This window comes from Argopecten irradians, chromosome 8, assembly GCF_041381155.1.
Source record: "Argopecten irradians isolate NY chromosome 8, Ai_NY, whole genome shotgun sequence".
NCBI classification, from domain to species: domain Eukaryota; kingdom Metazoa; phylum Mollusca; class Bivalvia; order Pectinida; family Pectinidae; genus Argopecten; species Argopecten irradians.
This window is the reverse complement of record NC_091141.1, coordinates 43,632,127-43,769,586: the sequence shown is the minus strand read 5'-3', so window position 1 is coordinate 43,769,586 and position 137,460 is coordinate 43,632,127. Positions and strand designations below refer to the sequence as shown.

General features: G+C 36.9%; 1 protein-coding gene and 1 long non-coding RNA gene across 2 annotated transcripts; both read right to left on the bottom strand.

The window, feature by feature from the left end:
- Positions 1-23,258: 23,258 nt before the first annotated feature.
- Positions 23,259-126,999, bottom strand: LOC138329924 (catenin delta-2-like). Its single transcript, XM_069277208.1, has 12 exons — positions 126,867-126,999; positions 110,298-110,460; positions 102,544-102,615; positions 84,278-84,441; positions 71,151-71,186; positions 66,782-66,974; positions 65,279-65,505; positions 60,436-61,127; positions 52,185-52,385; positions 30,742-30,877; positions 23,411-23,546; positions 23,259-23,264 (listed from the first exon to the last, which is right to left on the bottom strand). The coding sequence occupies exons 2-12, from the start codon at positions 110,421-110,423 to the stop codon at positions 23,259-23,261; spliced, it is 1,989 nt and encodes a 662-aa protein (XP_069133309.1). The 5' UTR covers positions 110,424-110,460; positions 126,867-126,999.
- LOC138330445 (uncharacterized) lies at positions 71,676-75,825 on the bottom strand. Its single transcript, XR_011209569.1, has 2 exons — positions 74,854-75,825; positions 71,676-73,733 (listed from the first exon to the last, which is right to left on the bottom strand). It is a non-coding gene; the product is annotated as an uncharacterized lncRNA (long non-coding RNA).
- Positions 127,000-137,460: the final 10,461 nt, after the last annotated feature.

Here is a 137,460-nt window from a genome sequence, read left to right as displayed (position 1 = left end):
ACACAAAGTCACAGTGACAGGATGTAACACAAAGTCACAGTGACAGGATGTAACACAAAGTCACAGTGACAGGATGTAACACAAAAGTGACAGTAACAGGATGTAACACAAAGTCACAGTGACAGGATGTAACACAAAGTCACAGTGACAGGATGTAACACAAAGTCACAGTGACAGGATGTAACACAAAGTGACAGTGACAGGATGTAACACAAAGTCACAGTGACAGGATGTAACACAAAGTCACAGTGACAGGATGTAACACAAAGTCACAGTGACAGAATGTAACACAAAGTCACAGTGACAGGATGTAACATAAAAGTCACAGTGACAGGATGTAACACAAAGTCACAGTGACAGGATGTAACACAAAGTCACAGTGACAGGATGTAACACAAAGTCACAGTGACAGGATGTAACACAAAGTCACAATGTAACACAAAGTGACAGGATGTAACACAAAGTCACAGTGACAGGATGTAACACAAAGTCACAGTGACAGGATGTAACACAAAGTCACAGTGACAGATGTAACACAAAGTCACAGTGACAGGATGTAACACAAAAGTACAGTAAAGGATGTAACACAAAGTCACAGTGACAGGATGTAACACAAAGTCACAGTGACAGGATGTAACACAAAAGTCACAGTGACAGGATGTAACACAAAGTCACAGTGACAGGATGTAACACAAAGTGTAGTGACAGGATGTAACACAAAGTCACAGTGACAGGATGTACACAAAGTCACAGTGACAGATGTAACACAAAGTCACAGTGACATGTAACACAAAGTGACAGTGATGTAACACAAAGTCACAGGATGTAACACAAAGTCACAGTGACAGAATGTAACACAAAGTCACAGTGACAGGATGTAACACAAAGTCACAGTGACAGAATGTAACACAAAGTCACAGTGACAGGATGTAACACAAAGTGACAGTTACAGGATGTAACACAAAGTCACAGTGACAGGATGTAACACAAAGTGACAGTAACAGGATGTAACACAAAGTCACAGTGACAGAATGTAACACAAAGTCACAGTGACAGGATGTAACACAAAGTCACAGTAACAGGATGTAACACAAAGTCACAGTGACAGGATGTAACACAAAGTCACAGTGACAGGATGTAACACAAAGTCACAGTGACAGGATGTAACACAAAGTCACAGTGACAGGATGTAACACAAAGTAACAGTTACAGGATGCAACACAAAGTCACAGTAACAGGATGTAACACAAAGTCACAGTGACAGGATGCAACACAAAGTCACAGTGACAGGATGTAACACAAAGTCACAGTGACAGGATGTAACACAAAGTCACAGTGACAGGATGTAACACAAAGTCACAGTGACAGGATGTAACACAAAGTCACAGTGACAGGATGTTACACAAAGTCACAGTGACAGGATGTAACACAAAGTCACAGTGACAGGATGTAACATAAAAGTCACAGTGACAGGATGTAACACAAAGTCACAGTGACAGGATAATAACACAAGAGGCCCATGGGCCTTAACGGTCATCTGAGTACCTTGGCAATAATCATATAGGAAATTAATTAGATATAGTGTCATGGTTGCCATCTTCGATTGGGGATCAACCAGAGATGTAACAACACTTTGTTGGGACCATGTCAGGCTCCTTTCATGCAAGTTTCAGCCAAATCGAACCGGTAGAAACTTGAGAAGAAGTTCAAAATGTGTTTTCAAGATGGCAGCTGTGGCGGCCATCTTGGATTTCGGATCAACCCGAAAAATAAGAACACTTTGTCGGGACCATGTCAGGATCATTTCATGCAAGTTTCAGCCAAATCGCACTTGTAGAACTTGAGAAGAAGTTCAAAATGTGTTTTCAAGATGGTGGCTGTGGCGGCCATCTTGGATTTTGGATCGACCCGAAAAATAAGAACACTTTGTCGGGACCATGTCAGGATCATTTCATGCAAGTCTCAGCCAAATCGCACCGTATAACTTGAGAAGAAGTTCAAAATGTGTTTTCAAGATGGCGGCTGTGGCGGCCATCTTGGATTTCGGATCGACCCGAAAATAACAACACTTTGTCGGAACCATGTCAGGATCATTTCATGCAAGTTTCAGCCAAATCGCACAAGTAGAACTTGAGAAGAAGTTCAAAATGTGTTTTCAAGATGGCGGCTGTGGCGGCCATCTTGGATTTCGGATCAACCCGAAAAATAACAACACTTTGTCGGGACTATGTCAGGATCATTTCATGCAAGTTTCAGCCAAATCGCACAAGTAGAACTTGAGAAGAAGTTCAAAATGTGTTTTCAAGATGGCGGCTGTGGCGGCCATCTTGGAATTCGGATCGACCCGAAAAATAACAACACTTTGTCGGAAACCATGTCAGGATCATTTCATGCAAGTTTCAGCCAAATCGCACTAGTAGAACTTGAGAAGAAGTTCAAAATGTGTTTTCAAGATGGCGGCTGTGGCGGCCATCTTGGATTTTGGATCGACCCCGAAAAATAACAACACTTTGTCGGGACTATGTCAGGATCATTTCATGCAAGTTTCAGCCAAATCGCACTAGTAGAACTTGAGAAGAAGTTCAAAATGTGTTTTCAAGATGGCGGCTGTGGCGGCCATCTTGGATTTCGGATCGACCCGCAAAATAACAACACTTTGTCGGGACCATGTCAGGATCATTTTTATGCAAGTTTCAGCCAAATCGCACTTGTAGAACTTGAGAAGAAGTTCAAAATGTGTTTTCAAGATGGCGGCTGTGGCGGCCATCTTGGATTTCGGATCGACCCCAAAAAATAACAACACTTTGTCGGGACCATGTCAGGATCATTTCATGCAAGTCTCAGCCAAATCGCACTGGTAGAACTTGAGAAGAAGTTCAAAATGTGTTTTCAAGATGGCGGCTGTGGCGGCCATCTTGGATTTCGGATCGACCCGAAAAATAACAACACTTTGTCGGGACCATGTCAGGATCATTTCATGTAAGTTTCAGCTCAATCCCACTGGTCAAACTTGAGAAGAAGATTGAAATGTGAAAAGTTTACGGACGGCGGACGGCGCACGGCGGACGGCGGACGGCGCACGGCGACGGACGAAGCATGATGACTATAGGTCATCCTGACCCTTCGGGTCAGATGACCAGATGTAACACAAGTCACAGTGACAGTGTAACACAAAGTCACAGTGACAGATGTAACACAAAGTCACAGTGACAGAATGTAACACAAAGTCACAGTGACAGAATGTCAGTCACAGTGACAGGATGTAACACAAAGTCACAGTGTACAGGATGTAACACAAAGTCACAGTGACAGGATGTAACACAAAGTCACAGTGACAGGATGTAACACAAAGTCACAGTGACAAGGATGTAAAACAAAGTCACAGTGACAGGATGTAACACAAAGTCACAGTGACAGGATGTAACACAAAGTCACAGTGACAGGATGCAACACAAAGTGACAGTGACAGGATGTAACACAAAGTGACAGTGACAGGATGTAACACAAAGTGACAGTGACAGAATGTAACACAAAGTCACAGTGACAGGATGTAACACAAAAGTGACAGAGTGACAGGATGTATCACAAAGTCACAGTGACAGGATGTAACACAAAGTCACAGTGACAGGATGTAACACAAAAGTCACAGTGACAGGATGTAACACAAAGTCACAGTGACAGGATGTAACACAAAGTCACAGTGACAGGATGTAACACAAAGTGACAGTGACAGATGTAACACAAAGTCACAGTGACAGGATGTAACACAAAGTCACAGTGACAGGATGTAACACAAAGTCACAGTGACAGGATGTAACACAAAAGTCACAGTGACAGGATGTAACACAAAGTCACAGTGACAGGATGTAAACATAAAAGTCACAGTGACAGGATGTAACACAAAGTCACAGTAACAGGATGTAACACAAAGTCACAGTGACAGGATGTAACACAAAGTCACAGTGACAGGATGTAACACAAAGTCACAGTGACAGGATGTAACACAAAGTCACAGTGACAGGATGTAACACAAAGTCACAGTGACAGGATGTAACACAAAGTCACAGTGACAGGATGTAACACAAAGTCACAGTGACAGGATGCAACACAAAGTCACAGTGACAGGATGTAACACAAAGTCACAGTAACAGGATGTAACACAAAGTCACAGTGACAGGATGTAACACACAAGTCACAGTGACAGGATGCAACACAAAGTCACAGTGACAGGATGTAACACAAAGTCACAGTGACAGGATGTAACACAAAGTCACAGTGACAGGATGCAACACAAAGTCACAGTGACAGGATGTAACACAAAGTCACAGTGACAGGATGTAACACAAAGTCACAGTGACAGGATGTAACACAAAGTGACAGTAACAGGATGTAACACAAAGTGACAGTGACAGGATGTAACACAAAGTCACAGTGACAGGATGTAACACAAAGTCACAGTGACAGGATGTAACACAAAGTCACAGTGACAGAATGTAACACAAAGTCACAGTGACAGGATGTAACACAAAGTCACAGTGACAGGATGTAACACAAAGTCACAGTGACAGGATGTAACACAAAGTCACAGTGAGTCAGAATGTAACACAAAGTCACAGTGACAGGATGTAACACAAAGTCACAGTGACAGGATGTAACACAAAGTCACAGTGACAGGATGTAACACAAAGTCAGTCACAGTGAACAGAATGTAACACAACAGGATGTAACACAAAGTGACAGTGACAGGATGTAACACAAAGTCACAGTGACAGGATGTAACACAAAGTCACAGTGACAGGATGTAACACAAAGTCACAGTGACAGGATGTAACACAAAGTAAAGTGACAGTCACAGTGACAGGATGTAACACAAAGTCACAGTGAACAGGATGTAACACAAAGTCACAGTGACAGTACAGATGTAACACAAAGTCACAGTGACAGATGTAACACAAAGTCACAGTGACAGGATGTAACACAAAGTCACAGTGACAGGATGTAACACAAAGTCACAGTGACAGGATGTAACACAAAGTCACAGTGACAGGATGTAACACAAAGTCACAGTGACAGGATGTACACACAAGTGACAGTGACAGGATGTAACACAAAGTCACAGTGACAGGATGTAACACAAAGTCACACAGTGACAGGATGTAACACAAAGTCACAGTGACAGGATGTAACACAAAGTCACAGTGACAGGATGTAACACAAAGTCACAGTGACAGGATGTAACACAAAGTCACAGTGACAGGATGCAACACAAAGTCACAGTGACAGGATGTAACACAAAGTGACAGTGAACAGGATGTAACACAAAGTCACAGTGACAGGATGTAACACAAAGTCACAGTGGACAGGATGTAACACAAAGTCACAGTGACAGGATGTAACACAAAGTCACAGTGACAGGATGTAACACAAAGTCACAGTGACAGAATGTAACACAAAGTCACAGTGACAGGATGTAACACAAAGTGACAGTGACAGGATGTAAACACAAAGTCACAGTGACAGGATGTAACACAAAGTCACAGTGACAGGATTAACAAATCACAGTGACAGATAACACAAAGTCACAGTGACAGGATGTAACACAAAGTCACAGTGACAGGATGTAACACAAAGTCACAGTGACAAATGTAACACAAAGTCACAGTGACAGGATGTAACACAAAGTCACAGTGACAGGATGTAACACAAAGTCACAGTGACAGGATGTTAACACAAAGTCACAGTGACAGGATGTAACACAAAGTGACAGTAACAGATGTAACACAAAGTCACAGTGACAGAATGTAACATAAAGTGACAGTAACAGATGTAACACACAAAGTCACAGTGACAGAATGTAACACAAAGTGACAGTTACAGGATGTAACACAAAGTGACAGTGACAGGATGTAACACAAAGTCACAGTGACAGAATGTAACACAAAGTGACAGTGACAGTGAATGTAACACAAAAGTCACAGTGACAGGTAACACAAAGTGTGACACAAAAGTCACAGTGACAGGATGTAACACATAAAGTCACAGTGACAGACAAATGTCACAGTGCCAGGATGTAATTACCACAAATGTAACAGTACACAGTGACAGGATGTACTCCTCTGACAGCGATGTATAACACAAAGTATCACAGTCACACAGGATGTAACACAAAATATGTGTACAGCAGACAGGACTGCAATCCATAACAAAGATCAAAGTGAAGGTTTTTTCCAGAATATGTAACTATTCTGAAGATATTGAGTACTACATAAAGAAAGTGTGGTGTGGTAGTTTGTAACAATCTAAAAGTAACTTAAAAGTCACTAAGTGGGGTCACTCTGCATGACAGTGCATGTAATCACAAAGTCACATGTGCCGAGAAAGTAACGACAACAATGAATGTCGACAGTGACAGGATGTAACACAAAGTCACAGTGACAGGATGTAACTAAAAACCGTGGACAGACATTGGATGACTAATCACCGCAGCACAAATTTAGTACGAACTCCATTAATAGGGACATTGCAGAACCGCACTAAATTTTTTTTAACAAAATTTGTCAAGCTAGTTTAGGGATGAGTCACAAATTAAGTATGAAACTCATCAACAACGGGACATTGCACGAACCTTTAATAATTTTGTAAGCAGTTTAGCGAGGAGTTCGTTGTGATTGTGTCCTACAGGACAGCGGGACAGAGACTGGATCAGTTTCCCCCAATCAAGTTGTTGTATGTTGTGATCTATAGGACCAGCGGACACACTGTTTCATTATAACCACCCCTTAATTTGTGGTGTTGTGTCTACAGACGCGGGGACAGAGACTTGATCTTTATACCACGCTTAATTTGTTGTGTGTTGTTGTCTACAGGAAGCAGCGGACAGTATCTGTTCATTTATATCCCCCCATTAATTTGTTGTATGTTGTGGTCTACACGACAGTGGGACACAACTGATTCATTATACCCCCTTAATGGTGTATGTGTTGTGTCTTCAGATCAGAGGACAGCATTGATCATTATAACCCCCTTAAGTATTTTGTGTCTTACAGTCAGCGGAAAAAATCTGTCTAATTATATCCCTTAATTAGGTTGGATGGTACTGTCTACAGTTAGCACGGACAAAATGATCATTATACCGCCCCTTTATTTTTGTTGTGTTGTGTCTATCATGTCTGCGCGGACACACTGATCTTTATACCACCCTTAGTTTGTTGTATGTTGTTGTCTACAGACAGCGTACTCACTGATCATTATACCCCCCAGTCATTGGTTGTGTTGTGTCTACAGGGAAGCGGGGACACACTGATACATCTATTTACCTCCCCTTATTTTGTGTATGTTGTCTATACAGACAGGCAGGACACTACTGAATCATTATACTCACCCTTCATTTATTGTATGTTATGTCTGGCAGACAGCGGACAGGGACTGATCATATGTTATTACCACCCTTAATTTGTTGTATGTTGTGTCTACAGACAGCGGACACACTGATCATTATACCCCCATTAATTTGTTGTGCTGTTGTGTCTACAGACACAGCGTTGTACACACTGATCATTATACCCCCACTTAATTTGTTGTGTTGTGTCTACAGAACAGCGGACACACTGATCATTATTTACCCCCCTTAATTTGTTGTATGTTGTGTCTACAGACAAGCGGACAATAAGGTTCATTATAAACATTTGTTGTTTGTTATGTCTTACAGTCAGCGGACACACTGTCTTTATTTCCCCCGTATTTGATGTTGTGTCAAACCCCCCTTAGACAGCCGACAGGAACTGTCTATTATATCCCCCCTTAATTTGTTGTGTGTTATGTCTACAGACAGCGGACACACTACTGATCATTATACCACACTTCAATTTGTTGTTATGTTGTGTCTACAGGACAGCGGGAACACACTGGATCATTATTCCCCCCCTTAATTTGTTGTGTTGTTGTGTCTACAGACAGCGGACACACTGATCATTATACCCCCCTTAATTTGTTGTATGTTATGTCTACAAAGACAGCGGACACACTGATCATTATACCCCCCTTAATTTATTGTATGTTATGTCTACAGACAGCGGTCACACTGATACATTATACCCATCCCCTTAATTTGTTGTTGTATGTTTATGTCTACAGACAGCGGACACACCTGGATCATTATACCCCCTTAATTTTGTTATGTTGTGTCTACAGAACACGACGTGAGATACACTGAATAACTACCCCCTTAATTTGTTGTATTCGTGTCTACAGACAAGCGGACAGACTGATCATTATACCCCCCTTAATTTGTTGTGTGTTGTGTATACAGACAGCGGACACAACTGATCATTATACCCCCCTTAATTAATTTGTTGACATGAGGAAAACTCGAATATTTTTACCCCCGTAATTTGTTGTATGTTGTGTCTACAGACAGCGGGACACACTGATCATTATACCCCCCTTAATTTGTTGTAGCTGTTGTGTTATACTACAGGTGTTCAGCGGACACACACTGATCATTATACCCCCCTAAATTTGTTGTATGTTATGTCTACAGACAGCGGACACACCTGATCATTATTACCCCCCTTAATTTGTTGTATGTTTGTGTCTACAGACAGCGGACACACTGATCATTATACCCCCTTAATTTGTTGTATGTTGTGTCTACAGACAGTGATACGTTTACACACCTTAATTTGTTATGTCTATGTGATCATTAATACCCCCCACTTAATTTGTTATGTTGTGTCTACAGACAGCGGACATACTGATCATTATACCCCCACTTAATTTGTTGTATGTTTGTGTCTACAGACAGCGGACACACTGATCATTATACCCCCCTTAATTTGTTGCATACAGTGTACACATGTCATGTACACTACAGTGTTGTGAACAGCGGACGACACTGATCATTAGTACCCCCCTTAATTTGTTGTATGTTTGTGTCTACAGACAGCGGACACACTGATCATTATACCCCTCCTTAATTTGTTGTTATGTTGTGTCTACAGACAGCGGGACACATTCATTATACCCCCCTTAATTTGTTGTGTGTATGTCTACAGACAGCGGGACACTGATCATTATACCCCCCTTAATTTTGTTGTGTTGTGTCTACAGACAGCGGACAACACTGATCATTATACCCCCTTAATTTTGTTGTGATGTTGTGTCTACAGGACAGCGGACACACTGATCATTATACCCCCCTTAATTTGTTGTGTGTTGTGTCTACAGACAGCGGACACTATGATCATTATACCCCCCTCTAATTTGTTGTATTGGTGTGTCTTACAGGGACAGCGGACACACTGATTCATTATAACACCTTAATTTGTTGTATGTTGTGTCTACAGACAGCGTGACACACTGATCATTATAACCCCCCTTAATTTTGTTGTATGTTGTGTCTACAGACAGCGGACACCACTGATCATTTTACCCCCTTAATTTGTGTTGTTGTGTCTAAGACAGCGGAACCACACTGTTCATTATACCCCCTTTAATTTGTTGTGTGTTATGTCTACAGACAGCGGACACACTGATCATTAAATCCCCCCTTAAATTTGTTGTATGTTGTGTCTACAGACAGGCGGACACCAAATGATCATTATACCCCCTTAATTTGTTGTATGTTGTGTCTACAGACAGCGAAATTACACTGATCATTATACCCCCCTTAAATTTGTTGTGATGTTTAATGTCTACAGACAGCGGAACACACTGATCATTATACCCCCCTTAATTTGTTGTATGTTGTGTCTACAGAACAGCGGACAAGCACTGATCATTATACCCCCCTTAATTTGTGTTGTATGTTGTGTCTACAGACAGCGTTATCATACTGATCATTAGACCCCCCTTAATTTGTTGTATGTTGTGTCTACAGACAGCGGACACACTGATCATTATACCCCCCTTAATTTGTTGTATGTTGTGTCTACAGACAGCGGACACACTGATCATTATACCCCCTTAATTTGTTGTATGTTGTGTCTACAGACAGCGGACACACTGATCATTATACCCCCCCTTAATTTGTTGTATGTTGTGTCTACAGACAGCGGACAGACAATGGATCATTATATACCCCCTTAATTTGTTGTATTTGTGTCCTACAAGACGCGAGACAGGGACTTGCTCATTATACCCCCCTTAATTTGTTGTGTGTTTATGTCTACAGACAGCGGACACACTGATCATTATACCCCCCTTAATTTGTTGAGTTCCTGTGTTGTGTCTACAGACAGCGGACACACTGATCATTATACCCCCCTTAATTTGTTGTATGTTGTGTCTACAGACAGCGGACACACTGATCATTATACCCCCCTTAATTTGTTGTGTTGTGTCTACAGACAGCGGACACACTGATCATTATACCCCCCTTAATTTGTTGTGTTGTGTCTACAGACAGCGGACACACTGATACATTATACCAGACAGTGACCCTTCTTTATTTGTTGTTTGTTGTGTCTACAGACAGCGGACACACTGATCATTATACCCCCCTTAATTTGTTGTATGTTGTGTCTACAGACAGCGGACACACTGATCATTATACCCCCCTTAATTTGTTGTATGTTATGTCTACAGACAGCGGACAGACTGATCATTATACCCCCCTTAATTTGTTGTGTTGTGTCTACAGACAGCGGACACACTGATCATTATACCCCCCTTAATTTGTTGTGTTGTGTCTACAGACAGCGGACACACTGATCATTATACCCCCCTTAATTTGTTGTATGTTGTGTCTACAGACAGCGGACACACTGATCATTATACCCCCCTTAATTTGTTGTATGTTGTGTCTACAGACAGCGGACACACTGATCATTATACCCCCCTTAATTTGTTGTATGTTATGTCTACAGACAGCGGACACAACTGATCATTATACCCCCCTTAATTTGTTGTATGTTGTGTCTACAGACAGCGGACACACTGATCATTATACCCCCCTTAATTTGTTGTATGTTGTGTCTACAGACAGCGGACACACTGATCATTATACCCCCCTTAATTTGTTGTATGTTGTGTCTACAGACAGCGGACACACTGATCATTATACCCCCCTTAATTTGTTGTATGTTGTGTCTACAGACAGCGGACACACTGATCATTATACCCCCCTTAATTTGTTGTATGTTGTGTCTACAGACAGCGTACAGACTGATCATTATACCCCCCTTAATTTGTTATGTTGTGTCTACAGACAGCGTACATACTGATCATTATACCCCCCTTAATTTGTTGTATGTTGTGTCTACAGACAGCGGACAGACTGATCATTATACCCCCCTTAATTTGTTGTATGTTGTGTCTACAGACAGCGGACACACTGATCATTATACCCCCCTTAATTTGTTGTATGTTGTGTCTACAGACAGCGTACACACTGATCATTATACCCCCCTTAATTTGTTGTATGTTGTGTCTACAGACAGCGGACACACTGATCATTATATACCCCCCTTAATTTGTTGTATGTTGTGTCTACAGACAGCGTACACACTGATCATTATACCCCCCTTAATTTGTTGTATGTTATGTCTACAGACAGCGGACAGACTGATCATTATACCCCCCACTTAATTTGTTGTATGTTGTGTCTACAGACAGCGGACACACTGATCATTATACCCCCCTTAATTTGTTGTATGTTGTGTCTACAGACAGCGGACACACTGATCATTATACCCCCCTTAATTTGTTGTATGTTGTGTCTACAGACAGCGTACACACTGATCATTATACCCCCCTTAATTTGTTGTATGTGTCTACAGACCAGCGTGTGTCTACAGACAGCGGACACACTGATCATTATACCCCCCTTAATTTGTTTGTATGTTGTGTCTACAGACAGCGACACACTGATCATTATACCCCCCTTAATTTGTTGTATGTTGTGTCTACAGACAGCGGACACACTGATCATTATACCCCCCTTAATTTGTTGTATGTTGTGTCTACAGACAGCGGACACACTGATCATTATACCCCCCTTAATTTGTTGTATGTGTTATGTCTACAGACACGACGACACACTGATTCATTATACCCCCTTAATTTGTTGTATGTTGTGTCTACAGACAGCGGACACACTGATCATTATATCCCCCTTAATTTGTTGTATGTTATGTCTACAGACAGCGGACACACTGATCATTATACCCCCCCTTAATTTTATTGTATGTTGTGTCTACAGACAGCGGACACACTGATCATTATACCCCCCTTAATTTGTTGTATGTTGTGTCTACAGACAGCGGACACACTGATCATTATACCCCCCCTTAATTTGTTGTATGTTGTGTCTACAGACAGCGTACATACTGAATCATTATACCCCCTTAATTTTTTGTATGTTGTGTCTACAGACAGCGGACACACTGATCATTATACCCCCTTAATTTGTTGTATGTTGTGTCTACAGACAGCGGGGGACACAGAACTGATCATTATACCCCCCTTAATTTGTTGTATGTTGTGTTCTACAGACAGACAAGCGGAAAGACTGATCATTATACCCCCCTTAATTTGTTGTGTTGTGTCTACAGACAGCGGACACACTGATCATTATACCCCCCTTAATTTGTTGTGTTGTGTCTACAGACAGCGGACACACTGATCATTATACCCCCCTTAATTTGTTGTATGTTGTGTCTACAGACAGCGGACACACTGATCATTATTACCCCCCTTAATTTGTTGTATGTTGTGTCTACAGACAGCGGACACACTGATCATTATACCCCCCTTAATTTGTTGTGTGTTATGTCTACAGACAGCGGACACACTGATCATTATACCCCCCTTAATTTGTTGTATGTTATGTCTACAGACAGCGGACACACTGATCATTATACCCCCTTAATTTGTTGTGTGTTGTGTCCTACAGACAGCGGACACACTGATCATTATACCCCCCTTAATTTGTTGTATGTTGTGGTCTACAGAAGGGACACACTGTTTTTTATTCCCCCCTTTACTACAGACAGCGGACACACTGATCATTATAATCCCCCTTAATTTGTTGTTGGTGTTGTGTCTACAGACAGAGGACACACTGATCATTATACCCCCCCTTAATTTGTTGTATGTTGTGTCTACAGGACAGCGGACACACTGATCATTATACCCCCCTTAATTTGTTGTATGTTGTGTCTACAGACAGCGGACACACTGATCATTATACCCCCCTTAATTTGTTTGTATGTTATGTCTACAGACAGCGGACACACTGATCATTATACCCCCCTTAATTTGTTGTATGTTGTGTCTTACAGACAGCGGGACACACTGATCATTATACCCCCCTTAATTTGTTGTGTGTTGTGTCTACAGACAGCGGACACACTGATCATTATACCCCCCTTAATTTGTTGTGTTGTGCTCTACAGACAGCGAACACACTGATCATATTATACCCCCCTTTAATTTGTTGTATGTTGTGTCTACATGACAGCGGACACACTGATCATTATACCCCCCTTAATTTGTTATGTTGTGTCTACAGACAGCGGACACACTGATCATTATACCCCCCTTAATTTGTTGTGTTGTGTCTACAGACAGCGGACACACTGATCATTATACCCCCCTTAATTTGTTGTATGTTGTGTCTACAGACAGCGGACACACTGATCATTATACCCCCCTTAATTTGTTGTGTGTTGTGTCTACAGACAGCGGACACACTGATCATTATACCCCCCTTAATTTGTTGTATGTTGTGTCTACAGACAGCGGACACACTGATCATTATACCCCCCTTAATTTGTTGTATGTTATGTCTACAGACAGCGGACACACTGATCATTATACCCCCCTTAATTTGTTGTGTTGTGTCTACAGACAGCGGACACACTGATCATTATATCCCCCTTAATTTGTTGTATGTTACTGTCTACAGACAGCGGACACACTGATCATTATACCCCCTTAATTTGTTGTGTATTTATGTCTACAGACAGCGGACACACTGATCATTATACCCCCTTAATTTGTTGTATGTTATGTCTACAGACAGCGGACACACTGATCATTATATCCCCTTAATTTGTTGTGTGTTATGTCTACAGACAGCGGACACAACTGATCATTATATCCCCCCCCCTTAATTTGTTGTGTTGTGTCTACAGACAGCGGACACACTGATCATTATACCCCCCCTTAATTTGTTGTATGTTGTGTCTACAGACAGCGGACACACTGATCATTATACCCCCCGTTAATTTGTTGTGTTTGTGTCTCAGACAGCGGACACACTGATCATTATTACCCCCTTGCAATTTGTTGTGTTGTGTCTACAGAAGCGGGACTATCAATCTCAAAACTCTCAGTTCCCAGCCATTATTTTTAGAGGGACAAGACACTATAAAAAAAACAAGAGGCCCATGGGCCTTAACGGTCATCTGACTCATTGCACAAAACAACAAAGTCCTTATAAAGTATTTGTTGATTATATAAACATTACGAAGGAACTCCTTAGTTTGAATATGTAAGTTTCTGACAGCGGTACCTAAGATGATCATTATACCCCCCTTAATTTTATGTTGTGTATACAGAAGCGGACATCATGCCCACTATATTTTGGACCCCGCTCAATTTTTTGTATATTGAGTTCCACACTGATCATTAGCTCCCATTTAATTTGTTATGTTGGTCTACAGACAGCGGACCATACTGTATCATTATGACCTCACCTAAAGTTCCACCTTCTGGCATCAACTTGTTAACCCCTGTTATGTCTACAGGACAGCGGACACACTGAATCATTATACCCCACTTAATTTGTTGTATGTTAAGTCTACAGACAGTGGACACACTGATCATTATACCAAAATTAATTTGTTGTCTGTTGTGTCATGTTGTTCGACATCAATTAAAACCTATAGACTTATTTTCATTTGGGATTAAAAAACCTTTGGAAGTGGGCCCTTTTGGGGCCCCACCCCCTCAGCCCTAGGGGTCAAACCAGACTCATTTATATAAGATATGATTGTCCTTCCCCAATGATGTTTCACACCAAATATGGATGAAATTCATCCAAGGATGAAGGAGGAGTAGGATTTTAAAGCTAAAATTAAGAAAATTTGCCCTTTTAAGGCCCTACCCCCCTCAGCCCCTAGGGGTCGGACCAGGCTCATTTATATAATATATGATTGTCCATCCATAATGATGTTTCACACCAAATATGGATGAAATCCATCCAAGGATGAGGAAGGAGTAGGATTTCAAAGCTAAAATTAAGAAAATTTGCCCTCTTGGGGCCCAACCCCTCAGCCCCTAGGAGTCGGACCAAGCTCATTTATATAAAATATGATTGTCCTTCCCCAATGATGTTTCACACCAAATATAGATGAAATCCATCCAAGGATGAGGAAGGAGTAGGATTTTAAAGCAAAAATTAAGAAAATTTGCCCTTTTGGGGCCCCACCCCTCAGCCCCTAGGAGTCGGACCAAGCTCATTTATATAAAATATGATTGTCCTTCCCCAATGATGTTTCACACTAAATATAGATGAAATCCATTCAAGGATGAACGAGGAGTAGGATTTTAAAGCTAAAATTAAGAAAATTTGCCCTTTTGGGGCCCCATCCCTCAGCCCCTAGGGGTCGAACCAGGCTCATTTATATAAAATATGATTGTCGGTCCCAAATGATGTTTCACACCAAATATAGATGAAATCCATCCAAGGATGAACGAGGAGTAGGATTTGAAAGCTTAAATTAAGAAAATTTGCCCTTTTGGGGCCCCGCCCCTCTGCCCCTAGGGGTCGGACTTATCTCATTTATATAAAATATGATTGTCCTTCCCCAAGGATGTTTCACACCAAATATGGATGTAATTCACTCCAGGGTTTAGGAGGAGTAGGCTTTTGTATAAATAGTTTTACGCACGACACACGGCAGATGGCGGACGGCGCACGACGACGGACGAAACACGATGACAATAGGTCATCCTGACCTTCGGTCAGATGACCTAAAAATATGATTGTCCTTCCCCAATGATGTTTCACACCAAATATGGATGAAATTCATCCAAGGATGAAGGAGGAGTAGGATTTAAAAGCTTAAATTAAGAAAATTTGCCCTTTTGGGGCCCCACCCCTCAGCCCCTAGGGGTCGGACCAGGCTCATTTATATAATATATGATTGTCCTTCCCCAATGATATTTCACACCAAATATAGATAAAATCTATCCAAGGATGAAAGAGGAGTAGGATTTAAAAGCTTAAATTAAGAAAATTTGCCCTTTTGGGGCCCCACCCCTCAGCCCCTAGGGGTCGGACCAGACTCATTTATATAAAATATGATTGTCCTTCCCCAATGATGTTTCACACCAAATATGGATGAAATTCATCCAAGGATGAAGGAGGAGTAGGATTTAAAAGCTTAAATTAAGAAAATTTGCCCTTTTGGGGCCCCACCCCTCAGCCCCTAGGAGTCGGACCAGGCTCATTTATACAAAATATGATTGTCCTCTCCCAATAATGTTTCATACCAAATATGGATGTAGTCCGCTCAAGGGTTAAGGAGTAGTAGGCTTTTGTATAAATAATTTTATGCACGACGCACGACGACGGACAAAACACGATGACACTTAAAAAAAAAATCAAAGTGCCAAGGCCACTCATAGGTGCTGTGAATGAAGAACTCAAACAAAGGAATAAAGAAATTGGTTTTTCATTTAAATATAGAATTAAGTAAACTATACATACGTGTGCAGTGTTAAATTTCGGAGTTTAATAAAAAAATATTTACGATGATACCGTATTTATTTTATAATATTTGAAGTTTTTCAAGAACAATAAGTTGAATAACTTATTATTCTGAAATAACTGTAATAAATTTTATTTCTAAATTATTTTTGAAATAACGATTTCAAACGATTTCAACACCAATGAAACCGTTTAGAATCTGAGTATCATTTTTTTTATAATTCTTTATTTATTGCTAAATTATCAATTTCATCAAAGACAAAAAAATAATAAGTAAACATTTTCGTATCTATATATCCACTTAACATTGAAGAATATTTTCAGAAAAATATAACATCAGAAATATTACCATTACCGGATATGTTTTGGTTTCCTTTTTAGAAAACTAACATTGCTTTGACAACTTTTGACTAATAAATTATGGCCAAATACTTCTGTCAAATAAAAGGTACATTATTTCATTACGTATATCACTCGGATTTCTTTTCACAAGAACGCTAGCCGTTAACATCAAGAAAATTTCATGTAATGTATCGGACTTTAGCAAGTCTTCGTAAGCCTAACTTAACGTTAACAGCACAGCTGCAGTAGAAACTGGTTGGCGAAATATTATCGTGCAGAACATTTTAATCGTGAGTTTTGCTTTGCCGACTTTTGACTTATAATAAAACATGGACATATATTTTTGCCAAGTAAAAGGTACATTATTTGGTTACTTATAACATTGAAATTTCTTTGAATTCATAAGAACGCTATCATCAAGAAAACTTCCTGCAATACATCGGACTTTAGCAAGTCTTCATAAGGCTACCGTACATTACACGGCAATATAAGTTCATTTGTCACTTTAAGTTGCTCGTACATAAATAGATCTATATTATCATTATATATTTTATAAGTTTATGTTGATAGATTTGGTACTTTTTCTCTTTCAATATACCGCAGTTGTATATAAACAAAAGACAGAACTCCAAGTGACAGATCAAGGGAGGAGGCACGTACTCAAAACTATTAACTTTCACTGCGCAATAATATCTCAGATATAGTTCGTCAATACAACCAACACCAAAAACTTTATAAGCGTTATAAGAAATTTCTTTTGCAGTTACCTTCCTAACATTTGATTACAATAATCGATTATTAGCATGAATTACGTAAAATTTAAATAAACATACACAATCCAAAATCCACCGAAAGTCTGTCGTGGAGGAAGACAGCGACAGCGGCGTTGTTCGTGATTTTCGGGAGACCAGTGTTCTCGGAGTAATACAAATATCAAAGAGTCCCAACTGAACACTTAAAACACTCCATCCATGGTGTATACGTATGTACAAATTCTATGTCTGTAGTTTTGAATATTGGGGTTTTATTTTTTCATACCATCAAGTATTACGTGAAATGAACAAAACAACTTTTAATTTTCATTGCGGAGTGGTTTCATTGTTTTGATGTGCACAGGCTCTCCGAGCGTACCTAAGAATGCCGTTTCACAGCATCAAACACTAGAAATATGTCTGTCAGACATTAAGTGCTAGCTAACTACTTTCTAATCTTAATTTCCAGTACGAAATCATTCTCGGCAACAGGTGTCCCCGTGTACTTAGCACTTTGGCTCATTATCCTTTGGGACTATTGAGATGGTTTACGTCCTTGGTGTACATGTATTGTAATAAATACTTTTGAACTTTGTTAAGTGTGTTCTTTGTTACATAGAAGTGTGATTATTATTATACAGATATTAATATATAGTATATACGTATATAGTACCATGTAGAGTATGATTTTTATCGTTTTTTATCTAGACCTCTAAAATGTTTAAAAATGGTCTTGGGGCACTCTGTTGGGTCCATGATTATATAATCTGTAACTAATTCTCAGATCCCTGTGTCCAGTATCTGTGCACGCGGTGACTTACCTGAGATATGCTTGAACACCTTTCTGGGGTACATTAGATCTAGAGCTCAGACACCCAGACTGATATGTTATATTGTCTTTTTTGTTTCTCTTACGCAAGGATGTGTGATTTTAGAAATATTTCTTAGAACTGCAGCAAATGCGGACTGTGGTCACAGGGTTTAGTAAGCGATAGTGGAACGTGCACCTAGGACCTAGGATGATATGAAATGAATTAAATATGTGGCCTGTACTTAAAGTTATCCGTTTCGTCACTTTCTTTTATTGACTATTTAAACCTGATTTGCATTGTTTTGTTCCGGAAGTTTCCTAAGTCGATCAGATGCTTAGAATATCGTGAGCGATGCAAGGTAGTATGATACGCCGCTTGAAGTTTGCACAAAACAAATGTTTTTAGCACTGTGTAATGTCACTGTTCTTAATTTATAGTAGATAATAGCTGACAAGCATGTCTGAGTATATGTTTCTGAAAGGTTGAATTCACTAAAATCATGGCGAAATCTATTAAACGGTATGAGACACCGACTCCTGGTATCTCGTACCCATTTGGAATCTGTGCATACAGCGGATGTACACAGACTCTACACCATACCAGGAAAATAATAGAGCGAGTACATTCCCAATAAAAACATCCTGACCTCACGACCCTATTTTGTTTGCCAATGTGACCCTAAACAGACATTTTTTTTTTGGCCTAATGATCAGTCTACATATAGACAAGTTATCCAGACAAGTTATCCAGCACCAATGACAGACCAAATTTGATCAAAATCTGTCCAGTAGTTTAGGAGGTGGGGGGGGTTATGATTAGTACTATTGCCTCCTGTATAAGTCCATCTCCCTGACAAAATCTGTCCAGTAGTTTAGGAGGTGGGGGGGGTATATAATTAGTACTATTGCCTCCTGTATAAGTCTATCTCCCTGTCAAAATCTGTCCAGTAGTTTAGGAGGTGGGGGGGGGGTATAATTAGTACTATTGCCTCCTGTATAAGTCCATCTCCCTGTCAAAATCTGTCCAGTAGTTTAGGAGGTGGGGGGGTGTATAATTAGTACTATTGCCTCCTGTATAAGTCTATCTCCCTGTCAAAATCTGTCCAGTAGTTTAGGAGGTGGGGGGGGGGTATAATTAGTACTATTGCCTCCTGTATAAGTCTATCTCCCTGTCAAAATCTGTCCAGTAGTTTAGGAGAGGGGGGTTATGATAAGTACTATTGCCTCCTGTATAAGTCTATCTCCCTGTCGAAATCTGTCCAGTAGTTTAGGAGGTGGGGGGGGGGGTATAATTAGTACTATTGCCTCCTGTATAAGTCTATCTCCCTGTCAAAATCTGTCCAGTAGTTTAGGAGGTGGGGGGGGGGGGGGTATAATTAGTACTATTGCCTCCTGTATAAGTCTATCTCCCTGTCAAAATCTGTCCAGTAGTTTAGGAGGTGGGGGGGTATAATTAGTACTATTGCCTCCTGTATAAGTCTATCTCCCTGACAAAATCTGTCCAGTAGTTTAGGAGGTGGGGGGGGGTATAATTAGTACTATTGCCTCCTGTATAAGTCCATCTCCCTGTCAAAATCTGTCCAGTAGTTTAGGAGGTGGGGGGGGGGGGGTATAATTAGTACTATTGCCTCCTGTATAAGTCTATCTCCCTGTCAAAATCTGTCCAGTAGTTTAGGAGGTGGGGGTTATGATTAGTACTATTGCCTCCTGTATAAGTCTATCTCCCTGTCAAAATCTGTCCAGTAGTTTAGGAGAGGGGGGGGGGGGGTATAATTAGTACTATTGCCTCCTGTATAAGTCCATCTCCCTGACAAAATCTGTCCAGTAGTTTAGGAGAGGGGGGGGGTTATGATTAGTACTATTGCCTCCTGTATAAGTCTATCTCCCTGTCAAAATCTGTCCAGTAGTTTAGGAGGTGGGGGGGGGTATAATTAGTACTATTGCCTCCTGTATAAGTCCATCTCCCTGTCAAAATCTGTCCAGTAGTTTAGGAGGTGGGGGGGTATAATTAGTACTATTGCCTCCTGTATAAGTCTATCTCCCTGACAAAATCTGTCCAGTAGTTTAGGAGGTGGGGGGGTTATGATTAGTACTATTGCCTCCTGTATAAGTCCATCTCCCTGACAAAATCTGTCCAGTAGTTTAAGGAGAGGGGGGGGGTTATGATTAGTACTATTGCCTCCTGTATAAGTCTATCTCCCTGTCAAAATCTGTCCAGTAGTTTAGGAGGTGGGGGGGGGGGGTATAATTAGTACTATTGCCTCCTGTATAAGTCCATCTCCCTGTCAAAATCTGTCCAGTAGTTTAGGAGGTGGGGAGGGTATAATTAGTACTATTGCCTCCTGTATAAGTCTATCTCCCTGACAAAATCTGTCCAGTAGTTTAGGAGGTGGGGAGGGTATAATTAGTACTATTGCCTCCTGTATAAGTCTATCTCCCTGTCAAAATCTGTCCAGTAGTTTAGGAGGTGGGGGGGTATAATTAGTAATATTGCCTCCTGTATAAGTCTATCTCCCTGACAAAATCTGTCCAGTAGTTTAGGAGAGGGGGGGGGTTATGATTAGTACTATTGCCTCCTGTATAAGTCTATCTCCCTGTCAAAATCTGTCCAGTAGTTTAGGAGGTGGGGGGGGTATAATTAGTACTATTGCCTCCTGTATAAGTCTATCTCCCTGACAAAATCTGTCCAGTAGTTTAGGAGGTGGGGAGGGTATAATTAGTACTATTGCCTCCTGTATAAGTCTATCTCCCTGACAAAATCTGTCCAGTAGTTTAGGAGGTGGGGGGGGGTTATGATTAGTACTATTGCCTCCTGTATAAGTCCATCTCCCTGTCAAAATCTGTCCAGTAGTTTAGGAGGTGGGGGGGGGGTTATGATTAGTACTATTGCCTCCTGTATAAGTCCATCTCCCTGTCAAAATCTGTCCAGTAGTTTAGGAGAGGGGGGTTATGATTAGTACTATTGCCTCCTGTATAAGTCCATCTCCCTGTCAAAATCTGTCCAGTAGTTTAGGAGAGGGGGGTGGGGGTATGATTAGTACATTGCCTCCTGTATAAGTCCATCTCCCTGTCAAAATCTGTCCAGTAGTTTAGGAGAGGGGGGTTATAATTAGTACTATTGCCTCCTGTATAAGTCCATCTCCCTGTCAAAATCTGTCCAGTAGTTTAGGAGAGGGGGGTATAATTAGTACTATTGCCTCCTGTATAAGTCCATCTCCCTGTCAAAATCTGTCCAGTAGTTTAGGAGGTGGGGGGGGGGTATAATTAGTACTATTGCCTCCTGTATAAGTCTATCTCCCTGTCAAAATCTGTCCAGTAGTTTAGGAGAGGGGGGGGGGGGGGGTATAATTAGTACTATTGCCTCCTGTATAAGTCTATCTCCCTGTCAAAATCTGTCCAGTAGTTTAGGAGGTGGGGGGGTATAATTAGTACTATTGCCTCCTGTATAAGTCTATCTCCCTGACAAAATCTGTCCAGTAGTTTAGGAGGTGGGGGGGGGGGGTATAATTAGTACTATTGCCTCCTGTTATAAGTCCATCTCCCTGACAAAAATCTGTCCAGTAGTTTAGGAGGTGGGGGGGTATAATTAGTACTATTGCCTCCTGTATAAGTCTATCTCCCTGACAAAATCTGTCCAGTAGTTTAGGAGGTGGGGGGGTATAATTAGTACTATTGCCTCCTGTATAAGTCCATCTCCCTGACAAAATCTGTCCAGTAGTTTAGGAGGTGGGGGGTTATAATTAGTACTATTGCCTCCTGTATAAGTCTATCTCCCTGTCAAAATCTGTCCAGTAGTTTAGGAGAGGGGGGGGTTATAATTAGTACTATTGCCTCCTGTATAAGTCTATCTCCCTGACAAAATCTGTCCAGTAGTTTAGGAGGTGGGGGGTTATGATTAGTACTATTGCCTCCTGTATAAGTCTATCTCCCTGTCAAAATCTGTCCAGTAGTTTAGGAGGTGGGGGGTTATGATTAGTACTATTTGCCTCCTGTATACAGTCTATCTCCCTGTCAAAATCTGTCCAGTAGTTTAGGAGGTGGGGGGGTATAATTAGTACTATTGCCTCCTGTATAAGTCTATCTCCCTGTCAAATCTGTCCAGTAGTTTAGGAGAGGGGGGGGGTATAATTAGTACTATTGCCTCCTGTATCAGTCTATCTCCCTGACAAAATCTGTCCAGTAGTTTAGGAGGTGGGGGGGGGGGGGGGTATAATTAGTAACTATTGCCTCCTGTATAAGTCTATCTCCCTGACAAAATCTGTCCAGTAGTTTAGGAGGTGGGGGAGTATAATTAGTACTATTGCCTCCTGTACTAGTCTATCTCCCTGACAAAATCTGTCCAGTAGTTTAGGAGGTGGGGGTAGTATTATTAGTACTATTGCCTCCTGTATAAGTCTATCTCCCTGTCAAAATCTGTCCAGTAGTTTAGGAGGTGGGGGGGTATAAATTAGTACTATTGCCTCCTGTATAAGTCCATCTCCCTGACAAAATCTGTCCAGTAGTTTAGGAGAGGGGGGTTATAATTAGTACTATTGCCTCCTGTATAAGTCCATCTCCCTGTCAAAATCTGTCCAGTAGTTTAGGAGAGGGGTGGGTTATGATTAGTACTATTGCCTCCTATATAAGTCTATCTCCCTCAAGCCTAAATAAGGACAAAAAGTTTGACAAATGCACCATCACATGTGATGCTATTTGGAAAGAGATTTTAATTTATCTCAATTACCCATGTGCAATTACACTAGAGCAACTTATGTTTATTGATAGTTTACATGTCAGATTTAACAATACCTTACTTACCTTTGTATCCAACCCGCCTTTGGATCTACCATAGGACAAATTTTTTAGGGCCCCACAAGCGTTTCTTTGGACCTCGGGATAATCACTCCGTAGCAGTTCCACCAGTGGTGGGATCCCATCAAGTCCGCTACAACAGTCAGTCATCAACAATCAGATCTCCACAAACAACAGGCCCTTGGGCCTTAACGGTCACCCAAGTTCGTTTAGAATGAAACAAAGGCTTATAAACACTAATATACTGGCCCTTGAAGTCGGTCAGTTATTTTACAAATTTTGACTTTTTAATCTATGAAGCGTATTTGCTTCCATCAAAACTGTGAACTCAAAAGATTTTTTGAAATTTTAAGTCATTATGACCCTATTTGGCCCCGTCCCTCTGGTCCCCTGAGGGAGGTCAGCAAGGACTGATATAGATGTTAAAATATCTCAGGCTAATAATTCTAATCAAGTTTGACTCATTTCCTATGAAAATTAAGCAAATAATGTTTATAAATGTTTTTTTTCATATATAAACTAAAGTAAACTTGACCCCCTCCCAAGGGGGAAACATGAGACCCCAGTGTCATATTATTCACATTTTTTGTAAAGTACTTTAAGACCTTTCCATCTATAAAGAGTTTATGATTCTACCATTTCCAGAATTTCAGAAGATTTTTGAAGTTAGCTTATTTGACCCCTTTTGGCCCCGCCCCTGAGGGGTCTATTGTAAATTGTTTTATATGGGAAAGTCTTTAATAAATTGTTTTATGGGAGAGTCTATTGTAAATTGCTTTATGGGAAAGTCTATAGTAAATAGTTTTATGGGAGAGTCTATTGTAAATTGTTTTATGGGAAAGTCTATTGTGAATTGTTTTATAGGAAAGTCTATTGTAAATTGTTTTATGGGAAAGTCTATTGTAAATAGTTTTATGGGAGAGTCTATTGTAAATTGTTTTATGGGAAAGTCTATTGTAAATAGTTTTATGGGAAAGTCTATTGTAAACTGTTTTATGGGAAAGTCTATAGTAAATAGTTTTATGGGAAAGTCTATTGTAAATAGTTTTAAGGGGGGAGTCTATTGTAAATTGTTTTATGGGAAAGTCTATTGTAAACCGTTCTATGGGAAATCTATAGTAAATTGTTGCCACGTGTTATTGAGTCTGATGAAATCCTGATACCACTACTGTAACAAGAGTCCCAGAGGGTCTGTATTCCTCACAGTAAATTGTTTTATGGGAAAGTCTATTGTAAATTGTTTTATGGGAAAGTCTTTAGTAAATTAATTTATTGGAAAGTCTATTGTAAATAGTTTTATGGGAAAGTCTACAGTAAATTGTTTTATGGGAAAGTCTATTGTAAATAGTTTTATGGGAAAGTCTATTGTAAATTGTTTTTATGGGAAAGTCTATTGTAAATTGTTTTATGGGAAAGTCTATTGTAAATTGTTTTATGGGAAAGTCTATTGTAAATTGTTTTATGGGAAAGTCTATTGTAAATAGTTTTATGGGAAAGTCTATTGTAAATTGTTTTATGGGAAAGTCTATTGTAAATTGTTTTATGGGAAAGTCTATTGTAAATTGTTTTATGGGAAAGTCTATAGTAAATAGTTCTATGGGAAAGTCTATTGTAAATTGTTGCCACGTGTTATTGAGTCTGATGAAATCCTGATTGTAACATAGAGTTAGAGGGTCTGTATTCCTCACAGTAAATTGTTTTATGGGAAAGTCTATTGTAAATTGTTTTATGGGAAAGTCTATTGTAAATTGTTTTATGGAAAGTCTATTGTAAATAGTTTTATGGGAAAGTCTACAGTAAATTGTTTTATGGGAAAGTCTATTGTAAATAGTTTTATGGGAAAGTCTATTGTAAATTGTTTTATGGGAAAGTCTATTGTAAATTGTTTTATGGGAAAGTCTATTGTAAATTGTTTTATGGGAAAGTCTATTGTAAACTAGTTTTATGGAAAGTCTATTGTAAATGTTTTTATGGGAAAGTCTATTGTAAATTGTTTTATGGGAAAGTCTATTGTAAATTGTTTTATGGGAAAGTCTATTGTAAATAGTTTTTATGGGAGAGTCTATTGTAAATTGTTTTATGGAAAGTCTATTGTAAATTGTTTTATGGGAAAGTCTATTGTAAATAGTTTTAAGGGGGGAGTCTATTGTAAATTGTTTTATGGGAAAGTCTATTGTAAATGTTTTATGGGAAAGTCTATTGTAAATGTTTTATGGGAAAGTCTATTGTAAACCGTTCTATGGGAAATCTATTGTAAATTGTTTGCCAAGGGTTATTGAGTCTGATGAAATCCTGATACCACTACTGTAAAAGAGTCCCAGAGGGTCTGTATTCCTCACAGTAAATTGTTTTATGGGAAAGTCTATTGTAAATTGTTTTATGGGAAAGTCTATTGTAAATAGTTTTATGGGAAAGTCTATTGTAAAATTGTTTTATGGGAAAGTCTATTGTAAAATTGTTTTATGGGAAAGTCTATTGTAAATTGTTTTATGGGAAAGTCTATTGTAAATTGTTTCATGGGAAAGTCTATTGTAAATAGTTTTATGGGAAAGTCTATTGTAAATTGTTTTATGGGAAAGTCTATTGTAAATTGTTTTATGGGAAAGTCTATTGTAAATAGTTTTATGGGAGAGTCTATTGTAAATAGTTTTAATGGGGGGGATAGTCTATTGTAAATTGTTTTATGGGAAAGTCTATTGTAAATAGTTTTTAAGGGGGGAGTCTATTGTAAATTGTTTTATGGGAAAGTCTATTGTAAAACCGTTCTATGGGAAATCTATTGTAAATTGTTGCCACGGGTTATTGAGTCTGATGAAATCCTGATACCACTACTGTAACAAGAGGCCCAGAGGGTCTGTATTCCTCACAGTAAATTGTTTTATGGGAAAGTCTATTGTAAATTGTTTTATGGGAAAGTCTATTGTAAATTGTTTTATGGGAAAGTCTATTGTAAACTGTTTTATGGGAAAGTCTATTGTAAATTGTTTTATGGGAAAGTCTATTGTAAATTGTTTTATGGGAAAGTCTATTGTAAATTGTTTTATGGGAAAGTCTATTGTAAATTGTTTTATGGGAAAGTCTATTGTAAATAGTTTTATGGGAAAGTCTATTGTAAATTGTTTTATGGGAAAGTCTATTGTAAATAGTTTTATGGGAGAGTCTATTGTAAATGTTTTATGGGAAAGTCTATTGTAAATTGTTTTTATGGGAAAGTCTATTGTAAATAGTTTTATGGGGGAGTCTATTGTAAATTGTTTTATGGGAAGTCTATTGTAAATTGTTTTATGGGAAGTCTATTGTAAATTGTTTTATTGGGAAAGTCTATTGTAAACCGTTCTATGGGAAATCTATTGTAAATTGTTGCCACGGGTTATTGAGTCTGATGAAATCCTGATACCACTACTGTAACAAGAGGCCCAGAGGGTCTGTATTCCTCACAGTAAATTGTTTTATGGGAAAGTCTATTGTAAATTGTTTTATGGGAAAGTCTATTGTAAATAGTTTTATGGGAAAGTCTATTGTAAATTGTTTTATGGGAAAGTCTATTGTAAATTGTTTTATGGGAAAGTCTATTGTAAATTGTTTTATGGGAAAGTCTATTGTAAATTGTTTTATGGGAAAGTCTATTGTAAATTGTTTTATGGGAAAGTCTATTGTAAATAGTTTTATGGGAAAGTCTATTGTAAATTGTTTTATGGGAGAGTCTATTGTAAATAGTTTTATGGGAAAGTCTATTGTAAATAGTTTTATGGGAAAGTCTATTGTATTGTAAATTGTATTATTGTTTATGGGAAAGTCTATTGTAAATAGTTTTTAAATGGAGGGGAGTCCTATTGTAAATGTTTAAGGGGGGAGTCTATTGTAAATTGTTTTATGGGAAAGTCTATTGTAAATAGTTTTAAGGGGGAGTCTATTGTAAATTGTTTTATGGGAAAGTCTATTGTAAAATGTTTTATGGGAAATCTATTGTAAATTGTTGCCACAGGTTATTGAGTCTGATGAAATCCTGATACCACTACTGTAACAAGAGGCCCAGAGGGTCTGTATTCCTCACAGTAAATTGTTTTATGGGAAAGTCTTTTTATAGTAAATTGTTTTATGGGAAAGTCTATTGTAAATTGTTTTATGGGAAAGTCTATTGTAAATTGTTTTATGGGAAAGTCTATTGTAAATAGTTTTATGGGAAAGTCTATTGTAAATTGTTTTATGGGAAAGTCTATTGTAAATTGTTTTATGGGAAAGTCTATTGTAAATAGTTTTATGGGAAAGTCTATTGTAAATTGTTTTATGGGAAAGTCTATTGTAAATTGTTTTATGGGAAAGTCTATTGTAAATAGTTTTATGGGAGAGTCTATTGTAAATTGTTTTATGGGAAAGTCTATTGTAAATTGTTTTATGGGAAAGTCTATTGTAAATTGTTTTATGGGAAAGTCTATTGTAAATTGTTTTATGGGAAAGTCTATTGTAAAAAAATTGTTGATATGGAAATCTATTGTCTATTGTAAAAACGGGTTTTGGCCATATGAAAGTCCTGTATACCTCACAGTAAATTGTTTTATGGGAAAGTCTATTGTAAATTGTTTTATGGGAAAGTCTATTGTAAATTGTTTTATGGGAAAGTCTATTGTAAATTGTTTTATGGGAAAGTCTATTGTAAATAGTTTTATGGGAAAGTCTATTGTAAATTGTTTTATGGGAAAGTCTATTGTAAATTGTTTTATGGGAAAGTCTATTGTAAATAGTTTTATGGGAAAGTCTATTGTAAATTGTTTTATGGGAAAGTCTATTGTAAATTGTTTTATGGGAAAGTCTATTGTAAATAGTTTTATGGGAAAGTCTATTATAAATTGTTTTATGGGAAAGTCTATTGTAAATAGTTTTATGGGAAAGTCTATTGTAAATTGTTTTATGGGAAAGTCTATAGTAAACTGTTTTATGGGAAAGTCTATTGTGAATAGTTTTAAGGGGGAGTCTATAGTAAATTGTTTTATGGGAAAGTCTATTGTAAATTGTTTTATGGGAAAGTCTATTGTAAATAGTTTTATGGGAAAGTCTATAGTAAACTGTTTTATGGGAAAGTCTATAGTAAACTGTTTTATGGGAAAGTCTATTGTGAAATTTAGTTTTAATATGGGGGGAAAGTCTATAGTAAATTGTTTTATGGTTGTTTTATGGGGAAGTCTATTGTAAATAGGGAAAGTCTATTAAATGTTTTATGGGAAAGTCTATAGTAAATAGTTTTATGGGAAAGTCTATAGTAAACTGTTTTATGGGAAAGTCTATAGTAAACTGTTTTATGGGAAAGTCTATGTTATAGTAAACTGTTTTATGGGAAAGTCTATAGTAAACTGTTTTATGGGAAAGTCTATAGTAAACTGTTTTATGGGAAAGTCTATTGTAAACTGTTTTATGGGAATGTCTATAGTAAACTGTTTTATGGGAAAGTCTATAGTAAACTGTTTTATGGGAAAGTCTATTGTAAATAGAACGTTTTAAAGTTGTATTGCTGCTAATTTCACTGTAACTATATGTAACTTAAACATTTGATATTTATAACATTGACATGTAACTTGATGATTTAGCTCCCCAAAAGCATATGTCGGCCTATAAGAGAGCCGAAATCTAGGAATCATATATTCCTGGTTTTGAATAAAGCGCCTCCAATCACCGCCATGTTCAGTGACTTCGGGTTTTGTCAGATTCCTAATTGTATCACGTGACTGACGTTCGACACGACCTGCACGTGGTGAGCCAGGTAACTAGCGGAAGCACACATGTGTTTGTTTACGTTTTCCTTCTGGCCTATATGAGCAAATCATGCTAGTATATGTCCACAGATTGAGTATTTGAAACATCCAATTTACACATTACCGTAAAATGTTGTGTGTATCAAATATTGTAATGTGCGAGCATTATTTTCTTTGTAGATAGAGTCTGATGAGGTCGACCACATATTTTGTTTATGAAAAATTGTTGATATTTTCTCTTGGTTTCACAACTCTCGTTTTACTTTGAGATTGTCGCGACGATGTTCGGAAGAGTTAGGAATGATTCGGCATCTTTCGAGCCTATTTTTCACGTGTACACGTTAAGGAGATTTTTTACTTTTATAATTAAAGATACTTCCAGTGCTGCAACTTTATAAAAAGTGGTAAAATTAGAAAGCTTAAACATCAGACAGACGGAGAAAAATATGTATAAAACACTTAAACAGTTTTCACTATGACAAAAAGAGCGAAAGTTATAGACCATACAACTTTAAGAGGGGAGTCTATAGTAAATTGTTTTATGGGAAAGTCTATAGTAAATAGGTTTAAGGGAGAGTTTATAGTAAACTGTTTTATGCGAAAGTCTATAGTAAATTGTTCTATGGGAAAGTCTATTGTAAATTGTTTCATGGGAAAGTCTATAGTAAATTGTTTTATGGGAAAGTCTATTGTAAATTGTTTCATGGGAAAGTCTTTAGTAAATTGTTTTATGGGAAAGTCTATAGTAAATTGTTTTATGGGAAAGTCTATTGTAAATTGTTTCATGGAAAAGTCTATAGTAAATTGTTTTATGGGAAAGTCTATTGTAAATTGTTTCATGGGAAAGTCTTTAGTAAATTGTTTTATGGGAAAGTCTATTGTAAATTGTTTCATGGGAAAGTCTATAGTAAATTGTTTTATGGGAAAGTCTATTGTAAATTGTTTTATGGGAAAGTCTATAGTAAATTGTTTTATGGGAAAGTCTATTGTAAATTGTTTTATGGGAAAGTCTATTGTAAATTGTTTTATGGGAAAGTCTATTGTAAATTGTTTTATGGGAAAGTCTATTGTAAATTGTTTTATAGGAAAGTCTATTGTAAATTGCTTTATGGGAAAGTCTATTGTAAATTGTTTTATGGGAAATTCTATTGTAAATTGTTGCCACGGGTTATTGAGTCTGATGAAGTCCTGATACCACTACTGTAACAAGAGGCCCAGAGGGTCTGTATTCCTCACATGGTGTATTTAGTAATTATAACAAAATCATTGACCTCTTTGTGCCCACCCTTCAGGCCCATTGGGAGTCAGTCCAACCAACTGTACAATTTTGAATCCCCACCCCATAAGGATGCTACCAATGCAATATCAATGTAAGCTTAGTTTCAGAGAAAAAGACGTTTACATAACAGCCAAAATGACCCCTTTTCAACTAGTCCATCATGCAGGCTGGGGCTGCAGCACTACAATTTGTACAATTCTGAGTCACGACTCAATTAGGATGCTAACCGTCAAATTTTGTAATATTACAGCCAGTGCTATATGCAGTTATCACACAAGCTGACCTTGGTGCTTCAGTCTTACCGTGTTTTCGACTTGAGGTCTTCATTATTAAAGCAGAGATGTTGTAAATAGCCAGCAGCGTTGGCCTTGACCGCCTCACTTGGGTGACTGAGGTAGTCGATTACCTCTTGGAGATCTGGGTTACGCCAGTTACCACCTGCAACACACAACAAATGGCATGTTAGTTCTTCACATGATGTCGGACAATACAAAACTAGAACTGTAGCCAGAGTGGACGACTAATACACCCCCCCCCCTCCTCGATGCACAAATTTGCAAATAACATCATTAATATGGGACATTGCAGTACCTTATTACTCAACTCCCATTTATGTCAGGGTTTTGTGAAGCCAGATTTCACCGACCCATTTATATGATTTTACTTTCATTTTCATTATTAAATCATGGTTGAGATGTTGACAAAACTTTGACCCTGAACACCAAAATCAGTGAAGCATTGTAATTAGAAGTGAATTAACACCTTGACGTTCAGTCAACTGTGACTGTTCTCCTGTCTGAAGTGTAAATGATTAAATACCAGAGAACAAGAATTCTCAATCCATCACCTGACAGAATTAGTACATATTTAGTGGGATAAGGGGCTCCATAGGGGTAAAATATAGATCAGGGTTTCATAGGAGTAAAATATAGAAAAGAGGTTCCATAGTGGGTCAATACAGATAGGGAGCTCCACAGGGGTCAATACAGATAGGGGGCTCCATAGGGCTAAAATATAGAAAAGGGGTTCCACAGGGGTCAATACAGATAGAGGGCTCCACAGGGGTCAATACAGATATGGGGCTCCATAGGGGGTCAATACAGATAGGGGGCTCCCTGGGGGCCAATACAGATAGGGGTTCCATAAGAGTAAAATATAGATAAGGGGTTCCATAGGAGTAAAATATAGAAAAGGGGTTCCATAGGGAGTCAATACAGATAGGGGGCTCCACAGGGGTCAATACAGATATGCGGCTCCATAGGGGATCAATGGAGTCAATACAGATAGGGGTTCCATAGGGTCAAAACAGATAGGGTTTCATATGGATGCCCCATGTCGAAAATAAAATCCCTTAGTTCATTTCATTGACAAACATAACATTGTTACATAATTTTGATATACAGTCGAGACTGTCTTATGTGACTTTCCAAGGGACCATCACAAAAAAGTCACATAAGACAGGGAGTCACTTAAGGCAGTCCAAGTTCATCCGCAACATCACTGTACAAAAATCTGTCTTTAATTGTCTGTAAATTTATTCTTCATTATAAATATATCAATTACCTGATTTAAAAAAAAAAACATAATAATAATAATAAAAAAATAAAACAAAAAATGAAAAATTATTTAATTTTTTTTTTAATTAAAACTCATTTAGATCTAGTTATAAATTACAAGCAGACATACATTGATGTTTGGTTTTAAACTCTGTTCAAGAAAAAAATTCTATCTGGAAGGGGTGTAATTTTGGGTTAAAAATCTCATTTTTTTTGCAATTGAAATTTTTTTTGTGTGTCATGGTTTTTTAGTTAAAAAAAAATACAACAAGGACATTATATATATATATATATAAAATAAAAGTCAACGACTTTCCTCTTGTACATTCACCATTTCATGATGGCTCTTCAGGAGTAGAAATGTTTATTAGAAATGACTATATATATATATATATATATATATAGTCATTCAGATCCCCCACCAATGGAGAGCTAAATCAATTAATGCATTAATTTTATATGCTAGTAAGAGTATAGGGAAAGTATTTTAAAACCCAACTGCAATTGAAGAATATATACAAAACATATTTATGTTTTTTTTAACAAAGTGAAACCAACTTTGAAAACCTTTGCTTCTTTGAAAAATACCAGAATTGATCTTAGCTTTAACAAAGTTCAGCAGCTAACAGTGCGATTTTTTATTTGTTTTAAACAGCGACGAGTTACATAGGAATTAAGTGAATGTTCATAGTAATTGAGTTTGATATATCTGAGTTTTACTGCATGCATATTGAATAAAAAGTAAAGCATAGTACAAAATTAGAAGTCCTACATAAAATGTATCTATGAAGTTTCATGGAAATATCTCTGCTGGTTTTAGAGTTGTGCTCCGGAAACGGTTCTTACACAAAAATCTGCCATTTTCAGCAATGTTTCCATGGTTACAGAAAAAAGTACAAAAAGTGAGAACCTTAAAATAGCAAAAGGCACTACTAGACCATAAGACTAATGTGCCTATGGAGTTCCGTGCATATATCTCAACCGGTTTTCCAGTTATGCTGCCGAAACGAACCTGGTACAAAAATATGATATTTTCAGCAATGTTTCCATGGTTACGGAAAAAGTGCAAAAAATGAAAACCTAAAAATAGCAAAAGGCACTACTAGACCATAAGAACAATGTGTCTATGAAGTTTCATGGAAATATCTCTGCTGGTTTTAGAGTTGTGCTCCGGAAACGATTCTTACACAAAAATCTGATATTTTCAGCAATGTTTCCATGGTTACAGAAAAAAGTACAGAAAGTGTAAACCTTAAAATAGCAAAAGGCACTACTAGACCATAAGACCAATGTGTGTATGAAGTTTCGTGGATATATCTCGACTGGTTAGAGTTATGCTCCGGAAACCATTCGTAAGGACGGACGGACGGAACCCATTTGTATATCCCCCGCCCAACGAAGTTGGGCGGGGGATAAAAATCACACTTGTCCGAAAGCAACCATTGCAAAACGATTGCAGATGTTGTGTAAATTAAAAAACATTACTACTGTACAGTAGAGTTAACATGTTAAAACCTGTGCTTTATTTTGCTGAATTTTAAAAATCTACTGTACACTGCTACCAAATTGCGGCCATGCAGAAGCCCAAGTCGTATGCATTTGTTTTTACAAGACTTTTTGGTGTTATGAGAAACGTTTGAAGAAAATATAGGGTTTCTGACTTTGGAATGGCAGTTATAATGACTGTTTACTCATATCAAAGAACGAAATTATGTTTGGTCGTAAATGCCATGTACAAAACAAGAAGAGAGTCACCCACGCCAAGCCATGGGATGATACGGTAGGCAAAATAAAACATGCCGATTTATGTAACATGTTCCGTTATTAATTTTCAATGTTTACCATTGAGAAATATCTTAATGATATCTAGCCTCTTTAATAGTTTAAGGCAAAATTTTGTGGAAAAAAAAAAAATCTTTCATGATCCGTCAAAACTGGTTACACAGTAATGTACTCTTATCGTAATCATCAGTCAATATTAAGTTCGATGTTCACACCTCTTTATCTATCATAATTATGGTCTCAGGCGAATGAAAAGTCGCTCAAGACAGACTTTTTATGATATTTGGGTTGTAAAAACATGGTTGCTTGTCACGTAAGACAGGGAGTCGCTGAAAACAGACCTATTATATAGCAAAATACGTTGGGGGGTCTCAAGTAAGGTCACATAAGACAGAGAGACCCTACATACAGGGGGTCGCTCAGACAGTCTTGACTGTATATACAGTATGGTATAGCAACAAAATGTCAAATTCTGAGCAAAATTCAGTTGTATATCTTTGTTATGATTTTGATCCATACAGTCCCCTAATTTGTTATTACTATATCTTTGTTATGATTTTGATCCATACAGTCCCCTAATTTGTTATTACTATATCTTTGTTATGATTTTGATCCATACAGTCCCCTAATTTGTTATTACTATATCTTTGTTATGATTTTGATCCATACAGTCCACCTAATTTGTTATTACTATATCTTTGTTATGATTTTGATCCATACAGTCCACCTAATTTGTTATTACTATATCTTTGTTATGATTTTGATCCATACAGTCCGCCTAATTTGTTATTACTATATCTTTGTTATGATTTTGATCCATACAGTCCACCTAATTTGTTATTACTATATCTTTGTTATGATTTTGATCCATACAGTCCGCCTAATTTGTTATTACTATATCTTTGTTATGATTTTGATAAATATACAGTCCCCTAATTTGTTATTACTATATCTTTGTTATGATTTTGATCCATACAGTCCACCTAATTTGTTATTACTATATCTTTGTAATGATTTTGATCCATACAGTCCGCCTAATTTGTTATTACTATATCTTTGTAATGATTTTGATCCATACAGTCCCCTAATTTGTTATTACTATATCTTTGTTATGATTTTGATCCATACAGTCCCCTAATTTGTTATTACTATATCTTTGTTATGATTTTGATCCATACAGTCCCCTAATTTGTTATTACTATATCTTTGTTATGATTTTGATCCATACAGTCCCCTAATTTGTTATTACTATATCTTTGTTATGATTTTGATCCATACAGTCCCCTAATTTGTTATTACTATATCTTTGTTATGATTTTGATCCATACAGTCCCCTAATTTGTTATTACTATATCTTTGTTATGATTTTGATCCATACAGTCCCCTAATTTGTTATTACTATATCTTTGTTATGATTTTGATCCATACAGTCCCCTAATTTGTTATTACTATATCTTTGTTATGATTTTGATCCATACAGTCCACCTAATTTGTTATTACTATATCTTTGTTATGATTTTGATCCATACAGTCCACCTAATTTGTTATTACTATATCTTTGTTATGATTTTGATCCATACAGTCCCCTAATTTGTTATTACTATATCTTTGTTATGATTTTGATCCATACAGTCCCCTAATTTGTTATTACTATATCTTTGTTATGATTTTGATCCATACAGTCCACCTAATTTGTTATTACTATATCTTTGTTATGATTTTGATCCATACAGTCCACCTAATTTGTTATTACTATATCTTTGTTATGATTTTGATCCATACAGTCCCCTAATTTGTTATTACTATATCTTTGTTATGATTTTGATCCATACAGTCCACCTAATTTGTTATTACTATATCTTTGTTATGATTTTGATCCATACAGTCCCCTAATTTGTTATTACTATATCTTTGTTATGATTTTGATCCATACAGTCCACCTAATTTGTTATTACTATATCTTTGTTATGATTTTGATCCATACAGTCCACCTAATTTGTTATTACTATATCTTTGTTATGATTTTGATCCATACAGTCCGCCTAATTTGTTATTACTATATCTTTGTTATGATTTTGATCCATACAGTCCACCTAATTTGTTATTACTATATCTTTGTTATGATTTTGATCCATACAGTCCCCTAATTTGTTATTACTATATCTTTGTTATGATTTTGATCCATACAGTCCCCTAATTTGTTATTACTATATCTTTGTTATGATTTTGATCCATACAGTCCCCTAATTTGTTATTACTATATCTTTGTTATGATTTTGATAAATACAGTCCCCTAATTTGTTATTACTATATCTTTGTTATGATTTTGATCCATACAGTCCCCTAATTTGTTATTACTATATCTTTGTTATGATTTTGATCCATACAGTCCCCTAATTTGTTATTACTATATCTTTGTTATGATTTTGATCCATACAGTCCACCTAATTTGTTATTACTATATCTTTGTTATGATTTTGATCCATACAGTCCACCTAATTTGTTATTACTATATCTTTGTTATGATTTTGATCCATACAGTCCCCTAATTTGTTATTACTATATCTTTGTTATGATTTTGATCCATACAGTCCCCTAATTTGTTATTACTATATCTTTGTTATGATTTTGATCCATACAGTCCCCTAATTTGTTATTACTATATCTTTGTTATGATTTTGATCCATACAGTCCGCCTAATTTGTTATTACTATATCTTTGTTATGATTTTGATCCATACAGTCCCCTAATTTGTTATTACTATATCTTTGTTATGATTTTGATCCATACAGTCCACCTAATTTGTTATTACTATATCTTTGTTATGATTTTGATCCATACAGTCCACCTAATTTGTTATTACTATATCTTTGTTATGATTTTGATCCATACAGTCCGCCTAATTTGTTATTACTATATCTTTGTTATGATTTTGATCCATACAGTCCACCTAATTTGTTATTACTATATCTTTGTTATGATTTTGATCCATACAGTCCCCTAATTTGTTATTACTATATCTTTGTTATGATTTTGATCCATACAGTCCACCTAATTTGTTATTACTATATCTTTGTTATGATTTTGATCCATACAGTCCCCTAATTTGTTATTACTATATCTTTGTTATGATTTTGATCCATACAGTCCCCTAATTTGTTATTACTATATCTTTGTAATGATTTTGATCCATACAGTCCCCTAATTTGTTATTACTATATCTTTGTTATGATTTTGATCCATACAGTCCCCTAATTTGTTATTACTATATCTTTGTTATGATTTTGATCCATACAGTCCACCTAATTTGTTATTACTATATCTTTGTTATGATTTTGATCCATACAGTCCCCTAATTTGTTATTACTATATCTTTGTTATGATTTTGATCCATACAGTCCACCTAATTTGTTATTACTATATCTTTGTTATGATTTTGATCCATACAGTCCCCTAATTTGTTATTACTATATCTTTGTTATGATTTTGATCCATACAGTCCCCTAATTTGTTATTACTATATCTTTGTTATGATTTTGATCCATACAGTCCACCTAATTTGTTATTACTATATCTTTGTTATGATTTTGATCCATACAGTCCACCTAATAGTCCAGTTAAAATACGAAAAATAGAGGCCTAACCTCCAAATAATTGCAACAGAATTGGTTTTTGTGCTTTTTGGGTTGGAGGATCTTAGTATTTTACCATGAAAAAGTCGCCAAAAATCATATGTTCGGAAAGTCGTTTTTTGAACACCCGAAAAATAAGAAAATATGTAGAAATAACACTTTTGACCACTTTTAAAGTACAATATCTGCTATTTTTGCAATACTTGAAATATGAGATCGGGTATATAGTAAGACAAACTTTAGGTTAGTACAAATAAGTTGAAATGATACAATAATTTCAGTCAATCCAAGAAATAAAGAAGGATGAAAACGGCTCAAAACCTTTTGAATTAAGCTAGCATTACAGTTTCTGTTCTTTTTAGATGCAATCATTTATAAACTCTTCCCCTGAACTTTATCAGTTTGTGTTTTATGCCTTAAAGAATTACATTTTCTTTGATATTAATGCATGATCGATAATACATTAGCTAGAAAAAACCTGAATATTAACATGTCAAGTTGACTGATCGTGCCAATTTGAAGTGTTTTTATACTTAGATTGTTGCCAAACACCCATTTTGGTAGTTAATATTTCTGAAAATAAAAAAAGCAAATGCTTCAAAATATGTTATATCCTTTTTTTTGTATATTTTGTACTTGTTATTTTTATCATTTGTTGTAAAACGAGTATAAATATGCACATCTTATTTAGTTGTAAAAACTTCCTGTCACGTTAATTTGGTTGAATATCAAAATATGTCTAAGTCCATAGATCTGCAATACAAAAATCTTAATTTTTCGAATATGCTTTATTCGTTTGTCATAAAATTTTGCTAGTAAATAGATTAGAACTGTGATGATTTTCAGCTATAAAATTGAACTTGAACTTTTATTTTATTCCTGAATCTCATTGAAAATTATATAACCCCCATCCAGTTCCATTATGGAAAAATGAAAAACTGACCTATGCAAATATTTTATCAAAAAGAAATTTCAATCTCCCTTTATAAAGAGCGCTCCATTATGGTGGTAATATCTGCGAAAGGATTTTGCAATCTGATTAGTCACAAAATAGATATTTACATTTTTGACATTTCAACTTAAGGACTTAGCCAATTAGTGAAGATTAGTCAAATTGGCACTAAATGAGGATTTGATCGACCTCACGTCTTTTATATTTGGGGATATCTTGATATAGTAGTCTCTTTTAGGTGAGTATAGCCTACATAGAATCTGAATTAATAACTATCTTAACACTTAAGACGGTACTTACCGTATTTTTGCGCGTATAGTGCGCTCCCGCGTATAGTGCGCAGGTACGTTTTTGAGTTTTATTTTGAAAAAAAAAAATTACAAAATTTTTTTTGCATCTTCATACAAAACTTTTTGCATAGGCTCCAAACACTCTTATAGAACAAAATCAAACTCTTCCTATTGTTTATCAGTGCCTAAAACAACCTTCTGTTTATTAAAATTAACTGGCGAGAGGAGTTTGACACGATGATTGACACTTTGTTTACACAGCACTAGCGACAGGCCTAGTTAGCTTGTAAATTGCCGGTGACACTAAAATGAGGTCTCAACAACGATGTTTTTACAATAAAATAATTAATCATACCTTGTGTAATTCCAAGTGGTATCAATCAAATTTATTGTATATCTGATGGGCATTTAGATTTAATTATGTCCAAGATATTAGCTGGAAAGCCGACCCAGCTAGGCTAATCAACCATAGCTGGCCGCCATATTTGACTACTGACTGCACACTTCCATATTCTCAATTATTTCAATAAGTATTGAAATCAAGATGAGATTTTACAGAACCATTTCAAAAGATGGTAATAAGAGTTTATATTTGGCAGCCATACCATCATCTATAGAGCCGATTGGTCAGTTTTAATGTAAGAAGGTTTTAGTTTCGTATTTAATTTGCTGACTATGCATGAAGCCATTACACTGACTTCCGTAAACATTTGCAAGTTCAAAAGTTTTCACATGCTGGCGAAATATATTTATAAGGTAATCAGTTTAATGTGACGGATCAATTACATACTTATACATCGTTTCAAGCTCCAGACTGCATTTATTAAGCCATTTAGATCTGGAGATATACCTTACTAAAGATTCAGGATCGTAACATATGTCCGGTCATGAACACATGTGCTCCCAAAACGGACTTTCAAGAAATTAAAGATATAAATTTCAAGTGAGCTTTTCATTTTATATTGAATATATGCATTGAATATTGACTTAAAGATCCAAGTATTTAATCATAACTCTCAACATGTACAAAATGTTAGGCTAGGGGGGGGGGGGGATTTACCTCTATTTCCCCTATTGGGCCACGCCCCTCCTGCCTCCGTGGGGTCAGAGCCGAAATCTATACAGATCTGTTTCCCTTCCCCCAAGGGTGTTTGTGGCCAAATTTGGTTACAATCCAAGTAGAACTCTAGGACAAGTAACGATTTATAGGATTTACCTCTATTACCCCTATTGGGCCACGCCCCTCCTGCCCCTGGGGGGGTCAGAGCCAAAATTTATACAAGTTCTGTTCCCCTTCCCCAAAAGATGTTTGTGGCCAAATTTGGTTACAATCCATATAGAACTCTAGGACAAGTAGCGATTTATAGGATTTACCTCTATTACCCCTATTGGGCCCTGCCCCTCCTGCCCCTGGGGGGTCAGAGCCAAAATTTATAACAGTTCTGTTCCCCTTCACCCAAGGATGATTGTGGCCAAATTTGGTCACAATCCATGTGGAACTCTATGACTAGTAGCGATTTAAATTAAATGTTGACGGACGGACGGACGACGGACGCCGCGCCATGACATAAGCTCACCGGGCCTTCGGGCCAGGTGAGCTAAAAATGTGCACTATACGCGCAAAAATACGGTACTAAATAATTCTTGAATGAAAAAGACATATTATTCAATTTGGACTTCAGAATGTCCTTGAAAAAGGCCAAAAGACCAACTTTGAGCAATGATATTATCTCAGGTAGTGAAAGTAAAATGTTTTACTTTTAAAGCCTTTTTAATCAACAAGTTTTATTTAAAAAGATTCCACCAAAATGAGTATCAATGGTATTGTTAATAATAACAATTTTTTATCTTAACAATCCAACAAAAGCATATTTGGCTGTTGCAAGGACATAATTATGAAATTTTCATGCTGTCATACTTTTTCCCCGTGTTGATTTCAACTTATGTTTTTGGCAATCTGTGCTGTCCTTATAACGTTCTTGTCATACACTAATTTTCTAGTATCTCATGATAACTATGTAAGTTTATATTTGGCTTCAAATTTGGCAAATTATGCAAATATCTCTATTTTTCTAATTTTTTGGGGGTCAAGAAAAACACTTTCCCAAATCTTTATTTGTGGCGACTTTTTTTCTTGTATAAAACAAAGTCAGATCTGTATGAAAAACAAAGAAAAACTTCTGTTGCAATTATTTTGGGGAAACATCCTATCTTTACTGGACTATAATTTGTTATCAGTATATCCTATCAGCTATGTTTTCCTTGTTTTTGGTATGAGTTCATAGGAGGACAACTTTTTAGGAATAGGATTAAAATTGTAATTTACTACTCTGAATTAAATGAGCCACAGCAGAAGCTGGCCCTCTGTTGTGCTCTTTGAAAAAAATGGATTTTAATTCGGGGAAAAACCCCTACCAAAATTCACATATCGCACTAAGATGTAACTCTGCATCATTTGATGAACTATCAACTGCAATTAACAAACTTTTTTTTCACTTAAACAGAGGATTCCGCCTATTTGAATAAGTCATTTTCCAGAAGAAAATATGCAAATAACCGGAGTATTCGAATAGGCGGAGAGGACATTTTGCACCTTCATTTGACCTCACACATATGTATGTGAACAGGCAAATAGATATCGTTTCGTTTACTTGATAAATACGTAAATTATTTACACTTAAAACGAACAACAAGTAATTATTTTCGAAGTTGTAAATCGATTTTAATTGTTTAATAACAAAAAAATATTCCAATATTAGATTCTTGTTTACGTTAGATCGACACGTGAATATTTGAGAAACAGCTAAAAGATTGATATCAAATGCAATAACTAAACAGGATTGAATTTGTGTCTACAATTCTGAACCTAAATAGGTCTAATAAACAAATTTACGTACATTTGCCTGGCAAAATGAACTTACGATCGTGATTAAACTTCAAAATGCCGATCAACTAGTAGGGTTGTTTTTACACGTGTATGAATTCGAAAATGGCGGCAGGTGATGAAGCCATGCGTTCACTGGACCTAAATGTGTTTTGAGAATTCTCTCTGTATTGTTGATCTATACGGCGAATAGCTTGATAACATTTCAGAAATTAATGCATAATCAAGTAGCAATGAAACAACGTAGCAAGTATCTTTTGTATTCTACATACTGTACGAAACTTGCGGTAGTTATTGCACGCCGACTTTGCATGCTTTTATGTCTCGTTCAATGAGACGCTTGATTCGCACATGTCTGATGTAGTCAACAAGACTCTTGTTGAACGAGACTACTCATGAATGGTGATTGTTTTAAGGAAGCATGGTTTCTCCAAATGATCGCGAACTAAGGTACGTTATGTTAATAAATAAACATATTTGAAAGTGCAAATGCTTTAATTAGATGTTTGAGTCAGTGATTATACTAAAGTAATGATCAACCACTGCTGATGTAAATCGTAACAGCGTCGAATACCTTTGCAGATTCATGCATAAAATAACAAGCCATACGATAATAACGTTAATCTGTCACCATGATGATTTCTAGTAAAAGCGAAGTATCTTTAAGCATGTATCGGCGAATTTCGCTAAAAAAATATTGCAAAATTGCAAAATTTTCGATTTTACTTTTATAATTTCCCAAATGTTTTATTCAAATAACCGGAGGTCATGTAAAAGTCTATGCAAATACACGGAGTTGAAAAAGATAAAGAAGGATAAAATCAGGACCGCAGAATTTTATGCAAATAACCGAAATATTCAAATAACCGTTATTCGATTATGTGGAGTCCTATGTACAATCATGTATATGTTAGAAGCTAAGCATGTTTTCAAAACCAAATATTTTGAAATTTATTTTTGGATTTGGGTCAAAATAGGCCGATCGATATTCACCACACCTCTTTCAAACTTTTCTTTGATATATTAACCTTATATGACAAATGCTTTCACAAGTCTACCCAGTCTATATAGCCGATGAACTACACACCAATTCACCTGTGTACAGGTAGGTAAGTCGAGCGACTAGACTGTGGTCATTATCGTGATAAACACTCAAATGTTATCAGCCTCATGTAAACCACATTTGTTCTATTCAGATAGGTCTAATTCATCAGCCAACTTCACCACATTCAACACCATATCAGCACTTTGTTGACATTGTATGCTCTACCATAGACATTTCTACTTGTACAAAATGGCTAAAATGGATGTTCTGTATGTATACAGTACACCTCCATGACCTTGTATGAGGTGATCCGTACATAGTTAAACCCAACAGAGCTGAACAATTAAAATTCTACACATTCTGAATTTACATGTACAGAGATGTTAATCATACCTCTAATGTCAGTGTAATGAACCTGGCCACCTTCCATTTTACTTGTTGGTTGTAGGGCTCTATAAATCCCAGCAGAATACCCTAACCTATCACCAACATGGAACACCACATTGTAAAATCTCATTTATACACACAACTAAAACAATATGCAGTGGAATGAATCGGTGGTATGATTCAGTGGTAACAATAGTCTGACCTGTCAGGAGCTCTGTAGTGTATATATATACAGTCGCTATCAGACCAGCTCACTGACTTAACCAGAGGATATAGCCATCTGAAAAATTCCAATGGATCATTGCTGGTTGGAATTCCAATGGAAATGATCCAACGATTGTACACAGCCCAGTCTCCAACGCTGGTACACGGTCCAGACAAGAGTCTCCACCACAGACACACTGGTACACGGTCCAGACTAGTCTCCACCACAGACACACTGGTACACGGTGCAGACAAGAGTCTCCACCACAGACACACTGGTACACGGTCCAGACAAGAGTCTCCACCACAGACACACTGGTACACGGTCCAGACAAGAGTCTCCACCACAGACACACTGGTACACGGTCCAGACAAGAGTCTCCACCACAGACACACTGGTACACGGTCCAGACTAGTCTCCACCACAGACACACTGGTACACGGTCCAGACAAGAGTCTCCATCACAGACACACTGGTACACGGTCCAGACAAGAGTCTTTACACCAGCACAGTGCTCTGTATTATAGCTAGCCAGTTAACAGAAGGTGTTCTAAATTAACATATTCCTAAAGCTCCATCAATACTTCAAGTCAAAATAGTATTCTCCTTATACTGCAGACACTGGAAACTAAAGCGTAAAACAATCTGGTTGAGACTAATTAAGCTAATTAGTATTATCCATTATGATGATGTCACTATTCATGAAAACTAAAAAAATAATATTTTTGAAACTAGAACTTGATATTCTTCCATAGAGTAAATTGTTCAGTACTTCAAATCTGTCTGGTAACAGTATCAACTGAGGTCAGGAATTTACAGTGAAATGACCAGAAGATTGCATGACCAGTGTCCAGTCTGATAAAGATAGCCACTGTGAAGATTCCAATAGTGTTGATCATGGCCCTTCAGTGCCCACACTGGGGTTCAGTAAGGGGTCTATGTCTGGCTGAATGAGCGATCTGTAGGTGTGAGCCCCAGGACATAGACCAGTAATGATCTGAATCACTGGACCTGCTGTTTATAGATAACCCTCTCTGGACTGGTGTTAATTCACACACAAAAAGCCTTATGGGTTTTCGCCAAAGCAAACATTCACATCATTATCTCCTTCCATGTTTATCACAGATTTACATGTAACTATAGGTAAACCTTTCAGTACAGCATTGACACTGGCCTTTCGTGTGAACGAGCTAGCAGAGGTGTACCGTACTTTAAATAATAAAGCAACATTTGTACTATCAACTCATCAACAAATACTTCTTTAATTTCCTTCCAAATTTTTAAAAAGTCAAACTAAAACTTCTGACACTTAATGATCAATACTTCAAGTAACATTTCACAGTGAACGTTAAAAATTCAATAGAATTTTCTTCTTGATTACTTTCACAACTTTTTATCTGACAAATATTTCTCAGTGTTATGAAGTTCACATGCAATTTCAAAGTAGTGAAAGTACTGCAACTCAAGCCCTTAATAAAACTTTATGAATAAAATGAAACAGATAGAATTAATTGTGTCTGACTTCAGGTTGATATGTTTAGTTGTATAATCATACATTCATAATCAGAAGGAAAAATATGAACTGCATGCCAATATTTATAGTTCATATTCATAAAACAAGAATTAAGATTTGCATTCATTACATAAATGATAAATATCAATGCACAATATCGTGGTCTTCAATTGTAATTAAATTGCAAGGTTAAAGAAATTGTTTCTTTTATCACTTAAATTTTCATTTTCTTCTAATCAATAAAAAGAACATCGGTTATGATACAATAATGTAATTGAAAGGCATTGCAATTCCTTATGTAAATATAATTGATATCAGGAAACAGCATATAGTGCACATATGTAAATAAATTTCAGGTAATAGTGTAGTTTTATAAATGCAAACACACTATTATAAGATCACAATTTATTTCATTATTAATGAACATAGAAACTATGTAGCTATATATATCAGTAGAAAATCAAATATGTTCATTACAGAAGACAATAGAACTGTAAGCCAATGATGTGTATAATATCAGATTTGTCACTCTAATAAGATCTCCAATGATGTGTATAATATCAGATTTGTCACTCTAATAAGATCTCCAATGATGTGTATAATATCAGATTTGTCACTCTAATAAGATCTCCAATGATGTGTATAATATCAGATTTGTCACTCTAATAAGATCTCCAATGATGTAAATGTTTATACAGATTTGTCACTCACTAATATAGATCATCCAATGATGTGTATAATATCAGATTTGTCACTCTAATAAGATCTCCAATGATGTGTATATATATCAGATTTGTCACTCTAATAAGATCTCCAATGATGATTGTAATCAGATTTGTCACTCTAATAAGATCTGATATAATATCAGATTTGTCACTCTAATAAGATCTCCAATGATGTGTATAATATCAGATTTGTCATCTAATAAGATCTCCAATGATGTGTATAATACAGATTTGTCACTCAATAATCCAGTCAGATTTGTCACTCTAATAAGATCTCCAATGATGTGTATAATATCAGATTTGTCACTCTAATAAGATCTCCAATGATGTGTATAATATCAGATTTGTCACTCTAATAAGATCTCCAATGATGTGTATAATATCAGATTTGTCACTCTAATAAGATCTCCAATGATGTGTATAATATCAGATTTGTCACTCTAATAAGATCTCCAATGATGTGTATAATATCAGATTTGTCACTCTAATAAGATCTCCAATGATGTGTATAATATCAGATTTGTCACTCTAATAAGATCTCCAATGATGTGTATAATATCAGATTTGTCACTCTAATAAGATCTCCAATAATATCAGATTTGTCACTCTAATAAGATCTCCAATGATGTGTATAATATCAGATTTGTCACTCTAATAAGATCTCCAATGATGTGTATAATATCAGATTTGTCACTCTAATAAGATCTCCAATGATGTGTATAATATCAGATTTGTCACTCTAATAAGATCTCCAATGATGTGTATAATATCAGATTTGTCACTCTAATAAGATCTCCAATGATGTGTATAATATCAGATTTGTCACTCTAATAAGATCTCCAATGATGTGTATAATATCAGATTTGTCACTCTAATAAGATCTCCAATGATGTGTGTATAATATCAGATTTGTCACTATAATATAGATTTCACAATGATGTGTATAATATCAGATTTGTCACTCTAATAAGATCTCCAATGATGTGTATAATATCAGATTTGTCACTCTAATAAGATCTCCAATGATGTGTATAATATCAGATTTGTCACTCTAATAAGATCAGATCATTGTCACAATGATGTGTATAATACAGATTTGTCACTCTAATAAGATCTCCAATGATGTGTATAATATCAGATTTGTCACTCTAATAAGATCTCCAATGATGTGTATAATATCAGATTTGTCACTCTAATAAGATCTCCAATGATGTGTATAATATCAGATTTGTCACTCTAATAAGATCTCCAATGATTTGTCACTCTAATAAGATCTCCAATGATGTGTATAATATCAGATTTGTCACTCTAATAAGATCTAACGTCTTAACATGTACACATTGTTTCAATTACTCCTGCATATTTCATCAATATTGGTTGCAAGGGTTTTAATTCCAGGAATTGGAGTCCTTAGATTTGATGACAGAAACAGACTTTAAAATATGATGTATTAATATACTAAACATGTACCTTGCATTTCATTTTCATAATGAACATCACCAATACTGTTTATAACATTAGTTGTTTAATCAATGTCCTATTAACAGCTAGAGTAACTGGATGACTTCTGTAAGCAATGTGTTGCATAGTACCTGTATGTGTTGGGAGACTGTGGTATACTGTGTCTCCCTGTGTGTTGGGAGACTGTGGTATATTGTGTCTCCCTGTGTGTTGGGAGACTGTGGTATATTGTGTCTCCCTGTGTGTTGGGAGACTGTGGTATATTGTGTCTCCCTGTGTGTTGGGAGACTGTGGTATATTGTGTCTCCCTGTGTGTTGGGAGACTGTGGTATATTTTGTCTCCCTGTAATAGTGGCTTTATAAAGTGCTATCTCACTGAAACATGCCAACAAAAAAATCAAACAGAGCATCACATAATGACAATGGGCAAATACCTTTATATTTAGGATTATTGTTTCACCAATGATATGCTTTAAATAAGCAGGAGAGTTCTTTCTTATTATAAGCGATACATAGATTCTACTTTTGATTTTTAGTGACATTATATTAAGCACTCTATTGACCAGGAATATAGGTTATCCTTAAATTGTCTTGATGACCCTGATTAAGACATTTTTCGATCCCTCCATATTGGCAACAAGGCACAGAATGTTTTGGCTTAATTTTGTCTCCTAGTCTTAATTTAATAGGTTTGTTTAATTGAGTATATAGTAAGATATACAACAAGAGGTCCAATAGGCCTTAATGCTCATCTGACCATTAAGTAAATAGGAAATACAAAGTAACTTGTTTAAAGATTGTAGCATAATAGACCACTCCAACCTTAATGAAGGTCAAGGTCATTTATTTGAACTTGGTAGCCCTTCATCCAAGCATGCTGCTTGTCCCAAATCAGTAACCTTCAGGCCTCTTAGTGATTCATGAAGAATATGATGAACATGGCAGTACATCGCCGAGGGAGAAGGGCTATGTATATCCATCTCTGGGAAGCCAGTTCAAAACCCACATGGGGCACTGGCCAGTTCAAAACCCACATGGGGCACTGGCCAGGCAAAGACTAATGTTGGTTGGTGATATTTCAGCGATGTATATGGAAATATAGTGAGGCAGTATAAAGAAACATGTGGATCGATCCAGGTATAGCATGATGTTGCCTGAAGGATGACCTGGCAATACTTCGTTTGCAGGTATCAGAAATCTGCAATCACTGGTGATCAGTGTAATGTCGGCCATGTGACGGCTTAGGGGCATGGAAACTTTGCAAGGCCTTACACATCTGCTACTGACATCCACAAGGCCAGATTAAACCACTGGTACCAATATATATCCAACACCTATATGTCAATCAGCTTTATACTTTTCGTAACAGTTTCTAGGTTTTTCTTAATTCTATAAATGGTGCATTGTCAACTTTGTTTTAATTAAACTTCAAGAAGACAAAGAAATATTGCAGCAGAATATTAACCCACTACACAAGCTTCAAAGAATCATTGATTCAGGAACCAATCTCCCATGAATTTTCTCAATATTTCAGCATGAATATTTCATCATCATTCGAAGCTACTGTCATAATCACATATAGTCACTCAACCATAACACCAAAAGTCATAGTCCAATCACAATGCTTATCGAAATACTGGTGAAATAACTTATAAAAAAACTTCCATTATCAGAAACCAACAGATGTGTTAGTGTATTGTTAGTGCAGTCTTTAGTTTTATCAGGTCTTAGACCTGTACAATCAAATTACTAGATTGTAGATTTCATTGACCGATCACCAAGCAGTCTGTAACCACGCCTCATGCTCACAACGGCATGTGTACCCATTCAATGCTGTAGCATATACAATATATCTATTGCATTAAATGATGTGCTGTACCAGATGGTTTGATTAACAGCTGGCTATTCTTTAATACAATATAATGTTCTAATTTTAATTCTACATTTGAAATAAATCTATCATAGCATCATTTTTACAAATTCTATTATCTCCAAAATGGTTTCTATTGTTTAGAAAAAAACAAAAACTTTAATACATGCATAGTACCAACTTTAGGGACTCAAGTCTCACCTGTTAACGAAGTGTACTAACTGAGGGACTCGAGTCTCACCTGTAAATGAAGTGTACTTACTGAAGGACTCGAGTCTCATCTGTTAATGAAGTGTACTTACTGAAGGACTCGAGTCTCACCTGCTAATGTAGTGTACTTACTGAGGGACTCGAGCCTCATCTGGTATATCTGGTAAGTGGTGAAGTAGACACTATCACGTTCTGACTTATCCAAGCTTTCAAGTGACATCTTTATAATAATTCTACTCTTAAATCCACAAAGAAATGTTTGTAAAATTAACACACTTCAGCACTTAATAACAGCTGCAAAATCATTTGAAAATCTTCAATTGAAAATCCATTTCATTTTTGTGAACGTTTAATGTCGTCAACTTAAGATAATTGGAGCCTGTTCCTATGGCTTCCTCTGTGGGCTCCTCAAGGGCACATCTGTAAAAATAACCACTGGACTCAAAGGATGATTGTCCCCTTGTCAAGGTGACCTTGGGGAAAACTAAGTTAAAATCTACTTGTACCTAACACCTTTGAAGCACACATGGTGTTGGTAACAATAGACCATACAATAGGCCATATGTCTAGCTAGGTGTAAAAACAGACATGATAACAATCATCCAGGAATTTCATAACAGATAATTTCACACATTTAGGTGCTTGTAAACCTCCAGGTTATGTCTCTAGTTAGTACCTACAGTTGGTCACATCCAGGAGATCTTTCAGACACAAATGAAACCATTATATACTGTAAAGATCTTGAGCAAAGAGATCTGTTCATTATTCCAATCAGGCAGTCCCACATCATTATGGAAAGATCAAGAATGACTTACAGGAGAATAGAACAAGAGGCCCAGAGGGCCTGTATCGCTCACCTGGTTTGTAATGCCAAGTAATGTTCTAAATACAGGTTCATTGTTTCTTTTCTGAAGGAATTCGAATATTTATCTCTAATTCCCCTACTGGGCCCTACCCATTCTGCCCCTGAGGGGTCAGACCCAACATTTATAGAAGTTCTGTTCCCTTCCCCCATGGATGTTTGTGGCCAAATTTGGTTACAATCCATGCAGAACTCTAGGACAAATAGCGATTTATAGGATTTACCTCTATTTCCCCTATTGGGCCCCGCCCCTCCTGCCCCCAGGGGGTCAGAGCCAAACTTTATACAAGTTCTGTTCCCCTTCCCCCAAGGATGGTTGTGGCCAAATTTGGTTACAATCCATGCAGAACTCTAGGACAAGTAGCGATTTATAGGATTTACCTCTATTTCCCCTAATGGGCCCCGCCCCTCCTGCCCCCGGGGGGTCAGAGCAAAACTTTATACAAGTTCTGTACCCCTTCCCCCAAGGATGTCTGTGGCCAAATTTGGTTACAATCCATGCAAGAACTCTAGGACAAGTAGCCAATTATAGGATTTACCTCTATTTCCCCTATTGGGCCCCACCCCTCCTGCCCCCGGGGGGTCAGAGCCAAACTTTATACAAGTTCTGTTCCCCTTCCCCCAAGGATGTTTGTGGCCAAAATTGGTTACAATCCATGCAAAACTCTAGGACTAGTAGCGATTTAAAGGAAATGTTGACGGACGGACAGACGACGGACGCCGGACACCGCCCCATGACATAAGCTCACCGGCCCTTCGGTGAGCTTTCAGACTTACGTTACAACTGCCCTAGTATTGTTTATATTTTAATTTGTCATAGCATTTGATTTAATTTTACTTATACGTCTTCATCATTATTATAAATACTTGAACATCTTGCTATTACCCATCTGTCATACGACTGCTACAACAATGACAGGACATTAAAAAATCCAAGATGGCGACCTCATAGATCGATCTTATCAGGCTGGGTTGTCCGCAAATAAGACCCCCACCACTTTTGACCTTTATTTTTTCTCTGGGAGGGGGGTCTTATTTGCGGTGAAATACGGTAAATGTTAATCCTTTCTTGACTATTTTCATGGCTTATAAATACAAAAAGTATAAACACAACAATAATTCTGTTTATTATATTCCTTCATCATCATTCTATGGACTGTATGACTCAAAAGTTTCATTATATCAGTATTCATATCAGAAAAGAAATATTTATTTCAATTTCATTTCATCTCGCATTTTGATGCAAAAAGATCGCTTAAAGATAATATCTAAGTATTTTCTCATAAAACGCTTTGAGTAAATCAAACGCAAACATAATTTATCAACTAAAAAATGAAGGTTAAAATATTTTAGATATTGTCGTAGAAGTCTGGAAATAAAACATAAGTAATTCTAATTTTGGAAAAGTGTATAATTTACTGCCGATATTTGACCAATAGTATAGCAGGCAAATCCTCACCTGTTACTCAGTCAAAACATGTTGGCAAGAGTAACTACATGAACTGTACCAAGCTAAGTAGGCCACATGCCAAAATACACACTGACCGGGCCTTAAGGTGACTGTGAGGTGTTAATTAATTAGCGATTGCCATTATACCATTGACATGCCTGATTGCCGTTTTTTGTTCGTAAGTTGGCAGTCAAATCACCTGTCATGGTTGCCTTTTTTTGGGTGAATTTGAATGCAAAGTATTAAGAGTTGTAGATATCGTCAAAAAACAGAGTGAAATCGGGACGCAGACTATCAAAAAAGTATGCATCCCTATTCTAAATACCAATCTGTCTGCACATTTTGACGGAAAAACTTTATAAATTCATCTTATTGTAAAGGTTTGTAAGTATAAAGAGACAGTGCATCAATAATTCAAACATCTGTGTGACCAGGGAACAGCGATTTTAAAAATGAACCCCGTAAGAATTTACTCATGGAATTTAGTCAAGATTCACAGGCAACAAAATGAGGAGCAGTAAAAAAAATTTTTCTTTCATTTTCTGATTATAGGAGCAGGAAATCTGACGAACGAGAAATCAAACTTGGTAGACCTTCTACTCAGCATGCTACAGACCGAATACCAGGTATATAGGCTTCACCAGAAAGTGTCTAACTTTAAGATTATAGTCTTTTTGACATATGCGACCTTGATTTTTATAATCTGAATGAAAAGTTTATGTATGGCGGACAGCTATGTCTGGAACATGATGACAATTGATCAATAAAATCTGGATATCCTTTATAAACCATCCTCTTGTTGTGTTTTCATATAATCCCGCTAAAAGACTACATGATGTCTGTCCCATAGGTGGTCACATAACGCAGGATATGTCAACTCTTGTGCTCTACATTCACTAAACCACAAAATAGCATGACTACCTTGACCGTCGGGGGTTCTCCTGCCGTCCGAGTGGTAGTCATCAGGAGGCGGGGCGTTGAGGTTCATGGCTGATGTACGCTGCATGTCATCTGGGTAGTAAGGTTGTTGTGGTCCGTCCTGGTCGTCCTCATACAGTGGCCCATCTCGACTATCATTCAAACGATCATCTGAGTACTGTGGCGGCTGTTCGTTGTGGTGACCTTATCAAACAGAAACAAAACTATCATTAGGTCAATCTAACAGCAGTTCAGGGTTTCATCATTGAATTTTGTCCCAATGGTTGGATAACGTTAAGAATGAAAGAGTACAATACCATACCACTATCAATGAAATGATACAGTACAATACCATACCACTATCAATGAAATGATACAGTACAATACAATACCACTATCAATGAAATGATACAGTACAATACAATACCACTATCAATGAAATGATACAGTACAATACAATACCACTATCAATGATATGATACAGTACAATACCATACCACTATCAATGGAATGATACAGTACAATACAATACCACTATCAATGAAATGATACAGTACAATACAATACCACTATCAATGAAATGAAACAGTACAATACAATACCACTATCAATGAAATGAAACAGTACAATACAATACCACTATCAATGAAATGATACAGTACAATACAATACCACTATCAATGAAATGATACAGTACAATACAATACCACTATCAATGAAATGATACAGTACAATTAAATACCACTATCAATGCAATGATACAGTACAATACAATACCACTATCAATGAAATGAAACAGTACAATACAATACCACTATCAATGAAATGAAACAGTACAATACAATATCACTATCAATGGAATGATATAGTACAATACAATACCACTATCAATGAAATGATACAGTACAATACAATACCACTATCAATGAAATGATACAGTACAATACAATACCACTATCAATGGAATGATACAGTACAATACAATACCACTATCAATGAAATGATACAGTACAATAAAATACCACTATCAATGGAATGATACAGAACAATACAATACCACTATCAATGAAATGATACAGTACAATACAATACCACTATCAATGAAATGATACAGTACAATACAATACCACTATCAATGGAATGATACAGTACGATACAATACCACTATCAATGAAATGATACAGTACAATACAATACCAATATCAATGAAATGAAACAGTACAATACAATACCACTATCAATGAAATGATACAGTACAATACAATACCACTATCAATGAAATGATACAGTACAATACAATAACACTATCAATGGAATGATACAGTACAATACAATACCACTATCAATGAAATGATACAGTACAATACAATACCACTATCAATGAAATGATACAGTACAATACAATACCACTATCAATGAAATGAAACAGTACAATAAAATACCACTATCAATGCAATGATACAGTACAATAAAATACCACTATCAATGAAATGATACAGTTAAATACAATACCACTATCAATGCAATGATACAGTACAATACAATACCACTATCAATGAAATGATACAGTACAATACAATACCACTATCAATGAAATGATACAGTACAATTAAATACCACTATCAATGCAATGATACAGTACAATACAATACCACTATCAATGAAATGAAACAGTACAATACAATACCACTATCAATGAAATGAAACAGTACAATACAATATCATTATCAATGGAATGATACAGTACAATACAATACCACTATCAATGAAATGAAACAGTACAATACAATACCACTATCAATGAAATGATACAGTACAATACAATACCACTATCAATGAAATGATACAGTACAATACAATACCACTATCAATGAAATGATACAGTACAATACAATACCACTATCAATGAAATGAAACAGTACAATACAATACCACTATCAATGAAATGATACAGTACAATACAATACCACTATCAATGAAATGATACAGTACAATACAATACCACTATCAATGAAATGATACAGTACAATACAATACCACTATCAATGAAATGATACAGTACAATACAATACCACTATCAATGAAATGAAACAGTACAATACCATACCACTATCAATGGAATGATACAGTACAATACCATACCACTATCAATGAAATGATACAGTACAATACAATACCACTATCAATGAAATGATACAGTACAATACAATACCACTATCAATGAAATGAAACAGTACAATACCATACCACTATCAATGGAATGATACAGTACAATACCATACCACTATCAATGAAATGATACAGTACAATACAATACCACTATCAATGAAATGATACAGTACAATACAATACCACTATCAATGAAATGATACAGTACAATACAATACCAATATCAATGAAATGATACAGTACAATACAATACCACTATCAATGCAATGATACAGTACAATACAATACCACTATCAATGAAATGAAACAGTACAATACAATACCACTATCAATGAAATGAAACAGTACAATACAATATCACTATCAATGGAATGATACAGTACAATACAATACCACTATCAATGAAATGATACAGTACAACAATACAATACCACTATCAATGAAATGATACAGTACAATACAATACCACTATCGATGAAATGATACAGTACAATACAATACCACTATCAATGAAATGATACAGTACAATACAATACCACTATCAATGAAATGATACAGTACAATACAATACCACTATCAATGAAATGATACAGTATAATACAATACCACTATCAATGAAATGATACAGTACAATACAATACCACTATCAATGAAATGATACAGTACAATACAATACCACTATCAATGAAATGAAACAGTACAATACAATACCACTATCAATGAAATGAAACAGTACAATACAATACCACTATCAATGAAATGATACAGTACAATACAATACCACTATCAATGAAATGAAACAGTACAATACAATACCACTATCAATGAAATGAAACAGTACAATACAATACCACTATCAATGAAATGATACAGTACAATACAATACCACTATCAATGAAATGATACAGTACAATACAATACCACTATCAATGAAATGATACAGTACAATACAATACCACTATCAATGAAATGAAACAGTACAATACCATACCACTATCAATGGAATGATACAGTACAATACCATACCACTATCAATGAAATGATACAGTACAATACAATACCACTATCAATGAAATGATACAGTACAATACAATACCACTATCAATGAAATGATACAGTACAATACAATACCACTATCAATGAAATGATACAGTACAATACAATACCACTATCAATGAAATGATACAGTACAATACAATACCACTATCAATGAAATGATACAGTACAATACAATACCACTATCAATGAAATGAAACAGTACAATACAATACCACTATCAATGAAATGAAACAGTACAATACAATACCACTATCAATGAAATGATACAGTACAATACAATACCACTATCAATGAAATGATACAGTACAATACAATACCACTATCAATGAAATGATACAGTACAATACAATACCACTATCAATGAAATGATACAGTACAATACAATACCACTATCAATGAAATGAAACAGTACAATACCATACCACTATCAATGGAATGATACAGTACAATAACTTACCACTATCAATGAAATGATACAGTACAATACAATACCACTATCAATGAAATGATACAGTACAATACAATACCACTATCAATGAAATGAAACAGTACAATACCATACCACTATCAATGGAATGATACAGTACAATACCATACCACTATCAATGAAATGATACAGTACAATACAATACCACTATCAATGAAATGATACAGTACAATACAATACCACTATCAATGAAATGATACAGTACAATACAATACCAATATCAATGAAATGATACAGTACAATACAATACCACTATCAATGCAATGATACAGTACAATACAATACCACTATCAATGAAATGAAACAGTACAATACAATACCACTATCAATGAAATGAAACAGTACAATACAATATCACTATCAATGGAATGATACAGTACAATACAATACCACTATCAATGAAATGATACAGTACAATACAATACCACTATCAATGAAATGATACAGTACAATACAATACCACTATCAATGAAATGATACAGTACAATACAATACCACTATCAATGAAATGATACAGTACAATACAATACCACTATCAATGAAATGATACAGTACAATACAATACCACTATCAATGAAATGATACAGTACAATACAATACCACTATCAATGAAATGATACAGTACAATACAATACCACTATCAATGAAATGATACAGTACAATACAATACCACTATCAATGGATTGATACAGTACGATACAATACCACTATCAATGAAATGATACAGTACCATACAATACCACTATCAATGAAATGATACTGGTATTTTAAAGGGCCACTACCTTTCCGAAACGGCTTTTAATTTTTAAAATAAGAATGTAAAACGAGATCGATAATTTTGTAGAGTCGCAGAAGTTATTAACTATACGTTTACTAGCACACTTATCATCACCCTTCAGAAATGTTTCATTCGAATAAATCAAATGTTAATTTTCATAACGTGGGTCGTTTTATGTTTCCCGCCGTCGCCTAAATGCCGCGCGGTAGTTGACTCACTGCGACAGACGGCAAAACAGCGAAATGAATCTCCACTGTTATCGTACATTAGACAGGAAATCTTGCATATGTTTGGTGTTGTAACCTCATCTTAAGCCATCGACATATATTTTCTTTTGTTATTAATGTTTTTAAGAAACCTTTAAATTTTGCTCAGGAAAGGTAGTGGGCCTTTAACAAATACTGGCTGTCTAATGCACAATATACAGATTTCATTTGCTTTAATATTGCAATTATACAAAAAAAATACACATGTCAAGTTGTTGTTTTTTTTTAAATCATGTTCTGACAAACAGTGTCCCTAGCCTTCATTTAGTCACTTATACATGTGGATTTCATTTTTTCTTTTCTTTTTTTTTTCCAAATATAAATAGGAATATCAGTACTTTTTAAAACAAGTATGTAACGGTATCAATACTTCATCGGTATCAAGTACCGGTGTCCAACCCTATATGTTTCAGGTGACCTAAACCTAATCTGATAAGCATGAAGCTTAATTTATGATATTCTGATTTTCTGTTCATGTCAAGTTTGTGTGACAATCTGAAAAACTGTGAGAGTGGCGACAATCTTTGTAAAACTTTGAGAGTGGCGACAATCTTTGAACTATGAGCTAACAACCATAAACAAGAGGCCTAGAGGGCCTGTATCGCTCACCTGGGTTTTTTTTTGGTTTTTTGTAATTATCACAAAGACTCTTACACTTAGAAAAATTAGTACAATTGACTCCAAAATTTGTTTGATTTTGAAACACAACCATATAATGATGCTATAGATACCATACAAATATGCTATCCAATACAAAGGTTCAGAGAGGAAGTAATTTATATGAAAATAGTAGCCTAATTGACCTTTTTGGCCCCACGTCTAAGGCCCCAGGGAGTCAGCCCTATACTTTGTACAATTTTAAATCCCCATCCTATAAGGATGCTACTATTGCATTATGAGTGCACTTCCATGCTGAGTTGCAGAGAGGAAGTCGTTTATATGATAACAGCAAATATTGCTCCTTTCGACCCCGCCCCTCAGCCCCCGGGGGGGATTGGGGGTAAGTCCTATGGGGTAAGTCCTATACTTTGTACAATTTTGAATCCTCACCCTATAAGGATGTTACCATTGCATTATGAGTGAAATGCCATGTTTAGTTACAGAGAAAAAGTTGTTTATATGGAAATAGCCAAATTGACCCCTTTTGACCCCATCCCTCAAGCCCCCGTGGGGTTATCCAAATCATTTGCACAATTTTGAATCCTCACCCTATAAGGATGCTACCATTGCATAATGGGTGCTATATTTATATATATCCCATGCTTAGTTGCAGAGAAGAAGTCATTTATATGGAAATAACCAAATTGACCCCTTTTGACCTCGCCCCTCAGGCCCCGAGGGAGTCAGCCCCATCATTTGTACATTTTGAACCCCCACCCTATAACGATGCTACCATTGCATTATGAGTGCTATCCCATGCTTAGTTTCAGAGAAGATGTTGTTTATATGGAAAAGCCAAATTGACCCCTTTTGACCCCACCCCTCAGGCCCCCGGTGGGTCAGCCCCATCATTTGTACAATTTTGAATCACCACCCTATAAAGATGCTACAATTGCATTATGGATGCTATTCCATACTTAGTTTCAGAGAAGAAGTCGTTTATATGGAAATAGCCAAATTGACCCCTTTTGACCCCGCCCCTCAGGCCCCCAGGGGGTCAGCCCTATCATTTGTACAATTTTGAATCCCACCCTATAAGGATGCTACCATTGCATTTTGGGTGCTATCCCATGCTTAGTTTCAGAGAAGAAGTCGTTTAAATGGAAATAGCCAAATTGACCCCTTTTGGCCCCGCCCCTCAGGCCCCTGGGGGGTCAGCCCCATCATTTGTACAATTTTCAGTTAGTAGCCCAAAAGGATGCTACCAGTCAAATTTTGTTGAAATCCGACCAGCGGTTATAGAGAAGAAGTCGATTGTTGACGGACGGACGGACGGACGACGGATGAGGGAGCATACAAATAAAATTTGAGACATGTAATTTCAGTTCTTTCTGAGTTGTAGCTGTAACAAACTTCAAATATAAAAATCCAAGATGGCTGCCTGGCTGGCAAGCGTAACCTACAGATGGAATTTGAGAAAGATCCATTCAGTTTTTTCTGGGAAATAGCGGTAACAAATTTGAACTATAACAAGACATCCCAGAGGGATCTTGGCGCCCATTAAAGAATGATCTATGTCCGACAATCGAAAGAGGGATCTTTTGTCTGCTTTTCAAACTTTTCCTTCATATTACTACTTCTGAAATTTGAGAAAGATCCTTTGAGTACTTTCTGAGTAACAAACTTCAATTATCAAAATCCAAGATGGCTACCTATCGGCCATATTTTTGACTGATCAGTCCGAAAATGCAATACGCACAAATAAGGTCCTAGGGGAACTTACATATAAAATTTGAGACAGATCACTTCAGTACTTTCTGAGCAATAGTTGTAACAAGCTTCAACTATCAAAATCCAAGATGGCGGCCTGTCGGCCATCTTGTTCATCGACCATCTTGTTCATCGATCGGTCCCAAAATACAATATGCACAACTAGACCCCTAGGGGAACCTGTACATGCAATTTGAGACAGATCCCTTCAGTACTTTCTGAGAAATAGCGGTAACAAACTTCAATTGTCAAAATCCAAGATGGCGGCCTGTCAGCCATCTTGTTGATCGATCAGTCCGAAAATGCAATATGCCCAACTAGACCCCTACAAGAACCTGCACATACAATTTGAGACAGATCCCTTCAGTACATTCTTAGACATAGCGGAAAAAAACTTCAATTGTCAAAATCCAAGATGGCGTCTTTCGGCCATCTTGTTCACCGATCGGTACCAAAATGCAATGTGCATAACCAGGGACCTAGGGGAACATGCACATGAAATTTGAGATAGGTCCCTTCAGTACTTTCTCAGTAATAGTGGTAACAAGCTTCAACTATCAAAATCCAAGATGGCGTCCTATCGGCCATCTTGTTGATCAATCGGTCCGAAAATGCAATATGCCCAAAGATTTGAATAGCCCACCATCTGTTGATGGTGGGCTAACTAGGGGCCTAGTGGAACCTACATATGAAATTTGAGAAAGATACCTTCAGTACTTTCTGAGATATAGCGGTAACAAAAATTGTTAACGGACGGACGGACCACGGACCACGGACGAAAAGCGATTTGAATAGCCCACCATCTGATTATGGTCGGGTAAAAATCCAAGATAGATTTGAGTATCCAACTATCTGATGATGATGGGCTTCAAATCTTATTTGCCTAGAAACAAAATGCTGCAAAAATGACTGAAATGCATCGAAGCTAAAAAAAGAGTTCTCACCCCTGAAAATCAACCCGGTTATTTCCCATTTATTTTATCTATATTTTTACTAAATCATCAGTATAAAATAGATACCTCTTTAATTCTTCTACCTGAATTTTGTCACATACTCTTCACTGTAAAAAACGATAGAATCTTGTGATTTCTCCGATTACACTATAGGATCAGATAACCAGCTTACCTTGGTACCTATCAGTGGTTGGAGATGGTGTCCGTCTACTGTAGGGGTCTTCGTCCCGATACCGTAGGTCTCCTTGTGAAGCGCGATAACGTTCCTCTGCCGCAGCGATTGCAACCTTCTGTTGAAATGGATCATCTGCGAATGGGTCTTGTGGTACCTCAGGTAGCCCATCATGTTTGTTAGGACTATACGGATAATCATCATAATTACCAAAAGTGGGTTCTCCTTCGTACCTGTCGTTAGGGGGCATGTCCCTATATCTGTCCTCCATAGGGGCCCCGTGGGAGTCATCTAGTGACATGTCTCTGAACCTATCGTCTGGGGGTAGGTACTGATTTCCCGGGACAGGGGATGCCCTATAACCACCCTCAGATTGATAATTGTCTCCCATAGGGCCCCTGTACCGGTCATCCTCAAAAGAATTTTCTTTGTAGCGGTCATCCATTTGTGGCGGGGCCCCTGTGTAGGCACCGGTCTCGTACAGTGGAGGTTGGTCCCCGTAGGGGTCCCCAGGGTTACGATACGAGTCACTCCGACTCGGGGGATCACTTGGTCTGGCCCCCTGGGGAGAGTAGAAGGAGTCGGCCCCTCGAGAGTCGTCGTAGTTTGGCTGATCGCTGTATTGGTCCCTCGGGTTGCACAAGTCCTCAGGCTGGCTATAGCTTCCTCTACCTCCTGAAGGTCCCATGTCCCTAATGGAGAAAAATCATTAATAACTACAATAGATTTGTTGTCTGATTGTACTGTTCAAATAAATGTCCTTGTAAATCAAATAGAATTCATAATGGTCTATATTAAAATATTCCTATCCTTTTGCTAATTTTATGATTCTTGATCAATCAAACAATTGCCTTATTTTGTTATGTGCATAGACATTGCAGCATAAAATATACTTTATTAACTTCAGATCAGAATAAAAATTTATGTGGAATTTTAAAGAGTATTAAGTTTTTAACAAGAAATGCCAGAGGGATCTTGGCACCAACTAAAAAATTATCGAAGTCTGACAATGGAAAGAAAGATCTTTTCTCTGCTTTAACTTCAAGTATCAAAATCAAAGATGGCAGCCTGTCGGTGATCTCATTGACAATCTCAAAATGCATTATGCAAATCTAGGGCCTATGTGGAGCCTTTAGATATGAACTTTGAAAATGAGCTCTTCAGTTCTTCCTGAGAAAATAGTAGTAACAATCTTCAACTATCAAAATCCAAGATGGCAGCTGGTTGACCATATTGTTGACCGACCAGTCCCAAAAATGCTAAATGCACACCTAGGGCCCTAGGGGAATCTCTATATAAGATTTTTACAAAGATTCCTTCAGTACTTTCTAGTGATAACGGACAGAAGACATATCTTGAATATAATTGATAATCATTCTTTGTATGAAGCCATTAGGTCACAATGTTGCAAACCAATTTATTCTTGCCTTTTTCTGTATTATCCCAAAATTTCGAACGTCAATGAAATTTAGCTTAAATTTCAAATCGATTCTGAAATATTAAATTGATCAATTATATTCAAAATATTAGAATGCTACAGGACAAAGGGAGATAATTTATATGACTATAAGATGACATATGCCTTACCTATAATATTTACATACATCATGCACTCATGCAGTGCTGCCATACTCCTTATCCTTAATCCACTTATTTGTCAGAGGATTCCACTTATTTGTCAGAGGATTCCACTTATTTGTCAGAGGATTCCACTTATTTGTCAGAGGATTCCACTTATTTGTCAGAGGATTCCACTTATTTAAATATTTCTAATAACCGGAGTATTCGTATAGGCGGAGATTTGACTACTCTTTGATCCCTACACACATGTGAAGAGGCAAATAAACATCCTTTTATTCGTTTGATGAAAACGCATTTTTTACAATAGAAACAAACAATTATTTTCTTTAATGAAGCTTAATTGTGTTGTTTATTAACAAAAACTTTTCTTTCCAATGGTCTTGTTTACATCAGTCGACATTTGAAACTGTGAGATCAGAATAGTCCAATGTAACTAAAATACACTTCTGAAAACCGGCCTTACCTGAGCGACACTGATAGTTTGCATTGAGGTCTGATCAACCGACAGTGAAATACCTACATAGTTGTCACATGCCATGTCCTGGGGCATGTTTACAGGTGTGAAGGCTATAGGTATATGTACACAGTAATTATACCAGAGATGGTGGTGTAATTATTTAATCATGTCTATTGTTTAGATATTTAACGAAGGTCTACCACGTGCACTGGCGGTTTCTTTACTGTAGGAAAACAAGCAGAGCTAGTAATAAACAGAAAGTTTCGTATTCAATTTTGAGAGTCTCACACGGGTTATTTATTTACTTATGTAGTTGTCGGAAAACGTAAATTATCTGTATGAAGAAGCCAAAGCCATGTCTTGTTTTGTCATATACCAGCATCGACTGATCATCGTGTAATTAGACCATATTTATTTTTATTCTTTACGAAACGGGAAGCGATCGGCCGTATGTAGGTTAGTTCAGACAATATTCCCAAGAACATTCATGCAAATAACTATGTTTATAAGTGGTAACAAAGTAAAGATTGTTGTAATTCATTCCTTTTAATCGTATGATTTTCTCTTTTGTGATAACATTTACATTAACAACAAGGACATAGTCATTCAGATCCCCCGCCAATGGAGATATTAAAGCTGAAGCAAGTTTGATTTTGGAGACTTATGTGTATGAAAAAAAACAGGAACAAGGACATAGTCATTCAGATCCCCCGCCAATGGAGAGCTAAATCAATTAATGCATTAATTTTATATGCTAGTAAGAGTATAGGGAAAGTATTTTAAAACCCAACTGCAATTGAAGAATATATACAAAACATATTTATGTTTTTTTTTTAACAAAGTGAAACCAACTTTGAAAATTTTTGCTTCTTTAAAAAATACCAGAATTGATCTTAGCTTTAACAAAGTTCAGCAGCTAACAGTGCGATTTTTTATTTGTTTTAAACAGCGACGAGTTACATAGGAATTAAGTGAATGTTCATAGTAATTGAGTTTGATATATCTGAGTTTTACTGCATGCATATTAAATAAAAAGTAAAGCATAATACAAAATTAGAAGTCCTACATAAAATGTGTCTATGAAGTTTCATGGAAATATCTCTGCTGGTTTTAGAGTTGTGCTCCGGAAACGATTCTTACACAAAAATATGCCATTTTCAGCAATGTTTCCATGGTTACAGAAAAAAGTACAAAAAGTGAAAACCTTAAAATAGCAAAAGGCACTACTAGACCATAAGACAATGTGTCTATGAAGTTTCGTGGAAATATCTCTTCTGGTTTTAGAATTATGCTCCGGAACGAACCTGGTACAAAAATATGATATTTTCAACAATGTTTCCATGGTTACGGAAAAAATGCAAAAAATGAAAACCTAAAAATAGCAAAAGGCACTACTAGACCATATGACCAATGTGTGTATGAAGTTTCGTGGAAATATCTCTACTGATTTTAGAGTTATGCTCCGGAAACCATTTGTACGGACGGACGGAAGGAACCCATTTGTATATCCCCCGCCAACCACGTTGGGCGGGGGATAAAAAGGAAGTTGAGCTAAAGAAAGATGGAGTATAATTCAAGTAGAGCGGGGCTGCAATTGTTGAATCAGGTATACAGCCTTGACATTTATATTAGACTATATACACAAAGATGGGTGGAGTTTTGCAAAGTAACATTTACCATTTACCATGATATTTTCAGCAATGTTTCCATGGTAACGGAAAAAGTGCAAAAAATGAAAACCTAAAAATAGCAAAAGGTACTACTAGACCATAAAAAGAATGTGTCTATGAAGTTTCGTGGAAATATCTCTGCTGGTTTTAGAGTTATGCTCCGGAAATGAACCTGCTACAAAAATATGATATTTTCAGCAATGTTTCTATGGTTACAGAAAAAAGCACAAAAAGTGAAAACCTAAAAATAGCAAAAGGTACTACTAGACCATAAGAACAATGTGGCTATGAAGTTTCATGGAAATATCTCTGCTGGTTTTAGAGTTATGCTCCGGAAATGAACCTGCTACAAAAATATGATATTTTCAGCAATGTTTCTATGGTTACAGAAAAAAGCACAAAAAGTGAAAACCTAAAAATAGCAAAAGGTACTACTAGACCATAAGAACAATGTGGCTATGAAGTTTCATGGAAATATCTCTGCTGGGTTTAGAGTTGTGCTCCAGTCTGTTATATTAACAAACGCTAGGCAGTAAACTGAAGTGTAGAAAACTTCCGATCAATTGAAACCGGATCGTAATGTTCGATATTCGATTCACTTCTCCAAACCAAACCCACTCTAAACCGGCCAAAATTCTATGCACCAACCATGACCACTAAGATAGCAAGGAGAATGGCAGCATTTTGGGCAACTATTGATCAATGCCATTGTCATGGGCACCAGATATGCGTGCTCCTTGATTAAGCCAAAGTTTTATCTCACAATGCACTTGTAACATTTTACTTCCTGTTTTGCAACTAAAAACATTTTGAAAATTTCAAACAAGAATAAAAATTAATATGAAATCTCAGTTAAAATTGAATTTTCTCATAATGCAAGATTAAGAAGTAAATACTTATTCATGCATTATGAAGATTTTCAGTTTTATCAGCGGACTCGACAAAACTCGCACAATCCATAAATATATATAGAACTATTACTTCATAGTAAATTTGGTTTAGCCATCAATGTGATCATACATTTTAAAAACAAATTTTTAATTTTTTTGCCTTTTCCAAGCCAAGGAAACAGCTTCATTAAATTTCAGAATTGCCATTTTGGTTATGATAGCTGGCTTTGTGGGATAAAGGGTACCTATGATCTTGGCGAGTATAGGGCCTCTGAAAGCTGTCGTTAGATGCTAGACTGTAGCGAGGCGACCGATTGCCGTAGTGATCAGGTTCCTCTCCATAGTTGTTGAACCTTGAGGGACTTGACTGCTCTTGTCCTGGGGACAATGCCGAATAGGACATGTAGTTGTCGTTAGGTTGTTCCCGTGGCAACGATGACATTGACCCCTGCATTCCAGAGCCTTTCCCGGCCTGTGAAATATAAATATAAGAAGTTTTTATTCATTCTTTTTGATGGGCAAAATTAAACTTAAGGAAAACAATGTGGTTTGACAAAAGGTGATGAACAGAATAGGTCACCTTTGTCTAAGGTGACCTAAATAAAACTTTGTAGTTTTGATCCCTTGCTCACAGAAATTAAAGCTTAAACAAATACTGGACCACCATTAAACACCATTACATTCTTCAGCTTTTTCATTACTTTAATGATTTAATAATGAATAGATTTTTATAATCAAACATCAATGTGTAGATAATTTTTGATGTTCTCAAAATAAACCTTCAGTAATTTAGTAATTAAGATGGCCTCTTATAAGGAGATGCCATACATGTCTGCCTTGTGGTATATTAATGTCTCCTTATAAGGAGATGCCATACATGTCTGCCTTGTAGTATATCAATGTCTCCTTATAAGGAGATGCCATACATGTCTGCCTTGTAGTATATTAATGTCTCCTTATAAGGAGATGCCATACATGTCTGCCTTGTAGTATATTAATGTCTCCTTATAAGGAGATGCCATACATGTCTGCCTTGTAGTATATTAATGTCTCCTTATAAGGAGATGCCATACATGTCTGCCTTGTAGTATATTAATGTCTCCTTATAAGGAGATGCCATACATGTCTGCCTTGTAGTATATTAATGTCTCCATATGATGGTGGAACTTTCACTTACACGGTGTGTATATATATATATATATATAAAAATAAAAGTCAACAACCTTCCTCTTGTACATTCACCATTTCATGATGGCTCTTCAGGAGTAGAAATATCAAATAATAATAATAATAGGAGGAGAAGAGCCATCCTGAAATGGTGAATGTACAAGAGGAAAGTCGTTGACTTTATTTTTATATATTCAACTCTACATGGACACGTACTTTTTTCTTGGTGTATATATATATATATATAAGAAATAAAAACAATAACGACTGACTAGTGAGCGCTTTCGCCCCATTCAAGTATTTCGCTTGAATGGGGCGAAAGCGCTCACTAGTCAGTCGTTATTGTTTTTATTTCTTATAGATTTCGTCCGTAAGGATTTTTCTATAAATTTATCATATATATATATATATGTAGCACACTGCAGAACCACAGTATAATAAAGGAGTAGGTCGTGTTTGAGTGTAGGTAGGAGTATGTTAAATAGAGATCTAGGGAAGAAGGTGATAGTCAACTCAAACATGGTGGGACCTTACCTTAGTATAGAAAGTTCAACTGTAGTCTGGAGAGGAGTGATACTTACAGATCTAAGATGACGGTTGCTACCCGAGCTTTGTAGTGATAGATGGGATGAATGAGGTGACCGACTGTCTCCTATGTACTGGGGATTACCCCCATTTAGGGCTCCTGGACTCTGGCTATAGGCTTCACTGTTGTATGGAATGCGACCATGAGAACTGTAGGGGTCATCTTGTAGGTAGTCCATATTGTCCTCACTGTGGAGAAAGTAATTACAATTAATACTTTTGTCTCTTATTCTTCCCTCCCCCTGACTACACCACTTCACTGTTGTCTCTTATTCTTCCCTCCCCGTGACTACACCACTTCACTGTTGTCTCTTATTCTTCCCTCCCCCTGACTACACCATTTCACTGTTGTCTCTTATTCTTCCCTCCCCCTGACTACACCACTTCACTGTTGTCTCTTATTCTTCCCTCCCCCTGACTACACCATTTCACTGTTGTCTCTTATTCTTCCCTCCCCCTGACTACACCATTTCACTGTTGTCTCTTATTCTTCCCTCCCCCTGACTACACCACTTCACTGTTGTCTCTTATTCTTCCCTCCCCCTGACTACACCACTTCACTGTTGTCTCTTATTCTTCCCTCCCCCTGACTACACCACTTCACTGTTGTCTCTTTATTCTTCCCTCCCCCTGATTACACCATTCCACTGTTGTCTCTTATTCTTCCCTCCCCCTGACTACACCACTTCACTGTTGTCTCTTATTCTTCCCTCCCCCTGACTACACCACTTCACTGTTGTCTCTTATTCTTCCCTCCCCCTGACTACACCACTTCACTGTTGTCTCTTATTCTTCCCTCCCCCTGACTACACCACTTCACTGTTGTCTCTTATTCTTCCCTCCCCCTGATTACACCACTTCACTTTGTTTGTTCTCTTATTCTTCCCTCCCCTGACTACACCACTTCACTGTTGTCCTTATTCTCCCTCCCCCTGATACACCATCACTGTTGTCTCTTATTCTTCCTCCCCCTGACTACACCACTTCACTGTTGTCTCTTATTCTTCCCTCCCCCTGACTACACCACTTCACTGTTGTCTCTTATTCTTCCCTCCCCCTGACTACACCACTTCACTGTTATCTCTTATTCTTCCCTCTGACTACTCCACTTCACTGTTGTCTCTTATTTATTCTTCCCTCCCCCTGACTACACCACTTCACTGTTGTCTCTTATTCTTCCCTCCCCCTGACTACACCACTTCACTGTTGTCTCTTATTCTTCCCTCCCCCTGACTACACCACTTCACTGTTATCTCTTATTTTTCCCTGGTGTATTGTCAGTGGTGTATTGTCTGTGGTGTATTGTCAGTGGTGTATTGTCTTTGGTGTAATGTCAGGTATTAAAATAAATGTTTTGTTTATATTCCTCAGATTAATTAGGTTTTAATTTCAGTTGAATTTTAGTTGAACTTTATAACTTATTTCATCACATTGAATTGCAATGTCAATGACCTAATTACTGACCTAATCAGCACCCTAGCGTAATTTAATGAAGCAAAGGATTTTTTTCCTAATTAATTTTCTTGTAGGGCACACGTATTCGTTATCTTTAAGATGCCGTCAGAGCATAAACAATACTTATAATTTGAATAATAATAGGTGTTAAATTGTGTATATACATGTCTAATTAACACAAAAAATAACATAAAATAACATATCTTGTTTTTGGTGCCTGTTTAATCAATACTTTATTCCATGCATGGATGTTTTCCGGGACGCAATTAATTATTTTTAATGTTTTTATCTTGAAGTCAAATACGAAACTCAAACTTTTCCATGGTGGTAATTGTGAAATGTAAGTAACTTTTGCAACTGAAGAAAAATACTTATTTCGTTTGCTTCTGTTTTTGATAGCGAAAAAATTAAAGTCGTCAGTGGTGAAGCATCTTTAAAATCAGCTTAAAGGCCCACTACCTTTCCGGAGCAAAATTTAAAGGTTTCTTAAAAACATTAATAACAAAAGAAAATATATATCGATGGCTTAAGATGAGGTTACAACACCAAACATATGCAAGATTTCCTGTCTAATGTACAATAACAGTGGAGATTCATTTCGCTGTTTTGCCGTCTGGCGCAGTGATAGTCAACTACGTATACCGCGCGGCATTTAGGACGACGGCGGGAAACATAAAACGACCCGCGTTATGAAAATTCACATTTTATTTATTCTAATTAAACAGTTCTGAAGGTGATGATAAGTGTGCTAGTAAACGTATAGTTAATAACTTCTGCGACTCTACAAATTATTGATCTCGTTTTACATTCCTATTTTAACAAGAGGCCCAGAGGGCCTGTATCGCTCACCTGGTTTGTAATGCCAAGTAATTTTCTGAATACAGGTTCATTGTTTCTTTTCTGAAGGAATTTTAATATTAACCTCTAAATCCCCTATTGGGCCCCACCCCTCCTGCCCCCAGGGGGTCAGAGCCAAAATTTATACAAGTTCTGTTCCCCTTCCCCCAAGGAAGTTTATGGCCAAATTTGGTCACAATCCAAGCAAAACTCTAGGACAAGTAGCGATTTATAGGATTTACCTCTATTTCCCCTATTGGGCCCCACCCGTTCTGCCCCCGGGGGGCCAGAGCCAAAATTTATACAAGTTCTGTTCCCCTTCCAAAAAAGATGTTTGTGGCCAAATTTGGTTACATTCCATGCAGAACTCTAGGACAAGTACCCATTTATAGGAATTACCTATAATTCCCCTATTGGGCCCCGCCCCTCCTACCCCCCAGAACCAGAGCCAAAATTTATACAAACACAGTTCTTATTCTCCCAAGGATGTTTCTGGCCAAATTTGGTTACATTCCATGCAGAACTCTAAGACTAGTAGCGATTTAAAGGATTCACCTCTATTTCCCCTATTGGGTGCCACCCCCCCCCCCCCTCTCCTGCCCCCGGAGGGTCAGAGCCAAAATTTATACAAGTTCTGTTCTCCTACCCCAAAGGATGTTTCTGACCAAATTTGGTTACAATCCATGCTGAACTCTAGGACAAGTACCGATTTATAGGAATTACCTATAATTCCCCTATTGGGCCCCGCCCCTCCTGCCCCCCGGAACCAGAGCCAAAATTTATACAAACACAGTTCTTAAACCCCAAGGATGTTTCTGGCCAAATTTGGTTACATTCCATGCAGAACTCTAAGACTAGTAGCGATTTAAAGGATTTACCTCTATTTCCACTATTGGGCCCCACCCCTCCAGCCCCCGAGGGGCCAGAGCCAAAATTTATACAAGTTCTGTTTCCCTTCCCCCAAGGATGTTTGTGGCCAAATTTGGTTACAATCCATGTAGAACTCTATGACTAGTAGCGATTTAAAGGATTTACCTCTATTTCCCCTATAGGGCCCCGCCCCTCCTGCCCCCGGGGGGTCAGAGCCAAAATTTATACAAGTTCTGTTCCCCTTCCCACAAGGATGTTTGTGGCCAAATTTGGTTACATTCCATTCAAAACTCTATGACTAGTAGCGATTTAAAGGATTTATCTCTATTTCCCCTATTGGGCCCCGCCCCTCTTGCCCCTGGAGGATCAGAGCCAAAATTTATACAAGTTCTGTTCCCCTTCCCCCAAGGATGTTTGTGGCTAATTTTGGTTACAATCCATGCAGAACTCTAGGACAAGTAGCGTTTTAAAGGATTTACCTCTATTTCCCCTATTGGGCCCCGCCCCTCCTACCCCCTGGGGGTCAGAGCCAAAATTTATACAAGTTCTGTTCCCCCTCCCCCTAGGACGCTTGTGGCCAAATTTGGTTACAATCCATGCAGAACTCTAGGACAAGTAGCGATTTATAGAATTTACCTCTATTTCCCCTATTGGGCCCCGCCCCTCCTGCCCCCTGGGGGTCAGAGCCAAAATTTATACAAGTTCTGTTCCCCTTCCCCCAAGGATGCTTGTGGCCAAATTTGGTTACAATCCATGCAGAACTCTATGACTAGTAGCGATTTAAAGGAAATGTTGACGGACAGACGGACGGACGGACGGACGGACGGACGACGGACGGACGGACGGACGACGGACGGACGACGGACGCCGCGCCATGACATAAGCTCATCGGCCCTTCGGGCCAGGTGAGCTAAAAATTAAAAGCCGTTTCAGAAAGGTAGTGGCCCTTTAATGATATGAGATTTGGGAAATTGTTTTAAGTTGATGTGAAAGTACTATTTTTAGTAACTCTGAGTATACATTTGTACTTTCTTTTAGCTTTACGGCCCATCGACAACTAATATAAGGTCATTTAAGGCCAAACTACAAGTCATGCATCTGTGAGTACACATTGTCAGGGATGACTGCATACTGAAATGCCAGTCAACATGACAGCCACATCCACGGCATGCCAATGGGAGAAAACTGCCTTACCGTACGTACCCTAAGTTCATAGCGCCCCGATCCTCCAACTCACGCCTGTAACAAACAAACAATAGTACAAATCACAAAACCAAAAATAGATTGGTATGAAAAACATGCTAACAATGTCAATAGAGGAGGCCTGGACGGTCACCGAGTGCTACTACAGACAGAGCAAGTTGGTTCAAATCTCACCATCAGCGGATTTCTTTTTAACTATTTTTGTTTACATGTTTTAACTGTAAAAAGCATTTTTGAATTAATACAACCTTAAAACTTGACCCTTCATATTTGAATTGATTTTTTGTTTTTCTTTTTCATAGTTTCTGTATATTTTATGGTAAAAATTAGAAGAAAATAACTGTTACTGTACCTACATGTACCTAATGATTGAAATTCCAATTTGGTTTGCCATTGTTAAACAAATCAAAGTACTGTAAGTACTAAACTGAAAAAGCATTGATGTAACAAAATTTTAGTTCAAAGAAGGCAAATATGTCATTAGTAACATTTTAGGGTGTGTATTTTCTTGCAAGTCCCATGTCATTATCAAGTTGGGTTATTTATCTTCCAAGTATTCATTTAATTAATTTTGGATAAATTGTTGAGATTGCAGACAACCATTCCTCCTCATATCAAAAGATGAATCTAAAAATTATGAGAAGATTTTAAGAAAATGCTAGAAAATTTCTTTTAGATTTGAACTTTGAACCTATCTTGAATTCAACAGCTTCAACAAATATTTACAGTCAGTGTCATGTGACCTTTTCTCTAATGTTTGAATATAGTTGTCTGAATAACAAAATAAAGAAAAAAATTGTAGTTATGATTATTTGATAATTGATCTTGAGGACAAGGTCATGGAGACCTACAGCTAATAACAATCTGCAGTAAAATGACAACAAGGGAAACATTAAGACTCCATTAAGAAGAAAGTATAATCTGACACATGGATATCCCTTGATGGCATTTTTACAAAAGTTCATGGCTTATGCTGCAAATGTTGTTTACAGACCTCATTTATAAAGAACTATGTGCAATGCATATAATATACAAGTATTTTTTTTTCCGATGAACTATGTGGTACAGATCTATTACAGGAGGAAAGGGCAAAAGGCAATTAATTAGATAATTTTCAAGAGAAGAAATGAAATGACAAAAACTAAGGGTCAAATGTTCATTTAAAGAATTGGTTACTGCATCAAAATCAAAACTGAATTGATTTGAATTATGTTTATTCAAAAATACTTTAATACAAACATGAAATAACATCACAATACATTATTTTTTTCTACTTCTCTTCTGTGATACACACAATGTATTCAGGCATATTAGTAAGTAAAGAGCAGTTCTTGATACTTTGCTGCAATATTGAAGAAAAATCATATCAAAGTCAAATTCAGTATGATACTGTCTCTATATAATGCATAAAATGGACACTGAGAATTCTTAACAGCATATTAAAACAACCATTCTCAAAATCAGTGTGTTATTTGTATACATTGACATGTACATTGGACCCTCGATAATCTGGACACCTTCGTTCCCAGCCTAAACCGCCCAGATTACAAATTTTCCGGACTGCCGATCGGTTTTTTATGTTTATGTACTAAAATGAATACTTTTTTTGTTATGTTTTAAAGGTTTTTTTCCCATTTAATTATGTTAAGAATATGAAATTAACGTACATGTAATCACACATTATTGGCAACTTGTTGTTAATGTCACATTACTTACAACTGTTTATACATGTATTGGTAACAAGATCAGAAACAGTTGTAAAAACATTTGATAGAGGCATCAACTAATGGGAACAACCAATGGGCTATGTCACCAGAAGCATTAAAATTTGTGTCATTTTGGTGAACACACTGCACAAAGTCAACAAGTAAAACTGTTTAATATGTTTCTGTTTTAGCAAATAAATGAATGTCATTCCATATACAATGTACTTATATGGCCGTGTCACAGATGTGAATCATTGAAATATACATTGTAGCAATGATAATTCAGGCGTGATGATAGGTAAATAAATTATCAGTTTATATTATAAATGTAGGATATTTCTATATATATCTAAATACAAAGTTACTCGACACTCGCTAATTGTCATCACTTGATGTTTTGCAACATTACAGTCAATGGGACAGAATTGTAGTTCTGATAATGACCGTCTGTCAGAACATATATAGTGTGTTTCATTCAAGCCAAGAAAACTCTTTTTGTTTGTATGAATTTTACAACAAAACAGAAAGACTAACATGTGAATCAGTCTGTAAAGTTAAAAGTTTAAACACCTTCTATCTCTCCACAGATTGATAACAATCGGCAGTATGTCAAATGGTGACAACTCTTTGCAAAAGTTGCAAATATACTGGATTTACTTTTTTGTATTTTTGTGTTTTAATTGGCATTACGAAACAATGCAAATGAGAAGCACCAATCCATATGCTTGTTGTCCAGAGCTACATGTATGTTGTCGCAGCTAGTTTAATATATGCCTGGTAGTCATCCTTAGAATCATTTCACTGCTTCCAAAGTAATCCTGATAATCTCCAGTCTTCAACAATTATGAATCTGCTTCAGATGACTAGCCAATGAGTCCTGTAATTATAAAATTTAACATATATATCAATATTCTTAATTTGTTATAAAAAAGTTACAGAAATCATCTAACAATGACAAAAGGAAGAAATTGGACTCGTGTACACAAGTACTTTGAGTTAAAGATGCTCCACCGCCGACAGAGTATAAATGATATTCATCATTTGAACAATAATTAGTTAACCTTAATCGTGTATTCATAAGTCTTATTAACACAAAAATAATATAAAATAATTAATTTTTCCTTTGGGTCAAGCGCACTCAGTACTTCATTCCATAAATTGGAAAATTGTGAAACTGGAGCTCAAACTTTTCAATGGCGGTAATGGTGTAAAGTAAGTAACTTTTGTAACTGAAGAAAAATACTAAATTGTCTGCTCCCGTTTTTGATTGTGAAAAAATACCATTTGTCAGCGGTGAAGCATCTTTAATATATTAGCATCATAATTAATTTGTCTCCTATACCTGATACACATTGATAAAATACAATGTTTTTTACTGTTAGCAAAACTTACTTTAAACCAAATACTGTAATATTGAGCAAGTGTAAATTTACCATGTATGATATATTACAGTGCACAGGTTATTGTTTATTTTGGTAAGTGTTATTATAAATTCTCTGAATCCATGAAGTTATATATGTAGTGACTGTTTAATCGATGTTTTAAGTTCATACCGCCAATTTCGAAATCCCAGATATTAATTGTCTTAAATAAATCTAGCATTACAATTCTTCTATTTATCTAAAGAAATTCTGTATTCACATGTGTATTACACACACATGCTTTGTGATGTTTATAGACATATTGACAATCTGGTAAATTGACTCTATGCATTAATATTAAATTTTATGTCATCGCATTAGAAAATAATACCAAAAATGAATCTTGTCAACTGCTAATTATAACAACAAACTACTTCAAATTTAAAGTGATATTCAATTTTGTTCGTTGCGTTGTAATAAAATAAAACGTCGATCATATGGATGTTAGCAGGAATTCACACATACTCCTGATGTTGTAAGTTCACTTCATGTGCCGATGTCTGTCAAATAGTTCATATAATAATATACCGACCCATAGGCATGATAGGCAAAGAAGCAAAACGAAATGAAACTTACGATTTTCACTGCTTCTGTCTCCAAATACAAAAAGAATTCCGTAGTTTACTAGCAAGGTGGCTTGCAACATGCAGTGTTCAAATATTCTTCGGTGTTTTTCAGATATGAGAATGCATTTATTACGCTGGATAATTAAATGGAAAATATCTCTTGACTTGCAAGTTTACATCACAGGTCCGCTTTGCGTGATGACGTCTTTGTTTACATTCGGCCGTTTACACTATTGCTGAGTGTCACGATATTTCATTGTATCTGTATCCGTGTATTAAATATTCCCTCGTTAATGAAAGGATGCGTTAGTTGACAATCCGTGCGAAATGATAAGGAACCAGCGTAACTCAGAATTTATCGTGTTTGTTAGCTTCTGCATAGATCACCCAGACGCTTGATGCGTACGTAGTTAACAAGCGTCTGTTTGAGTGAGACTTGGTTAAATTCAGTGGGCTATCGTAATGACATGATCACAATACGAACGTACCTGTTCTCCAAAATGACTATCAATATAATACATGTAAAAACAAACAACTTTTGTATCTTTCTTACGTCGGGATGAATAAAAAAAATTGTCATTATATAATAGATTATGAATGTATACATCAAACTACAATTAGATACTTACATACCAAAATCCTGACAATTCCTTAATTTAGTGTTACCCAAACCGGATGTTTACATAAATATATGCAAATGTTGGCGAGAATTAGGCCACCGATCGCTACCACTGATGCAAATTATCCTCACTATTTTTCAATTATAGACGTTCATGCTATAGTTTTTGTAGACATGTTTGAAACTATTCTATTTAATGAAATACCATAGATGTTGTTTAACTGCACTATGGCAGCATATTTGTTCTAGAAAGAGGAAAAGAGAAAAAATCGCATGCAAATGAGAGGTCAATCGCATTTAAATTAGTGGGTCATCCGGGCCGTAGCAATACTGGAAAAGCAAGCTTTTTCAGTAAAAACCAAAATTAGTTTTCCCCTATATCAGGAATACACATTTGACCTAAAATATGTTTTCCTACAGAAACTATGTTATGTATAATTATATGCTTAATCCCCACCACAGAGGACAACACTGAACCCTGGGGTCATATAATTGACAATTTTGTAAAGGATCATAAGACATTTTTTTGATTAATGCCTAAGAAATATTAGTTACAACACACAATTTATGCAGTGTAAAATTCCTGTTTTTCATGCCTATGTATTTTTAGATGAAAAGATACCAGCAGATATCACTTTACAATTACTAATAATAACACTGTATAAATGGAATTGTAGACCACAATATAGCTTCAAATTCCTGGTCTGTTTGTATGTACTCTGTTTACTTCACTTAAATACGAGTACTGCGAAAAATAATATTCAACTCTAATTTTTACTAGTAAAATTAATTGTAAATATTGTAATTCTGAAAATGTTGGTAACTTTTGGTAATGAAAAACATTAAAATCTCATCTTGATTCATGAGTATCAAAAATATGGCATATACAACTTTAAATGTTTTTTACAGCATTATTAAATGAACATTCTCCAATCTAAACATTAATATTCTTAATGAATTCTCACTGAATTTCGTTCATACCAGTTTAGACAAATATAACACGTTAAGTGCTTTTCTGAAATATCTGTTCATCCCTGGTCACCAGGTAAATCTGACTGATAGCACAGGGAAATTTACAGCATATTCTAACATTACAGGCAAATTTACAGCATTTTCTGACAGTACAGGCAAATTTACAGCATGTTCTGACAGTACAGGCAAATCCACAGCATCTTCTGACAGTACAGGAAAATTTACAGCATGTTCTGACAGCACAGGCAAATTTACAGCATGTTCTGACAGTACAGGCAAATTTACAGCATGTTCTGACAGCACAGGCAAATTTACAGCATGTTCTGACAGTACAGGAAAATTTACAGCATGTTCTGACAGTACAGGCAAATTTACAGCATGTTCTGACAGCACAGGGAAATTTATAGCATGTTCTGACAGTACAGGAAAATTTACAGCATGTTCTGACAGTACAAGCAAATTTGCAGCATGTTCTGATAGTACAGGGAAATTTACAGCATGTTCTGATAGTACAGGGAAATTTACAGCATGTTCTGACAGTACAGGGAAATTTACAGCATGTTCTGACAGTACAGGGAAATTTACAGCATGTTCTGACAGTACAGGGAAATTTACAGCATATTCTGACAGTACAGGCAAATTTTACAGCATGTTTGAAGTTGTGCTATGTTTTATAATATTCCTTCTCATAATACAGGTTCTACTTTTCAAATTAAAAATGAACTTTAGCATAATTGTGTACTCCATAATTACGACTTTAAAAAATGCATTACTATGTTCCAATTAAATACAAAAGTATCAATAAATATAGAATGCCCCCTCTGATGCTCCTAATTATAACATACCAATTAGATATTCCTAAATATAGAATACCTCTCAGATGCCCTATATGACTGAAAAACTACATTGTGATTTGTATATATTGTCTGTCACTCTGTCTCTGTGCCATTCTATGCGTCTGTCACTCTGTGTCCATTCTGCGTCTGTCACTGTCTCTCTGTCCATTCTGTGTCTGTCACTCTCTGTCCATTCTGTGTCTGTCACTCTCTGTCCATTCTGTGTCTGTCACTCTCTGTCCATTCTGTGTCTGTGTCTGTGTCTGTCACTCTCTGTCCATTCTGTGTCTGTCACTCTCTGTCCATTCTGTGTCTGTCACTCTCTGCCCATTCTGTGTCTGTCACTCTCTGTCCATTCTGTGTCTGTCACTCTCTGTCCATTCTGTCTGTCACTCTCTGTTAATTCTGTCTCTGTCACGCTGTCATTCTGTTCTCAACACCTTCCATCACTCTCTCAACACTTGTTCCTTTTCATATTATATCTATCTTTATTTTATTTCACTTACTTCTCAAATTCTATTTCATCTTTTGGATGTGTGGCTACATTTCAATTACAAGTTGTTTGATGACTATACTGTCCTGTCTCAGGACAAAGATTAACTGTAATTATTCTTATTGAACCTTGCATCCCCACGCCATTGTCCATACAGTCACCTCACAGACACTTAGTCATACACCTGACCTCTTTGTGTCCTATCATACTCCTGACCTCTTTGTGTCCTATCATACTCCTGACCCCTTTGTGTCCTATCATACTCCTGACCCCTTTGTGTCCTATCATACTCCTGACCCCTTTGTGTCCTATCATACTCCTGACCCCTTTGTGTCCTATCATACTCCTGACCCCTTTGTGTCCTATCATACTCCTGACCCCTTTGTGTCCTATCATACTCCTGACCCCTTTGTGTCCTATCATACTCCTGACCCCTTTGTGTCCTATCATACTCCTGACCCCTTTGTGTCCTATCATACTCCTGACCCCTTTGTGTCCTATCATACTCCTGACCTCTTTGTGTCCTATCATACTCCTGACCTCTCTGTGTCCTATCATACTCCTGACCCCTTTGTGTCCTATCATACTCCTGACCTCTTTGTGTCCTATCATACTCCTGACCTCTCTGTGTCCTATCATACTCCTGACCCCTTTGTGTCCTATCATACTCCTGACCCCTTTGTGTCCTATCATACTCCTGACCCCTTTGTGTCCTATCATACTCCTGACCCCTTTGTGTCCTATCATACTCCTGACCCCTTTGTGTCCTATCATACTCCTGACCCCTTTGTGTCCTATCATACTCCTGACCCCTTTGTGTCCTATCATACTCCTGACCCCTTTGTGTCCTATCATACTCCTGACCCCTTTGTGTCCTATCCTTCTACTCCTGACCCCTTTGTGTCCTATCATACTCCTGACCCCTTTGTGTCCTATCGTACTCCTGACCCCTTTGTATCCTATCGTACTCCTGACCCCTTTGTGTCCTATCATACTCCTGACCTCTTTGTGTCCTATCATACTCCTGACCTCTTTGTGTCCTATCATACTCCTGACCTCTTTGTGTCCTATCATACTCCTGACCCCTTTGTGTCCTATCATACTCCTGACCCCTTTGTGTCCTATCGTACTCCTGACCCTTTTGTGTCCTATCATACTCCTGACCCCTTTGTGTCCTATCATACTCCTGACCCCTTTGTGTCCTATCATACTCCTGACCCCTTTGTGTCCTATCATACTCCTGACCTCTTTGTGTCCTATCATACTCCTGACCTCTTTGTGTCCTATCATATTCCTGACCCTTTGTGTCCTATCATACTCCTGACCTCTTTGTGTCCTATCATACTCCTGACCCCTTTGTGTCCTATCATACTCCTGACCCCTTTGTGTCCTATCATACTCCTGACCCCTTTGTGTCCTATCATATCTGACTTTGGTCCATCTACTCTGACCCCTTTGTGTCCTATCGTACTCCTGACCCCTTTGTGTCCTATCGTACTCCTGACCCCTTTGTGTCCTATCATACTCCTGACCCCTTTGTGTCCTATCATACTCCTGACCCCTTTGTGTCCTATCATACTCCTGACCCCTTTGTGTCCTATCGTACTCCTGACCCCTTTGTGTCCTATCATACTCCTGACCTCTTTGTGTCCTATCATACTCCTGACCTCTTTGTGTCCTATCATACTCCTGACCTCTTTGTGTCCTATCATACTCCTGACCCCTTTGTGTCCTATCATACTCCTGACCCCTTTGTGTCCTATCATACTCCTGACCCCTTTGTGTCCTATCATACTCCTGACCTCTTTGTGTCCTATCATACTCCTGACCCCTTTGTGTCCTATCATACTCCTGACCCCTTTGTGTCCTATCATACTCCTGACCTCTTTGTGTCCTATCATACTCCTGACCCCTTTGTGTCCTATCGTACTCCTGACCTCTTTGTGTCCTATCATACTCCTGACCCCTTTGTGTCCTATCATACTCCTGACCCCTTTGTGTCCTATCATACTACTGACCCCTTTGTGTCCTATCATACTCCTGACCCCTTTGTGTCCTATCATACTCCTGACCCCTTTGTGTCCTATCGTACTCCTGACCCCTTTGTGTCCTATCATACTCCTGACCTCTTTGTGTCCTATCGTACTCCTGACCCCTTTGTGTCCTATCGTACTCCTGACCCTTTGTGTCCTATCATACTCCTGACCTCTTTGTGTCCTATCATACTCCTGACCTCTTTGTGTCCTATCATACTCCTGACCTCTTTGTGTCCTATCATACTCCTGACCCCTTTGTGTCCTATCATACTCCTGACCCTTTGTGTCTATCATACCCTGACCCCTTTGTGTCCTATCATACTCCTGACCCCTTTGTGTCCTATCATACTCCTGACCTCTTTGTGTCCTATCATACTCCTGACCCCTTTGTGTCCTATCATACTCCTGACCCCTTTGTGTCCTATCATACTCCTGACCTCTTTGTGTCCTATCATACTCCTGACCCCTTTGTGTCCTATCATACTCCTGACCTCTTTGTGTCCTATCATACTCCTGACCTCTTTGTGTCCTATCATACTCCTGACCTCTTTGTGTCCTATCATACTCCTGACCTCTTTGTGTCCTATCATACTCCTGACCCCTTTGTGTCCTATCATACTCCTGACCTCTTTGTGTCCTATCATACTCCTGACCCCTTTGTGTCCTATCATACTCCTGACCCCTTTGTGTCCTATCATACTCCTGACCCCTTTGTGTCCTATCATACTCCTGACCTCTTTGTGTCCTATCATACTCCTGACCTCTTTGTGTCCTATCATACTCCTGACCTCTTTGTGTCCTATCATACTCCTGACCCCTTTGTGTCCTATCATACTCCTGACCTCTTTGTGTCCTATCATACTCCTGACCCCTTTGTGTCCTATCATACTCCTGACCCCTTTGTGTCCTATCATACTCCTGACCCCTTTGTGTCCTATCATACTCCTGACCCCTTTGTGTCCTATCATACACCTGACCTCTTTGTGTCCTATCATACTCCTGACCCCTTTGTGTCCTATCATACTCCTGACCTCTTTGAGTCATAATGACCCTAGCTACATGTAGCCCTGGTCATATCAATACTTATAACAATTGACAGATTACAACTTCTTTCTAACTGCTCTCTCTCTCTCTCTCTCCAGCCTGAAAAATCTTACTCAAATGCCACATTATCAACTGTCATATACCTATAACTAATCAAGATTCCTTTAACATGTGATATTAAGACAAATAAACATTGTCAACATTCTCTGTAAACTCTACCTCCTAGGACAAGATACCACACCCATCCTCGGTACCCTCCTTCGGCCCTGGATCCAGGAGCACATTCTCATTTGTAGTCAGTATGTAATGACTGGGGACAGGTGGTTCCTACCATGTCCTCTTTACTTAATACATGTAAACATGCCACTAACATTAATAAGGCACTCTTCTTTTGTAGATCTTCAACTCCGACCCCAGCATATAATCTTGACCTTCAACCCAATTAAATCCAAATCTTAGATAATTCCAGATATTGAGGGTGGTTGTCTTAGTATCATAGACTGATACCATTCCCCATACAATCACTTGTCTTATGGCATCACACTGACCAGGTATTCTGTACAGACATCAGACACACTCAGAATTATCATCTAAAGTGTTCACTATGTGTCCAGGACCCTATCATCATCTAAAGTGTCCACTATGTGTCCAGGACCCTATCATCATCTAAAGTGTCCACTATGTGTCCAGGACCCTATCATCATCTAAAGTGTCCACTATGTGTCCAGGACCCTATCATCATCTAAAGTGTCCACTGTGTGTCCAGGACCCTATCATCATCTAAAGTGTCCACTATGTGTCCAGGACCCTATCATCATCTAAAGTGTCCACTGTGTGTCCAGGACCCTATCATCATCTAAAGTGTCCACTATGTGTCCAGGACCCTATCATCATCTAAAGTGTCCACTATGTGTCCAGGACCCTATCATCATCTAAAGTGTCCACTATGTGTCCAGGACCCTATCATCATCTAAAGTGTCCACTATGTGTCCAGGACCCTATCATCATCTAAAGTGTCCACTAGTGCGGTCAAAGTCTGAGACCTCTGCAGTCTGGTGTTACCTTGCACAGATCCTAGAGTGTATGTGCTATCACACTGTTATACTGCACTAGTGCCTATGGCTGACTTTAACACCCCACATCACATCTCTTTCTCAAATGCCGAGTTTTCCCCTTTATAACAGACCATGTTTTAAAGTCATCAGTGTTCCAGAGCCTGTGTGACCTCAAACAGCCTGTGAGCAACTAATCTAACTCAAACAAACAATTATGTTCAATGTTAATTCCTCACAACTGCAATGGCTTCATCACATACACACAGGGCTGTAACACTTATTTTTGTTGTTCTGCACAGAGCTACTGACCCAGATTCTGTAATGACAACAATGTGGATCTTCATGTTGTACTGTATGGTCACAAGAGAGTCACTATTGTAATCAGATCTAGGCAGAGTACTGATGATAATCTAACTGTATGTACCAACAAACTGATGATAATCTAACTGTATGTACCAACAAACTGATGATAATCTAACTGTATGTACCAACAAACTGATGATAATCTAACTGTATGTACCAACAAACTGATGATAATCTAACTGTATGTACCAACAAACTGATGATAATCTAACTGTATGTACCAACAAACTGATGATAATCTAACTGTATGTACCAACAAACTGATGATAATCTAACTGTATGTACCAACAAACTGATGATAATCTAACTGTATGTACCAACAAACTGATGATAATCTAACTGTATGTACCAACAAACTGATGATAATCTAACTGTATGTACCAACAAACTGATGATAATCTAACTGTATGTACCAACAAACTGATGATAATCTAACTGTATGTACCAACAAACTGATGATAATCTAACTGTATGTACCAACAAACTGATGATAATCTAACTGTATGTACCAACAAAACTGATGATAATCTAACTGTATGTACCAACAAACTGATGATAATCTAACTGTATGTACCAACAAACTGATGATAATCTAACTGTATGTACCAACAAACTGATGATAATCTAACTGTATGTACCAACAAACTGATGATAATCTAACTGTATGTACCAACAAACTGATGATAATCTAACTGTATGTACCAACAAACTGATGATAATCTAACTGTATGTACCAACAAACTGATGATAATCTAACTGTATGTACCAACAAACTGATGATAATCTAACTGTATGTACCAACAAACTGATGATAATCTAACTGTATGTACCAACAAACTGATGATAATCTAACTGTATGTACCAACAAACTGATGATAATCTAACTGTATGTACCAACAAACTGATGATAATCTAACTGTATGTACCAACAAACTGATGATAATCTAATTGTATGTACCAACAAACTGATACCAAGTACTGATGATATAGAGAAAGAATCTGATGTTTACAGGTGAAAATAATCTGGTGATAATAAAGATTAATGAATTAGAAGATTTTTAGATGAATAAATTGATGTTTTGTAGATGAATAAATCTGATATTTTTTTATGATGAATAAATCTGATTATTTTTTAAGATGAATAAATCTGATGGTTTTTTAGATGAATAAATCTGATGTTTTTTTAAGATGAATAAATTTGATGTTTTTTAGATGAATAAACCTGATGTTTTTTAGATGAATAAATCTGATGTTTTTGATCTGATGGCTAAATAAAGACCTCCAGCATGAGTATTGCATGAATGATACATGCTTACATATATACGACACAAAAAATGGTCAAGCAGTTAACTATACTTAACATCTAAATAAACAAAGCTATAAAATGAAGGTCGCAGTGGAATACGTTTGGTATAGGTGGAGTGGGAGCAGGTATAGCAAATGAATCAAAACATGTCCCCAAAATACTCACTGCACTTGCATGCATGGCTGTCTATGTAAAAACACAGTTTAATTTTTTATTCATTTCCTCTTGTTCTTTTTTATTACACTTTCATCAACTTTGTATTATGTCATTTCTTCAGAAAATGCAGTTGGCTTTGGTTCATGTCAACTTTCTTACTTCGAGATGTGAACTTCAGTATATGGGGTGCTATCTGGGATACTTACAGACATGAATCCAAGAGATGTGAACTTCAGTATATGGGGTCCTATCTGGGATACTTACAGACATGAATCCAGGAGATGTGAACTTCAGTATATGGGGTCCTATCTGGGATACTTACAGACATGAATCCAGGAGATGTGAACTTCAGTATATGGGGTCCTATCTGGGATACTTACAGACATGAATCCAGGAGATGTGAACTTCAGTATATGGGGTCCTATCTGGGATACTTACAGACATGAATCCAGGAGATGTGAACTTCAGTATATGGGGTCCTATCTGGGATACTTACAGACATGAATCCAGGAGATGTGAACTTCAGTATATGGGGTCCTATCTGGGATACTTACAGACATGAATCCAGGAGATGTGAACTCATTTTAGTGTCTCCTAGACTTGTATCGTTCAACTGTGACTCGGTCAGGGGTTGGGGGCCGGGCGATCGCCATAGATACGAGTCATCAGCACTCATCATACTATTCATACTATTGGCTTCACTGCCAAACCTATACTGCTGGAAAAGTCAAACAAAAACAACATGCACACAAAATGATCAAAAAAGCAAAACAAATGGACAGCTAAGGATGAATGGATGCCAAAAATGTCAAAATTCAAGTTTGGTTGAAAGCACAGAAGCACCATTTATAGAATGTTGGACAATCTAGGTTAAATATATGCTTGATTTGTAGCAGGATAAATGACTGTACCAAACCAGGATCAAGATGAGTTACAAACATTTACCTGCACCTTGTCATCACCACAAGTCATAACAAACATGCATGCTATTTATAGAAACGATAATACCATACACTGTACATTCTATTCTACATCATGCTGTTAAGAGAGATCAATATTTGATATTTACTTTTAGAGGTTAAACTCACAAGTATGCTACAGAATAGGAACAAGTATATCATATCAAAGTGAAGCCTCTTAAAGACTAGAACAACAAATGAAAGAAGCTAAACATGAGATGAATAGAAAGGATGAAGAAATCCAACATGACCAGTTCTGTGACATGATTACGAAACGAGGTTATAAACAGAAAGTCTGGTTCAATTATCATTGGTAACTATTTGTAGCTCAGTAGGGCCAACAATTCATCACAAAATAACAGCTGTTTAGTAAAAAAAAAAAGGGGGGGGGGGGCAAAAATAGGCCAATGAAAAGTAATTATATATATAATGTAGGCCTGGTTGGGTAACAGATGGAAGTACTTAGTATGGTAAGGCACTGTTATGGGGAGATAAGTATTAGCTCATCATCTAGTCAGTCACATCAGCTAAAAAAAAAAACATTTTCATGCTGCCACTGGAAACATCCAGCCAGAGAATTAACAGGCTGATAGAAAGGTTACATGCTTCAGCTTAATGCATATCATGTGTTTGAAATTCCATCTGCTGTGTAAACGCTGCCAAACAGATACATATATATGTGTCTATATTTACACTTGCTAGGCTTGGTCACTATACTCTAATACTAGCCGATTTTGTTTACCATAACTGCATGGTAACATTGAACTTTGAACTTGCGTATGAAAATGTTCTGTGCAATGTAAAAGGACTACTTTAAAAAAAGAAAGAAACACATGGCTTTGTTTACATTTTGACGCAACATTACGTGTATATTGTTGTTTTTCATAGAATTTTGGAAAAATCTAAACAATATATACATGTTTTATATTTATATATGATTCAAACAATTGTTAAATTAACAATTGTATAAAGAAATGGAAAAATATCCCGACAGGGCCAACGTGCTTTCATTTTTGTTAAAAATGATGGGTGTCAAATGTAAACATTACCTCTGTGCCTATGTTCGTCCTACGATCGAGTCTTTGGGGTGGAAGGGCGTGAGACCCTCTGATAAAGGTCAGTTATAAACATATCCTCTTGTCTTTGTTCTTTGAGAATTGAATCATGTGTATTATAAAACATGCACCGCTAGTAATCCACATGTTGACAGTTACGCGTCACCACAAATACATACAAGTGAAGTTGTTCCATAGATGGCGATGGATCTAAGCGTAGATTATATAATCACATGGCTCCGAAGGACGTAATATCGTCAAGTCAGACGACAATCTCAAACAAATTTAGCTACTTGAACACTGGTGTTTTGACAACTTCGGAAAACTCCTGTGTGTAAGCGTGCGTCAGCCTCGCCTCGCTGCACAATAACCGTCACCGAGTTCACACATGTGGCCGTGAACAAATACTTGATGTTATTACGCTATTTATGAACTTATAGCAAAATTGAATACCTATTTAAAGTTCTGATCTGATTAAATAAAATTATCTCTGAAATTTACTTTGTTTGTCATGTTTATTTTACACTAAAATATTGCACTTTTTTGTCGTCGCAGATGAATAATTCTACCTTACGTTGAGCGTCATCATTCGCTGTTCAATTGAGTAAGCTCCTCCCACTTTTGACCGACTTTTATTGAATAATTACGTCACTTTCAAATGACAATTTTATTGCATGAAATATTAATAAAAAGTCGTGTGAGTGTAAATATAGGGATTGGATTTCGTTTTTATGTTAACCATGCTTGTATGGAGCAATTCCTCTAAGAATATATTCAATATGGGGCGCTAACGCGCCCCATAGAATATATTCTTAGAGGAATTGCTCCATACAAGCATGGTTAACATAAAAACGAAATCCAATCCCTATATAATCCACTGTGGGGAAATTTTTATCAGATATTACCTAAGTTGTTACTTAAATCCTGGAATATAACACAAAGAACTTGTTAATGTTATAATGACATTTTCTCCTGGTTCTGTTCCTGTGTACATCACATCTTTCAACTTTTTTTTCAATCATGAGTATTTATGGTTTTGACAGATTTCCATGGCTTCTTTTCCATTCTCAAATGAGTTTGCAATTACAGACAGGTTCACATAGATTTGGATTCAAAGAATGTCTCGCTTATGTAATGTACAATCCATATAAATTACAAACCCAGGGCACATTGGTTCTTAACTTCTCTTGATGGATATTCAGTATGTGTGATTTAACAGTCAACCAATTCACACAGAATCAAAAATATTCAGTAGCATTTACATTCAGCTTTGGCAGTCAGACAGTTACTATAAATTCTGTAGTCTTTAAAGTGACATGTGAACCCAAAATAAGTTGATCTGTATATTTAGATATGATTTTCATATATATGTTTATTGATGATTTCATTACAATGATTGGTTATCTAAAACGTCAGGAAAACATGGGAAATACCAATTATAACTCACAAAACATTTTAAAAATTACCATCATGTTATATTTTCAGAAAACACAACTCGTCAAAATCGAGGCTGTAATGAACAGTGAAGTGTATAGATACCTATGACACAGAAAGGTAAATACAAACTAAACCTTAACGTTCATGGCCACCAGAGGGCCCAAATTGACACCCTTCATATCCACAATCAGTTGATATACCAGCCAGAGGCCAATCTTTTGTGAAGAATCATTTTATAACTTTATAATATACTACACATCAATCATGTAATAATGTAATGTTAGTTCGACAAACACCCTAATGTTGATGACCCTGTATAGTAGATATACCCCCTAATGTTGATAACCCTGTATAGTAGATATACCCTCCTAATGTTGATGACCCTGTATAGTAGATATACCCCCCTAATGTTGATAACCCTGTATAGTAGATATACCCTCCTAATGTTGATGACCCTGTATAGTAGATATATACCCCCTAATGTTGATGGCCCTGTATAGTAGATATACCCCCTAATGTTGATGACCCTGTAGAGTAGATATACCCCTAATGTTGATAACTCTGTATAGTAGATATACCCCCTAATGTTGATAACCCTGTATAGTAGATATACCCCTAATGTTGATGACCCTGTATAGTAGATATACCCCCTAATGTTGATAACCCTGTATAGTAGATATACCCCCCTAATGTTGATGACCCTGCATAGTAGATATACCCCTAATGTTGATAACCCTGTATAGTAGATATACCCTCCAAATGTTGATAACCCTGTATAGTAGATATACCCCCTACTGTTGATGACCCTGTATAGTAGATATACCCCTAATATTGATGACCCTGTTTAGTAGATATACCCCCTAATGTTGATAACCCTGTATAGCCCTAATGTTGATAACCCTGTATAGTAGATATACCCTCTAATGTTGATAACCATGTATAGTAGATATACCCTCTAATGTTGATGACCCTGTATAGTAGATATACCCCTAATGTTGATGACCCTGTATAGTAGATATACCCCCCTAATGTTGATGACCCTGTATAGTAGATATACCCCTAATGTTGATAACCCTGTATAGTAGATATACCCCTAATGTTGATAACCCTGTATAGTAGATATAACCCCCTAATGTGTTGACCCTGTATAGTAGATATACCCCCCTAATGTTGATAACCATGTATAGTAGATATACCCCCTAATGTTGATAACCCTGTATAGTAGATATACCCCCTAATGTTGATAACCCTGTAAAGTAGATATACCCACTAATGTTGATAACCCTGTATAGTAGATATACCCCCCTAATGTTGATAACCCTGTATAGTAGATATACCCACTAATGTTGATGACCCTATATAGTAGATATACCCACTAATGTTGATAACCCTGTATAGTAGATATACCCCTAATGTTGATGACCCTATATAGTAGATATACCCACTAATGTTGATAACCCTGTACAGTAGATATACCCCTAATGTTGATAACCCTGTATAGCCCCAATGTTGATGACCCTGTATAGTGTTCACCATTCTGTGTAATGACAATATTGATCTAGGCAGTTGGAGTAATGATACAAGTTATGTAACATCACAAACAATACACAAACATACATATAGGGCTCAACCTTTGGAAAGTTAAATATTGAATCTGTAAACAAAATCACATAAAAATGTATTTAAATTCAACACCAGTACTTGTTTGATGATAAAATAATGAGTACCATGCATTATGATGTCCTCCTATACGCCATGTTTGTTCTGTCATATCGGCATGGTTATCTAGACAGTGTTACATTGTATCATCACTTAATGTAATACTTGTATTAACTACTAATTCATAAAAGGTGAGGGCTTTTTCAATAAATCGAGGGACTACTAGGGTACTTGATGGACCAACAGAGGGACAACTAGGGTGCTTGCTGGACTAAAAGAGGGACTACTAGGGTACTTGATGGACTATAAGAGGGACTACTAGGGTACTTGATGGACCAACAGAGGGACAACTAGGGTGCTTGCTGGACTAAAAGAGGGACTACTAGGGTGCTTGATGGACTTAAAGAGGGACTACTAGGGTACTTGATGGACTAAAAGAGGGACTACTAGGGTACTTGATGGACTACTGAACTATAAGAGGGACTACTAGGGTACTTGATGGACTATAAGAGGGACTACTAGGGTGCTTGATGGACTTAAAGAGGGACTACTAGGGTACTTGATGGACTAAAAGAGGGACTACTAGGGTACTTGATGGACTATAAGAGGGACTACTAGGGTACTTGATGGACTATAAGAGGGACTACTAGGGTGCTTGATGGACTTAAAGAGGGACTACTAGGGTACTTGATGGACTAAAAGAGGGACTACTAGGGTGCTTGATGGACTTAAAGAGGGACTACTAGGGTACTTGATGGACTATAAGAGGGACTAGTAGGGTACTTGATGGACTATAAGAGGGACTAGTAGGGTACTTGATGGACTATAAGAGGGACTAGTAGGGTACTTGATGGACTATAAGAGGGACTAGTAGGGTACTTGATGGACTATAAGAGGGACTACTAGGGTTAAAATTAGGGTACTTGGACTATAAGAGGGACTACTAGGGTACTTGATGGACTAAAAGAGGGACTACTAGGGTACTTGATGGACTAAAAGAGGGACTACTAGGGTACTTGATGGACTATAAGAGGGACTACTAGGGTACTTGATGGACTATAAGAGGGACTAGTAGGGTACTTGATGGACTATAAGAGGGACTACTAGGGTACTTGATGGACTATAAGAGGGACTACTAGGGTACTTGATGGACTATAAGAGGGACTACTAGGGTACTTGGACTATAAGAGGGACTACTAGGGTACTTGATGGACTATAAGAGGGACTAGTAGGGTACTTGATGGACTATAAGAGGGACTACTAGGGTACTTGGGACTATAAGAGGGACTACTAGGGTACTTGATGGACTAACAGAGGACTACTAGGGTACTTGATGGACTAAAAGAGGGACTACTAGGGTACTTGATGGACTAAAAGAGGGACTACTAGGGTACTTGATGGACTAAAAGAGGGACTACTAGGGTACTTGATGGACTAAAAGAGGGACTACTAGGGTACTTGATGGACTAAAAGAGGGACTACTAGGGTACTATGAATGGACTATAAGAGGGACTACTAGGGTACTTGCTGGACTAAAAGAGGGACTATTAGGGTACTTGGCCTATAAGAGGGACTACTAGGGTGCTTGCTGGACTAAAAGAGGGAAATACTAGGGTACTTGGACTATAAGAGGGACTACTAGGGTGCTTGCTGGACTAAAAGAGGGACTACTAGGTACTTGATGGACTAAAGAGGACTACTAGGGTACTTGATGGACTAAAAGAGGGACTACTAGGGTACTTGATGGACTAAAAGAGGGACTACTAGGGTACTTGATGGACTAAAAGAGGGACTACTAGGGTACTTGATGGACTAAAAGAGGGACTACTAGGGTACTTGATGGACTATAAGAGGGACTAGTAGGGTACTTGATGGACTATAAGAGGGACTAGTAGGGTACTTGATGGACTATAAGAGGGACTAGTAGGGTACTTGATGGACTATAAGAGGGACTAGTAGGGTACTTGATGGACTATAAGAGGGACTAGTAGGGTACTTGATGGACTATAAGAGGGACTACTAGGGTACTTGATGGACTATAAGAGGGACTACTAGGGTACTTGATGGACTATAAGAGGGACTATAGGGTACTTGATGGACTATAAGAGGGACTATAGGGTACTTGATGGACTATAAGAGGGACTAGTAGGGTACTTGATGGACTATAAGAGGGACTACTAGGGTACTTGATGGACTATAAGAGGGACTACTAGGGTACTTGATGGACTATAAGAGGGACTACTAGGGTACTTGATGGACTATAAGAGGGACTACTAGGGTACTTGATGGACTATAAGAGGGACTAGTAGGGTACTTGATGGACTATAAGAGGGACTACTAGGGTACTTGGACTATAAGAGGGACTACTAGGGTACTTGATGGACTATAAGAGGGACTAGAGGGTACTTGATGGACTATAAGAGGGACTACTAGGGTACTTGATGGACTATAAAGAGGGACTACTAGGGTACTTGATGGACTAAAGAGGGACTACTAGGGTACTTGATGGACTAAAGAGGACTACTAGGGTACTTGATGGACTAAAAGAGGGACTACTAGGGTACTTGATGGACTATAAGGACAGGGACTACTAGGGTACTTGATGGACTAAAGAGGGACTACTAGGGTACTTGATGGACTATAAGAGGGACTACTAGGGTACTTGCTGGACTAAAAGAGGGACTACTAGGGTACTTGGCCTATAAGAGGGACTACTAGGGTGCTTGCTGGACTAAAAGAGGGACTACTAGGGTACTTGATGGACTAAAAGAGGGACTACTAGGGTACTTGATGGACTATAAGAGGGACTACTAGGGTACTTGATGGACTATAAGAGGGACTACTAGGGTACTTGCTGGACTATAAGAGGGACTACTAGGGTACTTGGACTATAAGAGACTACAAGGGTGCTTGCTGGACTAAAAGAGGGACTACTAGGGTACTTGATGGACTATAAGAGGAACTACTAGGGTACTTGATGGACTAAAAGAGGGACTACTAGGGTACTTGATGGACTAAAAGAGGGACTACTAGGGTGCTTGATGGACTAAAAGAGGGACTATTAGGGTACTTGCTGGACTAACAGAGGGACTATTAGGGTGCTTGATGGACTAAAAGAGGGACTACTAGGGTACTTGCTGGACTAACAGAGGGACTACTAGGGTACTTGATGGACTAAAAGAGGGACTACTATAGGGTACTTGCTGGACTAACAGAGGGACTACTAGGGTACTTGCTGGACTAACAGAGGGACTACAAGGGTGCTTGATGGACTAAAAGAGGGACTACTAGGGTGCTTGATGGACTAACAGAGGGACTACTAGGGTACTTGATGGACTAAAAGAGGGACTACTAGGGTATTTGCTGGACTAACAGAGGGACTACTAGGGTACTTGATTGACTATAGGAGGGACTACTAGGGTACTTGATGGACTAAAAGAGGGACTACTAGGGTACTTGGACTATAAGAGGTACTAGTAGGGTACTTGATGGACTATAAGAGGGACTAGAAGGGTACTTGATGGACTATAAGAGGAACTACTAGGGTACTTGATGGACTAAAAGAGGGACTACTAGGGTACTTTTTGGACTAACAGCTATGGGGACCATTGTATTAAATACTAGTATAAACATTTCTGGTATGCTGAGATATTTTATTCTACAATGAAATGGGAAAATTTCTATGATTTAGAATTCAATGTAAATAAATGGGAATGACAATTGATCAGCCATGGGCTATTTATCATGAGTTATTTATGGTACTATTGTCTCTCTTCCTACTCTATGACCAGCTGACATTTGTGATGTCAGCCAGCTGTGTAACAAGCAGACTATATATATAGCTTGTGTGTATAAGGCTGGCTATACACACATGTCAGTATGTCAGTAGGCATGACAGGGTTGTCTCCCCTCCTTATAGTACCATAATGTAATTAATCATCACCTCTATGGTGTCTGCATATTACAGAGTTATCTGCCCTTGTGGGTATATATCGACTGTGATGTACATAATCATTTAGTGAACCCTCTGAAAAAATATTATGTCAATTGCACACAAAACAAAACAATCAATAGCTACCTACAAGGGCAGATAACTCTGGAAAATACAAAAAGATTTTAAATTGACATCTGAAAATGAAATGGGAACTTTTAAACATTCTGGTCAAAGATTTTAGAATCAATTGAATATGGTATAATAAATTTATATTTTGTACAGGTCGGGATAAAGGAAATGTCCTATTTTTTTACATATATAATTTTTTTAGGAAATGTCCTATTTTTTATATATTATTTGTTAAAGATGCTCTATCGCTGACAAATGGTATTTTTCTCTGTCAGAAACAAGAGCAGACAATTTAGTATTTTTGTTCAATTACAAAAGTTACTTACTTTACACCATTACCACCATTGAAAAGTTTGAGCTTCTAAATTTATTTCAAGATATAAATATTAAAAATAATTAATTGCATCCCGAAAAAATTCCATGACACAATGTCCTATATGGAACGAAGTACTGATTTTGCAATTATTTTTTTATTTAATTACCTGTATTTCTTGTCTCACACTATTAAACTAGTAATACAGAACCTAATGAAAGGATGAGGATTTCATATTGCAGATCGAGATTCGAGTTCTATCCGACACTGACTGATTATGTGTGTCTGAATCATCCTACTACTAAATACCTGTATTTTTTACACCTGTATTTTTACACCTGTATTTTCACACCTGTATATGTTTGTCTGTGCACACTCTGAACACAAAAACACACAGCCATTGTGTGACCACGCTCACACCTAAAGGCACAAAGCTGCATTGTCAGTGTGTTGTATTTCACCTAAATATAGTGTCTTGTATTGTTTCCTTTTATTTTAGTGTCTCTCTATCTCAAGGGAATACAGCCATGGGTGCTCCAAACTGAACATAAACCACCATAGCTAACTAGTTCATAATAAACACTGTTTAGATATTTCAGATTTCAAGGAGGTCCCTCCCACATATTGATACCTAGCTATATATAGATATCAAGGAGGTCCCTCCCACATATTGATACCTAGCTATATATAGATATCAAGGAGGTCCCTCCCACATATTGATACCTAGCTATATATAGATATCAAGGAGGTCCCTCCCACATATTGATACCTAGCTATATATAGATATCAAGGAGGTCCCTCCCACATATTGATACCTAGCTATATATAGATATCAAGGAGGTCCCTCCCACATATTGATACCTAGCTATATATAGATATCAAGGAGGTCCCTCCCACATATTGATACCTAGCTATATATAGATATCAAGGAGGTCCCTCCCACATATTGATACCTAGCTATATATAGATATCAAGGAGGTCCCTCCCACATATTGATACCTAGCTATATATAGATATCAAGGAGGTCCCTCCCACATATTGATACCTAGCTATATATAGATATCAAGGAGGTCCCTCCCACATATTGATACCTAGCTATATAAAGATATCAAGAAGGTCCCTCCCACATAATGATACCTAGCTATATATAGATATCAAGAGGTCCCTCCCACATAATGATACCTAGCTATATATAGATATCAAGGAGGTCCCTCCCACATAATGATACCTAGCTATATATAGATACCAAGGAGGTCCCTCCCACATATTGATACCCAGCTATATATAGATATCAAGGAGGTCCCTCCCACATATTGATACCTAGCTATATATATATATCAAGGAGGTCCCTCCCACATATTGATACCTAGCTATATATAGATATCAAGGAGGTCCCTCCCACATAATGATACCTAGCTATATATAGATATCAAGGAGGTCCCTCCCACATATAGATACCTAGCTACATATAGATATCAAGGAGGTCCTTCCCACATATTGATACCTAGCTATATATAGATATCAAGGAGGTCCCTCCCACATATTGATACCTAGCTACATATAGATATCAAGGAGGTCCCTCCCACATATTGATACCTAGCTACATATAGATATCAAGGAGGTCCCTCCCACATATTGATACCTAGCTATATATAGATATCAAGGAGGTCCCTCCCACATATTGATACCTAGCTATATATAGATATCAAGGAGGTCCCTCCCACATATTGATACCTAGCTATATATAGATATCAAGGAGGTCCCTCCCACATATTGATACCTAGCTATATATAGATATCAAGGAGGTCCCTCCCACATATTGATACCTAGCTATATATAGATATCAAGGAGGTCCCTCCCACATATTGATACCTAGCTATATATAGATATCAAGGAGGTCCCTCCCACATATTGATACCTAGCTATATATAGATATCAAGGAGGTCCCTCCCACATATTGATACCTAGCTATATATAGATATTCAAGGAGGTCCCTCCCACATATTGATACCTAGCTATATATAGATATCAAGGAGGTCCCTCCCACATATTGATACCTAGCTATATAAAGATATCAAGGAGGTCCCTCCCACATAATGATACCTAGCTATATATAGATATCAAGGAGGTCCCCCCCACATAATGATACCTAGCTATATATAGATATCAAGGAGGTCCCTCCCACATAATGATACCTAGCTATATATAGATATCAAGGAGGTCCCTCCCACATATTGATACCTAGCTATATATAGATATCAAGGAGGTCCCTCCCACATATTGATACCTAGCTATATATATATATCAAGGAGGTCCCTCCCACATATTGATACCTAGCTATATAAAGATATCAAGGAGGTCCCTCCCACATAATGATACCTAGCTATATATAGATATCAAGGAGGTCCCTTCCACATATAGATACCTAGCTACATATAGATATCAAGGAGGTCCTTCCCACATATTGATACCTAGCTACATATAGATATCAAGGAGGTCCCTCCCACATATTGATACCTAGCTATATATAGATATCAAGGAGGTCCCTCCCACATAATGATACCTAGCTATATATAGATATCAAGGAGGTCCCTCCCACATATTGATACCTAGCTATATATAGATATCAAGGAGGTCCCTCCCACAAAATGATACCTAGCTACATATAGATATCAAGGAGGTCCCTCCCACATATTGATACCTAGCTATATATAGATATCAAGGAGGTCCCTCCCACATAATGATACCTAGCTATATATAGATATCAAGGAGGTCCCTCCCACATATAGATACCTAGCTACATAAAGATATCAAGGAGGTCCTTCCCACATATTGATACCTAGCTACATATAGATATCAAAGAGGTCCCTCCCACATATTGATACCTAGCTATATATAGATATCAAGGAGGTCCCTCCCACATAATGATACCTAGCTATATATAGATATCAAGGAGGTCCCTCATATTGATACCTAGCTATATATAGATATCAAGGAGGTCCCTCCCACATAATGATACCTAGCTATATATAGATATCAAGGAGGTCCCTCCCACATATTGATACCTAGCTATATATAGATATCAAGGAGGTCCCTCCCACATAATGATACCTAGCTATATATAGATATCAAGGAGGTCCCTCCCACATATTGATACCTAGCTATATATAGATATCAAGGAGGTCCCTCCCACATATTGATACCAAGCTATATATAGATATCAAGGAGGTCCCTCCCACATATTGATACCTATCTATATATAGATATCAAGGAGGTCCCTCCCACATATTGATACCTAGCTACATATAGATATCAAGGAGGTCCCTCCCACATATTGATACCTAGCTATATATATATATCAAGGAGGTCCCTCCCACATATTGATACCTAGCTATATATAGATATCAAGGAGGTCCCTCCCACATATTGATACCTAGCTATATAAAGATATCAAGGAGGTCCCTCCCACATAATGATACCTAGCTATATATAGATATCAAGGAGGTCCCTCCCAAATATTGATACCTAGCTATATAAAGATATCAAGGAGGTCCCTCCCACATAATGATACCTAGCTATATATAGATATCAAGGAGGTCCCTTCCACATAATGATACCTAGCTATATATAGATATCAAGGAGGTCCCTCCCACATATTGATACCTAGCTATATATAGATATCAAGGAGGTCCCTCCCACATAATGATACCTAGCTATATAAAGATATCAAGGAGGTCCCTCCCACATATTGATACCTAGCTATATAAAGATATCAAGGAGGTACCTCCCACATCTTGATACCTAGCTATTTATAGATATCAAGGAGGTACCTCCCACATATTGATACCTAGCTATATATAGATATCAAGGAGGTACCTCCCACATATTGATACCTAGCTATACAGAGGACTCCACATAATCGAATAACGGTTATTCGAATATTTCGGTTATTTGCATAAAATTCTGCGGTCCCGATTTTTTCCTTCTTTATCTTTGTTTTTCAACTCCGTGTATTTGCATAGACTTTTACATGACCTCCGGTTATTTGAATAAAATATTTGGGAAATTCTAAAAATAAAATCGAATATTTTTCAATGTTGCAATATATTTTTAGCGAAATTCGCCAATATATGTCAAGATACTTCGATTTTACTAGAAATCATCCTGGTAACAGATTAACGTTTGAGTATGGCTTGTTATTTTATGCACGAATCTGCAAAGGTATTCGACGCTGTTACGATTTACATCAGCAGCGGTTGATCATAACTTTAGTATATTCACTGACTCAGACATCTAATTAAAGCATTTGCATTTTCAAATATGTTTATTTATTAACGTAACGTACCTTAGTTCGCGATCGGTTGGAGAAACCATGCTTCCTTAACAACAATCGCCATTCATGAGTAGTCTCGTTCAACCAGAGTCTTGTTGACTACGACAGACATGTGCGTATCAAGCGTCTCGTTGAACGAGACATAAAAGCATGCAAAGTCGGCGTGCAATGACTACCGCAAGTTTCGTACAGTATGTAAGCTTAGGATACAAAAGATATTTGCTACGTTGTTTCATTGCTACTTGAATATGCATTAATTTCTGAAATGTTATCAAGCTATACACCGTATAGATCTGTTATACAGGGAAAATTCTCAAAACACATTTAGGTCGAGTGAACGCATGGCTTCATCACCTGCCGCCATTTTCGAATTCATATACACATGTTAAAAACAACACACTACTAGTTGATCGGCACTTTGAAGTTTAATCATGATCGTAAGTTCATTTTGCCAGGCAAATGTACGTAAATTTGTTTATTACTTAGGTTCAGAATTGTAGACACAAATCCAATCCTGTTTAGTAGAATCTAATTGCATTTGATATCGATCGTTTAGCTGTTTCTCAAATATTCACGTGTCGATCTAACGTAAACAAGAATCTAATATTGGAATATTTTTTGTTATTAAACAATTAAAATCGATTTACAGCTTCGAAAATAATTACTTGTTGTTCGTTTTAAGTGTAAAAAATTTACGTATTTATCCAAAAACGAAATTATATCTATTTGCCTATTCACATACATATGTGTGGGGTCAAACGGAGGTGCAAATGTCATCTCCGCCTATTCGAATACTCCGGTTATTTGCATATTTTCTTCTGGAAAATGACCTATGCAAATAAGCGGAATCCTCTGTATATAGATATCAAGGAGGTCCCTCCCACATCTTGATACCTAGCTATATATAGATATCAAGGAGGTCTGTTTGCCCACATCTTGATACCTAGCTATATATAGATATCAAGGAGGTCTGTTTGCCCCCAATGGTATATATGTCAAGGAGGTCTATGTGCCCCCAATGGTATATATATCAAGGAGGTCTGTGGGTCCCTAATGGTATATATATCAAGGAGGTCTGTGTGCCCCCATTGGTATATATATCAAGGAGGTCTGTGGGTCCCCAAACGTATATATATCAAGGAGATCTGTGTGCCCCCAATGGAATATATATCAAGGTCTGTGTGCCCCCAATGGTATATATATATCAAGGAGGTCTGTGGGCCCCCAATGGTATATATATCAAGGAGGTCTGTGTGCCCCCAATGGTATATATATCAAGGAGGTCTGTGGGCCCCCAATGGTATATATATATCAAGGAGGTCTGTGTGCCCCCATTGGTATATATATCAAGGAGGTCTGTGTGCCCCCATTGGTATATATATCAAGGAGGTCTATGTGCCCCCAATGGTATATATATCAAGGAGGTCTGTGTGCCCCCAATGGAATATATATCAAGGAAGTCTGTGGGTCCCCAATGGTATATATATATATCAAGGAGGTCTGTGTGCCCCCAATGGAATATATATCAAGGAAGTCTGTGTGCCCCCAATGGTATATATATCAAGGAGGTCTGTGTGCCCCCAATGGTATATATATCAAGGAGGTCTGTGTGCCCCCAATGGTATATATATCAAGGAAGTCTGTGTGCCCCCAATGGTATATATATCAAGGAGGTCTGTGTGCCCCCAATGGTATATATATCAAGGAGGTCTGTGGGTCCCCAATGGTATATATATCAAGGAGGTCTGTGGGTCTCCAATGGTATATATATCAAGGAAGTCTGTGTGCCCCCAATGGAATATATATCAAGGAGGTCTGTGGGTCCCTAATGGTATATATATCAAGGAGGTCTGTGGGTCTCCAATGGTATATATATCAAGGAGGTCTGTGGGTCTCCAATGGTATATATATCAAGGAGGTCTGTGGGTCTCCAATGGTATATATATCAAGGAAGTCTGTGTGCCCCCAATGGAATATATATCAAGGAGGTCTGTGGGTCCCCAATGGTATATATATCAAGGAGGTCTGTGGGCCCCCAATGGTATATATATCAAGGAGGTCTGTGGGCCCCCAATGGTATATATATCAAGGAGGTCTGTGGGTCCCCAATGGTATATATATCAAGGAGGTCTGTGGGCCCCCAATGGTATATATATATCAAGGAGGTCTGTGTGCCCCCATTGGTATATATATCAAGGAGGTCTGTGTGCCCCCATTGGTATATATATCAAGGAGGTCTGTGGGTCTCCAATGGTATATATATCAAGGAGGTCTGTGGGTCCCTAATGGTATATATATCAAGGAGGTCTGTGTGCCCCCATTGGTATATATATCAAGGAGGTCTGTGTGCCCCCATTGGTATATATATCAAGGAGGTCTGTGGGTCTCCAATGGTATATATATATCAAGGAGGTCTGTGTGCCCCCATTGGAATATATATCAAGGAGGTCTGTGGGTCCCTAATGGTATATATATCAAGGAGGTCTGTGGGCCCCCAATGGTATATATATCAAGGAGGTCTGTGGGTCCCTAATGGTATATATATCAAGGAGGTCTGTGTGCCCCCAATGGTATATATATATCAAGGAGGTCTGTGGGTCTCCAATGGTATATATATCAAGGAGGTCTGTGGGTCCTAGTGTTTCCCACAGCCCCGATTAGCATGGCGCCGCGCCATGCCCTTTTTACCTGACGCCATGCCCCTATAACCTAACGCCCTGCCCCGTTTGTCCCCAGTACACTTTTACTAAACTACCAAAATACCAGGCAGTGGCTTGATAATTAAGTAAACAAAAGAGGTGTGACCACTCCCTGACCCCCTGACCAATACCCCAGTGGCCCTAATTAGCAGCCTTGGGCTATTTCCACCTTGGCTTGTGGTGTCACTTTCAGGTCTGTGTATTACGTAAGCTGAAGTCTGAGCAGCCGATCGGCAGCCTAGAAAACAATCAGCTGGCCTTTCAATAAGTTTTATGACTACCACAGATAGTGAGCATTACTTCAAAAACAAATACTGCTTACAACTGTAAATTATTTACTCACGTTTTTAATGTTAAATAGGCCTATCTATATCTGATGGATGTCACAAAATTTGCAATCGTAATGGCCGCCATTTTGGGTGTATTGTAAAAGTAGATCCGGAGGTATTGAATTTCAGGATTTTTACTAATATGTACACGTTTTTAAAAATGAAAACGGTATAAATTTTTTTAGAATTTCGATGTGAATTTATTTTTAGAAAAGATATATTAATATTAATAAAATTATTAATAGCAAAGTAATTAAAATAAATCAAATTAAAAAGATTTTTTTTTTTTCTCTATCAGATTAAATTCAAATATTTGGAATACTAATCTAATTATCTGTATTTTCTTAATTTAATGCTTGTAAATTTAGAACATTTTTTTAATTAATTATTCATTATAATGAAACATGTTATCTTATTCAATTCAATACAGTATTTTTAATATTTCAATAAAGATATATATTAAAATAAAGGTAATTGGATTGAAATAAAGGAATACATTTTGCATTTTTCCCATTCTTTTAATTAATATAAATGAAATTTAGATCTTTCTTGTGAATCAATTATAGTCATGATCATATGTGATCGGCAGATAACTATTTCCAAAATCATTTTGTTCACTCAGAATAATTAAATGGATGTTCTGATATTACTTAGCAACTAAGAGAGTTTAAAGCATTTAAATGATATTAAGTTGAACCAGAATTACATTAACAACAAGACAGTTTTAAAGATTTTCCCTTGTATTGGAAGTCGTCGATATAACCTTTGTGCCCCTCTGATGGTTATTTATCGCGGTCAAAGTGCCCTTTTCAAAACCCAGCACCATGCCCTTTTTTTTCCTGTGGGAAACACTAGGTCCCTAATGGTATATATATCAAGGAGGTCTGTGGGCCCCCAATGGTATATATATCAAGGAGGTCTGTGGGTCTCCAATGGTATATATATCAAGGAGGTCTGTGGGTCCCTAATGGTATATATATCAAGGAGGTCTGTGTGCCCCCAATGGTATATATATCAAGGAAGTCTGTGGGTCCCCAATGGTATATATATATCAAGGAGGTCTGTGTGCCCCCAATGGTATATATATCAAGGAGGTCTGTGGGTCCCCAATGGTATATATATCAAGGAGGTCTGTGTGCCCCCAATGGTATATATATCAAGGAGGTCTGTGTGCCCCCAATGGTATATATATCAAGGAGGTCTGTGTGCCCCCAATGGTATATATATCAAGGAGGTCTGTGTGCCCCCAATGGTATATATATCAAGGAGGTCTGTGTGCCCCCAATGGTATATATATCAAGGAGGTCTATGTGCCCCCAATGGTATATATATCAAGGAAGTCTGTGTGCCCCCAATGGTATATATATCAAGGAGGTCTGTGTGCCCCCAATGGTATATATATCAAGGAGGTCTATGTGCCCCCAATGGTATATATATCAAGGAGGTCTGTGGGTCTCCAATGGTATATATATCAAGGAGGTCTATGGGTCTCCAATGGTATATATATCAAGGAGGTCTGTGCACTGAAGGTGTGTTTTGTACTAGGTCACCTCTAAAAGTTTGTCTACTGTTTTGAACAAAGTTAAATAAAATGCTGATCTGCTTATCAATGTGTAGTCTGTTTAATGGACTTTTTATGATCAGATATATAGAACAACATCCATCATTATTTAAATTCAATACAGTTTGTTACCATACAATATAGAATCATTCACAACTCATACCTACAACTCATCACACTATTTATAGCTTGGTAAGGTGTGAAATTCCGGTGAGATCCTAACACATGCTTTTGATTACTGACCATTGTCCAGTATAAGTATTGCTGACCATTGTCCAGTATAATTATTGCTGACCATCGTCCAGTATAATTATTGCTGACCATTGTCCAGTATAATTACTGACCATCGTTCAGTATAACTAATTAAACCAAACATGACAGCAGACATTTTTATATTTCTTTGTTGGCTTACCTGGTCGTGTTGGGAAGCCAAAATCTTGCGTTCCTTTTCTAACTGTTTTGTTAATCTCTCAAATTGGGCTTCCTTTTGAAAAAATGAAAAACATCACACATTCAAAGCATATCCGTATTAGAATCATAGAAAATTCCTTTTATGTTACATAATTCCCATGATATATCCACTAAACACAGGTAAAGGGCCAGGTACTACAGGTATGACTAAGTCCCCACACACAGGTACACATACATTGGTATGTAATGTGGGAGTGCGATTCATTCATAACACACATACCAGAGGCCACTGTCTATATAACCATCAGGTGATCATTATATCCTGTCAAATGTGTTGATTGAAAATAAACTTCCATAATACACACATAGCCTTTAGACTGGAAGTAGTAATAATACATATATACACTCAAGATCATTCATCCGTACTGAACTGGTTTTACAGGACCCCGATGAAATCCGTGAAAACAACACTGTGACCCTGTGCTCATTCAGTCAGGGATCATATACGGTTCAAGTTTTTTGACAGTCAACAAGTAATTATGAAGAAGACTGCTATCAACCTATTGGATTTCTATCATTAGTTGTGGAATGTATACAAAGCTACGGACAAGTACATTTCTTATAACAATATGACATAATCAACCTGACAAATTGTGTCAACAACATTGTTACAAAATCATTCATATCTTGTCTAAAACATATCAGTTTTGCATTTGGATCCAACTGACTGGATGTTTCGATGTGACTTTTTAGAAAATTCCAAAACAAGAGCAAACTCAACAGATATTGTGTAGAATTATTAGGATGCCTTTAAAAGCTCATTTAAATGGCACAAAAGCTCACACATTCACAATTCAGTAATGTTTTTGTCTTTTGAAAAATATATTTCACATTTAACCCACTATTTATCTAGTTTTTCTTAATCACTTTTAACAGTTAACTGGTTACTTGGTCAGAAGTCTGTTAATCGGTTACAAAATTTCGTAACTGCATGAATTTGTTAGCTAAGGTCAACACATGCATATACAGTATATGTATTGAAACAGTATTGAGGTGGATGCTTATAAGACTTATCATTACCGCTATCATAAAAATAACATGCTAGCTTTATCAATGTTGGTTTTACAAATCACTGAAGCATGTACCATGCAGTTTACATGCAAACCAGGAAAATACTCATGTATGGTGAGCTGCTATGTCGTAAAACAAGAGGCCCAGATGGCCTGTATCGCTCACCTGGTTTGTAATGCCAAGTAATGTTCTGAATACAAGTTCATTGTTTCTTTTCTGAAGGAATTTGAATATTTACATCTAATTCCCCTATTGGGCCCCACCCCTCCTGTCCCCAGGGGGTCAGAGCCAACATTTATACAAGTTCTGTTCCCCTTCCCCCAAGTTTGTTTGTGGCCAAATTTGGTCACAATCCATGCAGAACTCTAGGACAAGTAGCGATTTATAGGATTTACCTCTATTTCCCATATTGGGCCCCACACCTCCTGCCCCTGGGGGATCAGAGCCAAAATTTATACAAGTTCTGTTCCCCTTCTCCCAAGGATGTTTGTGGCCAAATTTGGTTACAATCCTTGCAGAACTCTATGACTATAGTTGCGATTTAAAGGAAATGTTGACGGACAGACAGACGGACGGACGACGGACGCCGCGCCAGGTGAGCTAATAAAACTAAATCCTTGGAGTAATTGGGCCTTGACATGTATTTACATAGGAAAGTTGACCTTGTTTTGCATTAAAATAAATCTGTTTTATTTACTGGCTCTCTGGTTGGCATGAAAGCTTCAACCTGTCTATAAAGGAAACCTGTCTATAGTTACCGCTGTCTTCCATTCAGTGGTCGTTATAGACAGGTTTGACTGTAGTAATGTTGTTAATACGTTAATTTAATACCATTGTTATCTATATTCAGCTTCTGTTGTTATAGCATTGTACCATTTAAGTGGGTACTCGGTTGGAAGGTTAAACAGCCCTACTTTTAATTATCTAACCACAAACATCCAACAAAAAATTATTTTTAAGATCTATTCAAAGTACCTAATTCAGTAATAATATATCACAGACCGTGGTGAGATAAGAGTGGTCAAGTTGAATGTTACTTGATCTATCGTAGGTGAACAGAGCTACCCATTACAGTGTTAGGACACTGTTCACAACTCTCCACATAAATTCCTGAAGAATTGATAAGACTTATCTTTTAACATTGTTGGTGACATTTTGCCAGCTTAATATCTCTATGTGAACATGGTTAAATACAATTAGTTTCATTCCTAATAAAACATTGGTATGTTTGTGTAGTTGTGTTCCACACTGACAACCAGAATATCCGAGAAAATTACACTCAATACATTTCAAAGAGAAAAATTCAACTTGGATATCGGCAAGACACAAAATCCAGATGGGATCCCAGCGGGATTTGACAATATAAATGGGATCTGGGTGGGACAATGGTTAAGTATACCGGGATTCTGCATGACCAAGATCCCGACTGGTCACAGAAGAAATACTCCCCTTTTTTGGAACTTTTTCTTTTATAGGAACTCTTTTCTGTTTGGGCAGTTCAAAAGTAAGATGGAAGCTACTAGGTTGGGTTGTCAAAGTTTTGTGCATTCATTTGCGAATTTTAGGATATCAATATTTCGGGTTAGTTTCAATATGTAACCAAAGTCATTTTAAAAACCTTAAAGAAAAATTATAGATTGCATTCACAGCAATTAATTAAAAAAAAAAATGACCAGTAATCTTGAAGCGTGATCTTAATGCATGATGAAAGTGCGAAGTCATTTATTGATAAATGAGTTACAGTCATTTATTGATAAATGAGTTACAGTCATTTATTGATAAATATTTACATTTTCACTTCGCTCCGCCTCAATGAAACTAGTAAACTCCGATCACTTCATTTCCCAATGAAGATGCTTGGTCACGCGCTGACCTCTGACCGGCGTGAGAATACATTTTGACATTGTTTACATTTTGACCTACATTGTAGTTTTACGCCGCTTCAGTTTTGAACGAACTTTCTGCGATGTGGCCTAGGCCTACCGTTGTACATTTAGAAACACAGACAAGAATGCTTGATAAAGTGATATTAGAAATTGTCAGTAATATAATATTATAGTCGCCTAGAGATATTTTACACGTATTTTGATGACACACTGAATTAGGCTCAAGCCCAGGTAAAAAAATGCTGAGCATAGCCTGAACCGGGGATGCTTCAAAGCTCTCTATTTAGGCCTATAAATATATGCACTGCTGACAAGTAAACAAAGCATGAAATTAAAACTAAAAGCATTTATTTGTTTAATGTTTAGAGAGATATCTTAATTCAAGCACACGTAAGAAAATTTTAACAATGTTATCTTCAAAAAGTGTAATTTGGGTTAGCGTCATGTTAGGACCGAACGCAGTGAGGTTCACCACTCATCGCATATAGTAGGCATAATCGAACGCAAATAGTTTAATGTGTACAATATATGTGAAACGGTGTCATACATGTAAGCTTAGAAACGATAGATTCCATGAAAATACGCTCAAATAGCAAACAGGCTATTTTCAGTGACATTAAGCCTAACGAAACGATTCTGTGAGTGTCAAAATCCACGGCATTGGAGGGTCGTTGGAAACCGCCAATTTTTCAAATCGATATTTCTCTACTTACTTTATACCGAATTTTAATCCCCAAACTTCAGTAGCAGAGAAGTTATCACAATTCAAGAATAACACAGAAGTCTTCCAGTGATCTGCGACTAAGTCCCGCATTTTAACACGTTTTATTGAGCCCCGGAAGCATGATTATTGGACTGCATCACATACCATAGACACAGGGGTTGGATTTCACAACAGGTTTAGTTAATACATATTTAAATGTCAGCTACAAATAATTATCAGACGGAAATACAACATTCAGTTAATTCCATAACAATTATAATTGAGTTTTAAAAGGTTTGATTATGTTTAGATACCAACTATTCAGCATTTTCACCACAATCGTCATTTTCTTCGAAACCGGACCCCTGCTCAATCGAGCGACCGGATTACACATTGACTGCACTGCTAGTACTGCGCAGCAATTTTTTGTATTTGAAGCTACATAATAATGTTTTATGATAAAATTTAAGCCATTAATTCTTGAATATAAAAAAATATTTCAAAATCTCCGTTTTTTATCGTAACAACGCACAAAGAATGAAGTTATTTTCGGAACTACATTTTGTGTTGCCTTGGTGACGAGAAGAACTGACTGGCGGCTGTTCCGTAGCTGTACATACATGTACGATAACTGGTACAATGTTGCAAAATTGTATAATAATCTTATACCGAACACATATAATTTGACTTTTTTTCAAAAGCGGAATTTTTAAATTGGTTAATGTAAATATAAGGATTGATTATCAATTTTGTTGCTTGCATTGACTGATGAAGAAAGTTAATCTCGTGCAAATGTTACATGAACTGCTTCGCAGTTCACTTCATTTGCACGAGATTAACTTTCTTCATCAGTCAATGCAAGCAACAAAATTGACAATCAATCCTTAAATGAGTTACAATTAGGAAATGGGGGCATTAATTTACATCAATATATAGTTTTCATTCAATTTGAAGAATACTTTGTTTGTGTGTAGCATTTAAAGTTTACATAATTATGACAAGAGGCCCATGGGCCTTAACGGTCACCTGACATCCAATAGTAATTTGTCATTTAAAGGGCCAACATAATAGCTATGAGGAACTTTAACACATGGTGTGTTAATTTTTTCCCTCCTGTATTCAACACAGAAGCTGAAGTAAATATGAACTGATGTTGATGAAACTCTGTATGCAATGAGGTCTTGGATGAATTTGCATACTGGAACAATTAATCATAACTGACATATGGTTGTTATTTTTCTTTCTAATTTTATCATCCTATGGTCAGGTGACCTAAAAATTTAAGCCATTTGGACCCCACTGGGCTCCACCCCTCAGCCTTTGGGGTTGAGACAGGGTCAAAATGACATAATAGCAAAATGTCCTCTTGTGGTTATAATGTGAATCAAAAGTTTGAACAATTTCCAGTAGAAAATAAACAAAATATACATAAGAAGTATTCAATATAAACTATAGCAAACTTAGCCTCCTCCCCTGGGGCAAACAAAGAGGCCAAGGGTTATAAAATTCACAATTCTGATAAAGCACCACAATATCTTTAGAACACAAGGTCCAATAATAGCATTATTACAAAGGACATGAACTCTATAATATAGTTACCGTCGAAAAATAGTAACAGTGACCTTGACCTTAGTCTGGCAATCTTCACACTCAAACTTGTCCGAGATATTATGATCCTTTGTCTAGGTGTGAAGTGTGATCAAAATCACTCAAGGAATGAAGCCGCTAGAGTGCTGATAGGGATTTTCTAAAAATAGTAGCAGTGACAGTGAACTTGACCCAGCAACCCTGAAACTCGAACTCGTCCGAGATCTTGTTAATATTAACCTACATACAAAGTTTCATCAATCTCGGTTCACATTTACTCAAGTTATCATGTTCACAACAAAAAGTTAACACACGACGGACGACACACGACGCACGACGGACGACGACGGACAAAAGGCTATCGCAATAGGTCACCATGACCTTTGGTCAGGTGACCTAAAAAGAACAAAGCTACAGCATACATATAACTCAAAATTCAATAACGTTTGAAGGTCAAGGCTGGAGATGATCAGAATCTTTTTGTTAATTGTCTGTTGTAACACATATCCCATTTGATGAAGAGTATAAATTCTTTCTTTGAAATAGTGCTGTATAGAAATATCAACCCTCTTTGTTCATAGAGAAAACAAAATTATTTATGATCAATATTGCAAAAGATTGGATCCACTTTTACACCCCCGGGATCCCGCCAGTATATGACCAAGATCCCACCTGGATATTTTCACTGGATCCAGGTGAATGCCGGCGGGAATTCCTGGTCCTATTTTCTCTGAGATAAGATATACATGTGACATAACTATATCTGGTGGATGTGGCACAGTGGTAGAAGGCGCAGGTATGTTTGGCTAGGCGATTGGGTGCCGTAGATCGTGAGTTCGAGGCCTGGATAAGGCACGAGTCAATAAATTGTCATGCTTTGTTAAATTTTGTTTCTTTGATATTTGTTATAGGAACGCATTAATATTTCAAGTACGGAAAAATTGAAAAATGATTAATACATGTAATAGATGGCACTACAGAAATTTGCTGTTAAATACTGATGTCTAAATAGGTTAATACATACAAGCCAGTCTTTCCTATATAGAGCTGACACACCCATCGTATCCTGATCGAATGACCATATCATCATCAGAGTTGTATTATTTCTTTATCAACAATAAAGTTCTCCCATAAAACAGGACATTAAAGATGTACTGCCTAGTGGTTATAATTAAATTATTACAGCCATTTTATAAATTGGTCGTTTATTTAAAATTGGTTATTATTTGAGCAAGATTTTTTATCAAATACAGTAAAACCCCTATAACTCGAACAGCAGGGGACCAGGTCAATAGTTCAAGGAATACGGCGTATTCGACTCATCCGAGGTTGGTCACAATCAACAGTCAAAATGTCCGGTCTCAAACTATGACAAACAATGCACGACAATGACATTTTAATTACCCTATCTTTCAACATTTTGGATTTCTTTATTTAAGTTTTTTATTGATAGCAATATCAAGTTGCAAAAAATTTATAACATAAATTTAGCGTTTGAAAAAGCTAACGAGAAATCATTCACAGCAGAGTAAGCGATCGTCATCTAGGTCAATGTAGAATCCATATTGGTCAACAAGGAGTACATTTCTATTATTTAATTATCATAAATCATTTAAAACATTTACAAAATATATACTCACAATAAAGTTATTAACCAGCATATTTACGGACATAAGAAATTATATTTATAGATGTCTTTTTAGTAAAAGCGTAACATTGGGTTACATGTGTTTACGAGTAAAGTTACAAAATACAATTTCCGAGATACGGAACGCAGTGATAAAATGTACTTTGCATATATCGTTTGATATCATTTACATCTTTCGATAAATAACTTTCTGTTCGAGGAATAAGGGATATTCGACGAATAGCTGTTCGAGCTATCCGGGGTTTTGTTACATAGATTATATAGGGAGACGGTCGGGACCGTACGACCAGTTCGACGAATAGGGGGTATTCGAGGAATCCAGGTTCGAGTTAGAGGGGTTTTACTGTATTTCACTTTAGCCATGAGATTGATTCCTTTTTTCATATACAGACTAACCTTTTACTAATGGTCCATTTAACAGATTATGACAACATAATATGCAAGCAGATTTCCACACTGCATAAATGTAGAGCTGTGTGAAACTATAATCCATGTCAAAGTTTTTTTAAAAATTTTTTTTAATTAAGATCAAATTCTTTTTACTCAAGCATTTTAAATTAAATTGCCAAAACATCATACAGGTAACAAATTGCCTCAAGTAGGGTTAAATGTTTAAGAATTAGGAAAATAATACAACTTTATTCTTGCCCACAATGTGACTTACTTAAGAAGATATTTACTGTATCCATATTGACTTTCCTACTTGTATTTATGCACTAAGCTATCCTTACTGATCAATACATGACCTTTTAATGATAACAATTACATGGTGAGACCAGTGTACAGGTATAGACCCGATCACTCTACTGTGTATAGGGGCGGGGCTGCAGTCACGCATGAATGATTACAGGAATTCCTACCTGTGCCTTGACTGTCTTTAGAATACTGGCCGCAGACTCATTAGCATTGTATGACTGGTCAGTTGATTTAGGGTGGTATGGGGACTGTATTATGTAGCTATCCTGGTCAAGATGACCTGAAGGCATCGCTGATCCATCAATGGTCAAACTCGATACTTCCTACCTGTAATAGATAAAAGGATATTTACACCTGTGATTTACAGTCAGGTGGTGACTGGACCACCTCTCATGTATATATATATAGAAAAAACTGTTTTATAGTTGTGTTTTTTTTATGTATATGGAAACCATCACATGGACATTGTTCTTTTTTATTTATATATATATATATATATCATATTAAATTCAAATAATAGACAATATCAAAAGCCAGACATCTCACATCAGTAAACGCTAGGACTCACACATCAATATATACCATCACTAGGACTCACACATCAATATATACCATCACTAGGACTCACACATCAATATATACCATCACTAGGACTCACACATCAATATATACCATCACTAGGACTCACACATCAATATATACCATCACTAGGACTCACACATCAATCATGGTTCGCACAGATTTTCAAACCAAAATTCCAGCACTTTTCAAGCACTTTTCCAGCACCTTTTCTAGATTTTCAAGCACTACTTTTTTCTTCTACATTGGACTTGAAATCAGAATTTTCAGAAAACATGCCTACAATTTTGCAAGCAATTTGTTAGTACAATTTTGTAAGAGTAATTAGATTCAATTACACATTCTTATCAAACAACAAAGTCATCCCAAGTAATGTCTGATTACTGAAATTATGATAAATTGATTGACAACAGAGCTTTTGCCAGTGTTCTGGGAGCATGAAGTTTCAATTCCAGCACTTTTCAAGGATTTAAAGAAAAATTCCAGCACTTTTCAGCACTGACCCAAAATTCAAGCACTTTTCCAGCACTGACCCCAAATTCCAGCACTTTTCATCTTCTGTACGAACCATGTCAATATATACCATCACTAGGACTCACACATACATATATACCATCACTAGGACTCACATCAATATATACCATCACTAGGACTCACACGTGCACGGTTAACCGGTATATTGGGGTATTGCAATGCACCACCAAAAAATATTTTACCGCGATACAGTTTACCTGTACCGATTCTTTACGATATATTTTCTTAGTATCATAATTTCATTAATTTGATATAATTAAAACATCCTGTCATTAAAACAAAACCAGCAAGTTGTATTTGTTTTCCTTTCCGATAATATGAAGCCATGTGGGTATCCCTTTCGTTTTCATTCGATTCCGATGTCGGTCAAATGTTTGTAACTAACGTGTAAAATGTTCAAATGATTCAAACATTTGCATGACGTTGAATATAAACAATATGACATTAGGCTAGTTTCTGAAATATTATACCGGAATAATTCTCTTAACACATTTAAGGCATGTGAATACATGGCTGTAGGGATTTTGCCAGCTATTTCAGGCTTAATCGTCCGCCGCCATTTTCGAATTCCTACACGTGTCAAAACAACACTGCAAGCTGATCAGCCCTTTGAAGTTTAATCACAATCGTAAGCTTATTTTGCCAGGACAATTGTACGTAAATTTGTTCATTATTTATGTTAAAAAGTGTAAATATTTGCAGACACTATCATGTTTAGTTATTGCATTACAAGGTTTTTCACAAATAGACTCGTATTTTTTTAAAAACAAGAACCTCATATTTGAACATTTTTGTTACTCAACAACATGGTTGAAATTGATGTAAAACTACATAACATAGCACTGTATGTTTGTATAATGTAAAGGGTGTTTTTATTATGGAATATATACAAATTATAGACACCACATATGTTAAGGTCAAAATATTGCAATACATATCACAATACAGCCGTTGTGTATCACATTTATGTATCGTGGTACGCTTCTGCCGTATTGCGGCAGCCCCAAATTAAGTTTCGTTGTCTAAGAGTGATAAATGTCAGAAACTTTAACTTTTTTGTCAGATTCCAAAGTTTCGGTTGCCATGGTAACATAATTAATGTGAAAACATTATTTTTCTTACAAAATTTGAAAAGTTTGTGATCTGAAGTTTCTAAATAAAATTGTTGATGCAAAAGGGTGAAAAATCACTTTGAAAGAAAATGTTGGATTTTCGGGAACTCTGCTAAAAATTCTTGGGAGTTAAGGGGTTAAGCCACGAGTGATCATCAGTGCGAGACTGACCATATTCTGTGGATACTAAGTGTACTGTTCATGCACGTCCTTGGCCATGGGTCGATGACTGATCGCTGACAATGTTGAGTGACAGCTATATTGTCATTGTCATGAGTCTGGTCAGCTATCGGTATATGACACACCAGACAGATGGTCAGTCTATTGGTCAGTGGTCACTCATCTGACATGCATATGCATCCAGAGCTGTCGAGCCAAACACTGGACATGCATGCTGAGCTATAGATTGGAGTTTCTATACACTGGACATGCATATGCATGCTGACCCATAGATTGGAGTTTCTATACACTGGACATGCATGCTGACCCATAGATTGGAGTTTCTATACACTGGACATGCATGCTGACCCATAGATTGGAGTTTCTATACACTGGACATGCATGCTGACCCATAGATTGGAGTTTCTATACACTGGACATGCATGCTGACCCATAGATTGGAGTTTCTATACACTGGACATGCATGCTGACCCATAGATTGGAGTTTCTATACACTGGACATGCATGCTGACCCATAGATTGGAATTTCTATTGAATCCTAATATAAGGATCTGCCCTGATGAAAAGTCTAATTTTTCTGTTTAAAAAACTTTTTTCTAGGAGTTCATAGCAAAGTTGAAAACAGAATAAAAATAATATGGTGGTGTGCATGATTTTGCGCTATTATGAATATTAAGGATGTTAATATTGCAACATGAGTGTTATTCCATGCTTAGTTGCAGTCTTTTACCGGGTATATGGAAATAGCCAAATTTATCCCTTTTGGCCCTGCCCCTCAGGCCCCCAGGAGGTCAGCTTGACCATTTGTACAATTTAATTTTCAGTCAGCAATTTAATTCATACCGATAGCTACCAGTCAAATTTTGGCAAATTCTGGCCAGCTATTATGAAGAAGTCAATTGTTGACGGATGGATGACAGACGCCACGGTATTCATTGCATATGCTCACCTTGGTTCTTCAGACGAGGTGAGTTAACAATCAGCAATGAAAAAATGCAGGATATTTGAATTAACAGCCAAAATCTGACAATCACATATGTATACACACAAGCTATGAATCATAGGTGTATATATTTAATTTACCTGCTCAGTTCACAGTTACCTGTCTGGTAAGAAAACGACAACTCCACTTTCCCAGGCGTAAACCCTCAATGCTGGTCAGTACAGCTTTAAACTTGTAAAATAGCATTATATGACAAATACACAAGGTTTTATCTATAACAATACTGAAAACCTTTAAACCGAGTACAGATATTTAAGTCATGATAATCACAAAGTTCTTATTGATGTAGGTAGCTTGTACACAGATCCAGGTGGGAATTGAACATGTTCTACAAAACATTAAAAAGACATTGCCGGATACACTGGAGGACGATAGATCTAGACAATCACACAGTCTGGCCCGACATACACCTGGTTCTGGTGACAGATGTCATCATGCTGCCTCTCTTTATTCAATGTTATCAGATAAGGCTAATTATAGAAGCATAGCCAACATCACTGAAAACAGGCAGGAATTTGGGTTGGATACCTCGATACCGATATACCGTATTTTCCGGACAATAAACCGCACCTGTGTATAAGCCACAGAGGCCTTTTTTACGATTTTTTCAGGTTTTGTACACGTATAAGACGCACCGTAATATAAGCCGCACCCAAAAGTTAGGCCCATGCACCCATGTAACCATCTGTGTTTCATGTTTCTGATACGATCGATCTCAATTGAAGTACGGTAATGCTTATCGATGTTTATAATCACGAAAAATGTCTGTAAACTTATACTGTAAATATATAACAAATAAAAATTCACTATGGTGTAAATATCTTTAGAAAAATGGACTTGGTCATGTTTGTGTTCGTTGTTTGTTCTGCCATTACGTAAGCCTACTTGTGTGTAAACAAATATGGCGGCCGTACAAATTCACGCTTACTCTCTCTCTCTCTCTCTCTCTCTCTCTCTCTCTCTCTCTCATATTTCAGCATGCCGGTTAAAATACTTTCTTCAGTATGGATATGATTTTATTTCATCTCTATTTTGACATATTTCGCGTATTTATTATATTGATGTGTAAAGGAATACTATATTATCAAGGCTTGTATCATTAACCTGAAACTGACTTCGTTTAGAGTGTTCTCGGTCAATTTGCCATCCCATGATGCAATTCACCGAAGCCTTATTTTTGTAAACTTCCGGATATTATTTCGTGGTGTTCGCCGCTACAGAGATCAATTAAATGATTTTAATATGACTCTGCGGTGTTTTACACTCGGTATAATGTTCTTAATTACATGTGATTTACGTGTATAAACTTGATTGCTGATTATTTTATTAAAATCACGCCGACAGGATTCTGGGAAATTCCCCTGTTGACCCACATATGTGAAACACGTGTGCAAGTTTGTTTTCATGCTTACTCTGGCTCATATTTCAGTACGCCGATAAAATACTTTCTTCGGTAACGTTATGCATAGGAATGGATTATATATCTTTTTTGATATATTTTATGTATTAAACATATCATTGTGAAAAGAGTTACTGTATCAATCGACTTCGTTTAGAGTGTTCTTCCACTGTTTGTAAACTAGGTATCCCATGATGCAATTCACCGAAGCCTTATTTTTGTAAACTTCCGGATTATGACCTCGTGGTGTTTGCCGCTACAGAGATCGATAAAATGGTGTTTTATAGACTATTTGATGCTTATATCATTGATATAATGTTCTATATAACATGCAAAACACGCGAATAAACTTGATTGCTGATTATTTCATTGAAATCACAGCGACAGGATTCTGAGAAATACACATGTTGACCGAGTTTAACATGTGTGTAAGTTAGCAATACCAGTCATTCAGAAGATCGTTTTCTTGCTGTCCGCGGACATTTCTTGCACACACATAATATTTAAATAATATATTTAACTTATTGATTGATATTTGATGATTTTGACGTGTTAATTATTATTTTCTTGGTAACAATCCTGCAGCAAATTGATAGCGAAATCAGTACGCCATTTTGTTGTGACTGTAAACAACCACGCTTCAGTCGGCCGATTTTCCGTGAATTAAACAATTTTACGATTGATCATGTATCTGGTATGTTATTATTTTTATCTTTATTATATTGATCATGTATCTGGTATGTTATTATTTTTATCTTTATTATATTTTCATCACATATTATATCGTTTAAACACTTTTACAGTGATTTTTTTCGATGTATAACTTTACTAAAACGCCATTGTGTTGTGACTGACAACCACGCTGCAGTCGGCCGATTTGCCGTGAATTAAACAATTTTACGAATGAACATGCATCTGATACGTAATTATTTTCATCTTTAATATATTTTCATTGCATATTTTAATCTTTTAAACACTTTTTATAGTGATTTGGTCCATGTATAACTTAACAAAACTGGCGAGTAAAACTAAAGATTTTCACATGTGAATCACGACGTTATCATGCAAAAACATGGTCAGATTTTTGTTTTCGTCCACGGATTTTCAGGTAAAAAAGTAGCGGCTTATACTCCGGAAAATATGGTAGTTACTCCTTCATAGCAACCTGTATATAACATCAACCTGTATATAACAACCACCTGTTTATAACAGCCACCTGTATATAACAGCCACCTGTATATAACAGCCACCTGTATATAACAACCACCTGTATATAACAGCCACCTGTATATAACAGCCACCTGTATATAACAGCCACCTGTATATAACAACCACCTGTATATAACAACCACCTGTTTATAACAACCACCTGTATATAACAACCACCTGTATATAACAGCCACCTGTATATAACAGCCACCTGTATATAACAGCCACCTGTATATAACAGCCACCTGTATATAACAGCCACCTGTATATAACAGCCACCTGTATATAACAACCACCTGTATATAACAACCACCTGTATATAACAACCACCTGTATATAACAACCACCTGTATATAACAACAACCTGTATATAACAACCACCTGTATATAACAGCCACCTGTATATAACAGCCACCTGTATATAACAGCCACCTGTATATAACAGCTACCTGTATATAACAGCCACCTGTTTATAACAGCCACCTGTATATAACAGCCACCTGTATATAACAGCCACCTGTATATAACAACCACCTGTATATAACAACCACCTGTATATAACAACCACCTGTATATAACAACCACCTGTATATAACAGCCACCTGTATATAACAACCACCTGTATATAACAGCCACCTGTATATAACAACAACCTGTATATAACAACAACCTGTATATAACATCAACCTGTATATAACAGCCACCTGTATATAACAGCCACCTGTATATAACAGCTACCTGTATATAACAGCCACCTGTTTATAACAGCCACCTGTATATAACAGCCACCTGTATATAACAGCCACCTGTATATAACAGCCACCTGTATATAACATCAACCTGTATATAACAACCACCTGTTTATAACAGCCACCTGTATATAACAAGCCACCTGTATATAACAGCTACCTGTATATAACAGCCACCTGTTTATAACAGCCACCTGTATATAACAGCCACCTGTATATAACAACCACCTGTATATAACAACCACCTGTATATAACAACCACCTGTATATAACAACCACCTGTATATAACAACCACCTGTATATAACAGCCACCTGTATATAACAGCCACCTGTATATAACAGCCACCTGTATATAACAGCCACCTGTATATAACAGCCACCTGTATATAACAACCACCTGTATATAACAACCACCTGTATATAACAGCCACCTGTATATAACATCAACCTGTATATAACAACAACCTGTATATAACATCAACCTGTATATAACATCCACCTGTATATAACAGCCACCTGTATATAACATCAACCTGTATATAACAACCACCTGTATATAACAACCACCTGTATATAACATCAACCTGTATATAACAACAACCTGTATATAACATCAACCTGTATATAACAGCCACCTGTATATAACAGCCACCTGTATATAACAGCCACCTGTATATAACAACCACCTGTATATAACATCAACCTGTATATAACAACCACCTGTATATAACAACCACCTGTATATAACAACCACCTGTATATAACAACCACCTATATATAACAACCACCTGTATATAACAGCCACCTGTATATAACAACCACCTGTATATAACAACCACCTGTTTATAACAGCCACCTGTATATAACAACCACCTGTATATAACAGCCACCTATATATAACAGCCACCTGTTTATAACAGCCACCTGTTTATAACAGCCACCTGTATATAACATCAACCTGTATATAACAGCCACCTGTATATAACAACCACCTGTATATAACAGCCACCTGTATATAACAACCACCTGTATATAACAACCACCTGTATATAACATCCACCTGTATATAACAGCCACCTGTATATAACAGCCACCTGTATATAACAGCCACCTGTATATAACAGCAACCTGTATATAACAGCCACCTGTATATAACAGCCACCTGTATATAACAACCACCTGTATATAACAGCCACCTGTATATAACAGCCACCTGTATATAACAACCACCTGTATAGAACAGCCACTGTTATAACACCACCTGTATATAACAGCCACCTGTATATAACAGCCACCTGTATATAACACCACCTGTATATAACAGCCACCTGTTTATAACAACCACCTGTATATAACAGCCACCTGTATATAACAGCCACCTGTATATAACAGCCACCTGTTTATAACAGCCACCTGTATATAACAGCCACCTGTATATAACAACCACCTGTATATAACAACCACCTGTTTATAACAGCCACCTGTATATAACAGCCACCTGTATATAACAGCCACCTGTATATAACAACCACCTGTTTATAACAACCACCTGTATATAACAGCCACCTGTATATAACAGCCACCTGTATATAACAACCACCTGTATATAACAACCACCTGTATATAACAACCACCTGTATATAACAACCACCTGTATATAACAACCACCTGTATATAACAACCACCTGTATATAACAGCCACCTGTATATAACAACCACCTGTATATAACAGCCACCTGTATATAACAACCACCTGTATAGAACAGCCACCTGTATATAACAACCACCTGTATATAACAGCCACCTGTATATAACAGCCACCTGTATATAACAACCACCTGTATATAACAACCACCTGTTTATAACAACCACCTGTATATAACAGCCACCTGTTAATAACAGCCACCTGTATATAACAACCACCTGTATAGAACAGCCATCTGTATATAACATCAACCTGTATATAACAGCCACCTGTATATAACAGCCACCTGTTTATAACAACCACCTATATATAACAACCACCTGTTTATAACAGCCACCTGTTTATAACAGCCACCTGTTTATAACAGCCACCTGTATATAACAACCACCTGTATATAACAGCCACCTGTTTATAACAACCACCTGTTTATAACAGCCACCTGTATATAACAACCACCTGTATAGAACAGCCACCTGTTTATAACAGCCACCTGTATATAACAACCACCTGTATAGAACAGCCACCTGTATATAACCACCTGTATAGAACAGCCACCTGTATATAACAGCCACCTGTATATAACAGCCACCTGTATATAACAACCACCTGTATAGAACAGCCACCTGTATATAACAACCACCTGTATAGAACAGCCACCTGTTTATAACAGCCACCTATATATAACAACCACCTGTTTATAACAGCCACCTGTATATAACAGCCACCTGTATATAACAACCACCTGTATATAACAGCCACCTGTTTATAACAGCCACCTGTATATAACAGCCACCTGTTTATAACAGCCACCTGTTTATAACAGCCACCTGTTTATAACAGCCACCTGTTTATAACAGCCACCTGTATATAACAGCCACCTATATATAACAACCACCTGTTTATAACAGCCACCTGTTTATAACAGCCACCTGTATATAACAGCCACCTGTATATAACAACCACCTGTATATAACAACCACCTGTATATAACAGCCACCTGTATATAACAACCACCTGTATATAACAACCACCTGTTTATAACAGCCACCTATATATAACAACCACCTGTATATAACAGCCACCTGTATATAACAGCCACCTGTATATAACAACCACCTGTATATAACAACCACCTGTTTATAACAGCCACCTGTATATAACAGCCACCTGTATATAACAGCCACCTGTATATAACAACCACCTATATATAACAACCACCTGTATATCACAGCCACCTGTATATAACAGCCACCTATATATAACAACCACCTGTTTATAACAGCCACCTGTATATAACAACCATATGTTTATAGAAAACCGCCTGGCCATGGCTATAACAACCAGGAGGGGGTGTTAATTGGAGACAGGGCATCTAATGGCATAAATACGGTATTAATGTTTAACGATACTGAAGCCAGCAGTAAATCAATGAAATATTCAAGATATCTTTTTGTATTTCCTTTTTGTCGCTTCTTTGCACAGTAACTTATTATTATTACCATGATCATGGAAACCTGAAAGTAGAAAGAGCCTGGAGCATTACACACCCACGAGGCACAAAAATGTGCTTGTAATCACAAAACCTCACTTCCTATCGTAGTATTACATAATGCCTTAAACCTGTGTATATCTAATGATCAACAAACAATTCTGTAACAACTTTGGAAATCATTCCTACATGTTACATCCTACTGATCAATAAGATATCAAAGAATTTTTACTTTATGTTAGAGGCAATGAAGTTACAACCAATACAAATACAGGGGTTTCAAGATTCCAAAACGAGGTGTATGCATGTATTCAAATCAACATATATAAGATAAATAAACCCCTTCACCTCTTGGTTGCTGGGTCGAGACATTGGTTGGTGATTTTTCTCTGGGATTTTGGAGTCCAACATCAAAGCAGGTGATGAACTGATCACGCAAGGTAAATAAATATATAGAACACTAGCTATATAGCATGTGCAATCAAACAAATCTGCATTGGTTCGCTGGACAATCAAACAAATCTACATTGGCTACCTGGACATTCAAACAAATCTACAGTGGTTGGCAATAGCTGGACAATAAAACAAACCTACAGTGGTTAGCAATAGCTGGACAATCAAACAAATCTACATTGGCTAACTGGACAATCAAACAAATCTACATTGGCTAACTGGACAATCAAACAAATCTACATTGGTTAGCTGGACAATCAAACAAATCTACAGTGGTTAGCTGGACAATCAAACAAATCTACATTGGTTCGCTGGACAATCAAACAAATCTACATTGGCTACCTGGACATTCAAACAAATCTACAGTGGTTGGCAATAGCTGGACAATAAAACAAACCTACAGTGGTTAGCAATAGCTGGACAATCAAACAAATCTACATTGGCTAACTGGACAATCAAATAAATCTACATTGGTTAGCTGGACAATCAAACAAATCTACAGTGGTTAGCTGGACAATCAAACAAATCTACATTGGTTTGCTGGACAATCAAACAAATCTACAGTGGTTAGCTGGACAATCAAACAAATCTACAGTGGTTGGCAATAGCTGGACAATAAAACAAACCTACAGTGGTTAGCAATAGCTGGACAATCAAACAAATCTACAGTGGTTAGCTGGACAATCAAACAAATCTACAGTGGTTAGCTGGACAATCAAACAAATCTACAGTGGTTAGCAATAGCTGGACAATCAAACAAATCTACATTGGCTAACTGGACAATCAAATAAATCTACAGTGGTTAGCTGGACAATCAAATAAATCTGCAGTGGTTACCTGAACAATCAAATAAATCTGCAGTGGATAGCTGGACAATCAAACAAATCTACAGTGGTTAGATGGACAATCAAATAAATCTACAGTGGCTAGCTGAACAATCAAACAAATCTGCAGTGGTTAGCAATAGCTGGACAATCAAACAAATCTACAGTGGTTAGCTGGACAATCAAACAAATCTACAGTGGTTAGCTGGACAATCAAACAAATCTACAGTGGTTAGCTGGACAATCAAATAAATCTACTGTGGATAGCTGAACAATCAAACAAATCTACATTGGATAGCTGAACAATCAAACAAATCTACATTGCCTAGCTGAACAATCAAACAAATCTACATTGGTTAGCTGGACAATCAAACAAATCTACATTGCCTAGCTGGACAATCATCCAAATCTACATTGGTAAGCTGGGCAATCAAACAAATCTACAGTGGTTAGCTGGACAATCAAAAAAATCTACAGTGGTTAGCTGGTCAACCAAACAAATCTACATTGGATAGCAATAGCTGGACAATCAAACAAATCTACAGTGGTTAGCTGGACAATCAAACAAATCTACAGTGGTTAGCTGGACAATCAAACAAATCTACAGTGGTTAGCTGGACAATCAAACAAATCTACAGTGGATAGCTGGACAATCAAATAAATCTACAGTGGATAGCTGGACAATCAAACAAATCTACAGTGGATAGCTGGACAATCAAATAAATCTACAGTGGATAGCTGGACAATCAAATAAATCTACAGTGGATAGCTGGACAATCAAACAAATCTACAGTGGATAGCAATAGCTGGACAATCAAACAAATCTGCAGTGGTTAGCTGAACAATCAAACAAATCTGCAGTGGTTAGCAATAGCTGGACAATCAAACAAATCTACATTGGCTAGCTGGACAATCAAATAAATCTACAGTGGTTAGCTGGACAATCAAACAAATCTACAGTGGATAGCTGGACAATCAAACAAATCTACAGTGGTTAGCTGGACAATCAAACAAATCTACAGTGGTTAGCTGGACAATCAAACAAATCTATATTGGCTAGCTGAACAAACTGACAATGGCCTCTTAATGAAGTCCTGACAATTTAAGTGCATGCTTCAAGTCATTATAACATTTCACTTACACTGTCAATGACAATCGCTTATTTCCACATGGCTATACACTTACAGCGACTGGCGAGACATGTACACTTCAAACAGGCATTTCACCTTGTCAAGTGCAAACAGAACTCTGAAGATTTTATAAAACTTTCTGTTTCATATAAGTTGCTATTTTGATCCTACTAGTATTGCTGTCTGTATGATTCCTCCACAACATGGGGTCATTACACATATATTATATTGAAAACTTGCTTTGCCTGCCTGATAGGCCTCGTACGAGACTAAGTTCCCATTTACTTGCCCTGACTGCTGTATTCTTATGTAAAAGCTGATTACACACACATCATGGATCATTTCTTGGCAGCCTTCTGATACGTGTTTGTAAATAACCAAATCAATATAAATGTTTATTGCTTTGCACCGTCCGTGGTATAATTTGTCGCGAAATAATGTACTTCATGACAACCATCTAAACATGTACTCACAACTTGCGCAATCCCACAATACCTTGAGAGCGAATTAAGGGGGAAAACTTGCTTATTTGGTAACAGTATACTTATATGACTATAGTTACTACCACAGCCTTCAGTTGAATTAAAATGTCCAATATTTCTAAGCAAAGAACATGATATTATTCAGATATATATATAGAAACTTCTTAAAGGTTGAAGATAAATGACTTTAAAATCATAGATTATTGATTAGGTTATGGATTTACATCTGAAACTCTTGATATATATACTAGACGTATCTGAAATGTTTGGTGACAACAACATGCTTGTATAATTAACCCATGGACTTATAAATGTTATTGTTGATCTTTTACTAATTACAATTAGTTCAGCAATATGTTTATTAACAAGTTAACAATGTGACTGAGTATCATTTTCATTTCTTTCCATGACAAAATTTAACAAGATAGTGCTGCAATGTTTGATGGTTACCTCTATTGACACATATATAGCACAGAGTAGCCAAGGTGAACCAGATGATGTGCTGGTGTTAAGTGACCTTGTAACTCATTCAAAAAAATCAGGCGACTGCAATTTCCCCATTCTTGTCTTAATGTAGATAAACAGTTTAGCGGAGTGTTGGGAAACCTATGTCAGTCGGCATTTATGTAGTCAAGCTATCAGAAAATGTTAAAACAGGAAATTATGTCACAAACCCTTTAGAAATGCTGTGAATGCTAAATGAAATTCTTATTTGCTAAAGAGAAAAAATCACTTTCACAAGCATGAGCCCAGTAAACCATCATACCGGTAAGTTTTAAACTTTCATTCTTATGAAGCTGAAATGTTGACACGTGTTACATGGTTTTTTAACTAACCATTAGAGCCCTGGCGTGTTAATCGGGATGTTTCTGGATACCTAGTGACATTTATACAGCATGATCTGTATTGTATCATTTACTAAATAATAGATAATTTATCTGTAGGTCAACTGAGAGTATTCCCATTGTCACATCTTATACAGTTTGTTAAATCAGATTAGAAAAAAACATCTATATGGTGGGGTAGCAGTGAATATGAAGAATATGAATTAAGCATTGAACATCTAATATTCATAGAATATGAATGCCAACTGGACAGAGGTAAATTCACCATGAAGTGTGGCTTATAATTTTAACAATTTATATCAATTTTATGATAAAATCTCAAGAGATTTCCAATCTATAATGAACACAAGATCCCAGAGGGATCTTGGCGCCCACCAAAGAATGATCTATATCTGACAACAGAAAGAGGGATCTTTTCCCTGCTTTTCAAACTTTTACTATATACTTTATATGAAACTTGAGAAAGATCCTTTCAGTACTTTCTGAGATGTATAGCAGTAACAAACATCAATTATCAAAATCCAAGATGGCTACCTGTCGATCATCTTGCTGACCGATTGGTCCGAAAATGCACAACTAAACCCCTAGGGGAACCTGCACAACTTTCTGAGAAAAGGTGGAAAAAAACTTCAACTAGCAAATGCAAGATGGTGGCCTTGTGGCCATCTTGTTCATCGATCGGTCCGAAAATGCAAAATGCACAACTAGGAACCTAGGGGAACCTACATATACATTTTGAGACAGATTGCTTCAGTCCTTTCTGTGAAATAGCAGTAACAAACTTCAACTATCAAAATCCAAGATGGTGGCCTGTCAGCCATCTTGATCACCGATCAGTTCGAAAATGCAATATGCACCACAAGAGCTCTAGGGGAACCTGCACATGAAATTTGAGACAGATCCCTTCAGTAATTTCTGAGAAATAGCGGTAACAAACATCAATTGTCAAAATCCAAGATGGCGTCCTGTCGGCCATCTTGTTCATCGATCGGTCAAAAAATGCAATTTGCACAACTAAGGCCCTAGGGGTACCTACATATACAATTTCAGACAGATTGGTTCAGAACTTTCTGAGAAATAACAATAACAAACTTCAACTATCAAAATCCAAGATGGCGGCCTGTCGGCCATCTTGTTCACCGATCTATTCGAAAATGCAACATGCACAACTAGGGCCCTAGGGGAACCTGCACATGAAATTTGAGACAGATCCCTTCAGCACTTTCTGTGAAATAGCGGTAACAAATATCAATTGTCAAAATCCAAGATGGCGTCCTGTGGGCCATCTTGTTCATCGATCAGTTCGAAAATGCAATATGCACAACTAGGGCCCTAGGGGAACCTGCACATGATATTTGAGACAAATCCCTTCAGTACTTTCTGAGAAATAGCGGTAACAAACTTCAACTATTAAAATCCAAGATGGCGGCCTGGCGGCCATCTTGTTCACTGATCAGTCCAAAAATGCAATATGTACAACTAGACCCCTAGGGGAACATACACATGAAATTTGAGACAGATCCCTTCAATACTTTGAGAAATAGCGGTAACAAACTTCAACTATTAAAATCCAAGATGGCGACCTGGAGGCCATCTTGTTCACCGATCGGTCCAAAAATGCAATATGCACAACTACGGACCTAGGGGAACCTGCTTGTGAAATTTGAGACAGATCTCTTCAGTGCTTTCTGAGAAATAGCGGTAACAAGAATTGTTAACGGACGGAAGGACGGACGGACGGACCACTGACCACGGACGAAAGGCGATTTGAATAGCCCACCATCCGATGATGGTGGGCTAAAAATAAACAGGTATATTTGGTGATTGCTAGCATGACAATTGTGAAGTCACTTAAACATTGAATTTCTTTCAGTTGGCATTCATAACCAATATGAATGCCAACTGGACAGAGACAAATTCCATGAAGCACGCTAGCGCTTCATGTTGGATTTGCCTCTTTCCAGTTGAAATTCATTTTGGCTATGAATGCCAACTGAAAGACGTTCGATGCTTATATTTACATTTGGTTACAATTTATATTGAAATACCAAGGGATTTTGAATCTATAATGAATTATTCATTCCTTATCGTCATGGATGGAACAGCTGGCACTGGCACGATAATTGTGATGTCACAATTATAATGACGTCATAATGTCACAATTATAATGACGTCATAATTAGTGATTGAGGTTCATAGTCTACATGACTGCCAACTGCGCTTTTTAAGGTTACATAGTGGGACTGCAGTGAAAATGTAAATATAATGAAAATGAGGTCATAATAAGCGGATAACAGTTCATAGACTGATAAATGCCAAGTAGGAGTGAAAATGTAAATATACGCATATGCAGGGTTGTGAACTTTGTATAGTTACAGATGACTGATCATGCAAAATAAACCTTGGTAGAACTAGCTACATATGTTTACGATCTTTCAAATCTTATTATGTTATTCCTCTCGGAAAGCCGAGCAATCATCGATGAGACTCCAAAAGGAGGGGCCACATGTGTGTACGAGGTTAGATACAACCAACATAACTGTTGATGTTGTGATGGAACTCCAGCAGACAGGAAATGGGCACACATGTCTACAAAACTAGGCTACCTACATTTCACAACCAGCCCTCACATTCTCGGCGTGACTCCGTTTACAAGGAATGCACCGACGCCGCCATATTTTATCAATCAAATATGGCCGACGAGCACAGGTGAAAATCGTAAACAAAGCTGCTCTAAATCCGGGTCACAGACACACCTTTACAAATCCTTGAATTCCACGAACATAATACGTTCATGGTTTTTTTACCTGCACAGTAAACATATCATTTACTTCTTGTCTTCATTTGAATTGAACGCTGACGAAATGTGTAAAAACTCTGGTCTCATAATCCAATGTATTGGTCGACGTCGTTGCAAAATTGTCTAATGTTGATTGACAAGTTGAATTCTTCGGATTCAACCACTTGTAGGCCTAATCCAATATTTTGAATTTCACTAAAATCATGGGTAATATCCGTATGTGCGTGTCGATTACTTACCTACTTCCGCATGTCACCGATTACAGGTATTGTTAATTGCCGTCCGCTGATTCAAACAATGCTGACCAATAGCCTACCTAAGCAAGCCGCTGGAGGCCCATTGAAACGTTGATCAAGGTATTTTCATTGGCTGTTCCAATGTGATTCCTTACTCCGTCGGTAGCTTTTCGAATTATCCTTAAATTAAAACTAACGAGTGGAACTAATTGCTTTTCGTATAGTTATACCTGTTAGAATAAAACTTGATTAAACTTTTGAATGTATTTTTATAATATTAATTGGTATTTATTACACAAAATGTACATTTTGAAAAGCGAATTTATTAAAGGTAGATAACTCGTATAGTATTTGCTGCCACAGAGCACCTTGCATTGGCATTGACTAATTTAGGCGTATGATTCTATGGTCTCCTTGCATATGCAAATACCTTATGACCATAGGAAAGAAATTAACCATTTAACACACCATTGTGATAGATATACACAAAATTTCCCATATCGGAAATTCTAATTCTGGCATCGGAAATAGAGTTTCCCATATCAGAATTAGAATTTTTGATATGGAAAATGTTTTTCTTATTCCTGATATGAAAAAATAAAATTTCCGATATAGAGGAGTTAGAATTTCCGGTATCGGAAATTAGATAACGGAAATTTAATTCTGATATCGGAATTAATAGAATAAAAAGTAACTTGACTTGCCGTAAATTTAGTATGGAAACAAAGAAAAGTGAATTATTTAAGCATTGATGCAAGGATTTATAATACGTCCTTGATTGATGTCATTATTTTTTAATTTCATCGGGGTATGAAAGAAATTTTGTTTGCAAACTGTGTGAATCCGCGTAAAATCAATGGATTCGTACAGTACATGTAAACGTATTTTATTTATGAAATAGTCTGGGAAATTACTTAAATGAATAAGAAAAAAGAGAAACTCGATGTTATCATGACATCACAATAGATACACTGACGTAAGCAGAGCTGTCTCTGGTGAAAGCAATAATTATTTTTTCTTTGTTTCTGGCTTTCTGATTGGCCTATTCAGTTTTTGCATTCCACGAAGAAAAAAATCCGCGATTGGCGCGGAAATCCGACGTTATCGTGACGTCACAATAGAAACATTTACGTCGCGTATTAAGTTTGCAAAAAATAACCCCTTGGAAAAAATCAATGGAATCGTACGTGTATACGTATTTCACTTATAAAGTAGCCTGGAAAATTAATTATAAGCATTGAAGTCACTAATTTTTTTAATTTCATCGGGTTATGAAATAAATTTTGTTTGTAAACACAAGTGAGAATCCGCATAGCGGATTCACACAGTTTGCAAACAAAATTTCTTTCATACCCCGATGAAATTAAAAAATAAAAAATGTTTAATTGACATCACTATTTTTTCTATTTCATCGAGTTATGAAATAAATATAAAACAAATTTGTTTGCAAACTTCTGTGAGTATCCTCTATGGTATGAAGCAGCTAATCAGAAAGCCATATTTAGTGTGAGAACAATTAAGCATTGAACATCTTTCAGTTGGCATTCATAGCCAATGTGAATGCCAACTGGAAAGATGAAAATCCAGCATGAATCGCGCTTATATTTACTTTTGGCTACAATTTTATGTTGAAATGATAAGGGATTTTGTATCTATAGTGAATTAATCTTTCGTTATCGTCAAGGATTGGAACAGCGATTTGAACAGCCGTTAGTGCTTGCACGACAAATGTGACGTCACAACGATAATGACGTCATGATAAGCGATTGCAGTTCATAGTCTAATATGACTGCCTACTGCGCTTGGTAGGGTTATAAAGCGGGACACTACAGAAAGAATGTAAATAGAACAATTAATTTTCACTGATCTAATGTACTTTTCAAGATAGCTAAGGGTAGAAACAAAAAAGACTTTCTCTAGTAGTGTATTTCATTGTTATTAAACAAACGGCAAATTTATAATTTATTCTTAAATAGTACATGTGGTTGCTTCGAACAGTAACATGATTTACTACCAAGGTTGACGTGATATAATGTATACAATTTATATATAACCCTATAGATCTACAATTTAAGTTTTTCGAGTAAATGGTTATTCTAGCTTTGTGATGTAGATATTTTCAGTTTCAAAACATTCCATTTACACCATTTCAAAAATTCAAACAAGCATATTCTTACTTACGATTAGATAATCAGTCCAATTTGATAGCGATATCACAATGATGTTCGGATTAGTCTGGACTGAGATTTATATACCATATAATGTAAATTTCAGTTTAATAAAAAAACAGTATAATGTACCACTATCTTTTTAAGAGTGAAATCCCAAAATTAAGCATGAATATATCTATAATGAGTGTTTTTATTTCAAACTTCTGCTATAACGATGTTTCTGAATAATTCAACTTCCATTATTGTTTTACTTGTGTACGACATATATATATATATATACATATGTGTGTGTAATATATAATCCTAGGTATGACCAGGGATATTTTATTTCCATTTGCTTTTACATCTTCATTTTAAAAATTGAGGTGACAATAAAATACCTAGATCATAGATGTATGGGGTTTCCATAATTCAAATCACAATCCAATTAACAGATGTCCTAACCTGATTGACAGTAAGACAATACCAAATACCCGATATAGTCCACCGAATAGCAAATTGCCCGCGGCCAGGTAATTACAGGTGAGTTCGATGAAGGCATTGTGTACAGGTAAACAACATCCTGGTCCAGGTATTACATAACCATCAAACCAAAGGCATGGCTAATTATATATCTATATCGGTGTATCTATTCGTATATCGATTAAAAATTGAACGCGACCGCACTGTCTTTAAAAAATAGTTTGTTTTGCTTAATATCTCAATTATTTTGATCTTTTATGCTATCAAAAATAAATTCTTTCTACCACATGTTGAAACGTATTACGGTATTGTAATAAATGTATATCAATTTATTCGGTTAGAATCACAACACAATGTTTGTAATGATCAATCATCGGTGTGTACGTACGTCAAGCATCATATCCTCGATGCTTTAATTAAGGATTTCTTTACTTGTTATACGTAAAATTTCATTTTACAGTCACAAACTTTGCAATTCACAATGTATGAAAGATACAGACTACAGAAAATATTATCTAATTAAAGCTTATTCGTTGCTGAACTCCTCGACAAAAAAAAATCCGAAACTTTTATTTCTGTGCGGATTTTCTTGCATAATTACACGAAGATACCTGCTACTAGAGCATAAATTAGAGTATTTGAAACATCGAATTTCACTCTTTTAGTTATTTATATTAGAGCCAAAGTTATTGTATGATTAACTTCACTCAAAAATAATCATAAAAAATGTTTATCGACTTTTCCTGTGACCGTCGATATAAGTGATAGCACATCAGTTATAGTACAGCTATAAGCCACGGACTGTTATGACGTCACACGCTTTAGAGCTAGAAAATTTGACCTCGATATCGACGGCTTACGGGTTATTCCGGTCGCGCGCGGTACGGAGAGGTTTCTACACGTGCTTATTAAGCCATTTTCAGCATCAACTGAAATTATCATTTTTGACTGCACAAATCCTTTAAGGTTAAAGCTTTAGTTGAAATAGTTCTTAGAACCATTTTTGTTTCTGAATAAGTCAGCTTCCATTTTTGTTTTACCTGTGTACGACATATATATGTGTGTATGTAATATATATTCCTAGGTATGATCAGGGATATTTTATTTCCATTTGCTTTTACATCTTCATTTTAAAAATGGAGGTGACAAAAAAAACTAGAGCATATATGTACGGGGTTTCCATAATTCAAATCACAAACCAAAAAAAATTGCCCGCGGCCAGGTAATTACAGGTGAGTTCGATGAATGGCGTTGTGTACAGGTCAACAACATCCTGGTCCAGGTATTACATAACAGAATCCCAGTTAAAACGGCCCCACTGTTAAAACGGCCCCAGTCAGAACGGCCCCACTGCAATAACGGCCCCAGTCAAAACGGCCCCGTTACAAAAAATGTTTAAAAAAGGAACACATGTTTATTTCAGCTTATATTCAGCGTTGATTTTGTTTATTTTATTTATAAGAATTTATATATTGTCTTGTACATTATAATGATAGAAAAATACGAAACACGGCACCAAGGACGTATATGAGACATATAAATCCTTGACGGCACTAATTTGTAACTAATCATTTCATTATACATGTAGAATTTATGCCTAGATATTCTACAATGCTTGTTACAGTGAAATTGTTTATATCTTTGATGGGTTTTCTTGCTGTGTTTTGTTCTTTCTTTTGTACAACGTATTTTTTTCAAATTGGAAACTATTTATTCTAACAACACTACATTGTAAATTATACACCTCTGTAAAACATTTCTTTGGCAGAATAAATGTTAAATTATGGATACTTTTGTTTCTGATATTTTATTATTAGATCAACGAATGATCAAATTGGACGCAAATAGCCGTGAAATTGGTCACGGTTCTAGCGATGTACATTTAGTCTTTTAATATAGTGACTAGTCAATGAAATATACGTGTTTATCACGGAGACTAAGAACGGACTAGTACTGTGGGTCATAGACACAATCATATTTCATTCGAAAGCTTTAATTTTATTTTTCCATAGCCTCGGTAAAAAAACAAAAACATTAATACAGATGGCTTCAAACGAAAGGCATGGCTAGACTAGTTATATATCTATAATATCGGTGTATCTACTCGTATATCGATTAAAAATTGAAAGCGACCGCACGGTCTGAAAAAAATAGTTTGTTTAGCTTAATATCTCAATTATATGATCTTTTATAATATCAAAAGTAAATTCTTTCTACCACATGTTGAAACGTTTTACGGTATTGCAATAAATGTATCTCGATTTATTCGGTTAGCAACACAATGTTTGTAATGATCAATCATCGGTGTGAACGTATGTCAAGCATCATATCCTTGATGCATTAATCAAGGATTTCTTAAATTGTTACGTAAAATTTCATTTTACAGTCACAAACTTTGCAATTCACAATGTATCAAAGATACAAACTACAGGAAAATATTATCTAATTAAAGCTTATTCGTTGCTGAACTCCCCGACAAAAAATCTGAAACTTTTATTTCTGTGTGGATTTTCTTTCATAATTACACGAAGATACCTGCGATTAGAGCATAAATCAGAGTATTTGAAACACCGAATTTTACTCTTTTAGTTATTTATATTAGAGCCAAAGTTATTGTACGATTAACTTCACTCAAAAGTAATTACACTTGTACAGAGATTTAAATCTCTGACTTGTATAAACAAAAATTATCGACTTTTCCTGTGACCGTCGATGTAAGTGATAGCACCAGATATAAGCCACGGACTATTATGACGTCACACGGTTTAGAGCTAGAAAATATGCATAATCGGGTGGTCAGAAAATTTGACCTCGATATCGGCGGTTTACAGGTTATTCCTGTCCAGCGCGGCACAAAGAGGTTTCTACACGGTCTAATAAAGCCATTTCCAGCATAAACTGAAATTATCATTTTTGACTGCACAAATCCTTTAAGACATATAAACAAATTAATCTTTTAGGAGACATTTTTTGAAATAGTAGAATCCCTCGATGGACAATTTTAGTCTCTAGTTAATGTGTATTGAATTTTGAGGTTTGGGCATTATGTGCTTGAACCGTTTTAGGGAATGCGCCGCGCAGCGCAAAATTTTCTAAAACGAAGTACGAAAAATGTGGAGGAGCCTGGCAATTGTTTGTTAAACTAGAAATAATAGTCAAACATAGGAGTGATTCAAACACTGAACCTCAAGCACACGGTGCTCTCTACCATCTGACCATCCTCGATACTCCAGGGGTTCCGATCACTTACGATCTATACACCCTTGGACTATCTCATTGTAAAACTGGAGGCAACAGAAGTTGAACAGGTATTTTAGTCCTTTGATGTACATTAAAAGAGCTGTATAACGGTACACTGTGATTGACTGTGTGGCTTTGATGTTGTCCATCGCTCTCTCTATGGTCTTCAACGACAATTTTTGCAGGCCTGTCTTCTTCTCTTCTTCTTCTTATAAAGAACACAAATCCATCGATGCCGATGATTACATTGTGCGGATTGGCAGAGGCGTGATTGTGGAAAAAAAGAGTGAAGTTATTTACAGTGATCGTGAAGGTGCATGTTATTTTTTTATTATTTTCTTTTAGTGACAGTTATAAGATAAAAATATGATAGAAATTTTAGGGAGTGGGGTTTAGGTCTTCAAGTTCTGTTTTTAGGATATGTGACTTGAAGACCTCTAGTGTAGTGCTTTGTACTGTAGCCACCGGTAGGATGTTCCATTGTTTAATTGTGTGTGGAAAAAATGAGTGTTTGAATATGTCCTTGGTGGCAGCTATATGTCTATATGTGAATGGGTGTGATTGTCTCGTCCTGAAGTCTGTCAGATTGAGTCAATTTGACTATAGTTTATTGCCACATGATGGTGTATGATTTTATAAAATAAAATTAAACGTGTTCTTGTTCTGCATGTTTGTAGTGATAGGCCATGGGCTAGGAGGGTCCCACATGCACCCCCCCCCAAACCTCCGAACCAATATTTTTCTGAACCCTTATGACCCACTGATCACAAATCCAAATGTTAACATTGCATAAGTTGGGATGAACTTCCGGTTATGACGTCATCAAGATGGCCGCCATCTCGAATTTCACTAAAAATTGAAAAATAGTCATAACATTAACATTTTTCAACCAAAATAGACAAATGAGGTATCAAAATGTCCACAATAGAACAACAAATACATATCAGGACCAAAAAATCCAATATATGTAGTGATTTCTACGCAGGAAATGAAAAAATCGGATTTAAAGCTCAAAAATGGTGATTTTTCAGCAAATTTTTCATATTTTGTTTGACGCAGCAAAAATGTTTCCCAACAACAATCTATTATTTCAAAAAAGTTTTTTGACCACTTATCAATCAGTTTAAACAACAACAACAACAAAAACCAATGTTAACATTGTATAGGTTCCGGTTATGACGTCATCAAGATGGCCACCATCTCGAATTGCACTTAAAATGAAGAATAGTCATAACACTGATATTTTTCAACTAAAGTAGACAAATGTGGTATCAAAATGACCACAATAGAACGACAAATACATATCAGGACCAAATAATCCAATATGTGTAGTGATTTGTACGGAAAAAATAAAAAAAAATAAGCTTTTAAGCTCAAAAATGGTGATTTTTCAGCAAATTTTTCATACTTGGCTTGACGCAGCAGAAATGTTTCCCAACAACAAATTATTACTCGTATTCAGTTATTTAAACTCCTATCAATCAGTAAAAACAAAAACAACAATATATAGAAATGCAAAAAAAGAATTATTGTTATACCCTCAATTTTGTAGATTAGCAGCGTCTCAAAAATAACACAACACCTACTGACAAATGTAACCTAAGCTAAGCCTGTGTTTCCGTTAATATCATTAACGGTTCCCAAAGCGTTTGTGTCTTCGAAAATGAGCACATTCAATGTTTATTTCCTATGCATAGCATAAGCAAAATGTCAGATGGTTACTACAATGTCACTAATATGTCTTTCACTGGTTCTCAATGATAACCATTATCATTGTACGTGCTTTCTCGCCTCACTGACCTATCCATTGAAGAGACACGGCATATCTGGTAGCTGGTACATGCAGTCCGAATCAGAGTACTCGAGATATCAGTATCCAATTCGTCGAAAGCCAGATCGACGTCTTCTATGTCGATGAGCTCATATGACACTGCATTACCAGTGTTTTGCTAGCCTTTTATGACCCATCCACGGCCAGAGTTCATATCAGGAACAACAGGTTCAGGGATGTGGGATCTCTTTCAGATTCTAACATATCGTACGTATATGCTGTTTCAGACTTCTCCGGCATAATGGAAATTACACCAGACGCACATTCTTCCAATGGTGGATTGGTTCTCCTTAGCACATAACTCCATAATTCGTATGAAGAATCTTGTGGACCCTCGTGCAACCATAAATGACACAGGTGATATCATCGAGGTCATTAATGAGGGCATAAATGTTAAATGTTTTTCATTGGTCTGACTTCTCCCACTCCCTTGAAGGTGCTGGTTGTGTCACATCTGGTGTATGCGCAAAGAGACCATTGAAGACTCTCCAGTAGAGAGTTCTCTAAAGTGCTTTCCAGACTTGGCAAAGAGTGAAACTTCACTGCAGACCTCATTTATGACCTCAAAGAATCCACCTGTGCCACTTATGGTCACTGAGGTTCACAAGAATGAGGAATTGTGCTTCATACGAATTAAGGAGAACCAACTCAACCCTCCGCAGAATGTTGATCTGGTGTCTTTTCCATCATGCCAGGGAAGTCTGGAACATCATATACGATATGTGAATCTAGGTGAAACTACGTTGGAAAAAGGAAGAGCTCCCGCATCCCTGAAGCCGATGTTTCTGATCTTAACTCTGACCATGGATAGTTGATAAGTTAGAACCACGATGGTAACCCGGTAATGTAATGTCACATCAGGTCACCGAGGTCGAAGACGACACTCTGGCGAGAAAGCACGCACAACGAAAATGATTACCATTAAGAAATATGTGACACTGCAGTAACCATCTTATATTTCCTTGCGTTATACACAGGAAATAAACAATGGATGTGCTCATTCTAAAAGACACAATATGTTTAGAAAAGTGTCATGGTATTTACGGAACTTTAATTTGATACCCTATAGCTATTAGTTAGCGTTTTGCTATAATAATTCAGTTTGAGAGGCTACTAGTCTACAAAATTTCGAATATGAAAATGGATTATTTTGAAGTCCCACTTAGATATTCAGCCAACTTTAAATTCAAATTTGTTAAGATATAAATCGTCAATAGCCAATGTTATATTCAGGAAATTCCAAGACACCAGGAAAATGTAGTGTTAGCGGTTTGGAAAAAATAATCATATGCCGCATCCGGTGATGTTTTCTAAACCAAATGATGGTATAAAAATTTTCTTTTGCATTTCTATATATTTTTGTTGTTGTTGTTTTAACCGATTGATAAGAGGTCAAATAACTGATTGTGAATAATAATTTGTTGTTGGGAAACAATTTTGCTGCGTCAAGCCAAATATGAAAAAATGCTGAAAATTACTATTTTTGAGCTGAAAATATTATTTTTTTCATTTCCTGCGTTCAAATCACTACATATATTGGATTATTTGGTCCTGATATGTATTTGTTGTTCTATTGTGGTCATTTTGATGCCTCATTTGTCTACTTCAGTTGAAAAATGTCAATGTTTTGACTATTGTTCATTTTTCAGTGAAATTCGAGATGGTGGCCATCTTGATGACGTCATAACCGGAACTTACACGATGTTAACATTGGTTTTGGTTGTTTTCGTTGCTTACACTGATTGATAAGTGGTCAAAAAACCTATTAGAAATAATAGATTGCTGTTGGGAAACATTTTTGCTGCGTCAAACAAAATATGAAAAATTTGCTGAAAAATCACCATTTTTGAGCTTTAAATCCGATTTTTTAATTTCCTGCGTAGAAATCACTACATATATTGGGTTTTTTTGGTCCTGATATGTATTTGTTGTTCTATAGTGGTCATTTTGATACCTCATTTGTCTACTTCAGTTGAAAAATGTTAATGTTATGACTATTTTTCAATTTTTAGTGAAATTCGAGATGGCGGCCATCTTGATGACGTCATAACCGGAAGTTCATCCCAACTTATGCAATGTTAACATTTGGATTTGTGATCAGTGGGTCATAAGGGTTCAGAAAAATATTGGTTCGGAGGTTTGGGGGGGGGGGGGTGCATGTGGGACCCTCCTAGCCCATGGCCTATGAGGTCCAGTTGAGGTTTTCCATCATGTCTTGTACTGAACTTGTGTTGTGGTATCTGCTTGTTGTGTAGCGTGCTGCTCTGCGTTGTGTTTTTTCGATTTGCATGATGATACTCCAGTTTGGGTCTGACTATGGCTTTGTATGCATGTTCTTTTAGATGTTGTGAGTTTATCTGTAGGTTTCGTTTCAAGAATCCTAGTGTCTTGTTAGCATTGGCTGTTATGTTGTTGATGTGCGTGTCCCATCGTAAGTTATTTTGTATTGTGATTCCTAGGTATTTGCAAGATGTTACTTGTTGTAATTTGTGGTCATGGAGTTTGTATGTATAATTGGTCTTTGTGCGTTTGTTTGAGATGCTAAGGACGTTACACTTGTCCGGGTGGAAGGACATTAACCAATCTTCCTCCCACCTACCTGCTGCGTCTAGATCTTCTTGTAATTTGAGTGCATCTTGTGTGTTATGTATGGTTTTGTATAATATGCTGTCATCTGCAAAGAGTCTGAGGGTGCTGTGTTTGATGTATTCTGGGAAGTCGTTTATGTATATAAGGAAGAGTATTGGGCCCAAACAGGTTCCTTGAGGTACTCCTGACGTAACTGGTATTTTTTCTGATTGTTTCCCTTCAAGTACAACTGTTTGGGTGCGGTGTGATAAGAAGTCTGTAATCCATGTAAGTGTTTGTCCTGTAATACCGTAATATTTGAGTT

Bases quoted from the DNA above. Each gene is read 5' to 3' on its own strand.
- LOC138329924 (XM_069277208.1), bottom strand. From the start codon at position 110,423: ATGCCTTCAGGTCATCTTGACCAGGATAGCTACATAATACAGTCCCCA. The intron at 52,386-60,435 runs GTAAGCTGGTTA...CTGTTTGATAAG, and splicing joins AACCACTGATAGGTACCAAG to GTCACCACAACGAACAGCCG. The intron at 23,547-30,741 runs GTAAGACTGAAG...TGACTGTTGTAG, and splicing joins GACCTCAAGTCGAAAACACG to CGGACTTGATGGGATCCCAC.